At 46.5% G+C, this 134182-nt stretch overlaps 2 protein-coding genes across 3 annotated transcripts; one reads left to right on the forward strand and one right to left on the reverse strand.

The window, feature by feature from the left end:
* Positions 1–27553: 27553 nt before the first annotated feature.
* Positions 27554–101790, reverse strand: AFTPH (aftiphilin). Of its 2 annotated transcripts, XM_066595484.1 has the most exons (10): positions 101556–101790; positions 74765–76494; positions 69966–70102; positions 66012–66147; positions 64133–64189; positions 61620–61742; positions 56348–56408; positions 44172–44255; positions 31850–31973; positions 27554–27946 (listed from the first exon to the last, which is right to left on the reverse strand). In XM_066595484.1, the coding sequence occupies exons 2-10, from the start codon at positions 76457–76459 to the stop codon at positions 27802–27804; spliced, it is 2562 nt and encodes an 853-aa protein (XP_066451581.1). In that variant the 5' UTR covers positions 76460–76494; positions 101556–101790; the 3' UTR covers positions 27554–27801. The 2 variants fall into 2 exon arrangements, with proteins under 2 accessions (XP_066451581.1, XP_066451583.1); XM_066595486.1 differs by lacking the exon at positions 44172–44255 and having other exon boundaries at positions 101556–101789.
* A 194-nt stretch (positions 101791–101984) lies between these two features.
* On the forward strand, positions 101985–110386 carry SYS1 (SYS1 golgi trafficking protein). Its single transcript, XM_066595487.1, has 3 exons — positions 101985–102124; positions 105631–105679; positions 107903–110386. The coding sequence occupies exon 3, from the start codon at positions 107946–107948 to the stop codon at positions 108420–108422; it is 477 nt and encodes a 158-aa protein (XP_066451584.1). The 5' UTR covers positions 101985–102124; positions 105631–105679; positions 107903–107945; the 3' UTR covers positions 108423–110386.
* The last annotated feature ends 23796 nt before the right edge of the window (positions 110387–134182 follow it).

Here is a 134182-nt window from a genome sequence, read left to right on the forward strand (position 1 = left end):
AAAAACCCCAAGGCCAGAAGCCAATTAGTCCTTTTGGGGGATACTTCCTTCCCGACTCCCTAATGGCAATCAGACTGTTCCCTGGATCAACCCCTAATAGTTCCTACCTGCCTATATACCAGGATTGACACTTAACCTAATATTTATATCCTGTAATATCCTTCTTCTCCAGAAAGACATCAAGTCCCCTTTTAAACTCCTCTATGGATTTTGCCATCACCACTTCCTCCGGTAGAGAGTTCCACAGTCTAACTGCTCTTACAGTAAAGAATCCCCTTCTATGTTGGTGATGAAACCTACTTTCCTCTAATCGTAGCGGATGTCCTCTTGTTACCGTCATGGTCCTGGGTGTAAACAGATCGCGGGAGAGATCCATGTGTTGTCCCCTCATGTACTTATACATGGTTATTTGGTCGCCTCTTAACCTTCTTTTTTCTTGTCGCTGTGCTTAGTCTTGCCATGGTGTATGACCTGTGACATGACTTCTCCGAACAGTGGATGGGTTTACCTGGTTTACCTGTACTGCTTACCTGCTGTAGCTGTTCCAGTTTCTGCCAGTTCTCAGCTGATGGCACTGCTAGACATCTTCCAATTTCAAAGAGAAAGAAGCATGATGTGTTTTTCATCTGCTGCACTAAGTTTCCTTGGCCGATCACTGTGTCTACAGTCTTCAATGTTGCCCGTTTCCTTGTGTTTCTCAAAAGAACTTTAACAGAGCATCTTGAAACCCCAGTCTACTTTGAAATATTTGCCTGGGAGAGACCTTACTAATGCAGTATTACTACCTTATATCTTGTTGCTGTGCTCATTCTTGCCATGGTGTTATTACCTGTGGTATGAAACTGTCTTCCACAACCTCGCCTTTATAGCAGGGTTTGGCTGTTCCTCAAATTTTAGCCTCCTACACAGCTGTTTCTGTTTCAGTTAATTACTCTGTTTCAACCTACATATGAAAATGACAATCATTATCACCTCTTTGGTATAACTGGTTCATCATATACATAACTACCGTGTTTCCCCAAAAATAAGACACTGTCTTATATTTTTTTTTGCCCCCAAAAGGTCGCAATGTCTTCTTTTCAGGGGAGGCCTTTTATTTACCTGGTCCGCGGCATCCTGATTCCTCCCGATGGTGTCCGGCCGTGGCGCGGCGTCCTCCTGGTCTCACAGATGCCTTCTACTGGCGACGGGGCTTTGAATACCCCGCCTCCAGCAAAGCGAGCGCTGTGATTGGCTAATCGAGCGCTGGCAGCCAATCAGAGCCGGCTCTCGATGAGCCAATCACAGCCATTCAGTGATGTCATTCACTGAATGGCTGTGATTGGCACATCGGCCGCCGGCTGTGATTGGCTGCTGGCACTCAATTTGCCAATCTCAGCACTTGCTTTGCTGGAGGCGGGGTATTCAAAGCCCCGTCACCAGCAGAAGGCAGCTGTAAGACGGAGGAGGACACCGCCGCTGCCGACACAGCCACTGCCGCCGGGACACAGCCACTACCGACGACGCCGGGGCATCGCCGCTGCCGACGCCGCCGACACTGCTGGGACGCCGACACGCCGCCACTGCGACACCGCTGACCATGTGAGGTTTTTTTTGAAGTGGGGCACTCAAGATGGGTCCTATTTTCGGGCGAGGCCTTATATTTCAACCCTTCCCCGAAAACCCCGATAGGTCTTACTATCGGGGTAGGATCTATTTTCAGGGAAACACGGTATAATCCTACAAAGTCCTTGACTTTCTGCGAGTGAACCTGCAAAATTGATGCTTTTCTGAAGGCCAAGGACGGTCACACCAAATATTGATGCGATTTAGATTTCTCATTTGTTTACCCACTTCGCATTTTGTTAATTGACGAAAATAAACTATTATCCCTTCTAGTTTTGAAAGCATTCTTACTTTGCAGCATTTTTTCCACACCTGCCTAAAACTTTTGCACAGTTCTGTATAGCACACAGTCGCATTGTGCTGCTCCTCTATGTAGCATGTAAAACTGTCCCTTTAAAAAGAAGCGCCAATGAATGGAGCCCGAAGGAAACCAAACAGAAGGACAAAGAATGTCAGATATCACCATGTTCTTCCGTGCTGTAATGCCTTTTGCATTGTGCTGAAGGTATAGGAATGTTTTTTTCGGCTGTCAGCCTCACATTTTAAGAAAAGGAAGGAATGGAAGAGAAAGGTCCTGACTCCTCCGTGTCGCAGCCATGCCATTTACAAGCCAGCTTTTAATAAAATAGAGCAGGATTTAACAAATTCTCACAAATATTTGGTTACCATGGAAACATTACACTCCGTATTTACAAAACTGTCTTGTGTTACCAGACGTCTTACAGCAGCGGATAACTTGTATTTCATTCACAATCTGCAAGATAGACCTCATCATCTTAACTGTGCCCTGATACATTAATATGATGCCGTATGGTCTAGGTGTGACGGGGTGGACAAGCAGCAGGGCGTACAAAGAAATGCCAAGAGATCGTTCACATAGGCGTTTCGCTTTCCGATTTTATGGAAAGCGACCATTTCTATGTTTCCTTCTGTTTTTATCCGTTTGTAATAGTACCGTATTTTCTCCTTTCGTTCTTCTTCTTTTCTGCACATGCTCATTTAAAAACTGATCCATTAACCCCTTAGTACCACAGGACATATATGTACATACGGGCGCACAGGGTCTACATGGAACAGGATCAAATGCCGAGCTGAATCCATCAAGTGTAAGCTGTAGAGATGAGCGAGTAGTGCCTTAGCCGAGTACCTCCCCGCTCGTCTCTAAAGATTCGGCTGCCGGCGGCGGGCGGGGAGCGGCGGGGGAGAGCGGGGAGGAACGGAGGGGAGATCCCTCTCTCCCTCTCTCCCCCCGCTCCCCCTGCTCACTCCTGCAACTCCGCTGTCACCCACGCCGGGAGCCGGATCTTTAGAGACGAGTGGGCAGATACTCAACTAAGGCACTACTCGCTCGAGTAATGTGCCTTAGCGAGTATGCTCGCTCATCTCTAGTAAGCTGCCTTTGAATACTGACAGAAAAATTTAAATGCCCCCCCCCCCCACCTCTTCGATGAGATCAGGAGATGCCATTTGGTTGTCATGGCTGCCCAGGCCCTTCTGAAGGCTGCCAGGGCTGCCATGCATTGTTGCCTATTAAAATGGGTCTTCGGCCTGTCTTCATAGAATGCTTGCAGAAATACCAGATACTGCAATACTGAAGTATTGCAGTGCATGACGTAATTGATCAAACGATCAAAAATTGAAATCTCCCTTAAGGGCTACAAAAAAGTGAAAAAAAGTATTTTATTATTTAAAAAAATAAAGGATATTAAGTTTAACCCTCCCCCACGCCTACAATTATTCCATATTTATATTTATTAATAATAAGAAGAAAATAATTTTTAAAAATCAAAGCAAAAATAAAGGAAAAGCATATTTGGAATCGCCGCATCCATAAAAGCAGAGTCTATGAAAGTAACACACTCACAAGGTAAATGTTGTCAGGGAAAGAAAATTACACCAGCACGCCAGAATCGTGCTTTTTTGGGTCAACTCATCTCCAATAAAATAAATTTGTTAAAAGCTATCAAAAAGTCATATGGACTCCAAAATGCTACCGTACCATTAGAAGCTGCAGGTCGTCCTGCAAAGAACGAGCTCTTACACAACTCCATTGAAAGAAAAAGAAAAATCTTATGGTGGGCGAAAGATGGTGGTAGAATTTTGTTTTAAAGGTTTTTTTATATTTTAAAAGCAGTACAGCAAAATAAAAAACTCCATACATGTGGTATTGTCCTGGGTAGGGCTTATTGAGATGATTGGATATTGGCCAGGTTTTCACGCCCGGCTGATATACGACGTCCCTCTCTGCAGGGGGAGGAGGCTGGAAGAGCCGGGAGCAGTGCTCTGAGCTCCCGCCCGCTCTCCGCCCCTCGTCACTATTTACAATGGGGGGGATGGGGCGGAGCTAAGTTCCGAAACCTAGCTCCGCACCCTTAGTGGTAAAAAGGACTGCAGTCTGCGCTATTTTTTCTGTTTAAAAAAACGGAACGCGGGCAGAAGAGAACTGAACTGAGTGTAACTGAAGCCCTGAAAATCCCTATGAAATCAATGGGAAGTTAAATAGAACTGTCCTTTTCCATTCTGTTGCTCTTCTGACAGTACAGCCGAATGGGAAAACAGAAGCGCTGATGTGAACGAGTGCTACATTTTTTGAACTTCTCACGGCTAACCGTTATAGTCGTACTAATATGTGTCAGGCTGCAAGCTATCTCTGTAGAAACCCCAGAAGGAGGAGAAGTTGGCTACTTCCACCCTCACTCCTCAACACACTGGACCCTCGTTCATAGGATCAGTAGTCAGACCCCCCACTACTTTGCAAGGTCTGCCCTGTCCTGTAGATAACATGCTTTTGTGGGATATCCCTTTTAAAGGGAAATGGGTTTACCAAGCTACTTTGAAAACTGTTTTAGGGTGCATTCAGACGAGCGTGTTTATGTGCATACATATGTCCCCACAAAACCACGTATCTATTAGAACCATTGGTTCCCTATGGTGTGTCACATGTCCGTGTTTTACAGGCGTGCACACGCGCGTACCTGCAAAACATAGGACATGCATGCACCATAGGTCCGTGCTGCCGCGTCAATATTCCCCAGTGGGGAGTCCCCTTGTCACTGAATACTGTGACAGCACTGTGGGGAGTAAAGAATCCCCAGCCACAGCTGTCTGTGATTGGGTGAGCGCTGTGACCAATCACAGGGAGCGATCAGCTGTGATTCAATGAATAACTGAGCACTGCCTGTGATTGGCTGAGCGCTCAGCCAATCAGATACAGCCCTTTCAGCAGTTGGGGATTTTACGTCCCTGCCTGCTGAAAGAACTTCATTATAGTGCCGGGACCCAAGCGGCTGGATGCGCCTGAGCCCCGGCAGCGACGGAGAGGTGAGTATTTTTTTATTTTAATTTTTTACACCTGCTAGGGATGATTTTCAGGGAAGGCTTTATATTTAAAGCCTTTCACTGAAAATCACTGCAGGGGTTGCTGGCAGACTATTGCTTTCAATGGAGCCACCGGCAGCAGCCACGGCCCCATTGTGGGCAATGCTGCACAGACCTATGTTCACCCGTGTTTGTGCACATAAGTGGGCACGCCGGTTTTCTTGGCGTGTATGTACACACCGGCACAAGCTCGTGTGAATGTGGCCTTAGTGTTATATTACAGGTGGTGGCTGTTTATCTAGATATTACACAACAGCATAGAAAGGGTTAATTTGCTCAAGTGCAGTCCATTGGCAGAAAAACACACAAAATCAGACACACACAACCCCCTTTCCCTCCCGTCCCTGTCCCCGTCCCCAACTAGACTAATGGGGAAGACCAAAGGTTATATAAGTTAGCCACAGACTACAATTTAATGGAGTAGTAGGGCAGTAGCCCAATGATCAACACGTTCATGTTTCCAGTTGTGTTCTAGGCCGTAGATGCAGATGTGAGGCCCACTTCTGAGTGAAGGAAACAAAGCCCAGGCTGTTATCTTTATTCCTTTTATCACTTTTGCTTTTTCGCACAAGCGTGTATACGTAGCTAATTTACCCACGTCAAAAAATTGCGATGATCTGAAGCATTGGCCTTGCAATATCTTTTGCGAAATACACTGCAGGCTCCCATAGGCTTCTATGGGAGCTGAAAAAAAGGGAGGTGGAAAGAGTTTAGCAGCGTCCAACGATGGAAAAATATCGTAGCTGCCACTATTTATCCATTAAAAGTCATTCCGAGGATTTCTGCAGACCAAGGAATTTCTGCGCTGCTGCGTATATCTTCGCTAATACGTCACAGCTGCCCCTGTGAACGGACGAGAAAACGCGTATTCAGATCAGAGCTTGATTGTAGCTTTTTTTCTTTTTGCACGATTTTTGGGGGTGAACGTAAAAATGCATACGTTCGTGTGAAAGAGGACTAATAGTGATTTACTGTGAAGCAGCTACTAAAATCCCATCTACACTGCTCAGTACTGCTGTATAATATCCTGTGTGCTGCTTTGACTTCTCTGTGTATGCTAGTGAGTAGAATCTGCTGTTTTCTCCATATGAAGTGTATATAGAGCCATCATAGCAGCAGTCTCCTCCCACCAGCTCAGAGAGAACTGAAAATTAGAGATGCAGCCTTCAGTGGGAGAACTGCCCAACATATACGAAAATCTAGTTTTCTCATGTGTTATAACAGATGGTAGAGATTTTGGCTTGAGTTTTCGAATAAACTCGGGAATGTTTTCTTCATTTCTCAGGAACACAATCTCTTTGGTTCCTACAAACTTACTTTCTATTTTTGCACTTTATGCAGCCAGTAGTCCTTTATAATCTGGTTGGACAACTGATCCATGCTGCATCAGTGCACCGAGTCCGTACTGGGAGCCAAAGACACCACTGGTCTCACCGTATAGTGCCTTTGTTACTGCGGTGTATTATGTAACACCGCACCTGAATGCACGCGGCACATTTTTTTCTACTAATAAGGTATCCAACTGAGAATAAACTCTGAATGCCTCGGCTTGAAGGCTTCCAGAGATGCAGTAAGGCAACATACGTCTTTATGGTTGCCGTATCTCGGCTCTGTATTCCAATCTGTAATCCCTTTCAGTCTGAAACAGAAAGCATCAAACTGCAGTATTAGAAATTAATTCCATTTTTTTTTCTTCCTTAATAGCTCGGCATAGTTAGAATTTTTCATGGCCGATGACACATCTTTTGTGATTGGATCTTTGCGCTGTTCTTACTGAGCGAGTAAAGCACAAGAGAGGTCTGTAATATGAGACGCTCCCATTAGGAAGGAATTTATTCAGAGACTTTGGTAAATTGGGGAAATGTTTGTGCCACTTGTGTACTACTTTCAAACCGTACAGTGAAGGTTTTACAAGGCTCTCAAGTTCCCGGGCACGTGCTGCTGCTGACTAGGAACATGATGAAGGGACGGATAGACCTCGTACATTGTTGGTTACTATGACAGAGTCTATTAATAGGCCCTCTCCGGGTACTTTCGGCTGAAGTCACTCGTGAAGTTTAGTTACAGTTCATGTAGAATACCTTTTATTTTCCTTGATACGACAATCTACAGTATACACACTATTCACAATCTGATGGCTGAAAATTATTTTAACACGTTCATTCCTGGTGGTAAATCGTATAAAAACCACATCTAGGGATTCTGTAATGCATATTTATTCTGAGCTGTGATATATATACACTAAACTACCAAAGGTTATTGGACACCTGAGCAAGAATCAAAAGTAGCATTTATTTCCATATGTTAAAGGGGTGGTCCAGTTGTAAATGGTCTATCCTCAGGATAGGTCATCCATAGTAGATCTGTAGGGTCCATCTTCTGGGACGCCTGCCAATCAGCTTTCGCTAGGTTGATGCACTTGTGCACTCAGCTTCAATGGAAACTTTGCCTGTAATACCAAGCCTGGCCACTGTAGTGAGAATGGAGCTATATGCGTCTTGCAGAAATCAACTCTGTGCACAAGCACTCTGGCAACCTCAGCGGAGATCATGGGTAGCAGACCCTAGCGAATCTACTACTGATGGCCTATCCTGAGGATTGTCCATTAATAGTTTACAACTGGATAACCCCTTTAGTACTTAGTGGGGCTCTTTTGGGACTAATGATATTGGATACTCACCGTGACATACATTCTTCTAAGGTCTGATACACTTCAGCTGGTAACTCTCGCCATTCATCCTGCAAAAGTCTGGCATGTTCTCTCAAAGATGCTTCACCCATCTACAATGGTGCAAGGAGCATCATCATTGGACAGTTGAGCAATAGAAGAATGTTCTATAAAGTGACAAATCACACTACTCATTTAATCAAGAAAGCTCTCCTTCAGCCTCATCCATCAACAAAACATTGTTCCAATAGCCTTCTGGCTGGTCCAGGTGATATTTAGTAAACTGCAGATTGCAGCAATGTTCTTTTCAGAGAACAACAGCTTTCTCCTTGCAATTCTGCCATGCACACCATTGTTGTTCAGTGTCCTCCTGATGGTGGACTCATGAACATTAACATTAGCTAACGTGAGAAAGACCTTTAGTTGCTTAGAGGTTTTCTTGGGTTCCTTTGTGACCTCGCAAACTATTATACATCTTGCTCTTAGTGTGATCTTTGTTGGTTGACCCCCTCCTGGGGAAGGTAACGTGGTCTTGAATTTCCTCCATTTGTACTGTTAGCGCAGTAAATATGTAGCCATTTTGTACTGTGTATCCATCCTGTGTGCTTCAGCCTGTCATATTATATTGTTGACATTTTCCTTCACAAGAACTTTGCAGATACACATCTAGTGCTTGATCAGTACACCCCGTACGTTCAGTACTTTGAGACAAGAGAACCAGGCTGCACAACCGTGGTGCTATCACCACCAGTTCTCCAAGAGAAGGCTATTTTACAGAAGTCTCATTAGAAATAGTTCCAGTTGTACTGAGAGAAGTCCTGTTTCTAACTAGAACATGATTGTTCCTGTTAATTTTAATAACCAATGATAATAAATGACAAATAAAGTTTAATAATTACAAGTGAGGCGTGTTCGAGCCTCGTTTTAAATGTTTTTATATATATATATATATATATATATATATATTATAGACTTCTGCTTTCTAATTGAATAAACAGATGACTTTCAATCACATCCAATGCGTGTGTGGTTTGTAAGCTCGAAGATTAATAATTAATTTGTATACTTAAAAACATACCAATTAGCAATATTTGCGCTAAACAGTACACAATCTGTCTGACTGTGGATTGGTGGAGTCCAAACTCTTTGAAGATGGTTTTGTAGCCTTTTGCAGCCTAATGAGAATCAACAACTCTTTCTGAGGTCCTCAGAAATCTCCTTTGTTCATAGAATAATACGCTTCCACAAACTGCTGTGAAGCTAAGGCTCTAATAGATCCCTGTTCTTTAAATAAAACAGGTCTTCCATTCATACCCGATTTTCATTGATTGTGGATGATTCACAGTTAAAGACGCCCAGAAGTAAACATGGGCATCCGCAAATGAATTAAAGCATGGTTTGATATGCGGACCTTTTGGTCCGGAAAACAAATCGCAGCATGCTCCATTTCAGGGTGCCTACCCACTAGTGTCTTTTTTCTGCTACGAATTCGCTGCGTTTTTTTTCTAATTGTCAATGGGACTTTCAAATGTTAAAAACGCAACGTAACTTGCATTTTTGGTGCGTTGCCTTTTTAACATTACAAAGTCCCATTGACAATTAGAAAAAAAATGCAGCGAATTTGCAGCAGAAAAAAATGCTTGTGGGTAGGCATCCTCAGTGTGATTCCCACAGGGACAGTTTCCATTGAAGTCAATGGAATCCATCTGACCCGCGGCCCATCCACAAATGACATTGTAGACAGGCCGTGGGTTCCGCGGGAAAAGCAGGAGATTTAAAAAAAAAAATCTATACTGCGAACGTCCAACGGCGAGTCGTGCGGACCATCCACAGTACAAATAACCCGGAAGAAAAATGGGGTCCGCGCAGACGCTGCTGCCTGCATGCACAGGTAAGCAGGGTTTCCTCCTGAGGTCACAGGCCAGATTCTGTGTCGAATCCGACCCGCCCGTGGACATGAGACCTAAATATAGCAGAGGTTCCATTGTCATCTCACTCTGTTGGTTATAGTGGCAAGAACCATGAACTTGGAGGTGTACCCTGACATATAGACAATAATGTGCTGCCAACAATGTGGTAATACTCTAGGAATGGTCAGCCAGACGTCCAACAAGTCAACGCACCTTGTCTCAAATCCAACACTGTTTTATGTTGATTTGAGAATATGGATGTTCCATATCAGAGTCCCGACCTGAACCCTACTGAACATTTTTGTGATGAACTGGAACATCGGGTCAGAAAATATGAACAGTTCTTCTTTGCCAAAATTCTCCAGACATTTGCAGGATGATTGGAGGGAAATACCACTATTACATGTTAGTAGAAAGTATGCCACAGTTTCCGATGTCATTAGGGTCCCATTAAGTATTAACATATGGAAATAAATACTACTTTTGATTCTTGCTCAGGTGCTTAGGATAGTTTATTAGAGAAGTACTCCATACTCGCTACTGCTCTGGTACTGTAGTTTCTCATAACACTACTGTATGGTAGAATGCTGTAGGCGCTGCTGCTGAATAACTTATCTGCTAAAACTGTAAGCAATATTTTGCAAATTTATATGCATTTTTTTAACATAACACGATCCCGTAGGACTCTCTTATGGGTGAGACTTACAGACGCTCTGTGCCTCTACTGGGTTTTTGATAGATTAAGCTGGTTGAAACACACACCAGATGTGCGCACGGTTTTTTATTACATGCTATGTTGAGAATTAATTCAGTGCCTGAGCCCAGATCTGGTGGACCACGGCTGCAGAGTGCATGCTGTAAACTGATCTCTATACACCTCGCCCATCGGTGCACACACGTGGTTCATGCCGCTACAGACTACACCTGCTGGCGGCGACCCAATTCATGTACAGCATAGAGCAGGATCCGTACGAACATCTGGTTCTCATTGTAACTCGGCTTCAGATCTCAAATCCCAGAGATTCCCTTTAAGTTGATTCTTCCGTAGGTTAACTGTGTGGCTACTGCTGTTTTACAACTCCTACCTGTTATTACTACTAGTAAGCCATGATGTCAGGGGAGAGATATAAAAATGAAGAAATGTAGCAGCGTTCAATTACATTAAAATAAAGAAGAAGAAAAACTGCAGGGAACAGGCGGACATGAAAAAGCACATAAATTCCGGGATTACGAAAAAAAAATGGGGCTGCCCTTCCTGATCAATATTTCTGCATACAACGTGACAGTTTGTTATAAATATAGGATACATTAAAATGTTCGGAGGAGAAAAAAATGTGTAGGATTCCTTTTTTTTCCATTGACTTTCTGGCTGTGGAATTTTTCAGCATGAATAACACAACCAGCGCCCCCTACTGGCTGTAACGGTAATTCTCACAGCAAGGAGAAAAGAAAACAAAATAACTTTTCAACAGCTTGCAAAGAATTTGATACAGCGAGAGGTTTGGGGATGCAGCTGCAGAGCGCTGGGGTTTCTTACGCTACATGGAAACCATTTAGGACTCCTTCAGAAGGCAAGGCAGCGGAAAAAAAAATGTGGCTGTCCACAGAAGCTGCTGTATAATGGGAGCTATGAATACGACCCGCAGCAGTAGGGCAGCGTATATATATATATATATATATATATATATATATATATATATATATATATATATATATATATATATATATATATATATATATATATATATATACACAGCACGCCTGGAAAGTCTTCAGTCCCTTTCACTTCTTTTACGTTTTGTTATGTTGTGGCCCCGTCCAAATTAGGAACATAAATTCAAGTTTTCCCCCATTATTCGGCACTCAATACTCCATAATGATAAAGTGACAACAGGATGTTAGAAAGTTTTGTGACTTTTTTTTAATGAAAAAAAATAGATTGTACCTACCCGATAATCGGGTTTCCAGTCGTCTCCACGACAGCACCAATTGAGATTGCCTCCTCCTGATAGGACAGGAACACACTGAGAGGTTAAAAGCTCCCCCCCCCCCCCCCCCCCCCTTCCCTCAGTGGATTCTAACGAATTGCCGGGGTAGGAGCTCAACTGAAATTTTTCCCTTAACCGGGGTTTTTTTTTGTTTTTTTTAAATAAAATTATATTATATATATTTTTTTTTATATTTAGATTCTATAGTTTCTTTTCTATCAAATTAGGGGGGGAAGGTACGGGTGCTGTCGTGGAGACTACTGGAAGCCTGATTATCAAGTAGGTATAATCCATTTTTTCCCCAGTCGTCTCCACGACAGCACCAATTGAGGCGTACCAACTAAAGTTTCCCTAGGGTGGGATTGCTGCCGAGAGGACTTGGCGGCCGAAGGCCATGTCCTCGTCCTGCTGCACTTTTACCCTATAGTGTTTAACGAACGTGTGGGGTTTCTTCCAGACTGCGGCTTTGCATATCTGCTCGACCGAAGCTGAGCTATGTTCAGCCCATGAGGATGCTACTGCCCTTGTGGAATGGGCTTTAAGAGCTAAAGGGATTTCCTTCCCGAGGGCCTTATAGGACTCTATGATGGCCAGGCGGATCCACCTGGCTATGGAGCTTTTTGCTGCTTTGCTCCCTTTGTTTGGGCCACTGAACTGGACGAACAGGTTGTCGTCCCGTCTCCAGTGGCTTGTCGCCTCTATGTAGCCTAGGACTGCTCTCCTAACGTCCAGGCAGCTTAGGGTTTTTTCCTTCCTCGTTTTTAGGTTTACTAAACAATGAGGGGATTATTATGTCCTGGGACCTATGAAAATGTGATACTACTTTTGGCATAAACGCCGGGTCCGTTTTAAATACTAATTTGGTGTCCGAGATTTTCAGGAACGGGTGGCGAATGGACAAGGCCTGCAGCTCGCTAACCCGTCTTGCGGAGGTGATGGCTACTAAGAAAATGGTCTTGATAGTAAGCATTTTTATGTGGAGTGCTTCGATCGGCTCGAATGGTACCGTTGTCATGGCCCTTAGGGCCCAATTAAGGTTCCAGTCTGGAAAAAGATTTATGGGCCTAGGCCATAATCTAGTTGCTGCTGCTAGGAACCTGTTGACCCATCTGTTGTCTGCGAACTTTGTGTCACATATGGCGCTAAGGGCTGCGACCTGGACCTTCAGCGTGTTTGGAGAGAGGCCCATCTCTAGGCCCTCCTGCAAGAACTCTAAGACTAGAGGGATGTCCGGGATAGAATCCCCGCGATCCCTTCCCTGTCTCCATGAGGAAAACCTTCTCCAAACTTTCTGGTAGATAAGGTGGGTAGTCTTTTTTCTGCTGGACATTAATGTTTCTACTACTCTCTCTGAGAATCCCTTCTCTTTTAGTGAGGATTCCTCAAGAGCCCTGCTGTTAAGTGGAGCTTGTCTAGGCTCGGATGGCTCAGTGGCCCCTGCGATAGAAGATCTGTCTAGGTAGGGAAGGTGACTGGGTCGTGGACGCTCAGTTGCTACAAGACCGAACCAGCTTCTTTTGGGCCAGAAGGGGGTCACCAGGATTAGTGTGCATACCTGGGTTCTGAAATGTTGTAAGACTCTGGGGATCAACGGTATAGGAGGAAAGGCGTACACCAGCCCCTCTCCCCAGTCTTGGACTAGGGCATCTACTGCTGTCGGACGATCTCCTGGCCGGAGGGAGAAGAAATTGCTTACTTTGGCATTTTCCCTGGTTGCGAACAGGTCAAATTGTGGGGTCCCCCACTGGTTGATCAGGATTCTGAATGCTTTCAGGGAGAGAGACCATTCTCTTGCGTCTATTTGCCTCCTGCTGAGAAAGTCCACTTTTTCGTTTAGCGTCCCCTTCAAATGGGTTGCCGTGATCGAGAGGATCTGGCCCTCTGCCCAGTGGAAAATTTTCTGTGCGATGTTTTGCAGGGCGGGAGATCTTGTGCCCCCTTGGTGTCGTATATGGGCGACCGCGGTCATATTGTCTGACAGTATCTTTATATGCTGGTCCCGTAGCGAGTTCCCTAACTGCTGTAGGACCTGCCATACGGCCTGTAGTTCCCTGTAATTTGAGGACTGTTCTTTTATCCTTTGAGGCCATGGGCCCTGAAAGAACTGATTCCCCACATGCGCTCCCCATCCCCAGGCACTTGCATCCGTTGTGATGTGAGTGGCTGGGTTTTGTAGCCAATGAACCCCTCTCCGCAGGTTCTCTGGGGATGTCCACCAACGCAGGGATGTTTTCACCGCGCTTGGGATGTACATTCTTGTCCCTAGAGAGGACTGCCTTTTGTCCCACGTGGATAGGACTGAGGCTTGCAGGGCTCTGGTGTGAGCCTGGGCCCATGCCACTCCTGGAATGCATGTCGTCAAGCTTCCCAGGAGAGACATGGCTTCCCGAATTGTGCATAATCATCTCCGTAGAAAGGTTTTGACTAGCCGTCGGATTTTTTGTATTTTCTCTTCGGGTAGGCAGGAGCATTGCGATTCTGAGTCGAGCGTTATACCCAGAAACGTTTTCTGTTTGTCGGGATCCAGGCTGGATTTTTCCCAGTTTATGATCCATCCTAAGGACTGGAGAAGTTCTAGCACTATCCCCAGGTGTTTTGTTAGGAGTTCTCTGGACTCTGCTATTATTAAAATATCGTCCAGGTAGGGTACTATTAGGACCGACTTCTTCCTCAGGTAGGCGGCTACCTCTGCCATAATTTGGGTGAAGATTCTGGGTGCTGAGGAGATCCCGAAGGGCAGGCATCTGAATTGATGGTGCTCTATTCCTTTGCCCATTTCCACTGCGAACCTTAGGTATTTCCGGGACCCCTCGTGGATCGGTACGTGGAAATAAGCATCCTTTAAATCGATGGATGCCATGTAGGCTCCTTTGGGAATCAACTTTATCGTTGAGGAGATGGACTCCATCTTGAATTTTCTGTATCTGATGCAGGTGTTCAGAGGTTTCAGGTTCACTATCATCCGCTGTTTCCCGCAGGGTTTCCTTACTAGGAAGAGCCTGGAATAATGGCCCTGGGTTTCCTCGTTTTGCGGTACGGGGGATATTGCATTTAGTTGTTGCAGGTCCCGAACGCTTTGCCTTAGTAGGTGTAACTGTTGTTTGGAGCCTCCCGTGATAATGAATTTTCTTCTGGGGAGGGACACCAGCTCTATCCGGTATCCCTGCTGTAAGATCTTTGGGATCCATGGGCCTTCAGAAATCGCGGCCCATTGATCCACAAAGCTCCCCAGCCTTGCCCCTACGGGGATGGCGTTTGGGTCTCTGCTTTGGCTCCCCCTGGTGGGGGTTAAAGAGGATGTTCCTTCCTCTGCCCCCCTTGGGGTAACTCCAGCGGCCTGTCTTGCCCTTGCCTCGGTAGGCCTCGGGCTGTTGCACTGGGGCCCGGAAGAAGGTCTTCCCTCTCTGTGGCTTTTCTTCTGGGAATCCCTTCTTTTTGTCGGCCGCCTTCTCTAGAATCTTGTCAAGGTCCGGTCCGAACAAAAACTGGCCGTAGAACAGGAGGGCGCATAGCTTATTTTTTGAGGCTAGGTCGCCTGACCACGATTTCAGCCATAACACTCTTCTGGCTGAGTTAGACCGGGCTGTAGCTTTCGCCGAAGGTTTGACAGTTTCGGCCGCGGCGTCGGCTAGGAAATTTGTTGCCATACGCAGGATCGGAAGGGAATTTAGGATCTGTTCCCTCGGCATCTTATTGGTTAGGTGTAGCTGTAGCTGTTCTAGCCATACCCCCAGAGTTCGCGCCACACAAGTGGCTGCGATCCCTGCCCTAAGTATGTTTGCCGCTGCCTCCCATGATTTCTTTAGAAGGCCCTCAGCTTTGCGATCCATGGGCTCTTTTAACTGTGCAGCGTCTTCAAAGGGCAGGGTCGTTTTCCTGGCTACTTTGGCCACTGGGACGTCTACCTTAGGTACCTCCTCCCAGCTTGCGCAAACTTCCTCCTCGAATGGGTACCTTCTTTTTACCCCTCTAGTGGAGAAGGAGCTTGTGCCTGGTTTCCTCCACTCTTTCTGGATTATTTTGGTGATATTCTTGTGGACCGGGAAGGTATGCTTGCGCCTCTCCCCTAGTCCCCCGAATATCTCATCTTGTAGGGTACGTGGTTCTCTGGGCTCTTCCATTTTTAGTGTAGTCCTGACTGACTTAATCAATTCCGTTAAGTCGTCCTGATTGAATAAGTATCTTTTGTAGTCCTCCTCATCTGAGGATTCCTCGGCCGCCTGTTCCTCTTGCTCCGACCCGATAGAACTCTCGGAGTCGGAAGGCTCGTCGGGAACGTACGCCTTTTTCTGGCGTTTCGCTGGCGGTGCCAGCTGTGACGTTAGGGCTGATCTAACCTCTTCTTTCACCAGCTTCCTAACGTCCTCCATGAATCCCCCCGATTCCTCTTTGACTAGCCTAGCTACGCATGCCTTGCATAGAGGCCTCTGGTACGTAGATGGCAGTTTTATCCCGCATTCCACGCATTTTCTGAGTTTTGTTCTGGTGGGGGATGTCTTTTTTATCCCCCTGACAAATAAAGCATTTTTGCGGGTAAATATGCAATTTTTCCATACACAATACACTGGATATTTGCATTGTATTTTTTGTCGCACTGGCTACTTACGGCCGCTGAGGCTGAGGTTTCAGCCGTCTCTGGGGCTGGAGCACTCATTACTATACTGCTGCTGCAGACACCTTGCGACCTGTAGTGCTGGTTTGTTTTGGCTTCTCTCAGGTTCCTTTTTTTTTTTTTTAATTTTCGTGCTCCTGCGCTAAGCCCCGCCCCCTCCGCTCCTGATGCAGACGCGATGACGTCATCGCGCTGGACACGTGACGCGGCGCCCCGCACCCCGCCGTCGAAGGGCTTCCTGGAGCGCCGCGCTGTTCTGCAGGGAGGACGAGGGGGACTGAGGCTCCCGCTTTGTACGCCCCATGGGCCGCCGCGGGAGGAACCTGGCCCGGGGGTTACCACCCCATGTGGCGTCCCGGTAGTCGTCTGGCTTGGAAGGGAGGACAGGCTGACCCACTGCCCTCCGATCCGCCTGTAAGTAATCCTGGCTGTCTTCTCCACCAGCCCCTCTCAGAGATCCTGCCTCCTGGCAGGACAGGAAGACACTGAGGAAAGTGGGGAAGGGGGGGAGCTTTTAACCTCTCAGTGTGTTCCTGTCCTATCAGGAGGAGGCAATCTCAATTGGTGCTGTCGTGGAGACGACTGGGGAAAGTAACATTTTGCGTTGACATAAGTATTCACACCCTGCACTCAGTACTCAGTGAAGCACCTTTGGCAGTGATTCCAGCCTGCAGTCTTCCTGGGTATGATCTCATAAGGTTTGCACATGTGGATTTGGGCATTTTCTGCTATTCTTCTCTGTAGATCCTCTCCAGCTCTGTCAGGTTGGATGGGGGCGGTCTGGGGACAGACATTTTCAGGTCTCTTCAGAGATCTGAGTGAGTTCCAATCAGGGTTCTGGCTGGGCCACTGAAGGGCATCCACAGAGTTGTCCCAAAGCCACCCTTCTGTTGTCTTGGCTGTGGGCTTAGGCCCATTGCCTCGCTTCTGCCCTGGCGCTCTAGATCAGGTCTTTTTTAAGAATATCTCTGTACTTTGCTGCATTCAGCTTTCTAATCGACCCTGACCGGCCTCCATGTCCCCCAGCATGATGTGGCCACCAACACTATAGGGATGATATTGGGGAGGTGATGAGCAGCGCCTGGTTTCCTCCAGACATAATGCTTAGAATTGAGGCCAAAAAGTTCAATCTTGTTTCTCACAGTCAGGGGGTCCTTTAGGTGCTTTGTGGCAGGTGACTTTTTCTGAGGAGAGGCTTCTTTCTGGCCACTCTGCCATAAAGCCCAGATTGGTGGAGGCTGCAATGATGGTTGACCCCCTGAACGTTTCTCCCATCAGCACACTGGATCTTTGGAGCTCAGTCAGAGTGACCATTGGGTTCTTGGTCACCTCTCTCATCAAAACCCTCTCCCCTGACTACTTAGTTTGGAGGGTTGGCAGCTCTAAGAGTCCTGGTTGTTCCAAACTTCTTACATGTAAGAACTATGGAGGTCACTGGGCTCTTGGGTACTTTGTGTAACACAAGCTTTGTGTAGCCTTCTCCAGATCTGTGCCTAAACACAATCCTGTCTCTGAACTCTACAAGTTGTTCTTTCCTCCTCATGTCTTGGTTTTGGCTATGAAATGCATTGTGAGTTGTGAGACCTTATATAGACAGGGGTGTGGCTCTTAACCCGTTTAGGACCAGGTACTGTAAATTTGCGGCACCTGGTCCCTGGGCTTAAAGCGGGGATTTAAGTTTCCTGCTTCTGCAATCAATCAGAGGCAGGACAGGTTGTCAGCCATTAGTAACGGCTGACAACCTGGAGGAGAATGCAGGAGGGGTTTTTAACTCTTTCTATCTTCTCCTTCCGCGAGTACAAAGCGCTCAATGAGCACTGTGTACTGAAAGGTGAAAGTGTCACATGACCACCGAGATTCCCTGACATCACAGTGTGCACCTGGGATAAGCACCGCTAGCAGTGCCGCTGAGTGAATACTGGCCGGGGGAGCTGCGGCCCCCTCTGCCGGTACTGACTACTGCCAGCAGAGAGGGCTCTGTGTGCCGCCTCTGGCACGCATGCCATAGGTTTACCACCACTGTCCTATAGTGTTAAGGGGTTAAACATAAAAGTATTATCCTTTAGACTTGAGCTACACAGCATCTTCGGTCATGATACAGGCATGGCCAAATGTTACAGTATAGCCTTGAGACATCAGAATTTATACCCTTAGTGACGGGCCTATTTTGCACCTTAATGACCAAGCTATTTGCCTAATTTTTTTCATTGTCATATTGAAAGAGCCATAACTTTATTTTTCCCACTAACAGCCATTCAAAGGCTCGTTCCTTGCACGACAAGTGGTGTTTTTAATGCCATGAAGAAAAAAAAATTGAAATTCTACCATTGTTTTTTGGTTTTCATTTTTACAGCACTCAGCCTACAGAATAAACCATGTGATAATATTATGCTCTCAGTCATCACGATTCCGGCAATACCAAATTTATAATTTCTTTCACGTTTTTATTTATTTATTTTTTTAAATTTACTTTTCTGTCGCCGCATTCCAGGAGTGAGAACAGTTTTCTTTTTCCATCAACTGAGCTCTACGAGGGCTTCTATTTTTCGTGATACACTCTAGTCTTCATTTATCCCATTTTTGGGGACATATACCATTTTGATCGCTTTGTGTTTTGTTTTTTTTTTTGATGCAAGACTAACAAAAGCTGAAATTCTGGCAGATATTTTTAATGGAGTGTACTATGGGGGTTAATACTAACTTTTCATGTGGCTCCTTACAAATAAGGGATACTTAGTATGTAATCACAACTCCCCCCTACCCACAAATTAAGGGGGAAAAAGTGTGGTTTCAAGTTTTGTTTTTTTTTGCACTTTGCTTTTTATATTTTTATCTCACTAGGGGACTTGATCGTTTTTATATAACAGAGCAATAGTTCAGTATTGCAGTGTTTTAGATGGTCCTATAAGGCTCAGCTAGAGGCTGAGCCTCATAGGCTACCGTAGAAGGCAGAATCAGAAGCCAACTTCAAGCCTTTAAGTGCCAAAGCAACCCATCAGAACCCCATGATCATCAATGGGACCATGGCATGTAAAAGGTGGAAACCGGCTGGGATTGTAGGTTTCAATGGTCCCTGCTCCTCTTGGCATGGGAGACCCGTGCCAGGCTTCTGATACAACAACCGTAAAAAGGCAATTACATGGATGTGAATGTGATTGTTTGGTTACTGCAATTTGCAAGCTAAGGAGGCTGGCACTAGTTTAAATGCCCTTCACATAGGCTTATCTAATAAATATAAATATATTATATATATATGGCAAATGATTGTACATAGGATTGTTCATCCCTCATGCATTTTCAACACTGGGCCAGCACATCCCTCGTTTACACCAGATGTGCTGCTGCTGATTTTTGTGGCAGCGTAAATGAACCAATGAGCTGACAAAACACGTGTCTACTTGTTAGTTACCTGATTGCCACCTTGGTGGGGTGAATGAACATTTCGAGGAATATTTGTTCATGATCATTGGCCCATGCAAAACTGTCCTAAAAAGGTGGATTGGAAAGTTATCCCCATGCATGGGCTAAAAGATACCTTTATGATTGGTGGGGGTCCACCCGCTGGGCTCCCTACCGATCCTGAGAACAGGGGTACCAAGGGTCCCTGCATGAATGGAGCATTGTTGGAGTATGCGTGCTACCACTCTATTCATTTCAAATAGAACTGCAGGAGATGGTAAAATTCACTTGGCTCCCTCATTGAAATAGAGTGGCATAGTGTACCACTCAACCACCATTTCCATTCGCTCTTTGGCGCCCCGTTCCCAGAATTAGTGGAGGTCCCATCAGTTGGACCCCTCTCCTGAGATTAGTCTCCACCTATAGGATAGGGGTGACTAAGAGGTTTTTCAACATAAAAAGTGCTCCAGAGTAGGGAATGGCATAAAAAAAGTAAAACAGCCATTACCCTCTCATGATGCCACCAGTCCAGAGTTACCGACCAAGTCCCCGCTAATACAGAAAACTAACATCCTGTTCATGTCTTACTTGAACACAGGAGCAAATTGCTGGCTTCAGCAATCATGTCTGCATGAATGGCACACGATTGCTGGGGTCAGCGATTGGCTGTAAGTGAGGAATGTGACATCATCAAATCCTGCATCAGTGGGAAATGGAGCAGAGGGGACCAGGTCAGCCGGACCGGAGGCAAGGTGAAAGGTTTGTAATGGCTATATAGAACTTTTCCTGAACCACGCACGCTGGAGCACTTTTTTTTAAAGGTCTGAGAACCCACTTAAAACTGTTGAGCTTAGCACTCTTTTAAAAGATAAGTCATCGGCGGGGGTCGATCCTCACCGATCAGCTCATGCTCCAGCACGATGTCAGTGCAGCCGAGCCAGATGTCCATAATGGGGGTCAGGGCAGAAAGTCTAATAAAAGGCATTGCTCCCATAGATTTCAATGGGAGTGATGTCTTCTATCACATGTCCTGCTCCAACTGGCAGCTGCACTGACAGCGGGCTGAAATCAGTTGGTCATCCTAAAGTTCCAGGACACACTCACTAATAACACTTTGTTATTCCTGGTACAGGGCCTAGGGAGATGAAGAATTACATGGGGATCCTCCTTTGGGTCTTCTATGATTACGTGTCATGCCTCAGGCCCAGCTCTAGGCACAAGACATGCAAATTTAAAAAGGAGCAAAACCAATTGAGTAAAAGTTATATCACTACAAAATATAAAATACATTGAATAGGATATAGAGGTTTGTACGGCCAATACAATGTAATCCAGATGTATAGGGCCACTCCAGTGAATTTTTTTTTAAATTCATTATAGCTATGCCCCCAGTATAAATAAGTCAGTTAAGTGTTCCCTTGGTTAGTTATTCCTTCCTAGCTGAAACTCCTCTTCCTCAGGCCAGTCATGTGTTCTCATTTCGGACCACCTGAGAATCACTTGGCTTTCGGTTCTCTCAAAAAGTCACTTTTTCAGTGTGATGAACTGATGGATTGTATCACAGGCTCTTACCTAGGCGGGGGGGGGGACACAGAAAATCCTATCACAGTTACTGCTAACCACACAGCTCCTGACTATATACTTCTAGGTCTGTGACTTATTTGGGTGACTATACAGAGGAGTGATAACCACACTGTCCACTATGCAGGCAGAGATGTGGCTGGTTCTAGCTAGTCATGTCATAGCAAAGAGAAGATAAAGCAGGGAGAAATCTCAACATCAAGATGGTGCTTGATAGGTACAGTGTTTCTGCCAAAATTAGACCCTGTCTTATATTAATTTTTGCTCCAAAAGAGGCACAGGGTCTTATTTTCGTGGGATGTCTTATTAATACTTACCTAGCAGGCGCGGTTCGGGTCCCTCCCGCTGGTCTGCGAAGTTCTAGAGCCCTGCTCTCAGCCAATACGTTGGTTCAGCAAGAGCAGCACCCGCTGGCCAATCAGAGCAATTGCTTCCGGGAGGCGGGACCCTGCAACCAGGAAGTGATGTTCTGTCGGCGGCCAAAGAGTGCAGGAGGCATATTACTAAATTCCACACCACTTCTGCTCGATTTGCAACCCGATTGGTTGTTTGGTTGATTCCCAGTGATTGTTCATTTGGGTTGGCTGCTTTACAGTGATTGGTTGTTTAAGTTGGCTCAAGCAGAGGTGGTGTGGAATATAAATATATGCGTGCAGGATGCCCGGCGGAGCTCTGGAACTCTGCAGACCAGCGGGAGGAACCCGGACCGAGTCTGCTAGGTAATGTATTCATTTTTTTTCTCCTATGTAGTCTAGCTAGGGCTTATTTTTGGGGTAAGGCTTATATTTCAAGCCTCCCAAAAATAGCCAAAAACCTGGGTAGGTCTTCTTTTCAGAGGAACATGGTATCAGACAGGAGGCTGCGCTGCACGGAAATGACTTCACTATATAGAGATGTCCAGAGTGTGATCGGCAATCGGGTGAAGGGATGGAAAAATGTGTTTTTCCTTGGAGTGGCCCTTTAAACAAGTGTGTCAATCGTGTAAGTCGTGACCAAGTAAGAGACCATTTATCTTTTTTTTTTTTTTTATTATTTCTGTGTAAGCTAAAAGAAAATGTACACGCTTACATTTCAAAAGAACTTGGGCATGCACTCGGACCTTGCTGCTACAGATCAAAATTTATTTTTTTTCCATAGGAATTTTCCCATAAATTTACATCCCAAAGTCTTCAATGTATGTACAGCCTAAACCATAGCAACCTATGATTATGTCTTTATTTGTACACTGTGCAAAAAATCAGAAGGATAGTGGTACAACGACAGACACAAAAAAACTAAATTACAGTAAATCAGAAACATTCATATTATTTTGGTCCTTCTTAACCCAAAATCAAGTTGATTAAGCCCCAGATACTTGTACTTTTTAAACACACAAACAAAAAAACGGAGCAAGACAGACACATGGATGGTCAGTGATGGATGGTTTCGTTGTAAAAGCCCCGTTCTAAAACCTGTCCTGGCTGAATAGGTCATCAATAAGTTGATCATGGGGTCCACAGCTCAGGATCCCTGGGCCTACGGTTGGTGTGGCCAGTGCTGGAGGCAGAGAACACTGTCCATATTGAAGCTGTCCAGGTTGGTAGTGCAGGCACAGCTCCCATTGACTTCAGTAGGAGCTGCGCCTGCACTACCAAATTGGACTTCTGCAATGTTGGAGGCGCCGTTTCCAGGAAGGTCAGCCCAGCAAACAGGTGATTGGTGGGAATCCTAAGCGGTGGACAACGGCTATATCCGTCTTGAGTAAATATTTGCATTCTCTGTTAAATAATAATGCTTACTTACTGTATTTACTACAACAGGTATTTCCAGAGAACTCACAGGTCCTCTTTAAAGTGACCTTCCAGTTGCAGGCAAACCAAGATGGCCGTACCGCTTCTCCAACTACCTGATGCACACTGGACATTAGTATGGATTGGTAGTCTATGACACTACATAATGGTCTGATTGGCCAGTAATGTTCACATGAGCAGCACTGGCCAATCAAAGTAGCGTGAAGCATCTTAGACTAGCAATGCAGTGGGCATCAGGTAGTTGGAGAAGCGGTGCGGTTATCTTGGTTGGTCCAGGAGCGGAGGTTCACTAAGTTATTTCCTATCTATAGTCATTTCTGGGAAAGCTGGGTGATGAGGCTCACTGGGGTGGCCAATAGAAATAGGAGATATTCGGATATCTTCCTTACACGGATATTAGTAAAGAACGATATTGCAATACTAAGACTTAACATTGCAGCACACACCTTTCTGTAGCTACAAGTCCTCTTCCTGACCTTAAAAAAGAGACGCTGTCACCTACCTTTAGTCCTATGAGCTAAGCTTATGGGTGAAAAGTGGGTGACCCGCTGAGTCCGGGGATGCTCATGTCCATGACCGTGTTTTCCAGCACGTGTAACATGTATTGCGTGATGCACACACGATAAAAAGAGTCAATGAAAGTCAATGGACTTTCATTAATCCATGCACACCGGCGTGTGGACACTATGTATCGATACGCAAGCTAAAGAATTTGCAGCATGCTCTATTTCTCTGTGTGAGCCGTATACATTTGTATAGGCTTAGTATGATGTGCTGTCCATACGGATCCCCGCTATGAAACAGAAAGGGGGATTTAGCGAGAGAAAAAAAAAAAGTCAAACTGCGCATGTCCGTATCTGTGATACATGGGCATGCACAGTGCAGACGCAGCCATACACGGTCTCTACCAGCAGAGCGTATGGTAACAAAATGGGTAAATCGCCGTGGGTAGACCCACAGCGTTTTACGCATACGCTTGTGGGCATGAGCCCTTATACTTACCTTGGTATCAGGGCTGGAAGCCAACACTCAGTGCACTAAATTGTGCTGCTAAGTAGTCCTCCCAGTATAAGATTAGAATGGATGGACTACTTAGCAGCGCCGCTCAATGCGCAGACACCGCGGGAACGACGGGAGAGGTAAGTATAACTCCTGCATCCACAGACTGAGCGGGTCACTTATTTGTAACCCAAACCTGGCTTAAATGGCTAAGAATAGGTGACAGAGCATCTTTAAAGGGCATGTTCACATGTTGCTGATTTGCTGCAGATTCTATAGCAGATCTGCAGCAAATCAGTGACACCTGAAGGAATCCTAAAAGGGGCTTTTCAAGACTTTCAAAAAAAAGAAGTGGCTGTGCAGTACTCACATTTTAGATGTCCAGTTGATTCTGTGCAGCTGCTGTAGTCCTGGTAGCTCCTGCAGTGATCACATGACCATTACAGCCAATCCATGACCTCAGCATCACATGCCGTACATGGCAGTATCATTGCTGGAACGGTCACTTGAAGAATGGCATGTGACTGCTACCAAAGTTTCTGGGACTTGAGCAGCTGCGCTTGATTGGTTGAACCAGTGAATACTGCATAGTTTATTTTCTACCATTGCCTGGCCAGTAACATTTTACTGAACGCCTCAGGAAACCCCTTTAAGTCCCAAGTCAAGACAGGAGAAGGTCCTCACAGTGCAGTTCGATGAAGGCATTCCTCTCGACTCAAAGTGCCATGTGGGCCAAAAAGGACTTCAAAGACTTTCGTGAATACCACAGCGTAGACTGAAGTGTACTGTACTGAGGACATCAACATGGAGTTGGGGGTGTAAATCTAGTGGACTGGAGGCCACAGAAGGCCATAAGCACTAGATAGGAGTAGGCTGATGAATGTACTATCGTTGAACAAACAATCGCTAACATCCGTGGAGCTATGCTCAACGTAAGGTGTCCATATACCTTCAATAGTAGTCAGCAGACTCCCACAGACACGCGAGGTCTCAGTTCTTCCTACTATTCATGTGTTCTACATGGGGATAGTGGAGAAAGCTGTAGCTTTCTGCCAGGGGAAAAAGAGGAGGCACCCGTACACGCAAGAGCTGTCCAAAGACTTTGCCCAATGTGTATGGAGGCCTTTACTGGTCATGCATGTTCAATGACGCCAAAGAATGACCATTTAATGGTTGAAGGAGTTTCCACTAGGGGAACATGGTTTTTAATAGAACGATCGTTCATGTAACAGCCAAATGCACCATGTATATTGAAATACTAGTGGCTATAGGATAAATATTTAAGCAGGACTGACGTCTTTCCAGGTGATGATGGTCTATCATCCGTTGACCAAAATGAGCACCTGTTGAACAATCATTTGGTTGATATTGTCCACTAATGTCTATGGGAGGGAGAGTAACATTGTCTGCAGCCCTGGCATCTCCACTAATCTCTCCCGTCTCCAATTGTAGGTGTGGGAGAAGAGAAGTAGATGACTATTAGTGTTGCAAGTGTGGAGCTGCAAGAATATGTGCCACTCGCTGTACCCCGTGAAGCCCTATCTTACCCTTTACATGTGCCGATACAGTATCAGACAGATGGCCACTAAGTAAGCTGCTACCATATGCATTGCAACAAAATGTTGGTGTTGTCAGCTGTATTATTTAGTTCATCCAGTGTAGTCAGCCCCATCACCGACTGTAGGCACTGCATTTACTGATTGCATTGCCTACTACTCCATTCCCACCTCCATATCAATGGTCCGTGTAAGAACTATATAAGGAGCAGATCCTATCAGAGAAAAGCAGGGGATACAACAAATCTGCCTTGTTATATAGGAAAGAAACATGGATGTGCAGCACTTTGAAGGTGCCAAGATGTGTATTGCCGGTTGGCTAGAAAGCTCTGTAGCCTCAGTATGCATAGAAAAACATGGTGGAAGAGACTAGACCTCTGACAAACCCATGGTGGAGCTCCCAACACAACGCCGATGGCCATAAACTTTTACCACTGGCCACCAAAGATACCACTGACCTGTGTTGGATTAGAATGCTCTGATCAGCTATCAAAATCCACCATCCAACTGTCTGACGAAGAGGCGCTTGGTCTCGAAATGCATTAAAATCTTGCTTACAATAAAGCTTTTAGGGTACATTTACACAGTGGAATCTAAAGCGTAGTTTTCAGCACAGATTCTGCCTCTAAAACCACAGCAGAAATCTTCGGCTAAGTCGCGGATCTCGCTGCGGATCCACAAGTGGATTTAGCCCTGCCAATGGGCAAGATCCACATCAGGATTTTCCAACATGGATCTGCATGACTTGACATGTGTGGATCTGCAGTGAATCACTTTCCACGCAGATTTTGCCCACCGACAGGGCTATATGTGTGCAGAACGGCGGCAAAAGACGCAACAGAAATACGCGACATAGTTGTTGATTTCTGCAACTGTTTTAGGCCTCATGTCCATGGGCAAAAGATCATTTTAAATCCGCAGTGGATCACTCGCACGCGGATGCGCATCCCATAGGGATGCATTGACCACCCGCGGGTGGATAAATACCCGCGGATGGTCAATAAAAGTGAATTTAAAAAAATGTGGGAGCATGAAAAAAAATGGACATGCTCCATTAAGATGCGGGTCTCCCGCAGGCTTCTATTGAAGCCTATGGAAGCCGTCCAGATCCGCGGGAGACCTAAAATCAGAATATACTCACCTGCTCCGGATCTTCCCTTCTTCGCGACCTGATCTTCTCTCCGTCGCGGCCGGATCTTTTTTTCTTCGGGCCCGCGCGTGCACGCGGCACGCCGTGCTCATCCGCCGGGCCGAAGAAAGAAGATCCGGCCACGACGGAGAGAAGATCAAGCCACGAAGAAGGGAAGATCTGGAGCGTGCGGAGAGGTGAGTAATTGTTATTTTCAGCCCTCATGTCCGCGGGGCAGGAGGGACCCGCTACGGATTCTCCATGGAGAATCCGTAGTGGGCCTGATTTTCCCCGTGGACATGAGGTCTTAGAGATGAAATCAGTGTAGAAAAAACAGCGTCGGATTGCGCCGTGTGAACATACCCACAGACTAGAGTCACAATGTTGAATCTGTGCCAAAAAATCCACATTAAATGCCGTTGTGTGAATGTACCCTTACCAGCATTTTTGTCTCTTAGGTCGCACCAGAGCTCTAGCCATTTCCATCACATTTCTCAATGCATAACCAGGCATAAAATTTAATTCGGAGGTCCGCGACAGCCTATATTGGAACAGTACTGGCGGCCATATTGGTTATCACCCAGCTTACCCAACACAGAGGAACTTTTACAAACTTTACAGAAGAGGACAACTTCACAAGACCTACCAGTACGAATGCTCTAAAGCCAGATTCTGCAGTCGGCATCATCTCAGAGAAAATTTAAGTTAACACACAAAATAAACACTGAACATTTAGATGTAACAGTACAAACAGCTTCAATACAGCCAGGAGCAGAAGTTAAATGAAAAAACAAAAAAGGGAAAAACAAAAAAAAGTCACCACGACAGGCTCACAGGCAGTGAAGGTTTTGCATGTTCACTTTAGTCCATTTTTGATTTCTGTAAGAAAGAATCCACCAGTGTATGTACCCAGCACGTCAAAGAAAAGAGAAACAAAGTAACATTACCCCTCGCCTTTATATACAAATTAATTTGAAGATTTCTCATATAAATGAAGTATTCAGTGTTGAAATATACATCAGAGTATATATATATATACCCTTTATAGTGCCGCTTACCGACAAATCAGCCAAAGTGATTTTATGAAAAAGCAAGAACACTTTCATCCTCTTCTAAAAAGTTTGGATATAAAACATCCAATGCATTTTGGATTCTTTATTAGGTTTCTTAGTTTTTGTGTGTGTCATCAGTCAACCTTGTCTTGAGAACTTGTTAAAGGTGTTAAAGAGACCGGGAACATCAACACCTTCGCATGCATGAAGGACAGGTCGGGGAGGCTGGCAATGACCTTCGCAGCCTCTTCACTAAGGTTCTCGTCCTTTCTAGGTTTCCTGCGAGGAAGGAGAGGAAAAACGACAAGGGTTAATCTAAAGAAATATCCCAAAGATCAATACAATGATAAAATCTCCTAAATGACCCAAAGTACCATGTATTTGTATATACTTCATTAGGCTCAACGGTTCTAGGGGTGGTACAAAGGATCACAAGTGTCTTGCAACGAAAAACAAAGGCAGCCCTTGCAACCCATAAATGGGAAGTTGCACGTTGCATCTCTGCAACAAGTGCAGTAATAGAAACACAGGCCTATATATAAAATTGCACGACTGTTTTTTTCTACTAACCCCATAAAGATGCAAGGTTGCACATTTTGATCAAACCACATAGGACTATCCACCACATCCAGTGATGTTTCGTTACTTACTTTGTCGCAGCCATAGCTTAGATGCGCCTTCACGTTTAACTTTGTTAAAAGTATTGTCTTGTACTTGTTTTTTGTTGCATGTGCATTAGTGTAGGTAGGGCTGCCTTAATTTTTGCCGTGCACTCCATTCACCCATCTGTCCTAGGGGCTTCCGTCAGAGGGTAGAGCCAGGCATCCAGCTTTCTCAATGATTTGGAAGCTTTTTGTTTTTTTTGTCTAAAGAGGAGCCTACAGAATTAGGAACCCATCCAATAAAGTTTGCCTGCACGTGGCGGATGGGCCCACTTGTTTTGATCAAAACGTGCACTGAGAACCTTGCAAAGAACCTTGCTTTTTTTTAAAAAAGAATTTTCTAAAATGCACCATCTTCTCCTTACCCTCTCATTTGCTGCTGTTTGCACCCCATTTCATGTGTGAAAGTTCTGATTTTCAGATGATTTTCCCCATTTTCTACTGTTTGCAATCTACTTTCATTCTGCCAGTAGTTCACTGTCCTGACTTCCTTGCCCTTAATTCCCATGCTGCACTGCATTGTCTCTGATCAAATCAGCAGGGAGGCGGTATCCGAATACCCGCCCCTGTGCTTTCCCAGGATGATCAGGCATTTAGAGACATTCTGGCCAAATGGTTAGTAAAGCCACTATGATGTGTGTGTAATGTGTGTACACGCACACATACAAACAAACAAACCAACAAACCCACACTCTGTAACCGCAGGAGAGGCAGAAATTGTGGAGATCATTATCACCATCTCTGCAGATCTGTCAGTGTGTAACTGTGGGTGGAGCTCCCTGTGAACATAGCCCCTCCCCCTGTTGCTATGTAAATATCCCTGTGTCCTTGTTACTACAGAAACTCTGTACCCAACAACAGAGAGTGGATTGCAAAAAAGCTGGAAGGGAGACTCCTAGTGGCAGATAATTCAAATGCATATATATCAGAAAAATGCTGCGTTTTTGCGATTTTTGTGTGATGTGATTTTTAACATTAGAAAGTCCCATTGAAAAAAAAAATGCAGTGATATTGCAGCGTTAAAAAAAACCTAGTGGGTAAAAGCCCTAACACAGAAGTTGTCTGGAAAGTTAGTGTCCCTTTAAATTCCAGCTCTCCTCTATTCCTCACACTGATGCAACCCATTAGTGGAATGCTGTATGCCATTCTCTATATAGGATCACCTTTTGAACTAGAAAAGGTTCTAAATTCTTTTATGTAAATTATGATTAATTGCAATATTATTTCAAATCGGTCTGCTGCTTCTGTCACACGCAGAAGTAAGTAGTATTTGGCGGTGTGGATGGACTGAGAGGCTTCTGTATCCTAATAGTCTGTCTTTCTAGAGCAGAACTCCAGCAGTATAGAGGGTTAAATCTCAGATGTGCTGCAGCTGTCTGCATGCAGACACGAGGAGGACATGCATATCGTGTATGCCCTCAGCGCATCTCCTTACTCCTTTTTCTGCCTTTGTTAACATGTGATCAAACAGACTACAATATAATCCCCCCAGGACAGTCTTGGGCTTCACAACCAAGTCACAATTAGCATATGTAAAAACGAATGCTAGCGCTGGTTTACATAAGCGGCAAGTGTCGGGGTCATCAGCAGCAGGCTCCTTGTCTAGACGCATAAACCTGGCGTGTCGTACGAGCGCTCTACAAGTATGTCACTCTTTCTCGGTTGCCATAGAGACCTGCAACAAGGTTAGATTTGATGCAGATGCACAACGGCGACGCGCCGAGAACACGAAGCGGTTCCAACCTCCCTGAAAAATACTCATCGTGCGAGTGGTTAATATTAAAGTAACCCCCAAGACAATGTGTCACTTATTACGTCCATATATAGGCTATATGGCGATTATGAAATGACTAATGCTCTTTAACCCCTTAGCGATAGTGATATATAGCTAGCCTTTTATTTTTCTATTTTTTTTAGGCCCCCACTAAGAGCCATAGCATTATTTTTTATTAACTTGAGGGCTTGCTGTATTTCTTATGTTTTTATTTTTTAATGGTGCCGCTGTGGGGTAATGTACCTTTTAACTTTTATTTACATTAGTTTTTTTCTATTTTTGGGGTATGGGAGTGATGGAGACTGAAATTCCAATTCACCATGCGGTATAGGTGTTCACTTCCTTCTTTGGGTTGATCTGATATTTTTTATTTTTCCGCCAATGGAGCTTGTGACTGCTTTTTTTTTTTACCATTTTTGGGTACATACCATTTTTTTTTTTGAGAGGTGGACAAAACAATTATGTTTTTTTTTTCTTTTTTACATTGTTCACTGTGCGAAATAACAAATATTTTTATAGTTTAGGTTATTTCAAATTCGGAAATGAAATCCAATTTTTAGTCCCATGGGGGTAATTGTACATGCAATCATCCATCTTTTGCATACTACACTGCACTACTTACGTAGTGTAGTGTGCCATGTCTATAACAGACAAAGCCTATTTGACCCTACAAAAGCCTATGACACATAGGAGACGCGGAGGCCTCTGTTAAAGGGTTTTCCCAGGGATTTAACCCCTTTCAGAAGGAGGGACCCCTAGCAATCACCTGAGCTCACCCCCCACACACTGTAGTGGGCCAGATGCATTCTGTAGCACTTCTAGCTCCGACCCCAATGCGGATGGAGTGGTAGGTCTGGCCTGCGACAGTGAGTGTTGGGGCTAAGATCAGGTGCTTGCCTGAGATCGGATAGGTCATTAGTACCGGTGGGTGTTAAATGCCTGGAAAGCCCCTTTAATCCTGCAGCTGTAACAGAATCCACCTGCACAAGTTAAAAACTGTTACTTTAAGGAAGTCGGGGGAAGAGAAGACGCTGTAAACCAGAAGGAGCTAGGTGGAGCGAGTTTCCGTAGGTGTGCTCAGAGCGAATAGGAGTAGACGAGTGTACTCATCTGTGGAGAGTTCCTCCCGTGAGCAGCACAGTAAAACTTTTACTTAGAACGGTCTTCTAGGCCGTGAGCAGAGGGAACCTGGTCTGCGTTCCTTACTTTGGAGAAACCGAAACTAGCACAAGACTCCTGACCGTTACCGTCTCTCCTGTTCTTGTTTTTATGGACCTGCCTCAAAACTGTCAAAATTGTTGGAGATTTCAGTTGGACTTTCTATTAAACCATTTCCCATTTGCCAGAATGAACATTCAGGCTCCTTATGAATCTTTTCCCAAGCTTTAAGAGTCTGTCCACGACATAAGGGGAGTATCAGCAACGGCCCCGCAAGGTAATCCCGGGAAACCATTGCTGTGCCTTCGTCATTCACTGAACCTGAGGATTTGGGGCCTACTACCTCTACAAGTGGCATAGTTGGCAGGATGAACCGAGGGCCAAGACAGACTCGTTAGGGTCTGGCCATGGGTTTGGCCGCCAAGTCTGAACTCTCCAACTTTTATACGTTACGATGTTCAAAATTGGATCTACATTTTTAAAGTGCCTCGGAAATGCGAAACTTCACTTGAGGGTAACAATTTCAATACATATTAGTTTTATCTGCCCCCCAGAACCCGTTTGTTTGTAGCTGGTTTGAGCGTTTACCTTGCAGATGTGCTTGTGGTTTCTGCCGTGGACATCAGTCTTGCAAAGGCATCGGTCACCTTGCTGCTGGCATTGGAGCATTCCACCTTTGCCGTTGTCAGCGCGTATAGCTCAGGATCCACACCTTTTAGCATAAAATGATAATCAGTGGTGGGAGAAGTCAGCAGAGGCAAATCATAGTCACCGATCACAAAAACACGCCACAATCCTCGCACTTCTCCAAGTATCTGAGTGCTTCAGTGACCGTATCTGGATTCAAATGGGGGCTAATGGGGCCGTGCCTGCAGAGGTACACGATGGAAAGGTCATTGCACTGTGATGATGGAAGCAACGATATTCCTTATAGGTATAAATGGATAATGCGCAAGACATAAGAACGGGAGAAACACGTGAATGTTATGCAACTAAAACCTAGCCGAAAAGGTCTTCAAACTGCTGATTATCTGCTGACGTAGGTCTATGAATAAGCAATGAATACACTCAGATACTTAAAGAAGTATGCAAAGGACACGCACTAAACCACTCTACTATAAATCTACTACTAGACACTACGCAAGCTTGCTGAAGCATTAGGGACACCAACAAATCAACAGAGACAGGTCATAATGGTCCGAACAGGCTCCTCCAGAAGAAGGAACACATGAGAACTGTTGATAAAGTAGTTAATTAATAGACTACTACAACCCGCGGCCAGGTTCTTCTTGAGAGAGGTGCATGTTCATTAAAGATAAATTTTGCATGACTGTCATTAACTCCCTCTTGTCACATTTTTCGATGCCATTTTTTTCATCCCCACCTTCCAAAATACTTGCAGAGCTTAATAGGAATACTAAGATGGAAGGCGTGAAGGTCTTCACTGGGCCTCCATTTGCAGTGACCACCACCTACCAGGGTGATCAGATGATGGAGAGCCCTTTCTCTCTGTCCAACCACTTAGATGCCAAGGTCACCATAGGAGTTAACCCTGATATTGGCTGATGCAGATGGGTGCCCGCTGTATAAACACACCCAGTATCTGCTACGCATGTGGTTGGCACAGCTCCTGAGCTCATTGCATACAATCCCTTCAGACTTCAGGGTGGGGTTAAAAGTGTGGCCCCGTGAAGACATCATCTTTGTATTTTGAGGCTTGCAGGATGTTCAAGTGATCTCTGTGGGAACAGTTTCAGAAAACCCTAAGGATTGCCTTAAATTCTGCTGTTAAGGGCCACCCATTGTGAATACATGGTGGTCGGTCACAGGTGGTTTATAGAGTGGGCTTGGGAGCTGAGCCAGCTCCATACCCATTGGGTGTCGGCTGTTTGACAGTTTACTCCCACCTGCAAATGGAGCGCTCACCTATCTCCAGCACTCCTAATGACACTGGAGCTGCAGTGTGACTGTGCAACCCGCCATCCATTCACTGATGTGGGAAAAGAAGCCAGGAATTGAAGAGGATGGTGGCAAACCGGGACCCCCGTTCTTGGGATTGGTGGGAATTCGAGTGGTCTACCAGTTTTCACCCATCCTGCAGATGGGTGAAAACTTGACATTTCCTCCACTAGCTGGAATACTCCTTTAGGTGGAAGACCCAATTCAACTTTTTACCTACTTTGAATTATAGGGTAGAAAGTGGTCGGCATTAAGGGCAACAAATCTTAACGTGTCTCTCCTGGTTTGCTCCAGAAGATTCCCCAACAGGTGACATACACTAGGGAAGTGCTGTAGATTAAAACTACAGCAAAACCTCTCCAAAAGTCCATGTCTGGATAAGAAAGTGGTGTTCTCAGTCTAGATTTTCAGCTCCACCATATACACTCCTTGTCAAAAAAAAGGCAAAAAAAAAAAGCGTCCCCCTACAAGTTGTCGGTATCAAATGAAATTTGCTACAAAACAGTCTGTGTGTAATTGTAATATTGCCATAACTAAGAGATTACAGTATCAGAGCAAAAGGGTCATTTATTGTAGAACACTGAACCCTTGAAGGGAGGCTCTAGTACCCTGTTGTATCCAAGCTAGAGCCGGTACAAGATGTGATACGGGCGTGCATGGAGGAATACAGGTTCCGTATGATATCCTGTGGCATTTTGTTCCATATTTGCTGTAGCTGAGCCTCTAGATCATGCAAACCTGTAGGCTGTCAAAGTTGGGATCCCAGATGGTCCCATATTGGCGTTAAATCTGACAGCCAGGCAGGCCACAGAACAGTGGCAATGTTGTGGAGACATTTCTGTGACCCCCTTGTGTGTGCAGAGCTGCCCTTGCTTGTCGGCCGATCACATGATCCTATCTATACTGGTGGTCTGTTGAGGGCGCCCTGAGCCCAGTTGCCTTGTGTGGGTTTCCTCATGCATCCACTGGTCCCAACCCCTCCCTAACAGTCTAGTGAGAATGCCACAGGTGCCGGGCAATTAGTCGATACGACCATCCATCTTCCCATATTCCAATAATGTGCTTCCTCTCAAACTCTTAACTGGGTGAAATCTCTTCGATTGGTTGTAGAGGTGTCTTGTGGTCAACAAGCTCTACACAACTGGAAAAAGAGGTTACTAGACACAAGGAGCCTCTAAAAGCCTTCTTGTAGGCCAAGGGTGGAACCACTTTTAGGGCCTCAGGTGGCAAGCCAGTTTCATCCAATCATCTGCATATCGGCCTGAGATGTAACTGCATGCAGAGATTTACCGCAATACGATAACTCCTTCAAGGAGTTGGATTTTTTTTGACAAGGAGTGTATTATGCATTCTGGCCATCATCTTTGAGAAGCCCACTTTTCTATGCAATTTTGGGTGATTGTTATTTCAGGGATTTTCACTGTATGTTCATTTTTAAGAAACACCGGCCAACGTCGAAAATGTTTACCACCAAAGAGGTGGTAGATTACAGAATGAAGTGTAACCCCTCATGGAGCACTATTCTAGCATTTCTCCCTTCTTCTTGTTCCTGGATGAGCACTTGAAGGAGAATAAGAAATTAAATAGAATTCTCTGCAAAGCCACCAAATCCCAAGTAAACACATATATAGAACCCATAACGCACGATGCAACTAAATTGGACAGCCACCACTGCACCACCAGCTGCTATCACATGCCTGGGAACTTCCATTACAAGCTGACCATAACTCTACTTATTGTATTATCAGTGTGCATCTTCCCGTGATATCTTGAAGACCAAAATAGAAGAGATTACGATTTTATGACTGTGTTAAACAAAGTTCCCTCTATTCTGATATGTTTAAGTCCAGTCAGCCAAGTGAACAGCTTGGCACTATTGTACTTGTAGGTCAACCTTTGAGTTCCGAGGCATGGTCGCTACACACAGAGCAAAACCACTCCCAAGTGTTCAGCAAGCTCTAACAAATGACTTTCCCAGAAACAAGTAAAACACTTTGTAGGTTATAGAGTTAGTATGAACTACTAGAAGTGGATGAGGCAATATCTCATATTTCATGAGAGGGTTTCCGAAAAGACTGCTAAAACCGAAGCATTTTTTTTTTTTTTATGTCTCAAAGTGACCAGAAATTCCTGGAGAGTTAAAAAGTGTAGAGTTAGTAAATAGGTTAGCATCGTGAAATGAGTAGCATGGCACTCCTTGAAGACAAAGAAGTGAAGTACAGTTGAAACATTTTAGGGAAGCCCATAAACCCAATGTAATATCCAGCTTATCTAGGAACTTACACTAGCTTACTAAAGTAATTGGACACCTGAGCAAGAATCCAAAGTAGTATTTATTTCCATATGTCAATACTTAGTGGGGCTCCTTTGGCATTGGATACTCTCCGTGGCATACTTTCTACTAATGTACGATACACTTCAGCTGGTGAGTTCTCTAAAAGATGATGCATTGGCCCATGATGATCATTGGACAGTAGAGCATTGGAAGAATGTTCTATGGAGTGACAACTCCACACTACTCCATCTTTATATCAGATGGAGGTACCCAGGTTTGGAAAATGCCTAGGGGAACACCTTTTGCCCGAGTCTGTTGTGCCAACAGTTAAGTACAGTGGATGTTTCGTTATGGTCTGGGGATGTTTTACATGGTATGGTCTCAGTCCATTGGTTGTAGTGACGAGAACCATGAACATGGAGGTGTACCTTGAGACTCTAAACAATAAATGTGACAAAACTCTGGAAACGATCAGCAAACTTCCAAACAAGACAACGTGCCTTGTCAAAAAACACTCTTTTACGTTTGTTTGAGGATATGGATGTTCCAAGATGGGACTGGCTGACCCGAACCCTACTGAACATCTTTGGGACGAACTGGAACGTCGGGTCAGAATTTACTAGAGGTTTGCTAAATTGTATCAGACATTAGTAGAAAGTATGCCACGGAGAGTATCTGATGTCATTAGGGCCAAAGGAGCCCCACTAAGTATTAACATATGCAAATAAATCCTACTTTTGATTCTTGCTCAGGTGTAGGATATCATATATATCAGTCAACCATTATTATCTGAATATCCCCTGCAGTAGTAAAACAACGCTTTATTTGTATGCAAGACATTAAAGAGCATCTGTCAGCTGGGACATGCTGTCCAAACTGCAGGCATCACGCTATAGAGCAGGAGGAGCCGAGCAGATTGATATGTAGATTTTATGAGGAAAGCTTCAGTATTACTTGTATATATTTATTCTTCTGCACATTGCAAGCTAAAACAGTCCAATGGGCGGTGCTATCGGTGATTAGCAGCTATTTCTGTATGTACAGTCATAGCTGTCAATCACCGATAGCTCCGCCCATTGGACTGTTTAGCTCAGAATGTGCAGAGGTATAAAGGAATATAATAAAAGTTATACTAAGGCCTCATGTCCACTTGTACACAGGGATTCCACTGCTGAATCCCACAGCGGAATCCAGCAGTGCCCGTGGCCATGGACTGGAGAATACATTTCTTACCTGTCCAGATCTAGCGCGGGTCGCCTCTGTCCTGGCCGGATCTTCTTTCTTCAGCATGGCGGATGCATTCCGGACGTACCGGCGACATGCCAGACGCATGCGCAGTGCATTTATTTTTTTTTATTTCCTGCGGATCGTCCACAGTGACAGCTGTGGCTGTGCCACGGACAACGGCTTCCATTGACTTCAAAGGAAGCCATCGCCCGGGATCCGCAGAAAAATGGATTTCTTCCCACGTGTGATCCGCCCACCGGGAAAAAATATCACATCTGCATGCTTTAAACTGCCTTGCGGATGCTAATGCATCTCTATAGGCGGCTAGAGGTACGGATCTCCAGATTGGGGGGGGTTGGGAGACTCACATGGATCTTATAATTAAAAGCCGCCCGTAGACATTGGGCCTAAACCTTTCCCCATAAAACTACATATCCCTCTGCTCGGCTCCTCCTGCTCTATAACATGATGCCTGCAGTTTGGACACAGTGTTCCACTTGACAAATTCTTTTAAAACTTTTATTAATAAAAGCACCAAATGGTTATTAGTTGTGGGTCTTACTCAAGTGGGATGTAGAAGATTGGAAAAGCATGGCCGTTTTCTTCCAGAAAGAGCGCCACCATTGGTCTTGAGCTGTGTGTCTAGTATTGCAGCTCAGCCACATTCATGTTACAAAGCCATGCTGATACAAACACACCTTAATATACAAGGTTACTATAACAGATACAGACGCTGATATAAAGATACTGACATTGAACCAAAACTGTTACAGGTGGAAGGATAGAGTTGGGATGAAAGTTTTTAGAACTTTGTGACATTAGCATCAGGAGAATGCTGTAGAACAAGGCATTATAGAACACCATCACATGGAAAGACACTGACCGGCTATGCAAAAGGAAACCCGTAGAGGAGGAACAACTGGATGGTGTAACTGGCTCACACAGACATGTACCATAGGCATGCAAAGCGTAAGACGTATATTAGAATACATGGAGGTATTTTGGATCAAAGTGCATTTCTTTTATAGCAACCCTGTATATTAATATAAGTATTCATTGTATTTTGTCATTTTACAATTTTAACCCCTTAGTGACGGAGCATCTGTTTTTTTCTATTTTCGTTTTTTCCTCCCCCCTTTAAAAAAAAAACAAAAAAAACGTAATTCCTTTATTTATCCATCGACATCGCTGTATGACGGCTTGCTTTTTGCGGGCCGAGTTGTATTTTTCACTGGTACTATTTAATGTACCGTATAATGTACTGAAAAACCTTTTAAAAATTTTAAGTGGAGAGAAAAGGAAAAAAAAAATGAAATTTCACCATCTTTCGGTGCGTCCTGTTTCTACGGCGCACAAACTGCAGCAAAAATGACCTGATAACTTTATTCCATGGGTCAGTACGATTACTACAATATCAAAGATATATATATATTTTTTTGCTGTACTACTTGTGTTTTTTTCAGATATTTAATTTTTTTTGTTATTTTCTGTGCACAATAGTTTTTTTTATTTTTAAGACGACATTGCTGTGCAAGGGCATTTTTTTTTGTGGACATCCTGTAGTTTGCGTTGGTAGCATTAGAGAATACATACGACTTACTGATCGTTTGTTATAGCATTTTTTGTTGAAGAAAGAAATGCGCTTTTTTTAGTCAACCTGTCGTTACTTTTATTTTTTTTCTGACGTTCATCGTGCAGGGTAAATAATGCGTTACTTTGATAGATTTGGACTTTTTCGGATAAAGCGATATCAAATATATATTTTTGGTTTATTAGTTAGATTTTTATTATAAATATGGTAAAAGCTTTTTGTCTGTTTTTTTAAAACTTTTATTTATTTATTTTTTTAATTATTAGCACAACTTTGTTATTTTTACTTTTTTCTAGTCCCCAGAAGGGACAACAACTTGCGATATTTTGATCGCTCCTGCAGTATGATTTAATGCCATAGCATTACATCATACTGTGATCGGACAGTCAGTCTATCAAGCCACCCCACGGATATGCATTCTGCCATGGCAGCCCTGGGGCCCTTCAGAAGGCTCCCGGTTGCTATGAAACCTGCATGGCTCCATGCAATCTCATGGCAGGGGGGTTCGTACGGGCCTCCCAAACATTATTCGGGGTATTTAAAGGGTTAACAGCCCCGATCCGCCACGCAGCTACTGTTGCCGCTGGGTGTCAGCCATAAGAAACAGCCGACACCTGGGCTGTATGAAGGGAGATCACCCTGCGATCTCCCTTCATACACGTTCTGCAGAATGTAAAAATACTATAGGGCTGTCACTAAGGGCTTAATAGCAATTTCTGGAAATTTAAATGCCATTTTGATACTAAAACGGACCTATCAGACTCTACTGTACTCTGCTACTTAACAGCAGAACAATATGGGGACAACTCCGCTCTTCTGTTAGCCCAAATGGCACAGAAATATTGTGCTCTCTGGTTAGTTGCTTCTATCAAAGAGTACAGCAGACACAATGGAGGAGACTTATAGAACAGTCTAAAATGAAAACGGTCTTTCTTGCCAACAGGAACCAATCACAGCGCAGCTTTCATTTCATATTTTGCCGCTGTGATTGGTTGCTATGGGCAACAAAGAAAGCTTTCATTAAATGGGTTTTCTGGGAGTTTTCAAAGATTTGCTAAGGGCAGGAAATGGGCTAGAATAAAAACAAAGCAGAACTCAGCCAGGTCCGGCGCAGTCACTCCTTGAACAGCAAGTGACCACCGAAGCCAGTAAATCCTTGTGTTAGAGTATCGTATGTTCAATGTAGGCGATACGCAATGGATATTCCAGCCTTATCTAGGTATGTCTAATCCATGCATCGGAGAAGAACACAATGAAAAACAAACACTCAGGTGATGCTTCCAATCTCTTCTGAAGAGTTTTATTATTTGCATCCCTTATATAGAGAAATGCAAACCGGTGATAATAATCATCCAACTGCCCTGTTTGCCTGAAAATAAGACATACCCTGAAAATAAAACATAGCATGATTTTCCAGAATTTTTGAGGATACAAAATGATTTTTCAGGCTTTTTGAGGATGCTTGAAATATAAGCCCTACTCCAAAATTAAGCCCTGCTAGCAGTTAATTAAAAAAGTCAATTTAAATAGTGTCCAGGCAGCTATACATGTAAAAAAGTTAAAACCTTTTTGAACAAAAATTAATATAAGACACTGTCTTATCTTTGGGGAAACACGGTATCATAAGTAATATGAGTGCAGCATTTCTCTAAAGCATTTTGTTGCAAATCACAAACAAGGTCTTCTATGATGTTTGCATATATTAGTTCATTTCACATCCCCCTCCACAAACTGGTTATTGCCAGCCTGTTCTGCTTTTGACCACTTTTATGAGCCTTTTAAGTGAACTATATTGACCATGGCGGATAATGTCCAGAAGTCAAGTGAATTTTATTAATCCCGAGAGATAATGTGCAGAAACAACTGATACGATTACCCTTATAGTTGCAACATCCACGTGAACTGTGGAATGTTTAACAGGCGAGTACTGCTTAGTTTTGTTTTTGTTCTATTTTACCCATTCCCTGGTCTTAGCACCTTTTTGAGGTCTCCTGCAGAACCCCTTTGATGTATAGGTTAAAATAAAAAATAAATCTTGTTATATGTGTAGCGCCAACTTATTCCGCAGCACTCTCAGGTAATTGATTTATTACCCACCACCCAGCTGGGTACTCATTTTACCGACCTCGGAGGGATGGAAGGCTGAGTCAACCTTGAGCCAGATACTTGAACCATGCGAGCATTGGGCTTGCAACCTTCAGGTCATGAGCAAGAGCTTAGGACTGCATTTCTGCTGCCTTAACACTCTGCGCCACACGAGGCACTACATATGCAGCAGACAGGCTCATAATCAGATGTATAGACTATGGACCCCTCTTCACTTAAATGAGGAGCATTTTTCCAAAATGAGTCAAGTCCCATTTTTAAATACCCCACGCCTTATGATACAGTACCAATCCTTTTGCTTCCGTTTATGTCTACAAGGCGACATTTAAGTAAAACAAGTTATTTCCTGCCCAGTAAGAATTTTATTTAGTGTCATCAGAGCAAAAGAAGTCATGTTTGCAGACTACACCGTAGCAAAAACAGTTTTTCCTGTTGACTCGGCCGTAAACGCCCAATGTCCACGGGCGGATTTTAATTATAAAAGGCATGCGGATGTGCTTCTTCCCCTCCCCAGCGTGCGGATCGCACGCGTGGGAAGAAATCGCAGCATGCTCCATTGTTCTGCAGATCTCGCAGGGACAGCTTCCATTGAAGTCAATAGAAGCAGTCATGTCCGTGGCACTGCTGTCACTGTGGCTGTGCCGCGATCCGCGGGAGAGCAGGAGATAAAATTTTAAAAAAAGGGGGAAAAAAGGTGGTGAGCACGGCACGGCAGAAGAAAAGGGATACGGCCGCGAAAGAGGAGAGCTCCGCAGGGTCTGGACAGGTGAGCAAATGTAATTTTTAGCCTCATGGCTGTGGGCACGGGTCAAAACCGCTGCAGGATTCCACACTTGGGAACCGTGCATGCCTGTGGACATGAGGCTTAAGGCTGGGTTCACAGAGGGCGGATTTGCAGCGGAAACTCCGTCCAGAATTTTGCAGCGGCAAATCTGACTGCGGCCGATAATCTCGGTTTTAGCCAGCCATGTGGACGAGATTTCTAAGAAATCTCATCCACATGGGGCGGCGAATCCGTCGCAGCGAAGCCGCTTTTTTATTTTCCGTTGCGTCCGCGCTCTCCTCTATGGGAGCGCCGGCCGCAATAGAAAAGCAGCCGATCCGTGGGTCTTGAAGCAGCGCTTTCCCTGGGGAAATCTTGCATTTTTTTTCACTGCGGCAAAATAGTGAGATTCCCCCCCCCCCCCCCCCCCGTTATTCGCGTGACGAACTACAGTTTTTATTGGGCATCCTGTTGCAATGACAACCTGTCTGCTCTCCGCGATTACATTGCGGGGCTCCGATGACGCCCCTGAGAAAGGCCCCCTCTGTGAACCCTTTACATGCTGTGATCTGCATAGATCGTGGCATGTAGGGGATTAACAGCGGGGATCGGTGTCCTTATATATAGCCCCACTGTTGCAGTGGGAAGCCGGCTGTTACTGCTGCTGCCGCCAGGTGGCTCACCTCTGATCCCACACCATTCACAGGACGTAAGCTTATGCCCTGTGGCGTTAAGGACGTTGTCATACATAGAAGGCTCTGCCGCTCAGGTCCCACCTGTATTGGCTGTACGAATACTAAAAATGTTGGTATATTGTCACTGCAAGGGAAATTAACAGCCGCCAACTCCCCGTGGCCGAGCCAGGTCTCGGAGGCGTCGTCCGTGATTAGAGAGCGCCGTTAGTGTGCATTACAATGTGAAGGGAAATGATTTGAAATGATCTTCCTGCTGAAGAAAGTAATTGATATTACATCCTTCAGCTCTCAATGACATTACTATGATGGCTTGATACAGGAACGGGGTATCTGCACTTTAATCACATTCTTAAAACACATTAAATGGACTTTAATCCAGATCTTCTGGTATTTTACCTTTCACTCCAAGTAATAACAGTGCGAGAGAGAAACGCTTGCCATTATACGCATGATCAGATACAAGATGCAGAAAGGCTAAGCAATGCTAATTATATACATTTATACTCCATGGAGACAAGCGCCGAGATGATGAAATACACGCACCGCTCCGAATATCTGTTCTGGGCAGATAAGAATGGTTTAGAAGTGCACCGAGGGGCCGCTACAATGCGCCAATGTTTAATCCTGCTCGGGTTAAACATGATACGGACGCTCTTATTACAATACTGCCAGGATGCTGAGATGTCATGTAGTGTAATGTGATTTATAGGAGGCCGCTCCATCCCAGAAATCGGTCATAACGGTGCATAAACTATACAAATAAGGTATTAAAGGGGTTTTCCCCCATTAAAGACATTGATCACCATCCCAATCATTGGGATAGATATCTGAAGGGTCAGACCTCTGGGAGAAGCAGCGATCCCAAGAACAGCCCTCTGCGAATGATGATGGAAGGGAGGTGCGCATGCGTGACCACGGCTCCATTCACTTGTATGGGATGGTGGAACACCGATGCCCTCAGCTATGAAATGTTACGTGCTTGGACCACTAGGGATCCCCTATTGTGAAGATGGGAGAAAAATGTCTTTAGGGAGGGGAGGAAAAAAACCTACTTTTAAGGGGTATATTTACGCGGGGTGAATTGGTTATTGATTTTCAGTCCGAAGGGAAAATCTGCAGCATTTACAGTAGCAGAAAAAACCTGCTATCTTTTCTCCTTGGGGAGAGCACCGAGAAGGTGAGTGAGGAGACTTATAAGGCCACCCATGCTCCTCTGGGTAATATGCAAATAAGGGAGATGGAACAATATCTCTGCTGCCTTTCAATAGGTGGCGCTGCAGAGGTATTGTTCTCCCTTATTTTCATATTACCCAGAGGAGCATGGGTGGCCTTATAAGTCTCCTCCACTCACTCACCTTCTAGGTGCTCTCCCTAAGGAGAAAAGATAGCATTCCTGACCAACATCACAGGCCTCTCGCTAGCCAAGCCAGAAACCTGCTGCACACTGATGAGGGGGCAAACACCCCAAAACAGCTGTCTGTGTGTGAATTCTTGGCTTTCAATTCCCAGTCATTATTACAAGGCTTGTATAAAGAGTCTAACATTGACTTGCAGGAATGCTGCCCTCCAATAGGTGGCGATGCAGAGGTATTGTTCCATCTCCCTTATTCGAAAATGAGGGGGGGGGGGTAGGATTCTGCGTCAAAAACCGCACCGAGTGACGAGTTTGTATTTTTATAACATGGATTTTACACTGTAGATCTGATGCAGAATATCCACTACGGAGAATCCGCAGCATATTCTGCCCCACGTGAACATAGCCTAAGAGTATGCAACAAGCCGGATTTTTGGATGTGGAATCACTCCGATTCCTCATTAGTCCAAGACACTACACCTGCTTTGATGGACCGATGCTGCCAACGTCAGCCGTACCGGCCGGACGGAGCAGCATGTAGAGTCTTCGGCTAATGATGAATACTAACACATCAGGTAGTCAAGAGAAGAGGTTCAGCCATCTTTGCCCAGGACCGGAGGGTCTCTTTAATGCAAATTTCGCAGGTAAAAAAAAAAAGGATATTTAATTTAAAAAGGGGGCAAGGAGGAGCAGAGGGAGTTCGGTCAAAAGTAGGGACTGCTCCTCCAAAAGAAGGACGCTTGGGGGTTATGCCTTATGCTGCACTCCGATGGGGCAACATAAACCTGGTGACCGTTTCGTATTAAGGTTTTGCAACATACACGGATGAGAATTACACGCAAGGCGAGGGACAAAACAGAGAGCAGGTTTCTTGTTTGTAGGAAAGTCACAGTAAAGTGCTCATGCTTTCTAAGGCAACCATTTATGACACTCAGCTGACCTGGGATAGTGGTGGTGCCGCTAAAGCCACTGTCATCCACGGGTCCAAAGAAATCAAGATTCAGAAGAGTAGACCCTCCACTAGCTTGAAATTCATTGACCGTGTTGGGTATTCAGCCGTAAAAGGAGATAAGCCAGGGGGGTAAGGGGGTTTATGTGTAGAAAGGAGGGTAAGACACACACTTAAACATGCATATTATCACTATCATATCATCTACAGCGAGAGAACATCCAACATCTTACATGGTTATTGACAAAAGCCATTGAAGAGAACGCGGACATTCACAATATCGAATTCAAGTTCATGGGACACAGTTTAGTTTTCTGGTAAACATGTTAAAAAGTAAGAAAACACGCAATTCTACGGCTTAAAAAGGGAAACAGCGCAGGGTATCTGCACAACACCCAGCTCTACGTCAAGAGGCCACGTGAAAGACGGTCCATGGTTTGTGGTATTAACAACCTTCCGCAAGTGTGTAATACTTGCTTATATATGCATCGGATTTTAAATAATGCAGCCAATCAACACATGACATCATCAATGCAATGATGTCATCGGTCTTCTTTACTCCAATATTTATATACAAGTTCAGCACAGGAGGGAGGCAGCTCTAAAACCCAACTAAAGGCTGGTTTTGCAACCGGAGGTTCTGTCGCAGATCAGGCTGCAAATACCAGAAGAAAAAGTCAATGGGTTCCACCCAGGGCTGTTCGATTGAGTCAAGACGGAACCCTTCGGCCGTGGGGATTCCCCTTTCCTGTTTCCTGAGCGGCATCCCCATAGCAGATGTGAAAGCATTTCTTTATAGGTAAGGAAGTGGCAGCGTACAGAATGTCTGTTCAGACCCTGCCAAAGGCGCTACAGTTTGACAACTTACATGTGATGATTATATTTGCTCACCCTATTTAATCCCTTAGGGTCAGAGCCAAAAACATCAGCTCACCCATTGTTACATATGTGGATTTTATATTTGGATAAACAGTGCTCTGGGCCGGCTACCAAGTGAAGGCGCAATCCAGGACTCAATAACAAAAAGGGGCTACGTTAATCTTACGTGTTTCGAGGTTAGCTTCAGTTCTTGGTTAGTGCTACGAGTAAGGGGGGCTTTACATGGGACAATTATTGGCCAAAAATAAAAAATATATATATAAAAATCGGCCAAATGAATAATTTTGAGTTTTGGTTGTCCCATGTCAACAAGGGAACCAACAGGGTATGGAGCGACAAATTTCTCAAGGAAATGAAGCGACCAGTGAGCGGCCTCGGGGTAAACAGGTAGTAGTTAGTCTTTGAAGGACTGCCTGTTCACAGTGAAGGGAGGCGGACGGCTAGAAGAGATCTCCAGCATGTTTTGTCTCCATTCACTGAATGGAAGTACATGGATACTCAGTGGGACGCCTGCGACTGACAGTCCTTTGTAGAGTAAGCCTTAGGGCTAAAGTAGGACTTTCTGATGTAGGGTGCTTTTCATGGAAAAGTTAGCATAAAAACACGACATAGGAGTCCTGGGTTCTGTCTTTACCAGATATTTTTAGATTTTCAGGTATTCTTTAAAAAAATTAAATCAGATTCTACATGGCTTCTTCATTTTTCTTTTTATGTAGTTAGTCAAGCAATATACACAATGGGATCATAATTGAACCAGGGGTGTTCTAATGACAAAAAACTATGGGGCAGAAGTTGCAATGTATACTCAGTGGGGTATGGGATTTAGATTTCTCGAAGTAAAAAAAAAAAAAAGGACCAAGTGTGGCCACCAGGGGAATATTTAGCGCTGTACATGAATGGTATGGCACATATAATGCAGTTGGTGAAAGAATTCTGTCATTTAGATTGGTAAAAAAACGCCTGCAGTGCTAAGACTCCCACTTGCCTGAATGTGCCTTGCTGGTTAAACTTTATAACCACATAGTTATAGGGGTTGTCCATTTATAAACTATTCTGCAGGGGACTCCACCAAACAGCTGTTTGCTGGGCTGGTGCGCTCATGCACTCAGCTCTGGTATCTGCAGGAAGCAGACAGCTCTGTTCACACTGCAGTGGCCAGGCTTGGTATCACAGGCAAAGTTCTCATTGAAATGAATGGCAACTTTGCCTGCAATAAGAAATCTGGCCACTGCAGTGGGAACAGAGCTGTCTGCTACCTGCAGAAACCAGCCGAGTGCATGAGTGCACCAGCCCAGCAAATAGCTGACATTCTGGGCGGTGAACCCCTATCTATTACTGATAGACTACCCCAACGATAGGCCATCAATAGTTTACAATTGGACAGCCCCTTTAAGCTCTACACTGCCAGGGGAGCTTAGAAAACTGAACAATCAACTCTACCTCCGTGTGATTAAGTGTGCGGTGCTGCAAATGGACAATCTGTGTGAAACCAGGTAAAGAAATATATCATGTGAAGTAAACCCCCCGATACGACTGGCTGCATAATAAGATTTTCCTGTTGAAATAAAGGAATAATAATAATAAAAATAAATCAAATCTAGAAAAATTGTGGCCATAAATACGTAAGACGCAAGAGGGCTTCACATAATTGTGGAAATAACCTGGAATGTTTCCCTTTAACACACTAAAAGCAGATTAGAAGACCACATAAACCAGCAAACAGAAGACAGAGAACACCAAAGAAAGAGGAGACTGCAGTCCATTCAGGCTTTCGTTCATGAACCGATAGACACTGTTGGCTCCTGCAGGTGATACTCCTGGCGTTAAGCACTGAACGTTACCCTTCAATTAAAAAAAATCATTTTAGACCAACTTTTTTTTTTTTTCAGCCGTCTCACTTTCTGTACGTGTTCCAACCGGGAAACCACCAGCAAGTAGGTCACCTGCTGTTGATAGATTGTTGCTTTATGACTTTTTCTCAGATTTGGTACAGTTCATATGAATAAAAGAGTAAGAAAAATCCACCACAATCACGATTTCTAAACCTCATTTACTTGAATTGCATTAGCGTTTGGGGTTCATTTTGTCAGTTCCAAGTTTTAAAGGGAACCCGTCATGTCCTATAAGCACTATATACCAAGCCATGGTGCTTATAGGACAGGGAATGTGAACTCCGGGGGTGTACTACTTAAACCCACCCGGCTCCCCGTTCTTGCCCTGTCAGCATCATTCTTTTACAAGCACACAAACTACTGTTCTCTATGTACTAACTGAAGAAGAGTCGTGCAAACAAAGCACCAACTTCCAGGGGTGACAGTGAGGAAATGGGGAGCGGGGTAGGTATAAAAAGCAACTCTCTGACTAATTTCCATTTGCTATAAGCACCATAATGTAGGGCCCATTTACACGCAAAGATAATCTTTCAAATGACTGAAAGATTTTGTGATCTATTTGCATAAAGTGTTAATGGCCATTAACACTTTATCATCTTCATTTCCATGTAACAGGGCCTCCAGGAGCTGTTTGTAGAGCCCAGTGTGTGATTAATCTCGCACACAGCTGCACTGATCTCTTCAAGGCTGCTGGCAGATTACAGTGTTATCTGCCGACTCCCGTGGACATAACAGTGTGCGGTCTATTGAGAGCTATGTTATCTCTCACTTGCTGAACGATGGATTTTAAGTGCACCTTAAAATCATTGTTCAAGTGAAAAGTGCACGATGCCCGCGTTTACCTGTAACGATTATTTTTGGTTATTTGAATGAATTTTGACCGATAATCGTTAGGTGTATATGGGCCTTTAGTAAATAGTGTTTACAGAACGTGACAGGTTCCCTTTAAATTTGGAAAACAAAATTTGCTCATCGCTAAAAACGATTAGCGCAAACTGGTGCAGAAGCCAGTTACATATGTAGATAATGGGCTCTGTTCATACCTAAAGGGGTTGTCTGGGCTCGTTTCAACAGATGAGACAGGTCATCAGTAGTTAATGGATGGAGCCGAGGACCGGATGTACATAGCAGGAGGTGCAGTAGCAGCGAGGCTCTCCCATTGATTTCAATGACACTGAAGCTGGTGCCTCCACTTTCTCCTGTCTGCTGACGACCAGGTCCGGCCCACCGCACTGGACAGTCGGCCAATCAGCTGATGGATGTAGGACCTGAGCTGTAGTTCCAGTCCATCAACTACTGATGAATAAAGATGAACGAGCATACTCGTTTAAGGCTGCTACTCGATTGAGTAGCAGTCTTATCGAGTAACCGTGTACTCACCCGAGTAGCATGCGGGGGGGGCGGCGGGGGCGGCTCTGGGGGTGGGGCTCCATCCCGCTCCGCCTCGCTGCCGCCCGCATGCTGCTCGGGCGAGTACACAGTTACTCGATACGACTGCTACTCGACTGAGTAGCAGCCTCAAACGAGCGTGCTCGCTCATCTCTATTGATGACCTATCCAGAAGATAGGTCGTCAATTAAACCGAGGCCAAACAATCCCTATAAAAAAATATATTACACGGCACCCAATAAAATCAGTGGGGTGACTATTGCACATACAAGCATGTCCTCAGAGCGAGAGTTGTTCCTTCTAATAGGGGGTGAAGTCATGAGGGGAAATCCGTGATTACATACATGTGCAAAAAAAGGCAAATGGATAGGGTTGACATGATCTGTAGTGAGAGCGGTATGGTCATGTAACCACGGGAATATTGTTGAAACCGCACTGGGGTCTAAGTTACCGGTTAGGTGGGGACATTCAAAACTAAAGATGGTTGTAGATTTTAGATTAATGTTGGCTAAACGCTCAATAATTTGACAGCTTTTCGTCCCATAGACTTGCAAGCTTGGCCAAATCTACATAGCTTTCCAATGGGTAGAGGGAAATAAGTCGCTGCCAGATTCTTCTAGAGGCGGCTTATCTCCCATGAAAAAAAGGATTGGACATATTGAAATCCAACAAGTCAAATCCCCACCATCAGGGAAAGTTGGGACAATCGTATACACACCAGACGGTAGGCCGATCCGTGGACAGCGGACGCTCATGGCCAACTTTAAGTAATAATAATAATCATCTTTATTTGTATAGCGCCAACTTATTCTGCAAAGAAGGTCCTTACTAGTTATAGGTTATAGTCACCGATTACTTCGGAGGGGTCGGTGTTCCGGGGATTATTTGTATTGCCAAATTGGAGTTGGGAAGGAATTTTTCTCCTAAAATGAGGAAAACGGGAATTTTTTCTTACCGATAATTCCCTTTCTTAAAGGCATCATGACAGCATACACCTGGAGGTTGCTCACCTGCTGACCTGATGGGACAGGAAGAGGCAGAACATAAAAAGCACCTCCCCTCCACCAAACACCAGTGCGTTCCAAATAACCACAGTGACAGTATACTTAACCAGAAGGTGTGTTTTATTGGCCCCACACACCTTAGACAAAGAAATCATAAGCATACACATTACCTCATGTGTTTAAACCAACAAGGGTAACCGTGTCGGTAGGGGGGGGGGGGGGGGGGGAAAGCCCGTATGCTGTCATGATGCCTTTAAGAAAGGGAATTATCGGTAAGAAAAAATTCCCGTTTTCCCTTCGTCATCATGACAGCATACACCTGGAGGAATACCAAATAAGTGGCATGGGCTTTTTTAGGGAGGGATTACTGCTTGAAGCACCTTTCTCCCGAAGGTTGCATCCTCACTAGATCTTAATGTCCAGCCTATAAGGTTTAATAAACGTATGGCTAGAAGTCCACGTGGCTGCGTTACAAATCTGTTCGATTGAGGCGTGCGCTCTTTCTGCCCAGGAAAATGCCACCGCCCAAGTAGAGTGGGCTTTCAAACCTTCTGGGGGAGGAATGCCCTTGGCCTTGTAAGCCTCCTGGATGGCTCTTCTGAGCCACCTGGCTTATTGAATCTCTAGAAGTGGCCTTCCCTTTGGCCTGCCCCTGAGACTGAACGAAAGTTAGTCAGTCTTTCTGCAACTTTCCGTTGCCTCAAGGTACACTAATGCAGCTCTTTTAACGTCAAGATTATGGAGCCTCTGCTCCTTTTCATTTTTAAAATTTAGACAAAGGCTGGAATGACTATTGGCTGGCCTCCGTGGAAGTCTGACAAGACTTTGGGTTGGAGGGAAGGGTCTAAGGAGAATACGATCTCATCAGGGTGCATAGTCATATATGGGGCCCTTTGCGAAAGGGCCTGAATTTCACCCACGCACATAGCCGACATAACTGCCACAAGGTGGGCTACCTTGTACGTCAGCAAGGCGATGGATAGGTTTCTAATAGGTTCCAATGGGGGGAAAAAAATCGCAGAAGGCCTGAAGGACTATAGTCAGATCCCGGGGGGGGGGGGGGGGGGGGGGGGCGCACCATCAGCTTTATGAATGGATGCAGTCTACTCGCTCTTCTAGGAAATTTCCTGATCCCCTTGTGCTCAGCAAGCGTGAGATCAAAGAATGCCCTCAAAGCCACTACTTGGGCTTTGAGGGAATCTGGACTCAACCCTTTATACGGGCCTGCCTGGACGAAATTTAAAATTTTTACGAATGTCTGATTGGATGTCCTGACCCATCCATTCTGAGAATTTTTTCCCGACTTTGGGATAAATCTTTTCCGTCGAGGGCATAAGGCTCTCGCACATAGTGGAAACCCCGTTAGATGATAAACCCTTTTCTAAGAATTTTACCCGTTCAAGATCCAGACTGTAAGCCTGAACTTGTGAACCTCCGGGTAGAGGAGAGGACCCTGCAGCAATAGGTCCAGTCCTGACGGAAGATGGAGAGGCTCTCCCACTGACAGATCTCAGGAGAGGAAACCAAGGTCTTTTGGGCCAATAAGGCGCTACTAACGTTACTGACAGCCCTGGCCGCAGTAATTTCTTAGGAGTAGCGGAATCAGGGGTAAAGGGGAAAAAGCGCAAGCTAAGTCCCAAACCCAGGGGTGAGAGGGGGCGCCCGTGCCTAAGGCTTGTTTCTCCGAGTCTCGGGAAAAGAGAAGACGGCAATTGGTATTTGCGCTTTACGCAAACAAAACTATTTTGGGTGCCCCCTATTTGTCCCGAGCAGGCTAGACACTTCGGGATGGAGTCCCCACTCTCCTGCGTCTACTTTCTTCCTGCTTAGAAAGCCCGCGACTGAATTATCGGCCCCTTTTATACGGAAGGCCGACAGTTACTTAGTTGTGAGTTCCGCCCATTGAAGGAACCTTCTCGCCAAATGCTGAAGTAGAGGATTCCTGGTGGAACCCTGGTGGCGAATGAGTGGCACTGCCATCATGTTATCGTAAAAAAATCCTCACATGCTTCATCCCTAAACAGTTTGCAGGCTACGTCTGGTTTCCCAAACCTCATTACGTTCTCTAACGTTAGATAACCTGGATCTCTCATGAGGGTCTTAAGTACCCTGTATATGGCCACCTTCAAAGGTGACGCCTCACCCTTTTGCGCTGGCATCAGTTATCGCATCAGTTATCAGTTACCCCATTAAAAGGCTGTCTGAGGACAACCGTCAGCGGAGTGAGGATCTAGCCCTAGTGGAAATAGGGATTGTCCTGTCAAGTGAGGACTGACTTGTCCCCATTCTGGAGGATAAGTGTCTGAAGATCACTGCTGTGGAATTGGGCCCAGGGAACCACTCCAATACATGAAGTCATTATCCCCAGGATCCGCATCACCTCTTATTGAAACTGTAGATTTTTTATAGAGAGCAGAACATTCTCTAGAATGAGCTGTTTCCTTAGAGGAGGAAGGGATGAACATTGGAGACGAAAATCCAAAATGACTCCTAGGAATTTTTTCCCGGTGTCCGGATCCATGTTGGATTTCAAATCATTACTGATCCAGCTCAGACCCTTAGACAGCTGAAGCGTGGACCCCCAGTATGACCTCAGAATAGTGAGGGGATCTGCCACCAGCCGGAAACCATCTACTGAGCTATGCCCCCTTTCAGATAGGGGATGATGATAATCCCGCGATTGTGCAGAAAGGCTACCATTCCAATCACCCCTTTTGGAAAAGCTCCGTGAAGCAGAGGAGATTTCAAAGGGAAGGCGCCATTCTCAGCGCAAATTTAGGAACTTTTTGCGAGTTGTCATAATTGGGGATGTGATAATACTCATCCTTTATGTCAATCGTAGCCATAACGTTATCCCTACCAATCAGGGGGGTTGCGGTTCTGATCGTCTCCATCGGTGGGAGCCATTGGTTCAGAAAGAAAGGGGAGTAAAACCCTTTCCCCCATTCCATCTTAGGGATGGGGATAACTGCACCGATATCCAGCACGATTTGTTCACCCTTAAGAAGAGCCTGCTGTAGGGTTGGTGCCGGGATGACGGTCACGGTAGAACCGGAAGCCCGTACTTGGACCCAGGCCCACACAGTCCGAGGTTAAAAAAGAATCTATTTGGAGGGCGGGGTACTAGCTCAAATCTTGTACCCCTCCGTCACCAGGCCTGCGCTTGTGGGATCGATTCCTGTCATTAGGATCGTTTCCCAGCGTGTGGTAGGCACCATTAGTAGCTATGTTTCTCCAACTAGTGCAGAAGTGAACTAATCTTCTGCGGGCATGAAGATGCAGGTTGAGGGACCACAGTAAGACCCTTATCGCTTCCTCCGGTCTTTCCATTCCCCACTTATGTTTATAGAGGAGGGACATGGAATTAAAGCGCTTTTTGCGGGGTCTGATGACTAGCCGCCCCGAACGGGTAGGGTACACAACCTATCTTTGGAGGTTATGTCTCTTGACCACTACTTTACCCCTGAATGACTGCCGCAGTGGTGCCGGAAAGCCCGTCCTTGGACCCAGGTCCACGCAGTCTCCGGTTAGCTCCCGGATGAGGTACTTCCCACTGGGGCAACCGAGGCTGGCAGAAGAGATGCTCGTGTTGGATAGGGCTGCCTGAGATCCGAAGCAGACTGCCTAGTCAAACCGCAGTAGAGCGAGCCACCAAGGTGGCCGCAGTATTAGCTTTATAATGAAGCTGGACATGGACCAAGCCTTACGCATGGTCATGTCTACTTTGTTGCCCTTGAGCGGGACGTATCCTCAGATGGAGTCTCCTCAAGGATAGCCACTTCATTGTCTGCCAATAAAGGACACTCTTAAAATTCTTTTAGAAATTAAGGGAGCTTGATCCATACAATTCCAATCATTAAGGATCAATGGTTTAAGTGTGGCGTTTACAGGGAATGTAGATTTACGTTGTGGAAGCAAACTCGCAACATGACGTCCTGCACAGTGCAAGGTTTTTAGCGTTTTTGTTTTTTTGTTTTTTTTTTTAAAAACGAGATATTTTTTCTCCCCCTGCGACACTTCCAAGATCTATAAGATCGAATTCTTCTGCCATGTCAGAGTCGGACTCTAACACTGCTGGAGCAGACCCTCTTGTGGCCCCTAAGGGCCCTGGTTGGAGGTCCGAGAGGTAGGACTGTTTCTTCCCGGACAACTGACTGGATTTCAGACATGGGGGAAGATTTTTCTTCCTGCAGAATTTTCGCTGAGCAGGAAGCGCATAATGTTTTAGAATAGGAGTCATGAAGTTTTGTAAGCATACAGGACGCTTTTTACTTCTCCTCCTAGCCTCCCTAGATTTTTGAGTATCCCTGTCGTACGTGACAAGGGAGAGCTCTGTTAGTAAGGGAAGTGTAGTGCAGGTGTCTGTAGGTTGGCCCACAGGACCACTTACAGTTTGGAGATTCTCTGGGTCCTCTCTTGGCCGACATCCTGCGCTTGTGGGATCCATTCCTGTCCTTAGAATCGATTCCTAGCGTGAAAAAACAAAACACCAGCCGACTCCCCTGGTGCAGGGGCTTTACATTTTGAATTTGGCGCCAAGCCACGCCAGGCCCCCTTTGTGCGCTCCATCGAGGCCACGCCCTCTTGCGGAGCATCTGGTGTCACACTCCTTGTGTTCCGCCCGCTACAGCCGGGACCCAGAGATGGCGGTCGCCGCCTGCTTGGCGACCGCGGTGGCGCCGGAAAGTCCGTCCTTGGACCCAGGCCCACCGGAGATGGCGGCCGCCGCCTAAAATGACGGCCGCAGTGGTGCCGGCAGCCCGTACTTGGACCCCGGCCCACGCAGTCCCCGGAAAGCGCCCAGATGGGGTCCTTCCCACTGGGGTTGCCGGGGCTGCCCGAAGAACAACGCCGCCGCTTCGCCGGTAAGTCCTCCTCCGGCATGGGACAGTGTCGCTGGAGCTCTGCCGTTGCTGTCCTGAAGGGACAGGAAAAACACTGGTGTTTGGTGGAGGGGAGGTGCTTTTTATGTTCTGCCTCTTCCTGTCCCATCAGGTCAGCAGGTGAGCAACCTCCAGGTGTATGCTGTCATGATGACGAAGGGAAAATTGGCTTCTACCTCATTGGTGTTTTTGCCTTCCTCTGGATCAACGTTGCAGGATAATAGGCTGATCATGTCTTTTTTCGGCCTTATATGTTAGACTTCTATATTGGCAACTAGCTTGAGAGAAACAGAAGATGCCAAACAGCTATTGGCTATGTAATCCTTAATGTTTTTACCCTTTATCCTCCCTGAATCTGTCACTTGTGCAGGAAATGGACAGCAGTGCAGATTACAAAGGCCTCATGTCCACGGCACGCACGGATTACAAATGGGGCATCCTGCAGGAAATCTGTCCATACCAGCGGCCGGGACCCTGCGTACCTGTGCGTGTCTTGAAGTTCTGTAGTGTGAATGTGTGCGGAAGCACCGGCTGGCGAACATGCGCAGTACAGATTTTCTTTTTTAAACTCCTGCTTTTCCCGCGGAATCTGTGGCCCGGATCGGACGACTTCCCAATAGAAGTCATCCATGCGGGAACCGCAGTAAAATGGAGGATGCTGCGATTTTTCATCCGTGAGCGGAAACCACAATTGGTTTCCGCTCGTGTGCATGAAGAATCATTTTTCCATCGCATGCTATGCAGGCTTATTGCTGCAGAATCTCGAACGGAACGCCCACTCCGGATTCTGCAGCAAAAATACGCCCGTGGACATGAGGCGTTAGGCTGGATTCACAAGGCCAATTTTCCCGTACGATTGCTGTCCGAGTCGGAGATAGACAGAACTGGCCTGGAAGAAGAACCCAGAATGGGATAATCCACACATGCGATTTTTTACTGAGACACCAATAATCCAAGTTTTCAAAATCAGTTTGTGTCCCATTTCTGTGCCATTCTTGCGCAAGAATCTCCCATTAATTTTTATGGGAGCGTTAATTAAAAAACAGATTGCACCCGCATGCCATACAAGTGTGATCCGTTTTTAAATGCACGTTAGTATGGAGATCACATGAAAAACGAATCAGGAACCTGCGATTTTTTTCCCTTTATAACGCGCATGAAAAATAGATGCCAATTTGCGTGAAAAAAATGGCAAAAATGCATTAAAATTGCATTGAAAATCATCGGTTTTTCACTGCTCAAAACCGTACTCACCATGTGAACACAACCCAAGTGCAGGTTTTCCAGTGTAGACCAATAAGGCTGTATTTACACGGGCGATTTCCGTGAACGAGTGCTGTGTTCCGTGAGACAGACAGAACTTACACGTGAATAGAACCCAATGGGTTAATTTAGATGAGCGATTTTACAGCGCGAGATCGAAAAATTGCAGCTTACTCTTATTTTTGGGCAACTCCGCTGCGAGAATCGCCTATTATTTCTTACAGGAGAATTCTTAAAAATGCATTGCTTGAGCCTGTAAAGCGATTTTCATGCCAGTGCGATGCGTTTTTTTCCCATTTTAACTATTAGACCTACCGGAAATTTATTCATCTGCGTGAAAACGGCGTACGACACCTGATGCATAGTGCACTTTTTTTTCACAGGATACAAAGCGCACATTTTAAAACTACATGTAAACGAGTGCGATGCAGGTCTGATTGCCTCAGATCGATACCTGACTCGCCCGTGTGAATAAAGCCAAAGGAGACTTTAGACTCAGAATATTGGAAAAGTTTAAGAATATAGTGAAAAAAAAGCAGATACCAAGAAAAAGCAGCAAACTGGACGTACCTGGTTCTTCAACTGGCATTAATAAAACAAATAGAATGCATAAACCGGATGCGACTACATTAGACTGATACATGCCAATGGACACGTACAATATGATGGCGGCCCGGGCGCTAATCTGCTATTGTATAGAACACATTCATGCTGAGCAGAGGAGGAAGAAAGAAAGCCTGAATTTCCCAAGACAAGACTAAAAAGACAAGGGGAAGGTCAGCAGAGAGAAGACGGGGAGGACTTGGAGGCTTTCTTAAGTCTAGCTGTGTTGCTAGAGGCTCTACGGAGAGACGTACCATCTAGGGGGTTGGTAAGGCCACTGCTACTCCAGTCAAACTGGACCGGCGGGAGGGAGTCCTGCGGAAGACAAGAAAGGACACGTTATACTACAACAGCAGATAAGAGAAAGACGTCTTCGGACAAGCCGATTGGGATTCTTACATGCCAGTCCGTTAACCCTTGCAATATTAATTTCACAATAGATATCCGTAAGGCCGCTTTCACACTGCGCAATTTTCTCATGATGCGACAGCGCTACAAAAGCGATGTTTTGTAAGCTGCTATATTGCGAAGACATAAAAAAATTGCGGCATGCTGAATATAATCAGCATGCTGCAATTTTTTGTAGCCCATGTTTCCCTATGGAGCCTTCCTTTGTGTTGCATCGCATAAAATAGCGGTTTTCGAGCGGTGCCACTTTTACAGTAGGAAGTCCTACTGCTTCCCCTAAATTAAGCGGTAGCTGAATTAAAAGAAAACATAATAAAACTACTAACGACCACTTGTCTGTTTGTATGTGGGTGAGTCTCATAGCCCGGCTCCCTGGCGATGTCATAGCCCCGCCCCCTGGCGACATTATGGCAGGTCCTAACACACTGAGAATATAACTAAACCGTTATTATGTCAGACACAACTCAGCAGTCCTGACAGGAGACACTGACCTACCGTCACCACAGAGATCTGGGGGGCTGAAGGACTTGCGGTGACGTCATTGCTGTGGGAGGAGTTATTCTGGAGTTTGGTAGTACAGTGCTACCTTGGGATGCGAGTGCCTCAGCTTGCGAGTTTTTTGACTTGTGAGCAGGCTCTCTCCCGAATTTTTGCTCTGATTTATGAGCAAAAGCTCAGGGTACGAGCCTGCTTGCAAGTCAAAAAACTCGCAAGCTGATGCTCAGGGGGGAGGGGGATCTGCGGCGCTGCTGCAGGCTGTCGCTCCCTCCTCTACGCCGACACAGAGCATTGCTTTCTGGATGCAGATATTGAATGCCCTGCCTCCAGCAAGCTATGCTCTGTTTGCTTAACTCAGCGCCGTGTCGGCCAATGAAAGCCGGCGCTGGATTAACCAATCACAGCCATTCAATGACAACATGTCTTCTGACAAATACGGCCATGTGTATACTACTCGTATTTATGTGAGCTCCGTATTAGAGTCCGCAAAAACCAAAGCAAATACAGAGCTAAATAGCGCTTGTTTAATACCGGTCCAAGGATGTATTCACACGGGTGAGTGCGATGTATGAAAAACGGACCGTGCAACCTGGAACTTCCTTGCAATATTAATGCGTGTATAATGAATGTTGCGAGAACGTGCGATTGTGTTTCCAATAGTAAGATGCTTTAAAAACGTATAGCACTCATATGACATACTAGTGCAACCTGTTTTTGGAATGTTCCCATAGAGAATAGGCGATTCCTGAACACGATCCCCTGCGATACCGGACGCGCAGCGATTTTTCAAACTCTGAATATCGCATATTAAACGCAAACGATTGGGTTATTTTCCCGTGCGAATTCGGTCCATCTCAGAAGAAGCTTGCACAGGAACATCAGCCGTATCAATACGCCCTAAGGCTACCAACACAGGGGCGATGACGATATAGGGCAGAGGTTCTCGCACTCGTCAAAGTGCCTTTTTATGGCAAAACCGCCTCCCATCAATTCAATAGGGAGCAGAAGCAAACTGAAGCCTTTCCATTTTTTGCAGCCCTATTGAAATCAATGGGGGAAAAGAAAAAAAATCAAATGCCTTTATTCTGCGTTTATTTCAGTTTCTCTCTCCAAAAACGTTGCAGAGAGTCGTAAACCCTGAACTGACCCCAATGCCGGCGTGAAGCAGCCCTGGCCCTTACTATATAGAGAAAGATAAAAACTGTCTCTTTTCAAGGCCAATGATAATAAATTAGAAAAAAAAAAGCAAATTTACCATTTCCAACCAGCTTAAGTAAAACGGATTCCAACACTAGTGCTTTTTGAAGTACAGCAAACAAGCCTATTTACACGCAGCGCAGACGGGGCGTAAACACAATCCAAAAAAAATCTACGGCAGAGATCCAAAGCTGAACGTTTAGATTTCTGCCACGGACCGGGGATCTGCAGATTAACCCCTTACAGGTAGATTCTGCAAATGAGAATTAGTTTGACTCATCTGGATACAGTTTGTCTGCAACACACGGATTCCCGCAGGTACCACTCAGGCCAACGGGACGACAATCACTCCACTGTGACCTTTATCACAGTAATGGCCGATTTACACGTAACGGGTATCGCTCAACGAATTTAAGCAATACTAGATTATAAATGCGGGAAAAAAAATTTAAATAAAATTGCTCGTTATTTGTTCGTGGCTGTTTATTGCTGAATCGCGTGCTTTTCGTTACGTGTAAACCCCCCCCCCCCCTTCACATAGGAGGTGAAGCGCTAAGGGAGAACCCAGCAATCCAGTGAGAAGTCTTCCAGCCTAAGGCTGGGTCTGTCACACGGGACAGAAATCTCACAGCTTGGCCGCACCGAAAAACCTTGAATTTCCGTGGGAGAGCCGCAGCTTCAAAACCCGCGGGTTTTCCACTGTAGATTTCTCTCCCCATAGAGAGGAGCGAGGCCGCAGCGGGGAAAAAAAAAAAGAATTGACATGCCGCGGAATTGAATTCGTTAGTTTCCGCCTGACTTTGCCGCAACAGATTGGCCGCCCCATGTGGACAAGATTTTTGCAAAATCTCATCCACATAGCTGGCTTATCCCGGGATTAGAAGCCGCGGGCGGTAATTGCCGCACGGAAATTCTGCGGCAATTCCGTCCCATGTGAACCCAGTGTAAAAAAGCTCAAAGCAAGCATTAACGACCTTAGCGGTGACATCAGCGGTGACATTTGCTCATTTTGGCGCTTTCACACGCATCATAAGTGCGGCACAATTTCCATAGCTGAATACACCGCCCTTAGGTGGCGTTTACACGGGGCGGGATTGCTGTAAAATTTTTCGTGTGTTACTCGTCCACAAATTGCGGAAATAACACGCACAAAACCCGTGCGGAGATTGACTTGTGATGCGGAATTCAATTCCGCAGCATGTTTATTTTCTCACCAGCTCCGCTGCGGAGTTCATCTCCTCCCAATCAACGAGAATTCCGCACAGGAATACGCGATAAAACCTGCGTCAAATGGTGCAAGTTTGGAGGCGGACTTTGCACAGCTGACCTGCAGCAGAACGCTCCCTGCGGACACTCCGCTGGAAATCAGTCCCGTGTGGACCCCAACTAACAGTACAAGCCATGTGACCAAGCATTAACCCCTCAATGCCAAAAGGATTTATATGTACATCCTGGCTGCGGGGCATTCAACGCAACAGGAGGAACACTTCTGAGCCCACGTCATTCTGCAGCGAAGGCCAACTGTGACCGATAGCCGGCCTCCTGCAACAAGAGTGGGGAACAAGAACAGCGATCCCAGCTGTTAACCCCATACATGCCACGATTTATGTGGATCGCAGCATGTATACGGTTCACAGAAGGAACAAACTCTCTGTGACGTCATTGGCCCTCCATGATACGATCGCAGAGGGCTGATGGGTTGCCATGGCAACCGGACAATAGACGCTGGTGCCCGAGCCTGCCACTTCCCATGATCGCTATTGTGCTCGATAAGGCATTGCAGTACAGAAGTACTGCAATTCATTATCATATGTAGTACTGATATGGTTCAAAACCCCTACAGGGACATAAATGTAAAAAAAAAAAGGTAAAATAAAATACACCATCTTTACACACTTTTCCCTATTGATATAAAAAAAAAAAAAGTCCCACATTTTTGGTATCATCGTATACGCAACAGCCTGTACAATAAATTGAATGCACTACTTATTCTGCACGGCAAAGACTGGAAAAGAAAAAGGCTGGAAAAAAAATTGAGCCAAAATGTTTATTTTCTACGTTTTGATCAAAAAGCCGTACGTACATGCCCCAAAATGGTACCAATAAAAACTACAGCTCGTCACGCAAAAAACAACCCCCCGCAGAGCTTCGTCCATGGAAAAATAAAGTTATGCGACTTTGAATGCAGCAATGTAGAAAAAATAATAATTTATTGAGAATGAGAGGACTGGAATACCGAGAGAGGCATCAAATTTAGGATTATTTACCCTGGAAAAAAGACGACTAAGGGGCGACCAAATAACTATCTATAAAAACATTACGGGGACAATACAAGGATCTCTCCCAGGATCTGTTTATACCGATGACTGCGACGGTAACAAGAGGGCATCCTCTACGTCTAGAAGAACGCAGGTTTCATCACCAACACAGAAAAGGGTTCTTTACTGTAAGAGCAGTGAGACTGGTGAACTCCCTGCCTGAGGACGTGGTGATGGGAAAATCCATAGAAAAGTTTAAGAGAGGACTAGATGTCTTTCTAGAATGCTATGATATTACAGGATATAGACATTAGGTGACCAGCGGGGTTGACAATCTCAAATGTTGATCCAGGGATTACTCTGGCTGCCATTATGGAGTCAGGATGGAAATTGCCTTCTTCTAGACCAACAAGGCGGGGGTTGAAACAGGCTGAGCTAGATGGACATTGTCTTCATTCAGCCTAACATACTATGTTACTATGTAAAAGTGAAAAAAAAAAAAGAAAAAAATTTAAAATGTAATAATTTTGGTATCATTCTTCAGAATTGTACAAAAAAATAATGTCATTTATACTACATGATTATTGCTGTAAAAAAAAACAAAAAAAAAAAAAACACACCTTACAGAATTGATGTTTTCTCTCCCTCTCCAAAAAAAAAAAAAAAAAGTTAATAGAAGTTTTACAATCCATTATATCTACCCAGAAATGGTACCAATAAAAACTACACCATGCAAAAAACAAGCCCTCATACGGCCACGTCAACGGAAAAGGAAAGTTATGGCTTTTGAAAAGTGGAGGTGAAACTTCCCCTCAAAACACTGCGTCCTTTGGGCCAAAATAGGCTGCACCCCTAAGGGGTTAAAAAAATAAATGAAAAAAACCCTAAACACTAAGCAAAACCTTGTTCACATGGAGCAGAAAATTTCCCCCCAGAGTCCGCAGCAGGTGTATTCGTGCTGCAGATATTAACGGCAGATTTCAACTTTTGACATGCAACGGCTGAAACCAGCGGCAAATCTGCAACTAAACCCGTACCGTTCAGGCCCAGAATTGACCACAGAGGATTTACCACGTATTCGCTGTAGATCCCGCTGCAGAAGCGATGTATTTGGAGGCACCCTGAGCGTTCACAGCAAATAAAAAAAAATTGGGAACTCCCGTACCTGTAAGTGGTCAGAAGAACAAATACTGTCATCCGGAGGAACGGGAGACGATTGCCCTATTGAGGCTATTTTTTCTGCAGCAGATAAAGGCTTGAGAGGTTCCTTGGTCGGCTCCAGCATACCCTACAAGGGTTAAAACAAAAACATTACAAATATATAAACACCAACAAGGCCATAAAATAACAAAACAGTGCAGCTCTTTGTAAAAACAAGGTGCTGAGCGCCCTCTTGTGGCCATAAACTAGTAATACCACATAGGCTGAATAAACTATTGCTACACCAGTGTGGGAATGCAGACAGGATAAACCTAATAATGACAACTTGTATGGAGTGGTTCTTGCATCTGCATAGTCTTCTATTATGTGTCTGACAGCCGAGTTATCCTCCTGTAAAGCGTGCACAGATCAATTCGAATTTATAGAAATTTACAGGTTTTTAGTTTACGCAAGTGTACCACGAAGGGGAAGAAGTGCAGAAGCAGTTGGAGGAGGATGCCCGATGACCCCCCTCCCAGTTGTGTAGGCGCAGTCATCTTCCAACTAACTATATATGCACATAAATTAAGTAGGTCATTTTTGCAATAGCAGGTACCCTTCTTGCAGGGCCGCCTATAGGCGCAGGCCTACTGAGCAGCAAGAGGGGGACCCCAGCTGAGAGCATTCATAAGTTAAAGGGGGTTTCCAGGGAGAATACTATTGATGCCCTATCCTTAGGACCCCGACCGATCAGCTGAGCAAGCGCATGCTGTCAGCACCGCAAATACAGAGATCGGGGCAGAAGCCTCCACAGCGACTTCCGTATGGAGGCTGGTGCTAGTAACCACAGGCATGGCTTGCAGTGGTTTCAATGAGAGCAGTGCCGGCCACTACACAGAGGTTGGAGCAGAGACTTCCGCTGCTTCAGTTACGACCTCTGTGTGTATTTGTGACAGCATGTGCCCCCGCTCAGCTGATCGGTCGGGGTCCCAAGCAACGGACCCTAGCCGATCAACTACTGATGACCTATCCTGATGACAGGTCATCAGCAGTAGTCTCCCTGGAAAACTCCTTTAAAACACCACACAAGCCGCGTACATCCATGTATAGACTGCCGCATTATCATACATATTTCTTTAGAATTCACAGAAGTGAAGCCCTGATGGTGAACTGATGTGAGAAAAAAAAAATAACAAATAGAAACCCCAGGGGCTCTCCTTCTGGCACGGCTCCCCGTCAGGGCTGGTGGTTTCATTTGTTATTTCCTCTCCATCGGCAGTCCACAATCAGGACTGATGTCTGTATCTGCTTATCTGGCATTCATGGCCTAATAATCTTGGCTAGTGCCTCTTAGGGTTATTCACCAGCCTCTAAGCTGCCTTCTCCGGTATATACAGGGCGATTGTGCCTCAAGTGTATATTAATGCCAGGTTGTCAATGGAGAGGATTGGGTCTCAGCCCTGTGTCTTTTTAAAGAAATGTTAGGAGGCCTCTGTTTTCTTCAGAAGTTACCCAATTGTGGGTTAATTTGGCTCCACCTGAAACCAAATACCCCACCCATCATTAACTACCGAGTGTGGTTCCGTGATATTTTCACCCCATTAAGCTCCTGATGTTCTGTCCGTACGGCCAGAGAAACGCGTTGAGCATTCTAAATTTCTGTGGATGTTAAGATTGGATTATGGAGAGCTCTGCCATTCTTACCAGAGCGTCCTAATATCCTACTTTGGATAATTAAAGGTCTTTTTGAGCATCTGATATATCTACATACTGTTGGAACATCGATCCAATAGTTCTGCAGTACACTGTTCGGTCTGTACCCCTCTATGGGTCTGGTATACCCATCCTTGCCATCCCACTGAGGGCCCTTGTTGGACACCGCTAAGGGTGCTACGTGGCTGTGAAACATATAAACAGCCTCTTTAGTGTTTATCATCAAGCGTTTTCTACATCTTTGGCTCCTTGGTTATGGATCTTCGGCCGCAGTCTTCAACCTCCATTCTGAGGGCCGTGTCAGACACCACAACGAGGTACTAGCTAGCCTAGTTATATCTATGCAGGGGGTCTATCCAGCTTACAATCCCCCCTTTATTAGGCCCTACCATCCATCGGGGCCTTGTCACCCCCTTTTCACATATTAGTTCACCTTTGTACTGAGGTTTTTTACCATAGGATCTAGGTGATGATCCCTTTATACCCATGGTTTTAATTATTTATGAATAAAACGGTTGTTTTAGTTTATTCTTCTGTAGGGGCTTTTCTGTGAATAATAATTTAGCTCTTCCTTAGGCCTCTCTGAAACCTACATATTTCTTTAGAATTACTGCAGGAATTTAACCTAAACTCAACATTACGCAACCTGCGAAGTCTAGAAAGCATGATGTATGAATGCCCATATCAGCATCCTAGTACCCTGGTGCTTACATGTTCATTGACAATACCAGATCTGAAAAGTTTGGGGTCAAGAAGAACTTATATAGAACATTGCTACAAATCTGTATAAAATAGATGTTAGAAAAAAACCAACACATGGCTTACCAAACCAGCTGCATACATGGGAACAATAACCGGCTGCTTCTTATTGCCTGTAAAGAGCTACAAAGAAAAAAAAAAAGAAGACCATCAATGATGCATACAAGAGGGGGGAAAAAAAAAGTCTGAAGGTTAAAAGGTTACGGACACTTTTGGGGGACTAATTTTTTTTTCACTTGCAAGCTGACAATCATTTTTCCAATTCAGTTCCATCAAAAATGTTGCACTGTTTCTCTTCTGCAGCTTCCACATATCACAGTACATAGAAACTGCAGTCTAAGTCCATGTAGGAGATCTGTCAGTAAGGCCGTACTGACGGCTCGGTTGTGAGCCCTAATTTCTCCTCTGCTGCACCTTCTTATCGCTACTTTATGACCGTAACACAGAAGCTTTGTTGTGGTCATAAATTAGCGGATAAGAATGTTCAGGAGAGGAAAGAGCAGAGGGAAACTAAGGGGCCTCAACATGGGACGACTGTCAGGCAATCAAGCATCCAATGATTTTCCTAAGTGATAATTGTTCTTGTGTAGAGATGAGCGAGTAGTGCCTTAGCCGAGTATCTCCCCGCTCGTCTCTAAAGATTCGGGGACCGGCGCGGGTGACATGTGAGTTGCGGCGGGGAAAGAGGGAGAGAGAGATCTCCCTTCCGTTCCTCCCCGCTCTCCCCCGCCGGCCCCTGAATCTTTAAAGATGAGCTGGGAGATACTTGGTTAAGGCACTACTCGCTCGAGTAATGTGCCTTAGCGAGTATACTCGCTCATCTCTATTCTTGTGTTTTGACAAAGGATGATGATGGTTCAGTGAATGGAGGTGGAGCGACCAGAGATCTCATCCACCCGCCCGCCGCCATTCACAGTAAACAGGCAGTCGTTCACAGATTAATGACTACCTATATACCCGGGCCATCATCATTAGTCGTTCAGTTGCTGGCAGCGCGATCCTGCAAGAATATAACGATAATCGTTCCGTGTAAAAGAGCGCTAAGCCATCAGTCCGGCCTCACTGATGGATCTCTTACTCACACTCAAGCTGGCAGTGTAGATGTGCTGTCAACTTTGACAGCGGCATCTAATAGTTAACTGCAGTAAGCGATTACTGCAGTTGCAGACAGATGTCAGCAGCAGCCGGCATCCACCGGTATGTAGCGGGCATGACTCCCAAGACCACTCCATATACCACTCACATTCACCTGCTGTATATTTACAGTCCTTAAGAGGTTAAACTAACTGTCATTTCCTAAGAGCCTCAAACTAAATGGAATGTGCTCAGAGTAGATGTCGCCTGGGAATGCCTTTCTGACTTACCTCCTTCATGAACCCCTGCTGTTTGCATCCAGCAGATGTGTGCTCATAATGACCCATCTAGTCATTATACACATGCACGCAAGTAGTGCCAACGGACAGCAGAGGAATGGCGTGGAAGGTAAATATGAGAGAGGCCGCTCCAGACACTGCGGCGCATCTTTTGAGATAACTACTTTAGTTTATGGGGCTCCCAGCAAGTCCCATTAAAAAAAGGACCGTTTTCTGCTCCCCTTTTTTTTTTCTTTTCTACCGTCATCTGTCAAATAAAAAAAAATGCTGGAAAACCCCTTTAAATATAACAGTATACCCAATATTTTTTTTTTTTTTCGTGGAAGCCTGGTTATGCCCTTTAACGCCACACAAAGGATGGGCAGAGCACACAGTTGGCCGTCTGCCCTGGCAATAGAAGTGGGATTAAGAATTACTGACCCAAAACGTTGTGTCTAAAGCACATGATGTCTGCCAAGGAACTGCTAGTTAGCAGCTTCACTCAAGCGGCTTGCTCCTTCCCTACGGAGCCTTTATTCGGGCCGGTGGCTTGCAGAAGCAGACAATGAGCGCAGACAGAACGGCCAACATACTATGTTCCTTGTGTCGATTCCTAGGGAGCGCAGCAGCTTCTTGTTGCTATGAGAACCTCCCCACTGGTACTTGAGTCCGTAGGCATCGTGAATATCCTGCAGCTCCGTCCATATGTCCAGCACTTCTGTGTGTAAGCTGTGGAAAGACCAAGGCGTTAGAGTCTCCCGCTGTTCTTGTGACAATGGCACATCTGCTGTAGCGTGACCGAACGACGGCTGCAATAAGGGAACAGTCACTACTTTCTTTGAGTGTAACGACTAAAGGATAGGAACGCTATAAATCGCCGGCGCAAAACTGGAAGATAGAAAAAAAGGACACATAAAAAGCTACATTATACAACAGCCTAACAATCCTACATCCACCATTTACTGCACGACTATACAGGGATTTACGGTACTTTGTAGCTATTTTATTCCACACCGGCCAAAAACTTTAGCAAAGTAAGAATGTTTTCAAATTGAGAAGTGATCGTTTATTTTTGTTAACTAACAAAATGCAAAGTAAAGGAGTAAAAGAGAAATGTAAATGGCATCAGTATTTGGTGTGACCGCCCTTTACCTCCACAACAACGTCTGCTTACTTACACAGTCAGGGATTTTGTAGGTTTGTAGTCTGATGTCGGGTGTAGGATTAACCAATTACAAGTGATAATGACCATCTTTTTCATAAGCAGGTTGAAATACAGTCATTAACCAAAACAAACATTTGTGGAGGAGGCTTAAAACTGGGTGAGGAACAGCCAGAGTCTGTTAGAAAGGTGAGGTTGTGGAAGACAGACATGTCACAGGCAGGAGTGAAGCATGATGGAGAGCGGTATAATAGTGAGTGTCTGCAGGCAGCAGTGAAGCATGGTGGAGAGCGGTACAATAATGAGTGTCTGCAGGCAGCAGTGGAGCATGGTAGAGAGCGGTACAATAATAAGTGTCTGCAGGCAGCAGTGGAGCATGGTAGAGAGTGGTACAATAATGAGTGTCTGCAGGCAGCAGTGGAGCATGGTAGAGAGTGGTACAATAATGAGTGTCTGCAGGCAGCAGTGGAGCATGGTAGAGAGCGGTACAATAATGAGTGTCCGCAGGCAGCAGTGGAGCATGGTTGAGAGCGGTACAATAATGAGTGTCTGCAGGCAGCAGTGGAGCATGGTAGAGAGCGGTACAATAAGTGTCTGCAGGCAGCAGTGGAGCATGGTGGAGAGCGGTACAATAATAAGTGTCTGCAGGCAGCACTGGAGCATGGTGGAGAGCGGTACAATAATAAGTGTCTGCAGGCAGCACTGGAGCATGGTGGAGAGCGGTACAATAATGAGTGTCTGCAGGCAGCAGTAAAGCATTGTGGAGAGCAGTACAGTAATGAGTGTCTGCAGGCAGCAGTGAAGCATGGTGGAGAGCGGTACAATAAGGAGTGCCTGCAGGCAGCAGTGAAGCATGGTGGAGAGCAGTACAATAATTAGTGCCTGCAGGCAGCAGTGATGCATGGTGGAGAGCGGTACAATAATGAGTGCCTGCAGGCAGCAGTGATGCATGGTGGAGAGCAGTACAATAATGAGTGCCTGCAGGCAGCAGTGATGCATGGTGGAGAGCAGTACAATAATGAGTGTCTGCAGGCAGCAGTGATGCATGGTGGAGAGTAGTATCAATAAGGAGTGCCTGCAGGCAGCAGTGAAGCATGGTGGAGAGCAGTACAATAATGAGTGTCTGCAGGCAGCAGTGAAGCATGGTGGAGAGCAGTACAATAATGAGTGTCTGCAGGCAGCAGTGAAGCATGGTGGAGAGCAGTACAATAATGAGTGTCTGCAGGCAGCAGTGATGCATGGTGGAGAGTAGTATCAATAAGGACTGCCTGCAGGCAGCAGTGAAGCATGGTGGAGAGCGGTACAATAAGGAGTGCCTGCAGGCAGCAGTGAAGCATGGTGGAGAGCGGTACAATAAGGAGTGCCTGCAGGCAGCAGTGAAGCATGGTGGAGAGCGGTACAATAATGAGTGTCTGCAGGCAGCAGTGAAGCATGATGGATAACAGTATAATAATGAGTGTCTGCAGGCAGCAGGGAAGCATGGTGGACGGTCCTTACAATTGGGGCTGCATTTTAGCAAATGCAGTTTAGGATTTGGCCAAGATTAACGGTGTCCTCAATGCTGATAGAGGCAGATACTTATCTATTGTGTAATACCATCAGGGGGCATCCGATTGGCTCCACATATATTTTGCAGCCGGACAACAACCCCAAAACATCCAGCCAATGTCATTAAGAACTATCTTCACTGTAAAGAAGAACAAGGAGTCCCGGAAGGGATGATATGGCCCCACAGAGCCCTGATCTGACATCATCCAGTCTGTCTGGGGTTACATGAAAGGATTTGAGTGAACAGACATCCACAGAAGATCTGTGTTAGTTCTCCGAGATGTTTGGAACAACCTCCCTGCAGAGTTCCTTCAAAAACTGTGTGCTGTTGTGAAGGTAAAGAATGGTCAGAAGAACTGAAGCTGTTGTGAAGGTAAATAACGGTCGCACCAAATAGTGATGGGATTTAGATTTTTTCTTTTGTTCATTCTCTTTGCATTTTGTTAATAGAGCAAAACTAAATAAACTATTAACACTTCTAGTTTTGAAATAATTCTTACTTTTCAATATTTTTTTCCACACGTGTCTAAAAGTTTGGCTTACTACTGTAATAAACCAAGTAATCAGTGAAAATACTAAAGTCACTCTATGAAGGCACATTAACAGAATTCTGACATACGTTTAAACATCTATATGCACAGATGGGACAATCTTTACCTTGATAGTGATAGCCCAGGGCAGAAAGTTCTCTAATCTTAACCCATTAAAAGCTATAGCTCCCTTGGGTTAACACAATAAAACCCACTTGAAAGTAATTCAGACTGTAAATAACCCCCCTGATCTCACATCAAGCTAAAGAAAGACCCATCTGTACACCGCAAAGTTTTGTGAAAGTTATTACTTGCACAAAAGTTTAAAACTTTTTGGCCTTTTTCTTGGCAGACTTCTAAAAAGCAGGCAGGGCCTAGCGGAACGGGGGAGGCGAGTACCCTGGCAATTTATTACAGTTCACACCAGAACCAGATTTAAATTATAGCACAAATCTACGCCAGCTCATATTTAGCGTAGATTTGACTTCGCGGCTCACAGTCAGCCAGAGATGCTACAAACATATTAAGAGAAGTGCAACATTTGTCGCACCTTACTGCAGCGGCGCTGCGCTTACACCAGCGTATGAATAGCCGGTTTAAGGTGAGTGCACCCCCAAAAGCTCCTGCACATGGCAAATCTACACTGCAGCACCCGAACTCCCTACAGATTCCCATTACAGGTCTGTAGGGCGCCGTATGCAGCCCAGCTTTGGGGGATAACTCTGTAAAACCTTGGTAAGTCTCGGTGAAAAATCAGAGGTGCAAGGAGCTGCTGAAGATGGATATTACAGATTGTTGGGAGCCAGGGAAGTATAAAAAGCACCTCCTCAGCCTGTCCTAGAAGTCCACAAACTCAGCTTATGGTGCTTATAAGCGATGACAGGTTCCCTTTATTGATTGTATGTATGTATGTATGTATGTATGTATGTATGTATGTATGTATGTATGTATGTATGCACACCTTTCAAAAGAATGGAGCTCATATCTGAGCGTCTCACAATGCACAAAGCTCATGTGATTTTCTCGGATGTGTGAAGCCGGCCTAATACTGATCTGATAGAAAAGCGCGCAATTGTTGTACTGCCAATCCAGCGGCTTAAACCTCACGTTTACGTGTGCGCCTGGTTTTGGTGGAATCGTGGAGCGGTTTTGAACAGAAACAGACCCGGGAACGAGACGTGTTCCTGCTCAAAAATGCAACGAAAAAACAAGCAAGAAATGCAAGAAAAACACGCGGCCTATTTGTTGTCGTCTTCTCCAAGTTGGAGTTGGGTTTTGTCATCTCCTATTAGCTCTACCCATGGTACCTGGCGGCAGATTTGGACGCGGGGGTCTCGGTGCATAGCAGAAGATCAAGAGGGGAAACCTTCTCGTCAATTTCAGCAACAGGAGGAGGAGAGAAGCAGGCGTGGATGACCCTCTCCAGACGGCTCAGTAACGGATTCTGCAGAGGAAGAAGAGGAGGTCAGTACAATCCACGGCCTGCAGGGGGCACACATCAGACACATCCGCAGCACAAGTGGTTTGTTTATAACTTGTATCCTTACTGTTTCCACAATGTATCTGTTTCTCTCTATGTAAATATCAGAGCTGTCAGGTTTTTCCCCCCATTTGTTCCACTGCTCCTGTCCACAGGCGATTGTTCATTGCGCAGCCGCGGCGTCCATGAGAGGAGAGTCCTAGCGATTCTCCGCTCGTGGGAACTATATCGCCGCGATTCTCCGCGGTGAGCCTGTCAGATAGGCTCACCGCAGAGAAATGACAGCTCGGCCCCTGCTCCCGATATTCCGCAACGGCCGCGGACAGGGGCCCCGAGTATAAATGTAGTCGAGTTTAGCTGGAGACTACGGCCCGTTTCACATGAGCGTGTTGTAACACAGAGCCGTATTACAGGTGACGTTATTTTTCAAGCATTTGCCATTATTCTCTATGACAGCGTTTAAAAAACAAGTCATCACAAATCGCATGCTGTGTAATCTGCATGCAACCAATCATGGCGCAGCTTGCATTTTACCAGAGCAGTAGGAGAAATGAAAGCTGTGCTGTGATTGGTTGCTATGGGCAAGACAGATTTTCTTTTAGACAACTTTCATAGGAGTTTGGTGCATGCGGTGACATTACCACAAGAGATGGGAAGCCAGCGAGTCTGAAGAGAAGCCGCACGTTCCGTTAATAGAACACGCAATGTGCAAAAGTGCACCAATTTGGGGGGGGGGGGGGTGGAATAAAACAATTTATATGTACCGGCAAACCTGAATAAACATCTGTAATCCAGAAGGGGGGATGAGCTGGGATAGAAGGCTCTCCAGAGTGCAGTACTTGGCGAGACACTTCCGTACGCACCGTGTCCCTGAGGGTTGGGGGTTATTCGCTAAATATTAGTAATGCAGTATGAATGGTGATCAGGGGATAGAACCACTATTAGTCTGCAGGGAAGGAGGAGGCTGCGCTCTAATTGTATTTGCAATCCTCCATCTAGAAGGTCTGGCTGGCTGGGGAGTATATACAGCGAAAGCAACAAATGCGCTAGAAGCAACCGCAACGCAGCTCGTCCGTTCATCAGCCTCCTGCTAACGGCTAGCGCTGTTCAAACCTGACAGCTCTGAAAGATCTCTCTTAAATGGACATTAACCTAAAAACATAGGAACAAAAGAAAACCCCGTCAGGGCGCATACGTGCTCCATATACTTAATACCTTAAAGGGGTTGTCCGGACGTGGCAAATGCATGTATAGACTTCTGTAAGGCCGTTACAAAGCACTTTGTAATATAGTGTGTGCTTTGTAAATGAGCCCTACAGATGTATACTTACCTACAGGAGTGCCCCCCCCATGTTGGCGATCCAGTCATCCTTGGCATTAGGGCTGTGAGCGTCTTTTTCTTTGCGCATGTGCAGTAGCGCTCGTCGGGGCAGCGATTGTGCGTCTGTTTCACGCGCATACACAGTAGTGCTTATCGGCTCGGGAACGCGCGGCAGATTCTTGGTGCATGCACAGCTTACTCAGAAGTCCACGCTGAAGCCGATCCACCGGCCGACTGTCATCAGCGGAAGGGTAAGTATTGCTACAGCGAAAGTGTCAGGGGAGGGTGGGGTCGCCATCACTGCTGGCAACTGTTGGGGGCCACCATCTCTGCTGGGGCAACTGTTGGGGGCCACCATCTCTGCTGGGGCAACTGTTGGGGGCCACCATCTCTGCTGGGGCAACTATTGGGGGTCACCATCCCTGCTGGAGCAACTATTGGGGGTCACCATCCCTGCTGGAGCAATTATTGGGGGTCACCATCCCTGCTGGAGCAATTATTGGGGGTCACCATCCCTGCTGGAGCAATTATTGGGGGTCACCATCACTGCTGAAGCAATTATTGGGGGTCACCATTACTGCTGAAGCAATTATTGGGGGTCACCATTACTGCTGGGGCAGGAGTGGGTGTAGTCACTTATTGGGGCTAACTAGCTCTGCTGGGGCAATTATTTGGGGTCACTATCACTGCTAAGGCAAATTTTGGGGGACACTTACTGGCAATTATTGGGCGGGTGTCTCTCTCTGCTGGGGCAATTATTGTAGGGTCACCATTCTTGCTGGGGCAATTGTGTGTGGGGGGGGGGTCACCATTTCATTTGGGGTTCAGTTTAAATACAGTTTTCAATGCAAATATGGATGGATGCATGATTTTTTTTTTGTATTAATGCTGCCCATTCATTGTGGGACCAGGAGAGACAGGTGAGGAGTTCAATGGAGGTGGGCGGGGCCAGGAGAGACAGGTGAGGAGTTCAATGGATGGAGGTGGGCGGGGCCAGGAGAGACAGGTGAGGAGTTCAATGGAGGTGGGCGGGGCCAGGAGAGACAGGTGAGGAGTTCAATGGAGGTGAGCAGGGCCAGGAGAGACTGCTTTTTTGTTCTGCTGTCATCGGGAGCGCGGGCACAGAGAGGCGCAGGGCATTGCGTGAATGCAGGGGAATGGCGCCATCTTTAAAACCTGCTAGCAGCATCAGTTAAAGTAAGAAACAGACATTACAGCTAATATGCCTGCCGGTTTAACCCCCTGTATGCTGTGTGTTATAATGCTCAAAAAAAGGAAAGAATCATAAAAAAGAGTCACCCCTTTAAGTTCGGACACGCTGCGATTTGGGAGGGTTTTTTTCCCCCATTTACGTGACCAACATAATATGGCATGAAAATACGCAAATGTGAATGAACCCTTTGAAGTCAAGTAGTTCTATTCAGGGGTATTAAGTGTGCATAAAAAAAAAAGTTTCCTTCCCCTCATGGCCATACGAGGACTTAAAGGGGTTGCACCTCCCCTATCCACAGGATAATTAGCTAATCATTGTGGGGGGGCGGGGGGTCTCACCATCGAGACCACGACCATTCTTGAGAATGGGGATCCTGCTTACCTCTCTGCCTGTCACTAAAGTGAATGGAGTGCTTGTGTAAGCAGTCGTTCCCTCAATGAATAGGGTGCAGTAAGCCCGCACTGAGGGAGGAGGGGGACACGGGACCACCAATCTTGAGATCGGCGGCAGTTCACACCCAAATTAAATCAGTAAATTATCCCCCATCCTTGTAATCTTGTTACACCACCATTAAAAAGGAGTTTTCCCACCAAAATCATGTATCGACTATTTATCGGTCATGTGATAAATGATTGATCCCTGGGGCTCTGACTGCTGGATCCCAAGGGGTTCCGTCCTTGTGAATGGAGTGATGGTGCACACCTATGAGGCGGGCAAGCGCAGCACAAGCTATCTCCACAGACAGTGAATGGAGCAGGGGGTCTCGCATGCCCACTCCATTTATAAATAGGCTAGGTGTGCACTTCCTCGTGACCCCTGGAGATTCCCCATTGTCAGACCTCCAGCAATCAATCACTTATCACCTATTCTGGGGTTATAAATGATTTAGATGGGTTCATCCCTTTAAAGCAGTTTACTGTTTTATAAGACGAGGAGGGTGCCGGAAAGTTAAGCTACCGCCAAAGACACGAATGCTCATTCGAGCTGAACGTTCCCGTCTATGGGGAAGCCGGAGAAAACAGTTGTCAGATGAATAATCGTTCATCCGACGGTTGTTGAAGACTATAGAAACGTGTAGCCTACCTACGACTCAATGACTTCTATTTCAGAGTATTGCGGTCATGTGCAGTGAGGGGGAGGAGGCGAGCTGTGATAATCACCCATTATGCATGATGGCTCCTGTGCAATCTATATAGAGGTGTTGCCTTTCATTGTAATCCCGCTTGTGATGCTAAAGATGACTGCAGAAAGGTTGTTGATGGTAATGAGGTTCAGGGACTTCTTTTTAAGGCCACCTGCACACGAACGGATTTGCATTATGGAATCCGCGGCAGGCCTAATGTGGAGCTTTCCTTTTAAGAGCATCGCCGCTCTGCAAGTACCGTTTGAAAGTGGTTACCGCAGCAATGTTTTAATTACAGAGTAAAGGACTTTTTACAAGACCTGATGATCAGGCAAGAAGCGTTCATTTGTCCAATCACTGGTCTATATAAAGCTTCCATTGACCATTGCGTCCGTCAGCTAACAACCTCCTTCGTGCAGCCACAAAAAAAAAAAAAAAAAGTTGCGTATTGTCGGCAGCACATCTCCCGTGTGAATGGGGGACAAGCTGCCAGCCACGATGATCCACGTGAAACAAACTCATGACCAGTAACGCAATGCTCAATAGACGCTGCTGGGTGATGGGTAGAGATGAGCGAACGTACTAGTTTAGGGCGATTTCGCAATCGAGCACCGCTTTTTTCGAGTAACTGACTACTCGGGCCAAAAGAGTCGGAGGGCGCCGGGGGTGAGCGGGAGAGACAGTCACTTGGCGTTTAGGTGAGCTAAAAACCAACAGTCTCCGACAAGTGAGATTCTGGCGGCAGCTTTTCTCTTTCACTTGAGAACATCAAGGATCGGGCAAGGTTAAAATTCACCATTCCCAACCCTTCTCTCTCACTCCATCCCCTGAAATCTGCCATTGAGGAAGACTTAGACCACCGCCATGGTCAGCCAATGTTCATCCACCATTGAAGTCTACCCTGGCGATATTAATCATGTGTGAGTCAGTAAGAAAATACCAATAACACCACAACCCCCTTACCCTTACCTGAAAGGCAATTTGTGAATCTTCACAAATAAGGGTTGCGTCAGGTTCATGAACTGCCGGGAGGTCAATGCTTTTTGTGTTTACAACCTGGTCATCGGTGCTAGGTGGAAAGTCTGTCCTAAATGACTGCCAATCATCAGACTCAGTCTCCATCTTCTGATCTCCAAAGGCAGCCCAAGAAGAAGAAGAACTAGAACTTCCTCCCGGATCATCCTCAAAAGCACTCCAGTCTGAAGGTTGCTGAATACTTCCCGCCGCCGTACTGAAATCGGCAAAGTCATCGGACTCTTGTTTAACACTCAACTCCTCTTTTTTCGCCAAGGATATAAAACCTCCAAACTCACTGAACTCCCCCGGTTCCTCAGAAGCCCACTGTGCAGGAGTGTCTTCGGAAGACAACTTTTCAGAAGGGCTCGTCTGTTCCTCTTGAACGATATTAGTATCCTCAAAACTACCGAAGTCCTCGTAGTTTACCTCCTCCACACTCGGAGGCAAATCTAAGGGTTCATGAACAGGTTTTTTATGCGGCGTGATGTTATCCGTCACGGGAACAGCAGCATCGAAATCTCCAAAGGCTTCAAATTCTAGCTTATCGCGAGAAACATTCATGGTATGACCACCGTCGAGATCGGACCCAAGTTCTCTTTTTCTAACATCTTTTGATGTTTCCAGTGACTCATCGTCAGAATTAATTTTACTGAGAGTCTGTTCTTCCTCTTTTCTACTTTGCGAAAGTTTTGAAGTATTTTTGGTATCCAGTGAATGCATACTATCGGAATCTAGCGTGGCAGATGTCATTTCATGAGGAGGAACACCATCAAGTGCAAATGTATCCGGGTCTTCATTTTCTTCTTGAGGAAACGGGTCTTGTAGCATTTCTGCAGTGGCCAAGACACTGCCACGTCCAAATCTACTTGACTCGGTGCTAACGGTAATGGTGGGAATCTGTCCTTCATGTGAACCTTTAGGTGGTTGCCCGTGTGCCTCGTGCATGTCTAGAGGATATTTGCTTGAAAATGTAGCAAAGTCGGCAAACTCGTCTCCGAGGCTCGGTGGTGAAAAGTCTATACTTAAATCTGTACTGTGAGAACTAGTCGACTTAAATCCTTTCGAATGTCCCAATCTGTCGAGATCTAGTAATCCCTGAGGGTTGTCGCCATCTACTACCGCAAACCCATTGGTCAGATTTTCCAGGCTGTGCGCTTTCTCGCCGTTACAAGTACTAACTATTTGTTCCTGGCTTCTACTTATTGAATTGTCATTATCAACACAAGGAAGATGGGTCTCTGAGTTTAAATATTTAGCGTCGTTCTCCCCTGAGCTCCCTTTGTTATCAAGTGCAGCAACGTTGATTTGGGTGGCATCGTGGTTGATGTTGGTCTCAAACACAGAACAAGGTCCCTTCTTAGAAATCCCGATCTCGGAGATGTTCTCGTTGGCTGTGATGGAGGTAAGGCTAGAGAAGTTATTTACATTATCCGAGTAGTCGTGTATCGGCAAAAAGTGTTTCGATGGTATAAAGTCTTCTCTAGTCTTGGGATAACCGACTGTGTCAAAGTCGGCAAAACCAATTCCAGAGTTGCCGACGTCGGAAAAGCCTCCGAATTCTCCGAACCCGTCATCGTCGTCGTCATCTGCAACACTGTCGAGGGGAGGTGGGGACGAAGAATACATTCGAATGATTTCAGGTTCCATGGTGTAAAGCCTTGATTACAGCAGCAAAATTACACCTAAAATGAAACAAAAAGTTACATTATTATATACATATATGAAAAGGTCCGAAAAAAAGAATGAGGAGAATAAATCCATTTTGGCGACCAACATCCTCACTAACTTGGTCAAGAACAGACAAAAAGTTATCAAGGTAAAGGGAACCTTTACACGGGCAGATAGTCACCTGAATCATGGGCGAATGAACTGTCGGGCCGTGTACTTATTGGCCAACAACAGGGCACTTTGCAAGAAGTTGCTCTGTTGTCGCTAGTTTTTCTATTTCAGCTCACTGAGACTAAACGACCGCCGAGTGGCCTCTTCGCTCGGAGTAAGAAGGAGTCGCCAAATATATGAGCGACTGTCTGCTTACAGTGAATGGAGGAGGATGGCTGGAACAACACCCAACCCGCTCTGCCTACATTCACTTGAGCGACTATTGCTCCTGTGTAATGACACAGGAGCGATAGCTGCTGGTACGGCTGTCGGGCGCTTACGCGTTTGGCATTTGTATCGTGTAAAGGTACCTTAAAAGTAAATTCACAGATCTGTTGCAAAAATAGAAGAAACCTAACATGGAAAGTACCAGCTACTCCCATGGTGCCTTAACCCTTTCCAATCCAATTTCCCCGCCACCCACACGCTCCACAGCTCTTATTTATTTTGGGTGGGAAAACACGTTGTGGATTCCTTGGAACTACTTCAACAGAAACACATAAAAGTGACCCGTCAGGATGGTTTTATTAGGAATTTTTTGAAAATTAAACATGAGTTATGAGTGTTTCACATTAGGAACGTCACTTCTAGAAATCCTGTAATTATATGTATAGTGATATTACATACATTTATAGACATAAGACTATTCATTTCTAATTTCTCTAATGATACCTATCCATAATACTGTCCTCCACAGTGTTAGAAACATGTGCCTAACCTTACCCAACATCCGAGCCGTGCAGGGAAATCTAAATGTCGGACGAGGTCCAACACTGGATGGGAAAGGGTTAAAGCGGTCCTCTGGTTTCGGCAAAAAATTCTGCCCCGAGACTGGAGGGCGTACAATTACCTGTAGTTGATCGTGTCAGCCGTTGTTTAGTTCCACCGCTTTTGAGTACCATTTTCAGGTGGCCAACTTGGCCTCCATCATTTTCTGATTAGATTATGCACTGCTTTGCGATTGGCCAGCACTGATCATGTGAGCAAGCATGGCGCACTGATGGTCCTAACATTAGCAGCGCACAATGGACGATCAGGTAATCTAAACAGGGTGGTGGTAATCTTGGCCAGCTAAAAAAACGGGACCAAATGATGGTGGAACCAAATAATAGCCTCAAAATCAACTACAGGTAATGTATCCCCCTCCAGTCTCCAGTCCCGAAATCAGAGGATCACATTAAATCTAAGGCCAAAAACAAACGAGATTCCATTTTTTTCTGCCTTCATTTGCAAAGTGATCTATGTGGAAGAAGATTTTGGCAAGCTTGATAAGCAATGGAAAACTGGCAGATATCTTAACCCCTTAAGGACACGGCGCTTCCCCCTCTCCATTTTTGTTCCCACCCCCTCCCCCTTAAAAAAAATTGTATCTCCTTTACTTATCCATCGACATAGCTGTAGGACGGCTTGTTTTTTGCGGGACGAGTTGTATTTTTCACTGGTGCTATTTAATCTACCATATAATCTACTGAAAAACTTAAAAAAAAAAAAAATTCTAAGTGGAGTAAAATGAAGAAAAAAAAAACACATTCCACCATCTTTCAGTGGGTCTTGTTTCTACGACGCATAGACTGTAACAAAAAATGACATAACTTTATTCTATGGGTCAGTACGATTACTAAGATACCAAACTTGTAGGTTTTTCTTTTGCTGTTCTACTTGTATTTTTTTTCAAAGACTTTTAATTTTTTTTAAATAATTTTCTGCCACAATCTTCTGCGTGCAATAACTTTTTCACTTCTCCGTTGACGTAGTTGAGCGAGGGCTCATTTTTTGCGAGATGTCCTGTAGTTTACGTTGGTACCATTTCAGAATACATATGACTATTTGATAGCTTTTTATTGCAGGTTTTCTGGGACACAGGGTGACCAAAAAAGTGCATTTTTACCTTTTTTTTTTTTTAGCTCCCCTAGGGGACCAAAACCAGCGATGCTTTGATCGCTCCTGCAGTTTGATGTAATGGCATGGCATTACATCATACTGCAATCTGACAGGCAGTCCATCAAGCCACCCCACGGAGACGGTTTGCTAGGCAGTCTGCCTGGCTGCCATGACACCATGAAATCACAGGGAGCCATGCGGGACCCCAGAATACCGTTCGTGGGATTTAAATGCTTATTAACCCATTTAAAGGGTTAATAGCGATGATCAGCCACACGGCTGCTTGCAGCTTTTGCCTGCAGGTGTCAGCTATAATAAACAGCTGACGCCCGCACTGTATGAACAGAAGTCGCCCCGCGATCTCTCTTCATACATAGACCGCCGATACAAGCCGTCAAAAGGCATATTGGCAGTCATTAAAGGGTTAACAAGCAGGAAGTCAGATGACGGAGAAGTTGTAGAAAAACGACATTTAACAAGACTGCCGTTAGTGAAATGAACAGGACTCCATGTTCTATCCTATGCGCAGCCTCCTTGCAGGCCTCTTTTCATTATATTCATTTGTCCTCTTGCGTGAGGATTTTATAGATATTAGCTACTCAAAAAGCCTCGAGTGAATAACCGAGGTCAGAGCTCCAGGAGATAACCATGTAGTATTTAGACTGAGCGGCGGGTCAAGATGACACGTTTCTCGCTATTCGCATAGATTCCAAAATATTTTCTCTAAACAACTTCTTGTTTAGAATTCCTGTACTTTTGTGTTCTGAGAAGTTAATCCCGTATGATTCTTCTGCTTGCCTGGTGTTTTAGATGTTTAGGCATCCCGTCCACGGGCGTATTTGATTTGCGGAAGATCCGCAATTCAAGCTGTCGACAGGGAAGCATTGGTATCCGCAACTTAATTTAAGCATGCAGATTTGATTTGCGGACTGTATAGCGCGGAAAACAAATCGCATGCTCCATTACAGTGTGGAATCCGTGCAGATGGGCTCAATAGAAGTCAATAGGTGCGGACAAGCCGCAGTGCATCCGCAAATACAATTGCAGATGCACTGTGGATTTGAAGATTAAAATCAATTAGGGAGGTGGAGAAAAGGCTGGGAGGCGGGGTTACGTTTTTTTTTTTCCCTGCGTGGCTGATCCACAGTGCATCTGCGCAAAAAAGCATTACATCCTCAATCTCCTGCAAATGGTTTCCGCAGGTCTCCTGCGGCGGAAATCCGATCTGCCTGTGGACACGAGGCCCAAATTCCTTATCTTGCATATTCATATTGTGTTTATGTTTTATCGACCAATGTTAATAAATGAATTATAATAAATTGGATTACTGTAATCGAAGCATGTGCCTCTATAAAAGCTGCTGCTTGTAAATCAATAAACAAATAACTTTTAGTCACGTCCCGTGTGTGGTTTGACAAGTTATTTCCTGAGCTCTGCTTATCCTCCAACTGAATTTGGACCCCAGAAGCGTATCATATAGCAAACAGTTTTGTTTGCACAAATACTAGTATACCACGTAGTACAACATGGAGTGCAGAAATATGCTATACACTACTACATGCCAACCAGGTAATGCCAAACACTGGTCATCACCACTTTAACAATGTTATAGTATTTCCACAGACAAGTGCAATGACCATAAATTACCTTTGAAGAGGAATATTTTGTTTTTACTATACAACATAACTCCTCTTTAGGTGTCCAAGAACTTCTCCATCTTGTCACCCCTGCCAGTTGGAAAGGTGTTCCAACTTAGAGGCCCAACCGCAACATTGTGGATCGGAAGATTTTCCTCTGCTTGGGCTGTCAGTCAAAATGCGGTTCAGAGTCAAACTTTAAAGTGTGCATATAGAATAGCACATACACAGGGTGGTGGAGGGGGGAAATGGGAATACCTGTCCCGGGTTCATGATACCCGTGTTTCGAGGCCCTGGTTATAGGTTCCCTTTAAACTCAGACAAGTTTTCATTCCATAAAATACGTTAGAACATTCTGGACGATAATAAAGACTCACGCGACAGTATTTGGGCATGCAAGATTTGCACGCTTAATACACATTCAGCAAAGCCCATTGACTTCAATGGGCTCGTTCACAAGTATGCAATTCCAAATGAAAGTTGCTCATTTGTCGATCGTGGTGGTTTAAGCTTTCTTCTTGTCTGCTGTAACTGCTCCCTTCTCAGCGCTTCCCATAGGAGATGAAGCGCTGAGCGAGAAGCGGACGGAAAGCTAGCCAGTCGGCGGCAAGTCTTTCAGTTTAAATGCTCTGCACGAGCGCTGATGACCGTAGTGGTGACATCAGCACATGTGCAGTCGTCCAAAAGACTGTGCACCCATCTAAAAGGGGCTTTAACGGCATTTGTTCAGTCTTTTGAAATACTGGAGGGGAGGTGTGATTGTTTGCTTACTGATGCCAGCAGAAGACAATGGCTTATCTTCTCACTAATTAAAAACCTGCCAGACAGAGTTTTCCTCACATAAACAAACAATAATCCTGTGTAAATGGGCCTTAAGGCTGGGTTCACACGGGGCGTATTCCCTTCGGAAATCCGGCGGTTTGGCCGCAGCCGAAACCGCGACATTTCCGCCGGGAGAACCGCAGCGGAAAAACCCGCGGCGGCTTTGAAGCGGCCCGGCCGCTCGCTTTTCCGCCGCGGCCGGCGCTCCCATAGAGGAGAGCGCGGCGGAAAGAAAAGATAAACAGACATGCTGCATATTCTGAAACCGCGGCTGCGGCCGCTGCAGCCGCTGCCGCGGTTTCAGCTGGACTTACCGCAGCGGATTGGCCGTCCCGTGTGGACGAGATTTCTGAGAAATCTCGTCCACATGGCTGGCTAATCCCGAGATTAGCGGCCGTGGGCGGATTTGCCACAGCGAAATTCTGTGCGGAATTTCCGCGGCAAATCCGCCCTGTGTGAACCCAGCCTAAGGCTTACAAAAGGTCTCCTATCGCTCTGGAAGGTCAGCACCAATATATGGGTATAGGAAAGCATTTATTTATGCTAAATGTACATCATTCCAATAGTCTGGAATTTCCGATGGCTCAATCAAGACACAAACTGCAATGATAATGCACAAAAGTCACATCGTAAAAAGGAAAAAAAAGAAACTAAAGACACACATTTGATTATAACTTGGTGGAGCTCTAGTTTACATAAGGTATTAAGTGAATTAAAAAAAAAAAAAAAAAAAAAAAAATTTCTGCAGGAAGTTTCACTGCATCAAATAAAGTTCCAGCCTGAGGAAGTGAGCAGATCGCTGGGCAGGAGACTGAAGAAAACACCGTTCAGACTTCAGCCTCCACCAGGAATAGGAAGGACAGACGGAATACAGAAGTGCAGAGAAAGTGGGAATTCCCAGACCATCAGCGTGCGTAGCCATTACAGCGTCTAAACCGACCTGACGGACATCAGTGACCCATCACAGGGCATTAACCGGACAAAAGGGAATGGAGGAAAAATTACTGTTACCTGGTGGATGGTCTATAGACTGCGGAGCGCTGCTGGCCCGCTGTGAGCGACCCTACAACACTCGATAATAAAGGGGTTTTACGGGACATCTGTGGTTTGAAAACGTGTAAAAGAAAAGAAAAGATACAAGACATTCTCCCCAGCTTATGCAGCGCCCTATCCAGTGCTGGCGCCCCAGTACCCACCCCTAGGAACCTGGAAGAGTCCTGTGGGCAGTTATTGCATTGTGCATTCAACCAATCCAAGGCTTGAATGGCCATGGAAGAATCACCGCTGAGGTCACATGCCCAATATACAGCATTTAACGTCTGTTGACTTTTTCAACACTGGACGGAGCCCTGCTGGAGTAGCCAAGTATGTGGGTTTTCTTTCTTTGATACATTTATGAGCCACTGAAATTTTCTTTCAAGTCCTGGAAAACCCCTTAACAAAAATCTATACAAAGACCACCAGGGAATAAGCCAAGATAGGTTTTACATCTCAAAGATGGTACTGTTGTATTATGTCTCCACCAGAATAATGGGTGGAGGCATGGTTGGGCAGTCCTGAGCTAAAGGATACACCCCTAGCGGCTGACTGGCTGCCGCAGATGTGCCCTCTCAAAGCTTGACCTCCTGCCTCCTCGTCGCGGCCTCTCTACACATGACGCTGAAGTTGCGCCTGCCCTGAACCTGCTGCTAGTCTGCCAGCTGTGCGAGCGGGGAGGACTGCTACAGCGGTCCCCCATTCAGCTGCCGCAAGAGAAATCGTTACGGAGGCCACAGCAGGGCCGGCTGCAGCGGCCGCATGGGGGAACGGGGAGAGTCTCATCTGACAGGGGGGCCAGCTGCAGTGGCCGCGTGGGGAAAGCGACGTGCTGCAGCGGGGACGAGGTTGACAGAGGTCCTGGTGGAAGTGTGAACGGGGAGAGTGACAGCAGAGCCGGCAGCAGCGGGAACGAGGGAAGTGACAGCAGGGCCGCCTTCAGCAGCGGGCGCAGCGGAAACGGGAGCAGAGGAGAGATGTAAGCACGCTGCCAGGGAAGTCTAAAGCTAATATGGCACTCCGGGAAAATGTGTCAGCTAGCAGGGCCATGAATGTACTGGGGATGCAGGAGTTCAGTGGGCCGTGCCCTGAAAGTGTAAAACCAACCAACCCTCTTGCCGTGGAAGTTCCCTGTCACTGACAGCGGCCAAACCATGTCTCCACCCATACATCCGGTGGAGACAAGATACACCAGTAACTTCAAAGAGTGCCTCCCATGTGACTTCACTCTTAACTAGACACATCAAGCCAAGCAGCGGATAATGAGGTCAGGTGGCAGATAAGCCCCCCCCCAACCCCCTTCCCCATCACATGTGAGCCTTTTGTCAGATACGTGGAGAGTATTCTCCAATGTATACCTGAGCCACAAGACTCCAACATATGCTACTAAATTAGCCATGTGGACCACTAGCCGATAGATTTACAAAAAAATAAGAATCTAAAAAAAAAAAAGTAAAAAAAAAATTTCTGAAGCTAACCTGAACCAAAATCAAATTTTGTTGCGGATTTCACCCCTTTTATTGAACAAGTGAAATATGCTGCAGATCCACACCAAAATCTTTGCCAAATGCTGCAGACTTTGACACGGCTTTACGTTACGTGTGAATGCGCCCTCCGGCTATGGCACACTGGGAGAAATTTGCTGCGAAGTATCCGCAGTGGACATTCTGCAGCAGATCTGCAGTGCAAATTCCATGTCAAAATCCACATCAATTGGTGCAAATTTTAATGTAGAGTTTGGTGCAGAAATCCCCCCTCCCATTAGAAGAGGTGGACTCCACACCCAAAATCCACTGCTTTAATTCCGCATGGGCTTTGGCCAGATTCTTTTCCACAATGTGTGACTTTACCAATCTCATCCACTTTGCCGCTTCTGTAAATGCTGCGGATATTTTGTGCGGAGGGTCTGCAGCAAATCCACCCCAAGAGCTTTCCATCCGTCTCAGCCTGGGAGGAAACGCCTTGACAGCGGAAGGCATGAGATTATAAAACATCCCGAGGCACATTGGACAAAAGGTAACTGGAAGCGCGTTATGAATAATGGATAGGTAACGCTTTCCGCCCTCTCGTATGTCTCATCCAGTCTCCTGGGGTGTGATGGAAAACTAAACAAGTTACATAACTTTTTCTCACAAGTTCAGTCGGCAGTCAGTAAGCGTCAGCAAGAAATCACTGCAAGTCAGATGGAAAAGGGCTAAAAATAAAAGTGGGAACTTTTCCTCTTTCTTAAAGCTTTTCATCAGTCCTTGTACGAAAAGAAACGGCGGCGATACAAACCGCAGAGTGCGCTCATTGTAAACGTTCCGTTACTTTCCCCGCATTTCCGATAAATAGCATTAGATGAATACGGTTATACAAATCTAAACACATGGGACTGTATCTCAATATTAGACCGGCTGCACACGACCGGGAGCCCGCAGCGGAATCCGACCCCGGCCGGCATCCACGCGTACTCGTCATATCTTCTTTTCTGTATTACGGATGGTCCGCACAGGGAGCGGACGGACATGTGCAGCACAGATTTTACTTTTTTTTTTTTTTTTAAACCACTGCTTTTCAGAACCCGCAACCTTTCCGCAATTTCAATTGCGGAAGGACCGCAGGTCGGACAGCTTCCATTGACCGCAACGCAAATATGACCATGTGCAGACGGCCTTAAAAATACAAAGCTGCTGACAACAGCAAGCAATGCTGTACTACGCATAACAATCGACAATGAAGAAATTGAATGGGTCCAAGATTTCACTTTCCTTGGATCCAAGATCAACCGCAGTGGCGAATCGGGACCTGAACTCAAACGAAGACTCAGCCTTGGCTGTAGAGCAATGCAACGCATGGCGAAGATATGGAAAAGCACAGACATCAGCGTAACAGCAAGGATCCGAATAATCAAGACAAGCATTTTCCCAGTAACTACATATGCATGCGAGAGCTGGACACTCAAGAAAGTAGACAGAAGAAGGATGATGGCCGTGGAGTTGCGGTGCTGGCGGCGTATGCTGCGCACACCATGGACGGAGATGGTCACAAATAAGGTGATCCTAGACCGTGTCAGACCACAAGAATCACTAGAGAGCAAAATCACCAAACAACGGCTTTCATACTTTGGTCACGTCATACGAGCCAATACTCTGGGAACAACACTAATGCTTGACGCAGTCTGTGGGTCCAGAAGAAGAGGACGCCAAAGAGAACGCTGGCCAGACACAATCAAGGTTGACTGTGGAAAAGGAAGCGGCCAGACAGGGAAGCCTGGCGTATGCTGATCCACAAGGTGACCGAATGTCAGCAACCACCGAACAGATAAATCAGCATCATACATTGTTTTCGAAAAAAACATTTTAACCCATTAAAGACCAGAAATTTCTTAATTTACCATTCTTTTTATCCCTACTTTCCAGGAGCGAGCACTTATTATTCTGTACGAGGGCTTATTCTTCACGGGACGAGTTCTATTTAATATTTATTGTATCATAAAGCGTATTACATTTTTTTTTTTTCACGCAGTGCGACAGAGAAAAAAAAAAGTTTTGCCATTGTTTTTTTTTTTTTTTTTTTTTTTATAGCATTCCTAATGCAACTAAAACGAAAAAAGTTTAGTACGGCGTTAGCCAGAAGAGCGAAATGTGATTGTTTCCAGCAAGAGAAACTAAGTAATCTTGTAGATCTAATACAGTTCGGCTAATGATATAGCGAGCTTTCAAACCTCTCAGGGTTCTTCTGCAGGAGTCTGTTCATAATGGAACAGATCTAAAGACGTATTTATATGAAAACATAAACAGATGATCACATGGGAGAGCACAAACATGGTGTGATCGATTTGCACTTGAAACAAATTCCAGGACAGGATGAGAAGGCACAGACATGATGTGATTAATAGCACTTAGGCCCACGGGCAAAATGGAATCAGGAAAACCGCACGGGTCTCCCGCAAGCGTTATCCGCACCTATAGAGATGCACTGGACACCCACAGGTAATTAAATACCTGCGGATGTCATTTTTCCCTGGCACGCGGCTCGGACGTGCGGGAAAGCACCAGCAGCATGCTCTATTTTGTGCGGTTTTCCCGCACGGACGGCTTCAGCGGCTTCCATTGAAGCCGTCTGGTCCCGCGGCACACCCGCAGGAGTTCAAAAAAAAAAAAGAGTGTGCAGCGTGGCACGCTGCGAGTATGCCGAGCACATCCGCCGGGCCGAAGAAAGAAAATCCAGCCGCAACGGAGGAGAGATCCGCAGCGTCCGGACAGGTAAGTATATCCGATTTCTTGGCCTCATGTCTGCAGGGCAGAAGGGACCCGCTGAAGGATTCTGCACGGGGAATCTGCGTGCCTGAATTTCCCCATGGACATGAGGCCTTCAATAAATACCAGAAAGGGGTGAGCATAACAGTAAATACTTAACTAGTCCAGTGACAAGCGATGTGAAAGTTTTATGGTCTCTAAATTAATGTTTGGGGGTCACCAGGCCATCGTGCTACCTTTTGTTCTGGGTTTCTAATATGGCCGCATGCACACGGGCGGGTCAGATTTGGCATGCAGGAGCCCATAGAGGAATCTGACCCTGTGCCCAGTCAGCATCTGCACGTACCTGTATTTTCTTATTCTTTTCTGTACTGCGCATGGTCCGCACGGCTCGCTGTCAGACATGCGCAGTACAGATAGTTTTTTTCTCTCAAACTCCTGCTTTTTCCACAGAATCCACAGTCCCTTCGCAATGTCAATTGTGGACAGTCCACGGGTCGGACAACTTCCATTGGCTTCAGTGGCGGCTGCCCGTGCGGAATCCGCAGGAAAATGGAGCATGTTGCGATTTTTCATCCACGAGTGGAAACCGCAATTGGTTTCCGCTCGTGTGGACGAAGAATCATTTTTGCATTGCATGCTATGGGCGCTATTTGCCGATACGCAGCTAATTTCAAGTCAAAATCCGCACCAAGGGTGACTGTTTTTAAAAGCGGAAATGCTGCGGATTTTACAGCTGAAAATTGGCCCCCTTTTCACTATGGCTGCCTGTCCACAGGCGTTTTTGCACTGCGTTCCCCGCGGCGATAATCTGGCCTCGGGGAACGCAGTGCAGCGTTGCTATGGAAAACGCAGCCCCCTGTCCATTGATTTCAATGGCAGCCTCGCAGACATGCGCTGGATCGCAGCACTTTCCAGCGCCGTGGTTTTCAAGCAGAGTATATTATTTTTTGCGTTTATCGCACCTCATCCATGTTGAGGTTTGCCGCGCCCGTTGTCAGGAAGCTGCGGCCGAAAACAAAAGTAAAATTGCGGCGCTATACCACGCTGCTGTGCGATAGCGGCCTAAGGCTGCATTTCTACAGGTTACGTAATTCTCGGGCGCAATTGGCATCGCATAGGACACGGTCACCCGCTCTGTGTCAGGAGCCGCAAATTACACGCCCTGATCCTGCACAATATTGCACAAAATTGGGGCGCACAGCGATTTTTTTTTTTTTTAACCTCGGACCACGGGTCACAGTGAAAAATCCCATTCAAACTGATTGGGTTCATTTTCCGTGCGCGTTCTCCCCGTGCCGGACAGCACAGAACGCCCGAGGTTATTGGCTGTAGGAATACGGCCTTACTCGGCATTGTGCTGCTCCTCTGCTGTGTAAGGGCAGACCACTGATAATGCCAAGGTAACTCCCACTTGCCAATTTATTCACACAGGGTGGGCCACAAAAGTATCCCAACAACACAATGTTATGAAAGCCATCTCAGGAGGAAATCTTTGTTGCCCATAGCAACCAATCACAGGGCATCTTTCATTTTACCTCAGGTGTATAAGAAATAGCAACCAATCACAGCGCAGCTTTGATTTTACCTCAGCTGTGTAAGAAATATCAACCAATCACAGCGCAGCTTTCATTTTACCACAGCTGTATAAGAAATATCAACCAATCACAGCGCAGTTTTCATTTTACCTCAGCTGTATAAAAAAAAGCAACCAATCACAGCGCAGCTTACATTTTACCTCAGCTGTATAAGAAATAGCAGCCAATCACAGCGCAGCTTTCATTTTACCTCAGCTGTATAAGAAATAGCAGCCAATCACAGCGCAGCTTTCATTTTACCTCAGCTGTATAAGAAATAGCAACCAATCACAAGGCAGCTTTCATTTTACCTCAGCAGAGATGAAAGCAGCCTTGTGATTGGTTGCTATGGGCAACAAAGATATCCTTTTAGACACCTTCCATAGAGTGCGCCGCCTGCCTACTTTCCTGTAGCCCAACACATTAATTTCTGATAGAAGCATTTAATTAAAAACTCCCGCATGAGGAGGGCAGACGGGTTCTCTTTAACCCCTTCCCGCTACAGGATGTACGTTTACGTCCCGGCTGGGGGCCCAGAACAATGATCCCTGCTCTTAACCCCTTACATGCAGCAAACAATGTACATCACGGCATGTAGGGGGTTCAGAGACGGATGACGTTCCCCCTGTGAAGTCATTGGCGCTTTGCGATGTGGTGTGGCGGTGGGTTGCCAGACGCCGGCGTCCGGAGCTGCAACCACTATTGTGAGTGAGAAGGCATTGCAGTGCGGTTATGCACCATCGCAGCAAGCAGAGCTTTTATGGTTCATATTGCCCACCATAAAAAATAAATAAATGAAAAACTTTTTTTTTTGCGGGTTTTCCTGTTTAAAACAGAGGAAAAAAAAGGTAAAATTTTTTTTAAAACCAACATATTTGGTATCATCGTATCCATGACAACCTGCACAATGCGTTAGGCCTTACGCACACGGGTGGATTTTTTGCTGCGGAATCCGTGGCTGGCGTCCGCCTCCGGGTTCTGCAGCGATAACCCTCCCTAGCATGCTATGAAAAAAAGGATTCCTCCTGCACACGAGCGGAAACCAAATGCGGTATCCGATTGCGGATGAAAATCCCAGCCTGCTCCATTTTCCTGCGATTCCTGCACGGACGGCTGCCACTGAAATCAGAGGAAGCCGTCCGATCCGCGGTCCGTCTGCAATCTCAATTCCGCGGGAAAAGCAGGAGTTTTAAAAAAATCTGTACTGTGCGTGTCCGACGGCGAGCCGCGAGGTCCATTCACAGTACAGATGCAGATCAAGAAAGGCGCAGACGCCAGGTGGATTCCATGCGAGACTCCCCATGCGGGATCCGTGCATGCCCATTCGGCTCTAAACTCGCCATTTATCCTGCACGGCAAAAAGCGTAAAACAAAAAAAAAAACCTAAGAAGAGACAAAATGCTTATTTTGCTCACCGAAAGAAAGCAATAAAAAGGATCAAAAAAGCTGTTATGTACCCCAATATGGTACCGATAAAAACTATAACGCGTCACAAAAATCCTCATAGAGCTTCATACATGAAAAAAAAAATTTGATATAAAAGCAACATAAAAAAAAAAAAAAAAAATGTCTTCCTTAGGATCAAAATAGGCCGTGTCCTTAAGGGGTTAAACCGGTTATCATCCTGCATGTAAGATAAGTGAAGCGAATCGGAAGGTGCGTGCGGTCGCCGCGTGCCGCCTGCTGTCTGTGTACGCTTTTATACCTGATCCCACTTGTGTCAGGACACAACAAAACAAAGACGGTCGGACTTTCCATCACGTCAGCGCGGCGCTAGGTGCGCGGTTACAGTACGGTAATATAATCCGCTCCTCTACAAGCACAACACGACTGCTGGACTACAACTCTCATCATTGCTGCATGCGGTAGAAGCAGGCGTCCTCGGATAATGCCTGCAGGTAAAGCCTATCCACTACAAGCTCAATGTACTGACCGATGCCAATCTCCGGAGACGCCATAAAGTGCGAAAACCGAGGCGAGCGGCGGGTCGGGCGGCCGAACCGGTCCTTTGTTTTCTATACTATATTCTTGATTTAATGCGCAATTCTATAACAGGTTGTCTTCTACATCTACACCCGCGTCCCTCGCCAGCCCTCCTAAGACTGGTTTCACACGGGCGATAAAAATCGCGTGATGCCAGAGTGTGTGAAAATGCTGAATTATAAAACCCAGGCTTTTCAATGTCCTCCTTCACATTTGCGATGTTGCGTGAAAAAAAAAAAAAGTGGCGCGCTTTCCTCGCATCTGAAGTCTTTGCACTGTCAGCACTCTCCGGCACTTGATGGCATGTAGTAAGAGCGGCGCTGCCAGTCAGGTGATGCTCACTATAGGCTGCCGGGGAGCACTAACAGACCAAGACTTTGAGGCGAGCGCCATATTTAATGCAACCAGCCGCGGGTACGCAGCCAATTTCGAGCCCAAATGCGCACCAACAGCACGGATTCTGACCCAGTTTTAGACGCAAAAATGCTGCGGAATTTCTTCTACGTGTAAGCATACCCCGACACGGGACAAACTGTCAGACTCCGATGCCCGACAGGTCAACTATCTGACTAGTCGCTTAAAATAGTCACTAAAATGTACCAACGACTACTTGTGCGCTTTTGCGCAGGGCAATGGCTGTTTCGTGATCGCTAAACAAATTGCTGGAACTGTTTACACGGGCAGAAATATCCTTCACCAACTAGTCAGGGGGCGTGAGCTTCTATGGCGGGTGGTAATTTGAAGTTTTGACTCCTCCGCAATGCAAGCTCATTGGTTGCCAATGTGATCCCAAGATGCGACTGCTCCTCTTACTGCCCACCCGGGTGTACGATAAAGTAGCGAGAATGCGCCTTTTACACTGAACTGAAATATTTTGTACGAGCGAACCAGCTGGTGACGCCATCACCAGGTCGTTCGCGGAGCCCGCTTGGACAGGCGGATTCATCGTTGAGAATCGTTTGCTTCTCGTGCAGCGTTTCACATTCGCTACGTGAAACGCTGAACGAAAAGGGTTTAAAACGCGACGACAAGCGAACGAGCTGACGATTTTTTTTTATGCCAGCTGAAACTGAACGGTGGATGAGAAGCGAACGATTCTCGTTTGGTCGTTGGCCTGCGTTTAGACCAAAATGATTAACGGTCAAAAAAAAAAACCCAAAAAGGGTTCAAACGAGCAAAAGCAAAAACAATAATCATTCCATCCAAACGCAGCAGAGGCTTTGGAGATGTGGAGCGCAACGGATTTATTTTCTAGGCGCTTTTCAACATTGGCAAGGCAATCTGCGGGATCGTTACTGTAGGGGGCGACAGTGTCCGGCTACAAAACTGCATGTATGTGAAGCCTGTGCTTTCCAATGGGTTCCTTCCCGTTAGCCATGTTTTGTAGGCGGCTATATTGGCATGCTCTATACAGGCGCGATTTGATATGTTTTATAGCCCATGTTTCCCTATGGCGCCTCCTTTGTGTTGCATCGCATAAAAACGCAGTTTTCGTGCAATGCAACTTTTACAGAATGAACCCCTAAAATAAGCCCTACCTGCACAAAAAAAAAAATTACACAATACATCACCTAACAGGCGCTGTCCGTTCCGCCATGCTTCTCCTCCGGCAGTTCCGCGGCACTTGTCTGTAGTCCTTAGCCAGCACTTCCTGGTCATAGGTGCAAAAACCCCGCCTCCAGAAGCGTGAGCTTTGATTGGTTCTCAAGCATCTCGGCTTAGCCAATTACAGCAGCGCTCGCTGAACCAATCACAGTCATTCAATGCACACGTGTGAAAAAGGCCTTAGGTCCATTTTTAAATGAGCACGGGAAGAAGAGAAGACGATGGAACGGATTTGTTAAAAAGTGGATGTAAACAGAAACAAACTGACAGAAACGGACATTTATAGATTGTCTACAAAGACCATTGAAGGAATGGTAATTATGTTGTCCGCGTGGGCCGGTTTTGCCATTAGATTTTAAAAACGGATCTGTTAAAAAAAAAGTAAAGCAAAATACCGAGTCCTGAATCTCGCGTACCCATTAAATAAGCGGTCAGCGCACCCCGCGTGTCACTTGTAGCTGCGATCCTAGTCACGTAAGCAACGTTATATACAGAGTTAGAGCTTTTAGCCAAAAAAGTCTTTTTTTCCCCCCTTGTTTTCATTTCTCTTCAGCCTCACTTACACAAGCTAATGGGTATTCTGTGCGTTTTCACACGAGAGTACGCATACGTGCAATCCCCATAGCCTATTTCGGCGTCTATGTGCACTAAGACAGGACATGCCGGGTTTTTTTTGCTAGAGGCACACTGACAGCCTATGTGATATAAGTACTGTATATTACGCGCATAATACGCAGTCAACATACGACCGTGTGAGCGAGCCCCAACTCTACTGACCCCAGGCCGGGAAGGAAAAAAAAGTTTAGTGTGTGATCAAGGGAGGAGTGCGACTAGACGCAACTTTCCTCTAACATCTAGAGCCATCTTTTAGAAGACTACATACCTCCGGCTCCCAACAGTAAGTGGCCACTACAGTAATAACTGAAGTCTATGAGGACAGGTAAGTCAGTAGAATACATACGTAGTCACGCAGATCACATTTCAGAGAAGACGGAATTTCTCAAGCACCCTCGTCTCGTCTGCATGGATCCAGGGACATTCCCGCTACGAAGGATATACATATTCGCATGGCTTCTCCGAAACACCAACACTTCGCAGGGATGATAAAAGCACAACGCTCACATCTGGGTTCTTTTGTCCTTTAACTCTTTCCAATCCACTGTCTGACGTCTTAAGACATTCTGATTGAAGGCTGTACAGCTCTGATGTCGGAAGACATCCGGCAGGGTATTATTACTGTAAATTACTGGCCACTCTGTTGTCGGGGGCCTCTCAAGCATGTCCCATACCGCAGTACTGGCTCTAGCCAGCAGATGGCGCCATTGTATAATGGTAGAAAGAGTAAGCCCCCTAGGAAAAACCCTGAATCAAAAAATGGATTGCAAAGTGTTAACGCATCCAGAGTTGTTTTTTTTTTTACTCCTCTAAAAAAAAAAGCGGATATCTGACGCAAACTGAATCTGCGGTATTCTTCTAGAGCCATGAGAAAAACAGTTATTTTGCATCAGCTCCTCATCCCTTAGGGCTCATACACAAGTGTTTTCGATGACCGTAGCGGTGTGTATTCCGTGTGTCTTTTTTTTCTCTCTTCTGCTGTTCTGCAGCATAAAACTTAAAGACTAACTGCACTTTCAACTAACTTGACAGGTCATTAAGAAATGTCAAAAGTTTTGATTAGTGGGGGTCCCACTGCTGATCACTAGAACAAGGGGGTTGCTGCGCTTACTCAAGCACTGCGCCCCCTCAGCCGTCTTCGCAGCTTCTCACCTCCTCCCAGTAGCTGCAGCCGTCTGCATAGCGGGGTCTAGGAAGAGCTATACAGCCTCTATACGGCGGTCTGCAGCTGCAGGAGGGAGGCGAGGGGGCACAGCGCTCGAGTAAGTGCAGCAACCCCCTCGTTCTAGTGATCAGCAGGGGTCTCAGCAGTGGGATCCCACTAATCAATACTTTTGACATGTCAAAAATGCGTTGAAAGTGCAGCTACTCAGTCTTATTTCCCATTGATTTCAATGGGATTTTCAGAACTTCAGTTCTGCTCCGTTCGGTTTCGCTCCGTTTGCTTTTGCTTCTACCATAAAAAATAAAATAAAAAAATAGTGCAGCCCTTTTCCTGCGGGGGAAAAAAAAACAAAACATGAAAGCAAACAGGAAGGACCCTTCCGTTTTTTTTACACTACAGTTAATGCGTGATGAGACGGAACGGGAAGGTTTCCGTCTCTACATGAAAATGTGCAGAAGAGAAGACAGACAAAAAGGATAGAAAACAGATCTGTTAGACGGATGTAAAAGCGGAAACTAATTTAAAAAAAAAACAACAAAAAAAAACCATTAACAAATCCATCTACCCCATCGATTAAAGAAGTGGCTTCTTGATGTCATTTTACTGTTGGTTTCATTTTCAAAAAGGAGCCATGAAAAACAGGAAATAAAAAGCTGATGAAGCCCTGAAGGAAACAAAATAAGTCCCACTGAAATCAATAGAGGTTATCCATTATTTTCCATTTTTCTGTTCTTCAGATGGTTCACCGTTGACAATTAATCTTTACATTAAAATAGTCCTACGCATGTGTACTTAAAATTAGAGGGTATTGGCCCTGCCTACCAATCTGGGACAGCCGCCCCGATGAGGGCGATCCCAACAGAAACAAGCTATTGCCGTCCTGTTACACACTAGTCATGGAACGACAGGAGAGTCTATGTTCACGTTATGCCTAATCTTATATGTAAGCAGCTCTAATCATACTATATACGTATAAAAACACACATATCTCATATATATATAGAGCTGAACTAGTTGATACAGCAGGTATATAACCAAGAACATATAGTCAATCTGAACTTGCCCCCACAATGCGCAGCGGCCCGACGTTCGCCCACAATGTGTGGGAATGCAGTACCAAGCAGTCTATGGCTGCAAACATATTTCAATGCGGAGAAAGAGACAATACAGATCCCCTGCAACAGCATCACATTCATAATGGAGGCGGCTATAAGAAGCGTTTATGCAAAGATACTCCCACCAACACCCAGTCTCTCTCACTGATGTCCTGTACCATGGATACCATATAAAACCTAGTTTTTAGGTCCATCAACGGATTTAAATGTTGTCCCTAATTCACATGTAGCTAAATCTGGGGTCAATATATCCCCCATGCATCTCGCCATGTTGTTGGATCTGCACAGAATACATTTTCCTCATCTCCATATATTAATAGATGTAAAATGGATTCATCACCAGATTCATCTCCATAGAGGAGGTACGGTTACGTGTCCAGAGTCGTTTAGATGCGGTCCACAGACAAGCGTAGCATCCATTCAGATACGATATCCAGTCCTCATAGGCATGTTGAGCAGACTTCCTCCCAATCGGAGGTTCCTGTTGGGATCGCCCTCATCAGGGCGGCTATTCCAAATTAGGAGGCAGGGTCAAGGTAGGGACACTCTGACCCATTTCCCTCTGATTTTAAGAATACATGATAGGAATATTTTAACAAAAAGATATGATTAAAGGCCTCATGCACACGGCAGGTCCAGATTACAGATGCGGAATCCCGCCCTGACTGTGCCCCTTCACCGGCGTCCATGCTGACATGTCTTCTTCCAGCTTTCTGGCTTCTCTGTACTGATTTTTAAGTTTATTTTTTTAAACTTGCGCTTTTCCCGCGGAATCCGCGGCCCGGCCGCAACATCCGGGCCGCGGGTCAGACGGCTTCCACTGACTTCAATGGAAGCCGTCTGTGCAGGACCCGCAGGAAAATGGAGCATTTCGTGATTTTTCATTCACGAGCGATAATCGGAATTGGTTTCGCCCGTGTGCAAGAAGAATAATTTTTCCATAGCATGCTATAGAAGGTTATGGCTGTGGAACCCAGAGGCGGACGCCCGCTCCGGACTCCGCAGCAAAAATCCGCCCGTGGACATGAGGCTAATGGTAGTCAAAAAAACGGTGATGTAGAAGGACTTCTATGAAGTTTCTGGTCACTCTATAATTTGTCGATCGTAGGATGGGAGAGAAAAACGGAAACCGTAAAGCTGATGTGGATTCAGCCCAAAATCCCTCCACTTCTAACATCTCCTATGGATACGAGCGTCCGGTCACCTATGGAACGCTCTACAATTCCTAAATGCCATGTGACTTATTTTAGAGTCTGCGATTACTAGTCCAGCGGTGAATGCCACGATGTGCAAGTGCGCCGGTTCAGAATCCATCCCGCTCCCCTATAGCGACGGAAGAACTGGTCAGCTGCGAGTGATATGGGGAGTATAGGAGCAGCCTGTATACAATCTCTATACTGCAGTCTGGGGGAGGGAACAGATGCAGCGTACGGACAACAGCCCGCGGGCGCCTGGAATGTAACCGGCCAAGTTCTTGTATTTACTTTCCACTGTCTAGTTCTGGAAAATTACAAGCCTGATGCATATTTCAGAAGGAGGGATCAGGTGGCACCTGCTCGTCTCACCTCTCCGCCGGAGCCAGGAGCAGCGTGCAGCGAGGCCGGCAGCGACTGACACCGGCATATATCATCATGGTAACAATCGTGGCAAGGAAAGGGTTTTACTAAACCAAACAAACAATCACCCCATATTGTGCTTACACCTACTAATACAGTCCATGTATAATCCAGTCCGAGACACAACCTCTAGTATGGCTGCTTTTACAAACCACGTGCTCATATAGGCAAACTATACTGGCAAGATATGCGGGACATGCCCATAAGGAGATACTGAAGTAGCCCATACCGCCCCGCAAAGAGATACTGAAGTAGCCCATACCGCCCCGCAAAGAGATACTGAAGTAGCCCATACCGCCCCGCAAAGAGATACTGAAGTAGCCCATACCGCCCCGCAAAGAGATACTGAAGTAGCCCATACCGCCCCGCAAAGAGATACTGAAGTAGCCCATACCGCCCCGCAAAGAGATACTGAAGTAGCCCATACCGCCCCGCAAAGAGATACTGAAGTAGCCCATACCGCCCCGCAAAGAGATACTGAAGTAGCCCATACCGCCCCGCAAAGAGATACTGAAGTAGCCCATACCGCCCCGCAAAGAGATACTGAAGTAGCCCATACCGCCCCGCAAAGAGATATTGAAGTAGCCATACCGCCCCGGCAAAGAGATATTGAAGTAGCCATACCGCCCCGGCAAAGAGATATTGAAGTAGCCATACCGCCCCGGCAAAGAGATATTGAAGTAGCCATACCGCCCCGGCAAAGAGATATTGAAGTAGCCATACCGCCCCGGCAAAGAGATATTGAAGTAGCCCATACTGCCCCGCAAAGAGATATTGAAGTAGCCATACTGCCCAAAAACAAGCTGCCTGTACAAGAACCACCACCAAGTGTGCCACTTCACAGCAAAGTCCGGGTTGAGGTGCTCACCCCGAGGTCTCCAGATACGATTATGGTCATCATCGGTGCCTAAACTAAACCTGGATTTGTCGGTGAAGACAACCTGATTTCACTCCGTAGCGTCCAGTCTCATCGTTCACGACACCACTGCAAACGAAGGTGATGTTGGTTCGATGTCAACGGCCAAACATGTAATGGGCGCCACGAGACCAAATGTCCTTCAGCCAAGTGCCTGGAAATGGTTCCGACAGACACAGCGGTGTAACAATGGTGTCACCTGTCTCTGGATGGCTGACAACAAAACAGTTGGAACTGCTTGTCAGACACTCCTCTCTACTGGTGGTCTGTCGGGGGTCCTGACCCCGGTCACCTTGTGTGCCCTCACACATCCACTGGTCACAACACCTCCTAACAGCCTGGTCAGACGCTCCTCTCTACTGATGGTCTGTAGGGGGCGTCCTGAGCCCGGTCATCTTGTGTGCCCTCACACATCCACTGGTCCCAACACCACCTAACAGTCTGGTCAGACGCTCCTCTCTACTTGTGGTCTGTAGGGGGTCCTGACCCCGGTCACCTTGTGTGCCCTCACACATCCACTGGTCCTATCACCTCGTAAGAGTCTGGTCAGACGTTCCTCTCTAGTGGTGGTCCGTTGGGGGTCCTGAGCCCGGTCACCCTGTGTGCCCTCACACATCCACTTGTCCCAACACCTCCTAATAGTCTGCTCAGAACAGCCGGTGGGGAACAATTCATTGATACGACCATCCAGCTTTTCCCATCCCAATAATGCGCCCCTCTCAGACTCTGGTAACGGGGTGAAATTTCTTCTCTGAGTCGTAGAGGCGTCTAGTGGTCAACAAGCTCTACACAAGCGGAAGAAGAGGTCACCACACACATAAGGCTGTATTACGCCACAAATACTTAAGCCCCTTGCAGTTCTACTAAATCCAAAGTAGGTCGCCGCCATCCACGTTCAGCTCAGAAGAACGGTGGGAATTACCTGGTGTCGTAGTTGGACGATCAACTCAAAGACGCCGCGTGAAAGAGACCGAAATCGGTAGCAGCAGCCATTTTTCCAAAAGGAAAAAAAAAGTGCGGCTTGCAGTTTCTGCAGCAGCGGTGAGCAGACAACAACCTGCCCAAGTATAAAGACAACAAAGAATCGACTAAGTAGTCAAAGTACAAAGCAAAGTCAGTTCTGGACTTTCCCTTCAGAGCAGCATTTACATCCTGGTGCGCTGAACCAATATGGCGGTGGTGAAGGACTCGTCTGGTGGCCCTGCTCCTCTTCCTTCATCGCTGACCCCATAACTCCGTATTTGGGCCATGTTTTACAGACCGTAATCCAGAGCTAATGTAGATCTATGGATCTAGTCACATGACCAAATTTTTCATGGTCGTATTTTAAAAATGCTGAATGCGCTACTTTTTCTCATTATATCCTGCCACGCAAAAACGGATCCGTATCCGCCGAGTGGAAAATAAAACCAACGACAAATACAGATGAAACCGTGAAATACTGATGACATATAGTCGCTTGCAAAGTCATCAGCAACATGTCCGTACTACGGACGTCTTAAAGGGGTTGTCCCGGCTTAGAAAAACATGGCTGCTTTCTTCCAAACACAGCGCCTCTCTTGTCTGTGGTTATGTGTGATATTGCAGCTCAGCTCTATTGTGAATGGGAGCTGAACTGCAATACCAGACACAACCCACATACAAGGGTGGCGCTGTATTTGGAAAAAAGCAGTACTGTTTTTATAGGCCTGGACAACCCCTTTAAGCCCCTTTCACAGTGAAGCGCTCAACAGTCATCCCGGTGATTGTCGCCCCTGTGTGATCATTGCTCAGTGAATGGAGGTGGGCTGGAGATCGTTACGGCCCACCCGCCCGCATTCACAGTAGGCAGGCCGTCGTTCGTAGATGCGGCGGAAGACTATCTTTCACATGACGCAATAATCGTGCTAACCACTTGATCCAATGAGCGATTTGCACGAAATCGTGTAAAGGGGCTTTACAATGCACTTGTCTGCCGCTGGGTGCGTTCACACGTAGCAGATTCGTCGCAGTTTTGGGTCTGATATGCAGTAGATTTCAGCCATTCAATCAAAAAGGTAAAATCTGCTACGTGTGCACGCCCCTTTAAGGGGTACGCCGGCATTGAGATGAATGGCACAGTGACAGGTACCACTACAAATGTTCGAACGGTGGGACCCCAAACAACTATATGTCCTCACGTAGCCGTGGGTTTTGAAGTGGCCTGGCCGCTCGCTCTTCCGCTGCCCATAGAGGAGAGCACAGCTGCAGTGTAAGAAGAAAAAAAAAGGAACATGCTGCGGCCGGAGAATCCGCACCACCTTCTGCCAGGTTTACCGCGGCAGATTCGCCGTCCCGTGTGGACAAGGTTTCTGAGAAATCTCATTCACATGGCTGACTAATCCCGGGATTAGCGGCCGCAGGCGGATTTGCCGCGGCGAAATTCTGGACGGAATTTCCGCGGCAAATCCGCCCCGTGTGAACCCAGCTTAAAGATGAAGTCCTTACCGGTTCGCTATAAAACAGCGATCTGATGCATTATGAGCAGCAGTAACTGGAAGAGCGCCGCCAGCTGGAAACCCGCAAATCCTCAACCCCAGCAGGTCTCTACAGGACCAATAAAGACCGTGAATTCTAATCGGACTTTGCGGTTGGTTTGTGGTGGCAGTTCGCACTGGACGTTACCCTAGTGGTCCGTCCGTGAGCAGGAAAGCGACGAGTGGGGTGGGACACGTAACAATTTGCATTAGGGTTTTCTGATGATTATGCCCCTTCAGGATAGTGACTGGTGCAGAGTGACCAAACGTGTGCGGGCACCAAACACAGGCCTGTGACTACCATGTACAGCTCAAAGCTGAGGTCAAGGGACCAAGCGATAGTGTTAATGACTACGCCGCCGATCCTGCCGCCAAGCAATGATGGTGGTGGTGATGATGATGATGCCACCTCCCGATCCTGCCGCCAAGCGATGGAGGTGGTGATGATGATGATGATGCCGCCTCCCGATCCCGCCGCCAAGCGATGGTGGTGGTGATGATGATGATGCCGCCTCCCGATCCCGCCGCCAAGCGATGTTGGTGGTGATGATGATGATGATGATGATGCCGCCTCCCGATCCCGCCGCCAAGCGATGTTGGTGGTGATGATGATGATGATGATGATGATGATGCCGCCTCCCGATCCCGCCGCCAAGCGATGTTGGTGGTGATGATGATGATGATGCCGCCTCCCGATCCCGCCGCCAAGCGATGTTGGTGGTGATGATGATGATGCCGCCTCCCGATCCCGCCGCCAAGCGATGTTGGTGGTGATGATGATGATGATGCCGCTTCCAGATCCCGCCGCCAAGCGATGGTGGTGGTGGTGATGATGATGATGATGCCGCCTCCCGATCCCGCCGCCAAGCGATGGTGGTGGTGGTGATGATGATGATGATGCCGCCTCCAGATCCCGCCGCCAAGCAATGGTGGTGGTGATGATGATGATGATGATGCCACCTCCCGACCCCGCCGCCAAGCGATGGTGGTGGTGGTGGTGATGATGACAACGACGCCACCTCCTTTACCGCCGCCAAACGATGGTGGTGGTGATGGCGGTGGTGATGATGATGCCGCTGCCGATCCCGCTGCCAAGCGATGGTGGTGATTATGATGATGCCGCTGCCGATCCCGCTGCCAAACGATGGTGGTGATTATGATGATGCTTTCACCGATCCCACCGCCAAGTGATGGTGGTGATGATAATGATGCCGCCGCCAAGCCATGGTGATGGTGAAGATAATGATGCCGCCGCCAAGCCATGGTGATGGTGAAGATAATGATGCCGCCGCCAAGCCACGGTGATGGTGAAGATAATGATGCCGCCGCCAAGCCACGGTGATGGTGAAGATAATGATGCCGCCGCCAAGCCACGGTGATGGTGAAGATAATGATGCCGCCGCCAAGCCACGGTGATGGTGAAGATAATGATGCCGCCGCCAAGCCACGGTGATGGTGAAGATAATGATGCCGCCGCCAAGCCATGGTGATGCCGCCAAGCGATGGTGGCAATTATGATGATGATGCCACCAAGCGATTATGAGGATGATGCCGCCCAGCGATGGTGGCAATTATGAGGATGATGCCGCCCAGCGATGGTGGCGATTATGAGGATGATGCCGCCCAGCGATGGTGGCGATTATGATCATGATGCCGCCCAGCGATGGTGGCGATTATGATCATGATGCCGCCCAGCGATGGTGGCGATTATGATCATGATGCCGCCGATCCTGCCGTCAAGCAAAGGTGGCGATTAAGATGATGCCGAAAAAGCGATGAATATGATGCCGCCGATCCCACTGCCAAGCGAAGGTGGTGAATAGGAGGATGCCAGTGACGATGCCGTTGCCGAACCCGCCGCCAAGCCATCGCGGATCCCACCGCCGAGCTAAGCAACACGACGAGGACACTACGGTACTGGAGAATCCCGCTACGGCTCGCTGCTGTCGCTACAGGGTGACTTTGCCCTACAATACACCGTACATCTCAGGTAAGTGATAATTACCGTAAATATAAGTAAAGCCTGGAAAGAAAGTGATAAATACGGTAGGTGGATGCAGATAACACAGCTGTGTGGACGTGCAAGGGACTCTTCCCCGGTAAGTGACCCTGCAGAAAGTGCCAGGAGGAGTTATCCGGGTGTCCCGGCACTGTGCACTCACCTTGTCCCCTTCTCCCGGGCCGCACAGCTCGGACGTGCCGCTCATGTCGGTCCCCGGTAACAGTCCCGACTTTCCGCCACTTGTCTCCACCCTGCACGCAGTGATGTATACGGAGCTCCACCCACCGATCACCCCGAACCCAGGAAGCGGCAACAACACCACGCAGCCCCCGGATCCGCCTTCCCGTCATCCACCGCGTCCAGCCGTAAGAGGCGGAGACGCCAAACCGCTGCGCAGGCGAAGACGGAAGTGGAAACAAGATTAAGGGCGGAAGAGTCAGAGCTGTCAGACACTCTTGCCAGTCCGTGACGTCACTTCCTAAGGCGGCGTGACGTCAACTTCCGGGGGAAGGAACGGTGAAATTGTGTTGTGTTGTCCAGAAGAGAATGGCGTGTCACGTGAAATGCATAAGCGAGTGTGACGTGTGCATGGTACGTCACATCCGGCACGGAGCTGTGGCTGGCGGTGAGAGCGGAAGTGACGCAATTGTGCGGCCGGTGTGATGGCTGGAGACGGAGGAGGCTGCGGGTGGTGACCGACGAGTGACAGTGGTTCGTGGACACAATGTGGTGAGGAACAGCCGTCTGCGGCTTCTCGGTCTGGTCCTCGGTGTGCCGTGCGGTATGGCGGTTTATACGCTGCTACGGGGCGGTGTCTCTGCCGCATTCTCTGTACGGAGCGGTTATATGCGGTTCACGAAAGCTTATATTGCCCGAGGCAGTCTGAAGTCCATCAGACATTGCGGCTGCTGTCCCCCGTGATTTACACTCCATCTCTTCTCCGGATTTGATACAATGTATCTCTATAATCCCAACTTGTTGCCATGGTCACCAAATAGTGCTAGCTACATAGTATGTGAGGCTGAATGGAGACAATGTCCATCCAGTTCAGCCTGTTCCCCCCCCCCCCCCCTTGTTGATCCAGAGGAAGCCAAAAAAAAAAAAAAAGGGCGAAGCGAATTTTAAGGGTTCGTCACACGTAGTGGGATTAGTGCAGATTTTTAATAACTTTTTTTATTGCAACTTCTTGGTGCAGAAACGCAATTTTTTTAAAAGTCAGAATCGTGCATGCAGGTTTTTCCCATTGATAGGGAGAAATCCGCTTGTGGAATCGCGCCAAAAACGGGCAGAACGCTGCTGTTTTTTTTGTTTTTTTTAAACGTGTATTTTTAGATACGGAATTCTCTGCAGAAAATTGCTCTCCGATTTCCCCCTCGCCGGTCGGCTGTCACATGGGGGGGGTTTGCCGCAGATTTTCTGCCCCTCTGCATGAAAAGCCCGCTGCGTTTGCGGTAGCAGCAAAGTGGATGAGATTTTCAAAAATTGCGTCCATACGCTGTGGAAAAAATCTGCACTAAACCCAAATTGCGCAAATTGACGTGCGGTGGGGATTTTAAAGCAGTCGATGATTATTATGGATTCCAGCTCTTCTAATAACAAGGGGTGAATTCTGCATCCGTATCAAATGGTGCGGCTCGTCCGCCGCAGCCCTGGAGCGCCAATCTTTGCCCCGTGTGAACGTAGCCTTAAGCCTGTGTGCCCGTTTTTACGCTCTATTGATGTCGCAGTCCTGGTCGGTGTTTGCTAGCCGCCAATCAAACGTTACAGGATTGTTCCAAGATTAACTTTCATCACCCGTCATCAATAGTAAGTCTGATCAGCGGGGGTCTCACCACTAAGAAGCCCACCAATCCCAAGAACGGGGGTTCTGTGTCCGTTTCTTCCTGGCGCAGTAGGGTTGCTACTCCTACCTGCAGTAGAGCGATGGGCGCTCACGTTCGGCCGCCTTCCATGCAATCTCCTCCTCACTGCAGGGTGCAGCAGCCCGCCATGGCGGAAGTGGGGCACCGTTCTCAGGATCGGAGGGGTTCTCAGAAGTGGGACCCCCACCAATCAGACTTTTATCCTCTAACCTGTGGATACGTGAGAAGTCATTTTTGGTACAAACCCTTTTAAAGCTGCTTTTAGAAGGAGCGAAGAGCGTTGAAAAAAATAATTAAAACGAACGAGCGTGAACGCTAATCTGTCAGTCTAAACGCGAACCACCGGGAAGCATTCACTTCTCATTCGCCGTCCTGTTTCTGCTGGACTAAAAAAATCATTGCTTGCTTGTCGTCCCATTTAAGCGCTTGTCGTTCGCATTCGCCATGTATGACCCTGAACAAGACGTGAAGGAGTTAACAATGAATCTGCCCGAGCGCCAACGTGCTGGTGGTGACGTCACCCGCTCGTGCCAAGGATACTCATGTAACCGGAGCTTCTGTTCATACAGTGGAACGTCTAGGCAGATGACGCACCTCGGGGTTTCCGTGTCTTCAGTGCAAATCTGCACTGATGTTTTTATGGCGCGGCCTTGAAATCTGCATTTTGAAAAAAACTTGCCCCGATGACTGTGGATCTGTGGCAGCGGGGGCTTGGAGTCCTCTGGGGATTTGGCGGTACATTTTCCCAGGGGTATTCCCATCTCGGGCATATCTTCCCAAAAGGCATATCTATAAGATATGCTATAAATGTCAGGAACATGGGTGCGGACTCCAGAGATAGGACCCCCCCCCCCCCATCTCTTGTTCTTGTCCCCATCTGTATGTTGTGGCAGGGATTACGGAAACGCCAAAGCTGGACTTCGCTACTGTTTTTGTAACTCCCATAGAAGTCAATGTGAGTCAGCTGAGCGTGGCTGTGCTACACTATTGATGTGATTCCATAATCCTGGCCATTCCTGAAAAGAGGTTGTCCCGGACTTCTACTATTGATGATAAGGCCTCAGGATGGGTTACCAATAGTTGATCGGCTGGGTTCCACTGTTTGGGATTCCTGGTACCGCTGTCACTGTGGAAGCAGATAGCGCTATCAATATTGCAGTGGCCCAGGTTGTTACTGCAGGGACAGCTCCCATGGAAGTCTATGGAGACACTGCCTGCAATACCAAACCGGGCTGCTGCAATAATGACAGCGGCCCAGCACTCCTGTACGGTGGTTCTTGAGTGGCGGATCCCCGCCAATCAACTACTGACCTATTTTAGGACAAGCTCGACCTTAAGAAGCGGTAACAAAAAATTACATTTCTAAACCAATATGTTAGCTATTGCTATAGGTAATCGCTCAACTGTTTTTAACATTTTGGAAAGTTCACATTTCCCAAACTGTTGAGCGGTCACCAGTTGCGCATTGGCCGATTGCAGTGTCTAGAATACAGCCATTTATTGAAGTGCTTCACGCTGCCCTGTCCTGTAGAGGGGGATAACTTAAGCCCCATTTACACACAATGATTATCGCTCAAAATTCGCTCAAACGATGGGTTTTGGGTGATAATCATTGCGTGTAAATGCTACCATCGTTTGCTTTTTGGCCGATCGATGATTTTTAGTTGAGTTTAAAATCCATCATTTGGCCGGAGAGCTGATAGCAGGGACCGCAGGCCGTGATTCTCCACGGGAGTGCTGATAACACTGTATTCAGCTGCAGTTCCAAGGCAGAACAAAGGGGCTGTATGCAGATTACAGACCACCTGCTGTTCTCAGCATACAGCAAAGGGGACCACATTTACATGTAAATGAAGCTAATAAGCTCATTAGCAATTTATGCAAAATGATTGCTCACACTGTCACTCTTCCTATCTTTTGAATGAAGTTTGTGCGATCATCTTTGCCTGTAAATGGGGCTTTAATCTCACTAGATTATCCCTTTAATTTAAGTCCCAGAATATCCCTTTTAAAAGGTAATGACTCGGGATACGAATTTTAAAATCGCCTTTCTGTTATTCTGTGAATAAGCCTAAATGGATTCTGTCAACACGTTCACGCTGCCGTCAGAGATGGCGACAGGCAGAGCTTTCGGCATTCTGTCTGCAGTGTACGTTTCATGACATTTCCCCTTTATTGGTTGAAGTTTTGCGGGTATGGCTGCCGGCGCCTACGGAATACAGCGGCCGTCTGGAGCAATGGGAGGGCTTCAACTGAAATCTCACAAAAACTTCTCCGCGGGCCGACATAACGGACACGACACTGAATCAGCGTGTCTTTTTGCAGATTCCGGGGTTTTTTTCTGCTTATTGACAATCCGTTTTGTGTTTTCAGGTCTGTTACTCGGCTTCCTGTCTTTATAAGAAGAGGAGATTCATGTCAGGTGAGAAGCGGATCCTTTCATTCACTACAGTATAACCTGTAGCTGTTACTGCGGACGCACACCCTTGGGCTCTAAAACCGCGGTTATTCTGCAGTGATTTATGCGACTGACTCGCACACGGATTTAACCCTGCAATGGGCAACATCCGCATGCGGAAATCGGATGCATCACTGCAGAGATCAATGTCAAGATGTGACCTTATGCAAAAACGTATCTCGATGCCGCATGTGGATCCATAGCAAAAACTGCGCTTTTACAGGCAGAATCCACTTGGAGAATTTTACAGTGGATTCCACCTTGTGAAGCCGGCCTAAGGCCTCATGTCCACGGGGAAAGTCAGGCCCGCCGCAGATTCTTCATGCAGAATCTGCAGCGTGTCCCTCCTTTCCGACAGACATGAGGCCTAAAAACATGATTTACTTACCTGTCCGGACGCTGCGGATCTTCCCTCCGTCGCGGCCGGATCTTCTTTCTTCGGCCCGGCGGATGTGCTCGACACACCAGCAGCGTGCCGCGCGCATGCGCCGTGCACCTTTTTTTTTTTTCTTCACTCCTGCTCTCCCACGCTCCTGCGCAGGAGAGCAGAAATTCAGCTGCGGGTGTGCCGCGGATCCGGACGGCTTCCATAGGCTTCAATAGAAGCCTGCGGGAGACCCGCACTAAAATGGAGCATGCTGCGGGTGTTTTCCCGCACACGCAATCTGCGCCTCAAGGGTGAAGTGACATCCGCAGGTATTTAATTAACTGCGGGTGTTCAATGCATTCCAATGGGGTGCGGATCACGTGTGCGGGACACCCGCTGCAGCACTTTCAGTTAATTTATTTATTACCCCGCACCAAGCTGGGTACTCATTTTACTGGGTGCCTGAACCATGTGGGGATTGAACCCACAACCTTCATGTCGTGAGCAGGAGCTCAACACTCTATGCCCCAGGAGGCCCTCCTAGCAGATCTTGGTGCAATCTGTACCATGTGGAGCAGATTTCAGCATGGACCTGCAGTAGATTTCATACTTTCAATTGAAAGGTCTACTGCGGATCTGCAGCAAAATCCATGTCAAAATGGGCACTAATGGTGAGGATTTTCAACAAAAAACAGTCGGCGCTTCCGACAAATAAATGTGACGGCGCAGGTAAGTCACGGCTGCAGCAGATACAATAACAGAAGCACAGGCCTCAGCGCTTGTACTGTTTTTTATTTAGATATTAAATGTGTATAACTGCAAGCTTCTTGGCACACATACTCCTGAACACATGGCCCCATCTGCCACGTCCAGGCGAATTCTATTGGATGGGTTCCTAACTGTAGAAGGCACCTCTCTTTGGACTGAAGGTGTCTGAATGAATGGGAGAGCTGGATACCTGGGTATGTACTGTCACCGAAGCACCTGGGACAGATGGGTGTCTATAGAGGTAGAAACCCACCCAATAAGGTTCTCCTGGATGTGGCGGTTGGGCCCCCGTGTTTTGTTCACAATGTCCGCTAAGACGTTTGCATTGTTATGCAGTTCGTATAAACAGTTGTGCACTTTATTCATATAATGTGTGTGAGTGCTGAAGCTTGTGTTTCTGTTAATGGTGCAATTTTGACACCTTTTCAGTTCGGATTTCAGCAAAAAACAAAATCTGCAGTGCTACGTGTGAACACACCCGAAGGCTGCTTTCACTCGGCATGTTTGCCTGCACTGATGTGGCTTTCCATATCGGAGTTTTTGTCAGAATTGCCAAAAAATGGACAGGGTGGTAGAAGGGTATCAACTGAGCATCCCAACAGGAGGAGCGCTGCCAGAGCCCTACAGAGTGACCACCAATGACTTGCTGCCCACACTGTCAGACACAGACCTCACGAGGGTGGCATGAAGGCCTGATGTCCTGTAGTGGGACATGTGCTCACCACCGGGCAGCTCAGTTGGCATTAGCAGGTCCTAAACTGGCGCCCCGTTCTCCTCACAGCAGGTTCACACTGAGTATAGATGAGAGTCTGGCGAGGTTCATCGAGATCCGAAGTGTGATTTAAGTGTTCCGTACTTTGGGATTTTTTTTAGCAGTGTCCAAGCAACTTACTGGTGATGCCATTTCTTCATATATTAACCCATTCTTACAAAAAGTACTTGTAGATTTCGCTGCTGCCGTGTCTGTCCCGTTATTCTCTGTGTGTCTTCCATGCCTTTGCTTTGTACAGGTAATATATTGCTTTTACATTGTCTTCTCTCCCTCTTCTCAGCCATAATCCCCTGAGGTCTGCCTCGTCGCTCATAGACTGTACCATGAGAATGGCCGGCCAGTTCCGAAGCTACGTGTGGGACCCCGTCCTGATCATTTCTCAGATAGCATTGATGCAGTTCATCTACTACGGCTGCCTGGGCCTCTGGGTTGCATTACTGGACGTCTTGATTCACTACAGCCCTTCCCTCGACCAACTATTTAATTATGAACTTTTGGGGTTTTCTTCTGTCCACAGGAGGATCACCATGATGGCTTTCATCTTAAACTCTTTAACCTGCGCTCTGGGGCTGCTCTACTTCATCCGCAGGGGCAAGCAGTGCCTGGACTTCACTGTGACAGTCCATCTCTTTCATATGATGGGGTGTTGGATATACAACGCTCACTTCCCTAGCACAATCACTTGGTGGCTGCTGATGTTCGTCTGCATCGGCCTGATGGCAGTGACTGGCGAGTATCTCTGTCTGCGGACTGAACTCAACGAGATTCCACTCAACTCCGCACCCAAGTCTAACGTCTAGACCGTTTTAACCCGGCGCACCTCTCGGATGTTTCTTATACTTCAGTATTTATCCTCCACGCTGTTAGATCTGCTAACGGTCTCTGGAGTTTGGGTAAAACTACTTGTAGAATTAAAGCTGCGGAATCAGCGAGATGATGGAGTATGCACGCTGTGATGACGTCTGATATGTCTCTTACCACGCAGCACTTGTATTGCACAATCAAGGTTTTCATTGTTTTAATGGTTTGACAACTACTTGCACCCTGACTTTCTTTCACAGTCCTTCCTTTGTTCTCTCAAACTTGCAAGAACTTTCTTGGAGGAGAATGAAAACTTTCAGCATCTTGATCTCTTATTATGGCTCGTTTCTACCAGCGCCGAAAAAAAACAAAAAACGAGAAAATCTACTATTGAGCGCATGAAATAGATGTGTATACAGGAGGGAGTGCGTGCGTGGCACTGTGTCGCAAGGATGGAAGTCCTTAAGGCTTCCTTCACACGGGCCACAAGGTTGCGTGATTTTCACGTGATGATGCTACGAATCGCAGGTATGTGAAGCCCATGCTTTCCTATGGGTCCCTTCACATTTGCGATGTTTTGTAGCATGCAACATTGCGGGTTTCGCAATATACTCACGATGTTCTGTAGCCCATGTTTCCCTATGGAGCCTTGCTCTCTGTTGCATCGCCCGAAAACTCGATTTTCGTGCGGTGTGATGCAACTTTGACAGTAGGAAATCCTACTGTGAAAGCCCTAAACTAAGCCCTGGCTGCAGGAAGAATAAAAGTATACATCAGCTTAGAAGCACTGCCCGGCTCTGCAGCATCATCTTCCCGGTCTTCTCCGGCACTGTTGTTCTTCTTCTCTTCTGGCTGGAGCTTGAAAAATCCCCGCCTCCTGGAAGCGCTGCCTGTGATTGGCTGAGCATTTTTGATGCTCAGCCAGTCAGAGCCAGCGCTCAATGAATAGCTGCGAAAATCCTCGCAAGTGGTGCTACAAAGTCGCGTGACTTTGTAGCGCCACCAGATCACAGTATAGCCGTGAGAAGATGCAGCAATATCGCACGGACCACCCATACAATATCGAGGCGATATTGCGTTGCGGAGGCCTTAAGCTCAACCAGAGGAGGGGAGAGAACATGGAGGGAAAGAAGAGGGTGGAGTAAACTTAGATCCATTGTTTTCCTCACCCTTTACAACAATAATGGCAGTTTTATATACGTTTTCTGTTACTTTAGGGAGTTTTCCGTCACTAAACTATTGATGACCTATTCTCAGGATGATACATCAGTAATTGATTATCGGGGGCCCATCGCTCAGGATCTCCGCCATTCCGCTGATTTAAGAGGCTGCGGCACTCGAGTGAGTGCTTCCGTCGCTGCAGTGCGTACTGGGTACAACGCCGTATATCGTATAGTGACTTTTTCGGCTATTATAGTTCAATCCCCTTCACTTGAATGGGACTGCTGCTCTCTGGCCATGTGACCGATGTACATGACATCACAGGCCTGAGAAGAGGCTGCGGCGCTCACCACTAATCAGCAGACCCCCGCCCTATTCTTAGGATAGCTCATCAATAGTGTAGTCCAAAAAAAAATTTCACATGTAGTGTTTTTTTTGGTGCACCATTTGGGTGTGGATCAGCAGATTTTACCCGTTTCAATTGAAGGTATAACGGAGCCTTTATTCTAGTGCAGGATATACGGTATATTACAACCATCCCTCGGATCCGTAAACTGATCTGACCCTGTTCGCACACGTTGAGAGGTGCGTCTTCTATTGATCAAGCATCCTAGCCCTGGGAATACCACACGCGAGCCTGTAGAGTATGAGACCTCCAGATAGCTGTGCCCTTTTCTAACCTCCCAACCATAAATCCCTCCGCTGCTGCAGTAACTCTGGGGGTGTCTAGCAGAAGCTAATTAGGGTGAGAAGTATTTGGGTTTGAAGAAAACAAACAATAAATATATTTTTACATCCCTTATTTCTACTTTCATTGGTTTACCTTAACTTTTTTTTTTTTTTTTTTTAAATCCCCCTTTCCTTCACCACCCCCCCCTTCCCCCAATCTCTTTACATTCCCCATATGGACTAGAAAGCATTGGTTGTTCCCAATGTTACAATTTGACTCAAATGATGCAAAAGTAAAGCTGATTTCTTCATCCATGAAGTGACATACAGGAGCCCGAATGACATGGGAATATAGAAGAACTCAAGTTTTTAATGCACGGTACAGATTGTCGATGTAGACACATGGCAGTTTAAAGGCCTGGAGTCCAGTTCTGCCCAGACTCATCCCGGTTTATGTTCTGTAATCGATTCCACGGCAGCAGAGAGGTGGTGTTTTAAGTCATCTAGTGTCCCACGTCTACACATTTACCTGCAGTAAGTTTGTTGCTGCTATGCAGAATGATGTTTCCGTGGTAACAGACTACAGCAAGCCATGTGTAGTCTGATCCTGCAGTCAGGCTGACATCTGTTTTTCACTTAGCCTACCCAATGTTGATAAGAATAGAGAGACGGGACAAAGTATTGCCCGTATTCGGAGAGCTCTGTTGTGGCTTCCTGTAAAAGACCTATACAAACTATCCTACCAAAGGTGATTGGACACTTGAACAAGAATCAAAAGTAGGTTGTATTGTGATATGTTAATACTTAGTGGGGCTCATTTGGCCCTCATAACCTTAGATATAGTCTGGGTCTTGGTCCGTTGGTTGTAGTGGCAAGAACCATGAACACGGAGGTGGACCTTGATACTAATGTGCTGCTGACAATGTGGTAATACTCTGGGAATGGTCGGCCATACTACCAACAAGGCAACGCGTCTTGTTACAAATCCAACATTGTTTTACGTTGGTTCGATGATATGGATGTTCCATGATTGGACCGGCTGCATAGAGACCCAACCTGAACTCTACTGAACGTCTTTGGGATGAATTGGAACATCGGGCCAGGAAATATGAACAGCATCCATCGTCTCTGAGAAAACTCAACAGATGTTTTCAGGATGAATGGAGGGAAATACCTGCTGAAATGTATGAGATGTTAGTAGAAAGTATTTGATGTCGTTTGGGTCAAAGAAGCCCATTATGTATTAACATATGTAAATAAATACTTTTGATTCTTGCTCAAGAACCCAATAACTGTTGGTAGGGTAGAGTTAGTGGGGTTTTTTTGGGGGTTTTTTTTTTACTGATTACTTATTTCTTCTGGCGCGGCGGGGTGAATGGATCTGATTACCTTGATGCCACATGAAGGGTTTCTGTTGTTTGAAGCAAAGCTGTTCATGTAATGTTACATGGCGACCATTCAGATGTACTACAGTTCTCCTAGAGGAGAACCAACCCGGGCGAGGGATGACTCTGACCTCCTTATGCCCAAATAGGACGTATGGAAAGCGGTTATGTTAATGAGACAGCTCCTCCGTAACCAATTTATTTTATAGTTCCAATGTCACTAAAAGTGAAGCAACGTTACATGGGAGACCTTCATCACGACTATAACATTGTGTTCATTGCTTCTATGCAGAATGATGTTTCCGTGGTAACAGACTACAGCCAGCCATGTGTAGTCTGGTCCTGCAGTCCTACTGACATCTGTTTTTCTCCTACCCTGCACAATATTAATAAGAAAAAGGAGACCATATAAAGTACTGTGAAACAATACATTTTTAGTTTAAACTATTTGCAACGTTACTTCATTTTCATTTAAGATACATTGAAACAAAAATAAATGCTTGTGACTATGGACATGGCCTTTTAATCTACAGGTCTGACACTGAGCCTTAAGCCGGGATCCCTCAGCAGATTCTGGCTATGAGCCTGACCGGCGACCCTGCGTACCTTCTTTTCTTGTATTGTGGATGACCGTTGCAGCTCACTGTCAGATATGCGCAGTACAGTTTTTGGCCCATACACAGTGTTAATTGTGTATGGGTTGCAGGTCAGAAATCCTCCATTGACATCAAGGGAGGCCGTCCGCGCGCAGCCTGCTCCAAAATAGAGCATACTGCGTTTTTTTTTTTTTTTTTTTCTTCTTCCTTCCGCTTGCGAATATGCAATTCGTATCCACAATTGTGGTGAATGCTTTTCAATGGCCAAGTTTTGCTGTGGATTCTCTACGCAGTCTCCGATGACTGATTCCGCAATTGGAATCCACCCGTGTGAGCCCGGCCTTAGTAGGGTAGTCTGAATAAGCTGGCTATGAGTTTGTGAGCCGTAGATGACACTCATGCACACCTGCGCTCCATTCATTTCAATGGGACCTTTGGAGATTACGGAGTCTATCTCCGGCACGCCCTTTGAAATGAATGGAGTAGAGGGGCTTGTGTACGTCTTCTAGTGGCTAAAGTTCAGGATGGCCAGAGGTTACGTTCTACCTATTGGCTTCTGGCTGTCCGTAGATGACCCTTTTAAAGAGGTATTCCCATCTTCGCAAGTTATCCACAGTATAGGGGATTACTTGCTGATCAATGGGGTCTGAACGCTGGGACCCCCACCAATCCAGAGATATCTTGCCTGTAGTGGCCACTGCTCTATTCACTTCAATGGGTCCACCCAAAAATATTAGGGATGCATTGGGGAAGATATCTCTGGATCGGTATTCCATATACTGTGGATAGGGGATAGCTTACCGGTACTTGTACTGACCAATTTGGAGGTTCACCAAAGGGTGTCTGCACTGCAGATCAACTGTGTAAGCAGTGATCAGGTTAGCGGTAGAGCGGATCAGCAGCAGCGGGACGGGCGCTCTAACATAGGCTCATATTCGAGAGGAGAGTTTTCAAGACGTCTTATTTCTGTGTATAGAAACCCGGATATCCAGAAAGGTTTATTCTAACTTTCTCTTGTTACCTTCTAGCTGTGAACTTCATCTGTCAGCATTTTCTTGCAGCTTATTTCCATGTATTTTTGGCTTATCTTTATATGTGAGAAGACTCAGAATAGATCGTCAGCATCCCGTGTGCAGAACGCAATTTAATAAAAGGGACAAAACGGGTACAAGCGGAAGTTGTTCTGTCCTCGTTCTTTTTACACTTCCCAAAGTATGAGAATGCATAAAGGGCCAATGCCAATTTATTCATTCATTATATTATGTAGCTACCCCCCCCCCCCCAGTATATATGTGACCCAGTGTTACCTTGATTAGTTATTCCTTTATTTGCAGATAGTCATGTGATCTTAATTTTGACCAGCTCAGATTTATTTGGGGTTATGTTGTCTGAAACTAGTCAATTTTTCAATCTGTGTGAAACTATTACATGGACCTACCCCAGAAACTGCCCAGAGGGGGAATGCAGACACTCCTATCACAGTTACTGATGATTATCACACAGCTATAATAGAGGAGATCTCAGCGCATCCTGACGGTATACTTATGGGCTGTAGCTAATTTAAATGAATGTAGAAGTTGTTAATTAAACTGTGCACCCCCCCCCCCCCCCCCTTCCCAGTGCATATTAACATCTTCATCAGAACTTTGACCCTAATCACCAATCAGGTTGCTGGAATTGTGAAACAGACAACCCAAACAATCAATCAAGTTGCTGGAATTCTGAATCAGAACCAATTAGGTTGCTGGAATTGCTGAATAGGGCCGAAATGCTGATGAAGATGTTAATATGCGTGCCGCCCCCCCACCCCCCACCCCACCCCCCTCCCAGGCAGGCAGAAATGGTATAGCCTCTAGCTAATGCTGTACTGATGAATTTTCGGGCTGATGTGGAAGGGAAACCAAAAAATCTCACCGTCAAGATAGTGCCTGATAAACATCAGACAGGAGGCTGCACTGCATGGCAGTAACTGCAATGTATAGAGGAGGTCCCAAGAGTGTGACTGGCAATCAGTTGAGGGGGCCAGGGATAGAAAATGTGTTTCCACCGGAGAGGCCTTTTACAATAAAATGTCCATAGAGAATTTTATAAAATACTGTTCGTATACATACGGCATGTCCAGTAGTCAGAAGAAGAACAGAACTTGTCTATGTAAAGTAATGGTGTTGGTTCTCTGCTGAGCACATCACACTTGGCATATGACAATTACATTTCTTTTCAAAGTGCATTGGATGACTTCATAGGAGGTAATCCCCCTACTTCTGCTTAGTGGCAGTGCTGGATGTATACACCATGGAGATGTAAAATACTTCAGTATTGCACTATATGGTATTTCTGGAGACCTTCAATTAAGCCCTGCCACAGGCCCGTCTAAATAGGCAGAAAACATGGCAGCCCTGGGGTCCTTCATAAGGCCCTCAGCTTTTGTTCAGACCAATAAGTTATGGAAATAGATGTGGTTTTGTTCGTGTGATACAAGGGAAAAACTAAGTGTGGAGACCTCACGTCCATGGAGACGGCTGGATCTTGTCTGGATAAAGACTAAGGAGTGACGATGTCTCTAAGATGTCGAGAGCCATTCCATAAAATAGGTGAGTTTACTAAAGGTTTCATCAAAGAGTTATGTACTGCCGGTTGGTCTTTACGGCAGGAACTCTACTCCGCAGCCGTGGGTCGAATTTGGAGATGGTGGCCATCGGAACAAAATGTGCATTCTTGACGAATGACAGTGTGGTGCTCAGCGACTAATCAAACGTCTGTCTCCACAATGATTATCACCAAGTGAGGGTCTGGTGGCAATCGGGCTGATCCATTGACCATTTTGGAGCACCCCACAGCTCGTCGCCATATAGTCATGGTTTGGGGTTCCATCAGTATCAACAGCCAATCATCTCTAGTAGACATCATGGGCACATTGGCGGCACACCGTCATGTTACCTAATGCCATTTTCCAGCAGAATAACACAGTGACCCCCAGTAGGCTCTGCAAGACGTCCAGGTGAGTTCTTGGCCATCATAATCCCCAGATCTTCCTCCAATCGAGGATCCGTGAGACAGGATTGGACGTGGAGTGAATGCTCTTCCACAGCCTCGTGCTGAAGATGAACTGTAGACTGCGGTCAATCCCACATGGCCAGGACCACCCCAGGACAGCATCTCAACACACTGAATTGATGCTACGTCACACTAATGACTGTATTTCCCCAATAGATCGGCCCGACTACTTACTGGTCATCACAGTTATCGGCCCGCAGGAGACATTAATTGTTTGATACGAAGATTGATTGTTCAGAACTTGATTCTCTATCTGTATGTTGTTTCATCTCATTTCGAGCATTTCTTCATGGTACAGCAGGACTATGTGTAGTGTTCTGTGTTTACTGTAGGTGGCAGCATTTTACTATAGTACCCAACACCTATACGCTACGCATCATTAACATAGCATCTCTGTCCGGAATTAGTACTAACACTCATCTTGTTTCCTAGATTTATGTCTTATTTTAGGCCGGCTTCACACGCGTATTTGCATGCACCTTGAGCGCTGCGTTGTTGCGGAATAAACAATGCTTTTTTTTACGCGCATTGGCCTATTTTGCTGTACTTTTGGAGCCTGCAAGGCATGTTCATTTGCGCGCAGCAACCAAAGAGATGCGGATTGCAATGGCTAATGAGTTCCAGATGCGTTCTCTTTCCAGCGGAAATTTCACGCATCTCCTTGCTTATTGCGCACCCTCCCATTGACTTCTATGGGACTTTTGGTGCGCACATACGCAGAAAACAGAACATGTTCTAATTTCTTTTGAGCAATTGAAATGCGTACGCAAAATACGGAAATATGAACGAACCCATTGAAATCAATATGTATTCTCTGTGTATTGTGAGTGCAAATCTGTCTGTGTGAAGCCGGCCTATTACAGGTTTCATACCCCCTTCTAATGGACTTGCCTCCTCTATAGCGCCTTTTATTCTGCGTGGTGCAGCAGCTTTGACATTGGTGCCAGCGCTGCAGTGAGTGATGGCGCAACTTCTTTAGCGGTGTCCACCCAGTAGGCTGCCTGGCGCAGGCAGCACGTTGATGTACAGGGTATGAGTGTGAGGGCCCATTCACACTGGGCGAGTATTAGATGTGAGTTGGTAACTGAGCAAACCCGAACCGTTAAAATCAAGGCCGCTTTTAAGACAAGGATTTTTTTTTTCATAGGATAAAAAAAAACACAATTCATGGATGAGAGTAGGACATAGAATATCCACTCTCCAGCACAAGGGTACACCAGTGTCGGAGCTGAAGCGCTGCTCCCACCCCCATGTAGTGGCCGGCACTTGTAATTGCAGCTGGGGTCCCATTGATTTCAATCAGAACCGCACATGTAATTATGAGTGCTGCCCGCTACACAGAGATCTTAGTAGTGCTTCCACTCCGACCCCGGTGTATACTGGCAGCCGCTTCCTGGATAAGCCCTTTAATTAATGCCTATTTCTCGTCATACACACAGCATCCTTACCATTGTAGCGGTTGTACGGGTTTATGTTCGCCGTCAGGTGTAGTTTCACAGTTTAGTTCAATTTGTATTACTGCACTACTTTCTTGTAGTCAAAATTTCAGACTTGCATTTAAGGCCTCAGTCACACGGGTGCTGCGGATTTACGCCAGCCGCATCGCATCAATGAATGATAGCCATGATCAAGTCCCGAGATTAATTAGTGCTTTCTCGTCTATTCCCATATCGCGTGAAAAATACGCTGCAACGTGGAGATCCGTCGATCGGCAGAAATACTAATAGCTTTAATAGAGCCAGCTGTCTTTTTTTTTCCGAGCGTTGGGCGCAGGTAAACTCCCTCCCCCTCCCTTTTTTTCAGCTCCCATAGAAGTCTATGGAGGCTACAGCGTTATTCGACAAAAGATTAGTCAAAAACCTATCTTTTGACACAGTGTGAAAAAACGGTGACCGAAAATGGTCGTCGATTTGATGTATTGACACTGCATTTTTTTTTTCACGCACCCGAAAATCGCCAGTGTGCATGAATGCTGTCAGAATGTGCTGCTAGGATCTGTTGTACTATGTACTCCTAGCAGCACAGCTACATGTGGTTAAGGGTTAATTCAGTTGGCTGGGTGTGGTACTTCCTGTTAGCCAATCTCCTGGGTCTTTGCTCACATATAAACCCAGCTCCTGGTCAGTCTGGCTGGGTCCTAGGGTGAGTAGTCATGTTACTTCTGTAACTTGTCATCAGTCATGTTCAGCTTGTTCTCACTCTGATCTGTGTTTGCAAGTAGGGCTGTTGGTGGGTCCCTAACACAGCCCCCTATGTCATCTCTCTTGTCTGTCTACCCCCCTGGTATGAGGACACAAAGACTTGCTGTGAGTTTCATCTGTGTTCATGAAAGCTCTGGGTAGAGTCCATGCCGGTAGAGTCCGTGCCCTGGTTGTCTGTCCTGTTGCAAGCTTGCTGTGTCATCTGTGTCTTGCTGGTTCATGTCCATTTGTACGTTTATTTTCTGTCAGTTTTGTGTTAGCTTGCTGTGTGACCTGCTATCTGTGTCTTGTCCTGTGGCAGCGTTCTGTGTGAACGGTGTCCGGTTCTGCTGGACTCCTGGTTTTTGTAGGAACTAGCAGTATAACCAGGAGCCGTGAAGTTGGCCTGCTAGCTTTCACGTTTTGTACAAAATGTCAACTAATACCCGGTATTTATATTCAGCTTATCATCTGTTATTAGTGTTTGCATTTTGTATGCTGTGTATTCTGGCTCTGTGTGTCCTATTCAGTCCCTGTCATGTGGCATGTGAATGCGTCCTGTTCTGTGGCGTGGCTCCTAGGAGCAGCTAGGGCCCAGATTCGAAGACCGCTGGGCCGCCCTTTATTGGGGCGAATCCCCCGCTTAGGTAGGGCCACGTCATCTTCCCTTGTAGCACAGGGTCAGTTGCCTGAAACCCGTGTGCGTCCATCCCATCCCCATTCCTCATTTGGTCACGATCGTCTGGGCCCTGTGCTTGATTTTGCCCACACGATCGTAACAAATGCATTGGAATCCTATGCTTGACATGGTCGCAATTTTCACCTGATGTTTTATTACTGCTAAACAGACGTGTAAAAACACTTGTGTGAATGAGGCCTTAGGCTGCTTCCACCGCCGGAGAAAATCGCTCAAGATTTGTCCATTGCAAGACGTACAAATCTTGCATGAATATTCTTTTGAATCAAAGTGCTAAAGACCACTTGTCTGTCTTTCCACCTGTGACATGTGAGTTAAATGCAGAGCCTGACAGACACTGTGAATGTCAGTTACCGGCTCTTAGCTCCACCCTGTTATCACAGGACGGTGACGTCATCACAGGTCCTCTATCATTGTGTACTGAATGAGGGATTATGTGCGGACTACATCCCCTACAAACCCCAGTGCCCTCAGTTGCTATGGATACAGCAGTACTCAGTCTGGCAGTTTGTAGCTGGTTGTGAGACAGCTGCACACCTGTGTGAAGAGTCCAAAAAATGGCACCTCACAAATGTCCACATACATAGCTGGTGGTACATATTGACCAACAACATTGAAGCATAATCCTTCATCACTATCATCACATCTCCTGAACATGATATCATGTCATCACAAGTGCTAATGTCGCCAACACCAGTCGCGCCTTCATTTAATAGTCAACCATTGTCCAGTTTGGAAACAAACTGTCTCTGTTGTGCAAACATGTCACCACAGAGGTTTCAACTCCGCCGTGAAGCTAATGCAGCTTACATGACACAGCGCCAAGCCACGATGTCACCTCAGCCACCAGCTGAAGTTTGTAAATCTCGTGCAGCTCATATGCGAAAGCTACAAGCCAATGTGTCTCCTCAGCGAGCTGCTGAAGTTCGTAAATTCCATGCAGCTTATATGCGAAAGCAATGTAGCAGAGCTGTGTGTGTGACGTGCATGTAGCAGAGCTGTGTGGCGCATTGCGCCACCAGAAACACTGGTACTATAATTTCCTAATAATTACTAGTGTAGTCATATATATGAGCGTGCTCTATCTTTGCGCATTCCTCTGAGAGCATCACCCGTTGTGCACGCGAGTGAGATGCGAGGTTTCCCATTAAAATGCCGCACCGGAGGATCGCAAACTGATGGCCCGATATGGTGCTCAGCCATGTGTAAGAAGCCTCAGTGTGTACTTATATTGTCTCTCTCCGGGAGGTGCTGTATTGTCATTATAGGGTTAGGGCTCCTACACACTGGCGAGAGCGATATCGGGATGTGATTGACGCCCCGATATCGCTCTCACAGTCCCTTTTGAAGCCCTGGATGTGAGGCGTTTTGTGCATGGAAACAGCCTCCCATCCTGCAAGGCTGAAGGAATATCTGCCGTGGCTGTCACAGCCACGGCAGGAGATGGTGATCTTTTCTCATTCATTTCAATGGGACCTGCGGCAGCAGCGCCAGCCCCATTGAAATCAATGGGGTACGATCGCGATCCTCTGCCACTGCTGTGACAGCAGTGGCAGGGGAGTCTCCGCGACAAGGATTTTCAGGGGGGTTGAAATATAAGCCCCACCCCCAAAAATAATCAATAACTAAAAAAATGAAAAAAGGATATATCCCCTTAGTAGCTCTGTCATCTCTGGTTTGTCTTCCTGCAATTCCTGGCACTCTTCAGCTGCTTTTCTGGCTGGGAATTGGCTGAGCGCTGTGACCAATCAGAGGCAGCACTGAGCTGTCTTTCAGTGCTGAGCGCTGCCTCTGATTGGTCGCAGCGCTCAGCTAATCAGAGGCAGTGCTTCAGGAGGCGGGGATTTTGAACCCCCACCCAGAAGAGCAGCAGAAGAAGAGTGCCGGGGACTGCAGGAAGACGTGCCAAAGATGACAGCGCTTCCCAAGTGATACATTATTATTTTTTTCTACGGATATTGATTATTTTCCGGGGGGGGGGGGGGGGGGGTGCTTATATTTCAAGCACCCACTGAAAATCCTTGTCGCGGAGAGTCCCCTGCTACTGCTGTCACAGGATCGTGATCCTCACCCATTGATTTCAATGGGGCTGGCGCTGCTGCCGCCGGCCCTGATGGCAACAATGGCTGAGATCGCAAAGCTAATGGACATGCCGCAATTTTGTTTTAACACTACATCGTAAGCGTTATAACATCACAAATGTGCATGCACCCATTGTAAGCCAATGGCTTCCTAATTTTGCAATTTCTCAGCGCTGAGAAATCGTGCGATTCCCTCACAAGTGTGAAGCCACCCTTAGTACAACAGAAGTCACGTGATTCCTTGATCTGAGCCATTGGCTCCAGTCGTGGAGCAGGTTGGTTCCTGGGAGATTTGCGGCTCATGTTTTATTTGTCCTCGAGTCTTTGTTAGCGATGGGAGAAACATGCTGGTCAATATTTACTTATTTGCACTACTTAATAAACTGTAAAACATTTAGTTTAAGGGCTCCTTCACACGGGCGGATTTGCACGGACGCAATACACAGAGAATAGAATACATTGATTTCAATGGGTTTGTTCTCATTTCCTTTTTTTGCATCCTTTTTGTCATACGGTAAAAACATAGGATCTGCTCTATTTTATGCACCAAGGATCTCCATAGAAGTCTACGGGCGATGTACAAATATGCGTAATACTCTGCGCAATTCTGTTTAACAAGAACACATCTGGATCTCATTAGGGTGTGGTTGTGTACCATGCGCATATGAACAGGCTCTGCAAAAAAGTACAGTAGACTACGCAGACACGTCGCGCAAATCAACCTCCTGCATAGCGTAAATACGTTGCACTGAAGCGTGCGCATTTGTGTACACGCCTGTCTGAAGGAGCCCTAAAGGTACCTTTACAGAGCAAGTAGCACTCAGAGAAGTTGTTGAAGCGCATGAGCGAGATGATACTTCATACGTGTTTCCCAAGATATCGTTCATAGAGGGGGTCTCCGTGCAAAGTTTTTTAAATGCAAGACTCTACGAAGCAGGGAAAAGTTGAGTGCACTTTTTGGGGGGTTTAACCCTTTCCAATCCACTGTCTGACATCTAAAGACATTATGATTTAAGGCTGTGCAGCTCCGATGTTGGAAGACATCCGTCGGGGTTCTCTTACTGTATATTGCCAGCCTCTCTGCTGTCGGAGCCTATCCAATGTGTCACCTCATGCAGTACTGGCTTTAGCCAGCAGATAGCGCTGTTGTATAATGGCAGAAAAAGAGTAAGCCCCCCTAGGAAAACCAGGATACAAATTGGATTGGTAAGGGTTAAGGGCTGCTTCAGACGGAAGTACTTACGTGCTCTCAGTATATACACGCACAATTAGCAGAGAATGGAACCCAACGATGTCAATGAATTCTTTCACATTATTTTTTGTGCACAAAAACTTTGGACCTGCTCTATTTTCCTGCGTAGTTGTGCACCAAAGGGCCCCATAGAAGTCTATAGGGGGTGCGCAGTAGGCTACGTAATTCTGTGAAAAAAAGAACACATCTGGACGTCATTAGACTAAATAGCCTTTTAAATCGGGGGGGGGGGGGGGGGGGGTGTTGCGCATATGTAAACTAGCCCTGCATGTGCAAAGAAGACTCGTTCACTGCACAAATACATTGTATCCAAAATACGTGCATCTGCTCGGCTGAAGTGACTCCAAGGCCTGTGTTACACAAGTGTATTCACGCCTTGTTTTGCACACTCATTAGGTATTCAATGGAGCGGTGTCTTGTCTCCTCAAGGAGAGTACCCAAAAGGTGTGTGGAGACACCTAAGGGGTTAGTGGGTCAGGGGACAGTATAGTGTCTCCCCAAGGAGAGCACCCAGAAGGGGTGTGGGGACACTTAAAAGATGAGTAAGGAGACTTATAAGGCCATGCTAGCTCCTCTGGGAAATTTATGCAAATAAGACAGATGGAAAAATACCCCTGCGATGCCATCTACTGGATGGCAGCATTCCTTCAAATCAAAGTACAGTAAAACACACCTGTATGTGCTAATATGCAACGCCCATTGCGCAAATACGCAGCGTAAATGTGCTTATACCCATGTAATACCAGTCTGAATGTTCCACAGCAGCAAATCTACACAAAATGGAGATTATTTAACCGCTGTGGAATCCCTGTAAATTTGCGGTGTAAGATCCAGATGGGTTTCTGGAGCCGCACTGCCCTGTGTGAACACCCCCTTCCACTGGGCATCACTGCCTGGTATGTAAGCTGTCACTCCTCGCCTGCCCAGTGAGGAATGTCGCTCTTACCCACACACTACGCTGGATACACTGCCCTGTGCAAATATTGCTGCAAGCGCTAGTTACATTTACAGAAGGATTACGTATTATATCTGGACATTCTGCCACGTCTACAAATACATAAAACGGGCCGCATGTCGCACAGCATTTCCTCCCCGACCCCTGAATGTAGTGCGCTGGTTCTTCTGTAAGTTTCACTTTTTCTCCGGTGGGAAACTTGGTATTTTTGACACTTGCTTTGAAAAGTAATGGAAAAACTTACATCTGGGCGGTCTCAATCACCTGATCTCAGAGAGGTGTCACTCTAGGCTGATCTATCACTGTCCAATCAATGGCGTTCTACACAACTTCATACTCTAAGTCCTGCCCTTGTCTGGTCCTGTTCCTTATAAGCTAAGCTATGGGTTCAAAGTTGGTGACCCATTGCTGCGTTTACTGCGTTTTCAGCAGCTCTGGCACGCATTTTGGCTGCATTTTTCAACTGCGTTTTCAGCTCAGCTGAAAACGCAACCAAGAAAGCTAAAACAAAATCAATACTCACCTAGCAGACTTCGTTGAGTCCCTGACGCTGTTCTCCAGAGCTTGGTGCAAGCTTCCCAGCACTTGTAATCCCAGACAGAGCATCTTTTGCTGGTAACGTGGGTTGAAAACCACGCCACCAGCCAGAGATTGCTCTGATTGGCTGAGCCATTCAATGAATGGCTGTAATTGGCCAAGCGCCTCAGCCAATCAGAGCAATCTCTTGCTGAAGGCGGGGTCTTCAACCCACGTTACCAGCAAAAGTGTAACAACTGTGGATGTGGAACCACTGTGTCAACCTACAGGGTAGGTGATGATCCAATCCAGCACGGTTGACAGCCGACCCCAGCATGGGAGATAAGATACCGGATGTACGAACCCCGTATGCAGATGGAAACTAGGGAAAGTATCTTGATCTGAACTAATAACCAGGGGAGGGAAACCCTTGCCTATAAGTGGAGCACCCGTCCCAATAAGGATGACCCCATGGTCGTCTTCTAGGCACTGAGTGACCCTGACGGGACAGAACACCTATAAAACAAACAACAGAACAATACCGGGGCATACAGGAACAAAGGAGGTACAGACTGACAAGGATAAACAGAAAAGCAGGCTCATGAGGATAACAGACAGCAGGATATACGAACGGAGAACACAGAACACGAGCAGAAAGCAAGAAAACTGCCAGTGCAGCAGACAAACATAAAATTATGGACATGAATCACACAACAACACTACAGTACTGTCTGAAAGGCCCAGGGCAGCTATATAGGGAGGTGTTTAGAAAAGGTGCATCAGCTGAGCAGGAGGCCCAGAAGCAATTAACCCTAGGAGTGCTGGAAAAGAATAAATGTAAGTTCAGTGAACAGGGAGAGCAGGATGACGCCCTCGCCTGCCAGACACAGAAACAAAAAGATGATCTGTTGGGGATTACAAGTGCCGAGAAGCCCGCACAGAGATCACACAGAGATCCAGAGAACAGCGTCAGGAACCCAACGACGTCTGTTAGGTGAGTATTGATATATTTTTTAGCTTCTTTGGCTGCATTTTCAGCTGTGCTGAAAACGCAGCTGAAAAATGCAGCCAAAGCGCATGCCAACGCTGCTGAAAACGCAGTTAAAGCAGCAACGGGTCACCAACTTTGTACCCATAGCTTAGCTTATAGGTGCTAGGTGAGTATTGATATTTTTTTCTCGGGTAGTGTAGCTAGGGCATTTAGCACTGCCAAAAGCGCGGTACCAAGTTGTGCTGCGTTTTTGGCAGCGCTGAAACTGCTGTCCATTCATTTCAATGGTCAATGCAGAGCCAAAAATGGCCAAAAATAGAACTTGCATCGCTGTCAAAGCACAGTATTGGAAACACTGCGTTTTGACGCTTGTGTGAGCAGCCCCATTGAAATGAATGGGAGCATTGTATAGCGTTTAGAGCTGCGCTGAAAAAGCAGCACTAAACGCTGTACAAAAACGCCCTGTGTGAGGGAGGTCTAAGACATGTAGCGACCAATTTTAAGTGGAGGTAATATGACACAGATGCTGCAGGACAGAAGTGAACATCTGTCTGAGCAACAAGGTTCCATTGGTCAGGGGTTTGGGCCACTCAGCTGCTGTTACCAGCTGCTCCCAAAACCACCCAGAGCAGGGCAAGAGGTGAAGTAAACACAAATTTGGCAGGAAAGCTCCCAGCCAAGCCAGGGTCAAAAGGGCAGCTCAGTGCTAATAGTTAAAACCCATTCATTTTGTACAGTGTTTCTATATTTTTGTCCACCCCTTGTATGTACAGCTAGTATAAGCTATACATTCTGCACATAGTGATATGGAACATGCTAATATAATCTGGGTATCTCCTGTATATGATTATATATGCACAGTTGGTATAAATTATACATCCTGTATATATAGTAATATGGAGCATGCTGGTATAACCTGGGTATTTCCTGTATATGATTGCACAATTTACACGCACAATTTTAAAAAACGCATCAAAAACCTGCATTCGAAACTTTTTTTTTCAAAACCCACATGTATTGTTTAACCCCTTCCCTCCCAATGACGTAAGGGTACGTCATGGGAGCGGGGTACGTCCCGCAAAATGACGTACACTTACGTCATAGGGATAGCACGAGATCGTGACAGATCTCGCGCTATCCCGCAGCAGGAGCCGGCTGCCAATCATAGCCGGCCTCCCTCTGCAGCAGCCGGGGTGCATCGGAGATGCGCCCCCGCTGTTAACCCATTCCCTGTCGCGATGTATGTAGATCGTGGCATGGGAAGGGTTCACAGAGGGAGCGCTCTCCCTCTGTAAAGTTGTCGGGCTCTCGCGATATAATCACAGAGAGCCCGCCCTGTTGCCATGGCAACAGGATGCCAGATACCGGCGTCCTGTGTTGCCAGAGCCTATGATTGCAGTATAAGCAATAAGGCATGGCAGGACAGAAGTCCTGCCATGCCTTATCACAGCAATCATCAGTGCTGTGCTTTAAGTCCCCCAGAGGGACAAAAATGGTATAAAACATAAAAATGTAAAAAAAACCCTTTTTTATGCTTTTTCTCATATTAGCATAAAAAAGGTTAAAAAAAATTAAAATGGCACATATTGGATATCGACGCGTCCGTAACGACGTGTACAATAAGTTGAACATGCTTTTTATTCTGCACGGCAAAAAGCATTTAAAAAACGCAAAAAGAGGAGCCTGGCCGATGGAGAGCTAGGACGTGCTACACTTCAGTTCCGTTCTCCCCACGGCTGAAACCACATTAAATAAGGGCATCCAAACCCCCTAATAGCACCAAACCTGAACATGGGGAGGAGAAGAAGAGCCACGAGCCCCACCAGGAGCAGAGAGGAGGATTCCGGGCCCCTGGACCGCTTCATAACAGCCGGCGGGGATCGCTGCAGGCGAGAGGAAGAGGGCGGGAATCGGCCCCCGGCGGAGAGGACGAAGGAGAGAGAGGGGAGATGTCGCACAGAGGAGCCGGAGGAGGCGGACGTCAGCGCAGAGCCCCGGGACGAAGAGCGCGACTGCAGGTCTCCCACACAGCCGGCGGAGGATCCACGCGGCAACAAGATGGCGCCGGATGAAGCCCCGCTGCCGAGCCCGAAACCCTCAGCGAAAAACGGAACTCACCAGGCATCCACAGCGGCGCACATCGGCTCCCCGCCACGCAAGGTGCTCCATTCAACATCTGCCGAGGTCCGCCGCCCACCGCCAGAGGAGTCGCGAGCCCGGGGATGCCTGCCGGAAGTGCGGGCCCGGCCGCCATCTTCATCCACCGCCGTACCGGAAGTGAGGGAGGAGCAAAGAGTGAGGCTGCAAAACGCCGGAACGGAGGCCCCCAGCAGCAGCCGGGGACCCGGTGAGACACCAAACAGGGGGGGGGGAGGCCAGAAAACCCCATATAGCCCCGAGGACCGCAGCCCTATCCGCAGGGCAGGCCCAGGGCAGGAAGGGGGGCCAAAGAAGGGCCAAGGGGAACGGCCCAGGCCATATGAGCCCATGATGGAGGGGGATGAGGCGTGGGCAGCCTCCCCCGGACCCTCACCCACAATAAGGGGAGGGAGTGGGGCATCAAAACAGCCAGACCAGTGGCCCGACACTAGGAGGCAACAGGGGGACCCTGACCTCCACACGCCCCTGCCACCCAGATCAGCTCCAGATCGTAGGGGATCTACACAGGTGCAAAGATCCCACACCGGAGACTACAGCAATATGCCCCCCACCCCCCCTACGTATGCCAGTATAACTAAAGCCCCACAAGGGCAACAGAAACCGGCCACACAGCCTCCCACAACGACAAGTGGCCGAGCGGGAAGCGGGACCCCCACGCAGGACAAAGATCCCTCAAACGATAATTGGGACTGGAAGGAGCACCTCAGATCCATCCCAACCAAGGGAGATCTTGATGACCTCTTCGCCCGATTTGCCTCGTCACAAACAGCAGCGCTCGAATCCCTACAAAAAGAAATTCAGCAGATGGGAAACCGAGTAAGAGAGACGGAGGAGACGCAAGAACAAATACTTCATCACGTGAAAGAGCATCATGACATCCTAAGCGAACACGCTAGCCTGATATCAGAACTCGCCACCCAACTAGACGACATCGAGAATCGCCACAGGCGTAACAACCTAAGGATCAGAGGCTTAAGTGAGGAGATCGAAAGCAGACACCTGGAGACCTGGGCGCAAAAATGCTTCGGGGACCTCCTGAGCAGAACCGCAAGCACGCCGATCGAAATTGATAGAATACACAGAGCCTTGGGGCCCAGGCCAACAAACCCAGATAGACCGCGTGATGTGATCTGCAGGATACACTTCTATAAAGAGAAGGAAGAAATCCTGCGCCAGATTCGATCTAAAGGCCCAATCAAGGTCAGGGACAAAGAGCTATTGATACTACCGGATCTGTCAAGAAGAACCTTACAACAGCGTCGGGCACTTAGGCCCTTACTGACATTACTGAAAGAACGGGACATCCCTTATCGCTGGGGCTACCCCTTCCAGCTGGTGGCCGGCACGGGAAATGAGACAGCCATATTCAGATCCCTCGGGGACCTACCTAAGTTCCTTGCCGCTCTAGGGCTCCCAATGCTCTCACTCCCGGAGTGGCAGACAATAAGGGCCCCGGCGCAGCCCCCACCCAAAAGTCAATGGCAGACAGTACAACCCAGCAGAAGAAAGGAAAGCAATAAGGACGGAGGCCGGCGAGCACGAGACCCCGCCTCCTGAGAGACGAGAGATCCCCAGATAAGAGACTTCCGGTGCGTCGAGGAACTTTTGGGAACCACAATACAGACCCAACCTGCTCCCATCTCAGCCTGCTGCCATACTCCTCAAGATCCTGAGAAGCCCCCCCCGATGATGTTGCAACACTTAAGGCCAGGCTCTGAATCATTACCCAAGGAAGCGAGCCACCGAGGTCTATCACCCTACGCCCACTGGAACAGAGCCCTATCCGCGTGCCCACTCCTTCTAGAACACAAGACCCAAGACGGATAGGCTCATCCAGCTTATCTAGGACTCACAACATTGAAACCCCCTGGGTTGCGGCATGGGGGGGCTTCCCCCCCCCTCCCTCGTCAGCAGCATGGGCGCAGGAGGAAACCATTTACCATCCTCATTCTTCAGCCCCCCCCCCTTTTTTTTTTTCTCTTCTCTTTCTCTCTCTCTCTCCCTCTTCTTCTTTTCTCCTTCCCCCTTTTCTTTCTCTCTCTCTCCTTCTTTTCCTTTTTTCTCCATGCCTCCTCGCTTTTCTTTCCCTCTATTTCCCCGGCCTGCACGGATACACACATCAAGGTTTGGATGCCCACCACACAACCAAGTTTTTTCTTTTCAGTCGCCGTGGAGGAGAGGAGCTTTGTCCGAGAGACTCGACCCGACTCCACAGCTCCCCCTCTAGGGACCGCAGCAAGTTCTTGCTGTAGAGACGTTAGTCGTTAGATAGCTAGTGTTTAAGTGTTTTCCACCCTAGGCTTCAAGTTTGTTATGTTTAAGTGGCTACCAGGTGGAACACTGTTACCCCGTCGTCCCTTCCTTCACCTTCCCTCTTGTGTGTCCCCTGCCCCTCCACGCCTCCAACCCCAGGTACTGTACACAAGCGGGACTCAGTCCTCAAAAATTAAAGGGCCAGCAGGTCGTTCTCCTAATATGTCCAGATGACACGACTAAATATATGCTCTTTTAACACAAAGGGGCTTAATAGCCCCAATAAAAGGAACCAAGTGCTGTATAGACTCCACAGGAAACAGGTCGTGGTCGCATTGTTACAGGAGACGCACTTCCCACGCTCGGGTCCACCGGACTGTGGTAGGAACAAATATTATCCCCTGTGGTTCCATTCCACCCACCCTGAGACCAAAACCTGTGGAGTCTCTATTGCATTCCATAAATCTATAACCCCGACGGTGATATCCCAGGAAGGGGACGAGGATGGGAGATACTTGTTTCTCAAGGTGTCTATCAATAGTAAAATGTACACGATCGCTAATATGTACTTCCCCAATCAAGGACAAGCGAGCTTCGCGGCCGGGGCTCTCCGGAGCCTCTCGGACTTCGCAGATGGAACCCCGATCCTGCTGGGAGGCGACTTTAATATGTGTATGGATCCCCGGTTGGATTCCTCCACAGGGCGTTCAGCGCTCTCAAGGTTGGCTACCCGAAAGGTTCAGGAAATCCTTGTGAGTATGGACCTGATAGATCTCTGGCGCATACTTCATCCGGGTAAGCGAGACTACACCTTTCACTCCATGGCACATAATTCCTATAGCAGGATCGACTACATTTACATCTCACATGGCTTACTGGACGGGGACCCTCGATGTTCCCTGGACATCCTGCTGTGGTCTGATCACTCCCCAGTGTTTGCATCCTTGGGCCCGGGGGACACGGAGTTGAGGACGCCCACGTGGCGTCTAAACGACAACCTGCTCAAAGACGTTGTCTGTATGAATGACGTCAAAAAAACAATAGCCAACTTCAGGATAGACCACGAATTAGACCCCACACCCGCCCCGTTAAAATGGGAGGCGTTGAAATGCGTCCTGAGAGGGGTTTTCATCTCACACGGCGCCAGGATTAAAAAAGAACAAACAGCTAGGCTGACCCAATTGATAAAGGACCTCCAACAAAAAGAAATGGCCAACAAGACGCACCCATCTCCCACCCTCCAAGCGGAGATCTCCGAGACTAGACACAAAGTCCTAGACATCCTCGACCAAAAAGCCCTGTGCAGAAGGGATAAGCTCAAAGCGGGATTCTATGAGTATGGGGATAAAAGTGGTAGATGGTTAGCCAGGGCCCTACACCCCAAATCGTCCCACCCCCACATACACTCCATAAACTCTGCGGAAGGTAGGAGAATTCACTCCCCAAAAGAAATATTAGAGGAATTCCGAAGGTTTTACTCAAAGCTATACAACATCCCTGAGCCACGAGACATCTCTGACACCCAACACGCACAGAAGCTTGAGGAGTATCTAGACCAGTATGTTCCCAGAAGAGTTTCGCCAGACGAAGCTGGGGATTTAGAGAGGGACTTCGACTCAGAAGAACTCTCAAAAGCATTAGCGGACATCAAGCCAGGAAAGAGCCCAGGCCCAGACGGCTATTCTCCGAGATTTTATAAGGCATGTGGGGACTGGGTATCGGATCTACTGATGCAGGCTTTTAACTCAGTGTCCCGGGGGTGCCCATTCCCCCCACAGGCCTTACAGGCTCACATTGTCTTGATCCCCAAACCGGGGAAGGATCCCCTGTCCTGTGGCAGTTACCGTCCAATTTCGCTGATCAATTGCGACATTAAAATCTTTTCTAAAATAATAGCCAATAGACTAAATCCGGTGATTCCGCGTCTCATCCACAATGACCAAGTGGGATTTGTCCCCGGGAGGGAGGCAAGGGATAATTCCACTAAAACCATGTCCCTGATAGATCGGGCCAGGAAAAAGGGAGTCCCTCTCTGTCTGCTTTCTGTGGACGCTGAAAAAGCGTTCGACAGAATCAGCTGGAGATTTCTGGAGGCGACACTGGGGAGGGTGGGGATGGGGACGAGGGCACTGTCCTGGATACTGGCACTATACAACAACCCATCGGCCCGGATCAGGGTGAATGGCAACTTGTCCACTCCCCTCGAGATCAAAAATGGTACGAGACAGGGGTGCCCCTTGTCGCCAACCCTGTACATACTGGTAATGGAGACGCTCGCAAACGCCATCCGAAATAACCCCTCAATAAAAGGGATGCAGGTTGGGAAAGCAGAATATAAAATATCGCTTTTCGCGGACGACCTCCTAATATATGTCACTAACCCCCGTGTAGGCCTCCCAAACATTATCCAGGAATTTAACAAGTTTGGAAAAATTAGCAACTACAAAGTTAACGCACAAAAGTCGGTGATTCTGAACATTTCAATACCTCAGACAATCGTAGCTGATCTGTCCTCAGAATTCCCTTTTATTTGGAAACAGGTCTCAATCAAATATCTAGGGATTCAAATCCCGACAGACCCGACCGCGACCTATGAACTAAACTACAAACCCCTCCTTAGAACCCTTGAGAAGGACTTGGAGAAATGGGAGGGTATCCCGCTATCATGGTTTGGCAGGATGAGTGCGATCAAGATAGATATCCTCCCAAGGGTCCTATATATATTTCAGACCGCGCCATGTAACCCTCCAAAAGCTTTTTTCGATAAGCTACGTAGCCAAATCCTTAAATTTGTATGGAAAGGAGGATCCAGGAGACTTAGCTACAAAAGCCTAACTAAGCGGAAAGAGAGGGGGGGGGGGCGGGACTCCCAGACCTGCGTCTCTATCATAAGGCGGCGATCGGCACCCTCATATTAGACCTCTTTCACCATAGATCTGACAAACAGTGGGTGCAAATAGAGAATGATGGTAACGACATCGAGACGCGAGGGGTGTTCTGGGTCCCCGGTCTGAGGACACATGAGAAATCGACGATTTCCTTTTTAATGAACTCACTCCTGGGGGCCTGGAGAGGGGGGTGCGACGTGTCAATACCAGGGCCTCTCACATCACTGGCTGGTAACCCACAACTCCCAGCAACACAGCACACACGCAACCTGAGGTTCATGCCACTCGGAGGGGAGGCAAGGGTAGGGGAGGTGTTGGAGTTGGGAAAGCTGCGGGACATGGCAGATATTAGTGGAACAGCGAGCTCTCCCCCGGGCTCATGGATGCAATACCTCCAAATCCGTAGTTACCTGGAGAGAATAAAACCCGCGGGGGGCTGGACAGCGAACCTCACCCCCTTCGAGAAGTTATGTTGCGCTTCGGAAACGCCCAGACACACAGTCTCACTGCTATATAACCAACTACTAGACGAGAAGCTAGGAGACCATCGCCCCAGGTGGGTGGGGGCGTGGGAAGAGGCGCTAGGCCGGCCGATCCCAGAAGAGCTCTGGTCTAGGGCTTTTCTGCTCACACATAAGATGTCCATCGCGAGCAGAATCCAGGAGCTAAACTTCAAAATTTTATCTAGATGGTACATGACCCCGGAAAGATTGCACACCATCTTCCCATCAACCTCGAGCATCTGCTGGCGCTGCAAAGCAGAGACCGGCTCGATGCTTCACATTTGGTGGGAATGCCCCATGGTCGCATCCATTTGGCACCAAGTGAAAAACCTGTATGAGAGTACGTGCAGGGAAACTCTGGACATGACACCGGAAATGGCGCTTTTGTCGATTGCCCCCAACACCCTGTCCCTCAAAAAAGGCCTCGTAAAATTCTTCATTTTGGCAACCCGCCTGTCAATCCCCAGGTTTTGGAAACAGGATAAGGAGGTTCCCAGACACGCATGGGTGGGGGCAATGGACGAAATAGCCCGGATGGAGAGACTGAGGCTAACCGATGACCCCCAGGGCTATGATAATTTCTATAAGACCTGGGCAACGTGGATAGATATACGGGAGACACCCTCATTCACCAGATGGCTACAAACGGGTTCTTGCTCATAAAACCAAACGACCACGGCTGGCTTCTATACCACTGAACCAAATACCTGGACCCCCCCCCCCCCACACACACACACATTTCCCGCTCCTCCCTCCCCCCCTGGTCCCAAACCCCTGTCTTGTCACATGTTTTGTTTACAAGATGACAAATTACAAGCAAAACGCATCTTTGTATGAATAAGAATTTATTGCAATAAGATTCATGGGGTCACGAACGCCCTGTCCATGTTTAATATCATTTACGTGTCAATGGAACTGTTTTGCCTTAATGTTAAAATCCAATAAAAATTTATTGAACGAAAAACGCAAAAAATTGAGGCAAAATGCAAATTTTTTGCATTTTGCCTCCCAAAAAATGCCATAAAAGTGATCAAAAAAGCCATATATTCCCCAAAATGGTACCAATAAAACCTACAGCTGGTCTCGCAAAAAATAAGCCCTTATAGAGCTCTGTACATAGAAAAATTAAAAAGTTACAGGACTTTGAATGCAGCGATTTAGAAAAAGAAAAACGATTTCCGAAAAAAGGGTTTTTATTGCAGAAAAGTGGAAAAACCTAAAAAAATGTAAGAATTGTGGTATCGCTGTAACCGTACTGGCCCGCAAAAAAATGGATTGTGTCATTTATGCTGCATGATTAACGCTGTAAAAAAAAAAATCTATGGCAGAATTGATGCGTTTTCTCTCCCTGCGATCATAAAAAAAAATAAAAGTTTTACAATATAGTCTATGTACCCGAAAGTGGCACCGATAAAAACTACAGCTCGCCACGCAAAAAACAAGCCCTTATACGGCCGCGTCGACAGAAAAATAAAAAAATTACGGCTTTTGATAAATGGAGAAGAAAATCCGCCAAAAACTGTTGCGTCCTTAAGCCCAAGATAGGCCGTGTCATTAGGGGTTAATGGTATATACAGTTAGAAACACATCTAGTTTGGAATACCGCTTGCAGTTTTTATATGTTCTTTGTGGTTCAAAAATGCAACAAAAATCCTGAACACGGCCTAAGGGGCTCCAAACATATTTTCATGTACTCTGAGAAATGAGTCATGTTTGAAAAGCTTGTGCCGAGGGGCTAAATCATGTATGGAAATTCGTTCTGCAGTTGCTGTTTAGGTATGGGTACGGGTGGTGAAGGGGGGGCGAGCTGAACTTTTGCACCTGGGCCCCTGAGCCTCTAGCTACGCCCTTGCCTTTAATGATGTATATTAAATCACATAGCAGGGTTTGAAGTCTGTTTTGGAAGCAGACATTTAATATGAAACTAATTGCCCAATGATGTTTTCCTATCTGACCATCCTTAATGCAGAATTTCCAGAGTGTGGATACCTTGTGAGGAGACTCATGTGTTAGCTATGCGCCCTTCATCACACCCTGTCATTTATGGTATTTTTTAGTGACTTTGTTGTTTGGGAGTTGGATTGAAGCAGAAGGTGTGTAAAGGGAAAATCAAAAGCTCTCTGCTAATTCTTTAATTGAGCAGTAGGTGCGTAATCCGGACCCACCCATTATAATCACCATGTAAGTGTTATCTTTTACATACTGTATGGCTTATTGTACTGTCTAGAAGGAGACCTCAGAGCGGCTGCATTAGGTTTACAGGTCGGTTGATTAGGGTTGGTCATGCGCAGGGCAGGTTTTTTTGTAAAAATATTTGTTTTTCCTGCACCGTCGCTAGGCAATGACGCGGGTACCCGCGGCCTATCCGCAATGTCAATTGAGAAAGGACCATGGATAAGACAGCTTCCATTGCTTCCA

Source organism: Eleutherodactylus coqui, chromosome 3 (genome assembly GCF_035609145.1).
Source record: "Eleutherodactylus coqui strain aEleCoq1 chromosome 3, aEleCoq1.hap1, whole genome shotgun sequence".
Lineage (NCBI taxonomy): Eukaryota > Metazoa > Chordata > Amphibia > Anura > Eleutherodactylidae > Eleutherodactylus > Eleutherodactylus coqui.

What these genes read in the sequence shown, in the direction of transcription:
- AFTPH (XM_066595484.1), bottom strand. Translation starts at nt 76,459, where the DNA reads ATGGAACCTGAAATCATTCGAATGTATTCTTCGTCCCCACCTCCCCTC. An exon ending in ATTCACAAATTGCCTTTCAG is followed by an intron (nt 70,103 to 74,764) that starts GTAAGGGTAAGG and finishes CTTCCTCTGCAG; the next exon opens with AATCCGTTACTGAGCCGTCT. An exon ending in CCTTACCAACCCCCTAGATG is followed by an intron (nt 44,256 to 56,347) that starts GTACGTCTCTCC and finishes ATGAATTTCAAG; the next exon opens with CTAGTGGAGGGTCTACTCTT.
- SYS1 (XM_066595487.1), top strand. Translation starts at nt 107,946, where the DNA reads ATGAGAATGGCCGGCCAGTTCCGAAGCTACGTGTGGGACCCCGTCCTG.